At 41.5% G+C, this 144,179-nt stretch overlaps 1 protein-coding gene across 1 annotated transcript; it reads right to left on the reverse strand.

Annotated features, from left to right (window-relative positions):
• Positions 1–3,709: 3,709 nt before the first annotated feature.
• On the reverse strand, positions 3,710–95,685 carry LOC142201092 (ATP-binding cassette sub-family A member 13-like). The gene is made up of 13 exons (XM_075271923.1): positions 95,659–95,685; positions 94,931–95,046; positions 93,579–93,735; positions 91,297–91,550; positions 88,823–89,009; positions 83,309–83,418; positions 79,016–79,169; positions 50,068–50,202; positions 36,916–37,019; positions 35,894–35,986; positions 30,155–30,257; positions 29,669–29,803; positions 3,710–4,010 (listed from the first exon to the last, which is right to left on the reverse strand). Exons 1-13 carry the CDS (start codon positions 95,683–95,685, stop codon positions 3,939–3,941), a joined length of 1,647 nt encoding a protein of 548 aa, XP_075128024.1. The 3' UTR covers positions 3,710–3,938.
• Positions 95,686–144,179: the final 48,494 nt, after the last annotated feature.

Below are 144,179 nucleotides of genomic sequence, written 5' to 3' on the forward strand. Positions count from 1 at the left end.
TATAACAAGAAAAAAAAAAACCTTCAGGATCATTTAGTTCTCTGTGCGGAGTGATCTTCACTTAGCCTGATGTTGATTATACAGCCGACCATGGGCGGAAGGAAGGATCTCCAATAGCGTTCCTTTTCACACTTGGGGTGAAACAGATGGTCACTGACAGTACTGCCCAGAGCTGTCACGGTCTCTTACATGGGATGGGAGTTATTCTCTAGTATGGAGCTCACCACAGACAGTATCCTTCTGTCACCCACCACCTGTACTGGGTCCAAGGGCTCCCCAGGACAGAGCTGACCCTTCTAATCAGCTTTCAAGTCTATTTCTGTCCCTGACTGGTATGCTACTCCCCCATAAGGCCACTCCGAAGACGATGGCTAATGCTACCACAGAGTAGAAAAAGGCCCTAAGAAGTGCCCCCTGAATTCCAAAGGCCCTCAGCCAATAGGCCAACTGGAGAGGGTCCATAGCAGAGCTCACTAGAGGACGGAGATGTGTCAGTACCAGTCTCTCTAGAAACTTTATCAGGTGGGATGTCAATGCTACAGGTCTGTAGCCATTGAGATCCATCGGGTGAGGTGTCTTTGGAGCTGGTACCACACAAGATGTTTTCCACAGTTGTGGTACCACTCCCAGCTTCAGGCTCATATTGTACATATATTGTACCACACACTTTAAGAACTCTTGTGCTTATCCCATCAGGTCCTCCGGCCTTTTCGTCTTTAATCCTTGTGATTTCCCTACACACTTGAGAGTCTGTGAAGATTAGATTGTAGCCAGATGGAAGTTGAGTGCATGATAAGATTTGATTTGAGCAAGCAGGTGCGGGTGGGGCCCTAGTGTGGGGAGTTGAATGGCATGCTAGGGTGAGAGGAGCTGGTGTGTGATCAAATCTGTTGAAGAATAGATTTGGCAGGTTTCACTCCACCAATTCTATTTTTAACCCCTTCCTGACATCCGATGTATTATTACAGCGGTGACACTATTACAGCTTTATACAGCAGACCCCTTGCGCTAAAGCCAGCGGTCAGTGCCCGCACTGATCGCGGACATTAACCCCTCTGGCGCCTAGGTCAGTGTGGGCGCCGCCATTTTGCTGGTGATTGCCGGCACCTGGAGCAAGCTCCGGGGCAGACGTCACATTGGTATGATAGCAGGGAGCCATATAAAGGCTCTCCAGGGTGTCTGCATTGACTTTCCTTCACAGGTTACTCTATATAGCCTGCAAAAGAAGAGGTTAAAACTAGCATAAAAAACACCCGCCTTACTAAAATCCCCCATGAGTATATATTTACAAATCAAATGCAAAGTTAATGAAAAAAAGATAAACAAAAATCGATAGTTTGTGTGACATCCTTTTTCATCAAGTCACCCAGGTAAACTTGCACACAATTATTAAAGAAAGTTGACAGGCAGCTTATTCCTTATATCTTAGAGAACTAATCACAGATCTTCTATGAATGTTGATATACTTAACACACCATCTGGGTGATTGGAAGGTAAAATTGCCTCCCCCACCATGAGCTTTCCAGGTCCAAAGTCAACCACAAGGCCAATCTGTAGGTTCCTGGCTGCTTTTCCATATTACACATAGGGACATTATATGGAAAAACAAGAGACCCACAAGTCCCCTTGTGGGAAAATAAAGTATATTTTTAAACTTTAAAAATCCATATATAGCAGGGGTAGGGAACGTACGGCTCTCCAGCTGTTGCAAAACTACAATTCCCAGCATGCATACTTGCTCTGCTGTTCTTGGAACTCCCATGGAAGTGAATGGAGCATGTTGGGAGTTGTAGTTTCACAGCAGCTGGAGAGCCGAAGGTTCCCTACCCCTGATATATAGGTATGACTTTGGCAACAATTCTTCCATGAAGGCCACTTCTAGCTTAACCTTGCCAAAGCATATGGTTTTACAGTTTTACCTGGTTCCCACTGGTTTCTGATAGTTCTGAGCTGTTGGATATCTTTTGTTTTTGAAGGGAAGTAAGCATAATGTGTTTTTCATCTGCTGCAATAAATTTTCTTTACTAATCACTGGGTCTACGGTCCTCAAGACTGCACGTTTCTTTGTGCTTTTTCAAAACAACTTAAACCACCTCCAGTTTTGGACGAGCAGATTTTGGGGTTTGAGCTAAGTGCATTACTGTTCACCCCAAGCACAGCACTTTTAGAGACACTGTAACTTTAAACGGCCCTAACTCTGAAGTGTCTCAGGCAACGGCTAAGATTTTGTCCTATTCCTATAGACTTGCAATTTTGATTTAACCAGTATACAGGAGAACAGAAACAGCTGACAGTGCAGGGAGAGAAGAAAATGATTTTATTATTCTCCTGTCAGTGTCACTTCGTATAACCCCAGGGGAGGGGTTATCATGGCCTCCCACATTATCAATCAGAAACATATTTGCTGTTTATCCTCTTATATGCTGCGATCAATGCTGACATTTTACAGGAAAACAAGTAAAAATAAACTTTTTTCCCCCTTGTTAATGGAAAAAACAAAAACAAAAACCACACCATCTGTAGTACCATATCTGTAATTGCCCATAAAAAGAGTACGTTATTTATTCTACATGATAAACTCCATATACATTAAAATTCAGATGTCAGAATTTATGTTTTTTAGTCATCTCACCTCTCAAAAACAAAAAAGTAATAAAAATTGATCAAAAAGTCTTATGTACCCACAAACTACAGGGTTTCATAAATAAAATGAAAGTGGAAATGGAGAGAGGGATAAAATGCTACTGGATTATGGCTAAAATTTGTTAGATTGCTAAATGGTTAAAATACACGTCCATTCACTAAGTTGTTAAAAAGACAATGCAATTAAATTACATTAGAAGATTACACTTTGTTTTGATGTTGAGGAGTTTATACAATTTTCATACATGCTTCTGTTATTCAGCTTTGGATCCATTTTCATGTAATTCACGTAATTTGTATCAAATTTATCAAATGTTGAATAACACTTATGTCCTAAGATATTGATCTCCTTTTAACTCTATTCCTTTACTGGAATGAAATCACTTGCAAAGTTTTAAAAGGTTGCATTTGATAAATCTAGTATACACACATATAGTCAGGCTAATCCATGATTCGCTTAAAGAGGACCCTTCCTCACAGCAGTGCCTATAGCGCTGTACTGTGAGAGTGGTGAGAAATGCCCCCCTCCCCTCCTGATAGTGCTCGTCCATAGATACATACTGGGGGGGGGGGGGGGGGCGTTCCTCCCCGCTCTCACATTCCATTGCTATAGGCGCTGCTGTGAGGAAGGGCGTTCCTGATTGACTATCAGGAACACCCTTCTGACGGTGAAGAGCTATGGTACCGGGACCGATAGCTCTTCACCCGGGGAACAGATCGTGAAAGCCGACAGTGCGCTGAATTCAGCGCACTGTTGGCTTTCTAGCGGTATATAAAACCGCATGTGACCCAAGTGATGAATGGTCCTCTTTAAACATGCAAAAACACTACATTTTTGAGCAAATTCTTATTTGTCAACTTTTTCCATTAAAATTCTGGAGTTGTATAAATTCTCCCTCCTATTTTAATTGTCAGTAAATTTCAATATGTTTGCAGAATCACATTAGTTTATAACACCATTCTTTTCTTTTAAAGAGTAAATACATTTCAACAAACAATAACCTTCTTAGAATATTTATCTGGATAGAAAATTACCGATATAATGGAGTAGATCCAGTTATATAATTTCGGTCACATATAAGTATGTGAGCAAAATCAGTTTTTGCTACAGTATAATGTAAAACAGACCTTTGTTTGCAATTTATAGTGTTGCCTTAAGGAACCAAAAAGAACAAAGAGGCTATGTTTTGTGCTTGTGGCTTTTTTCTCCGGATCAAAAGCTGAACTACTTCTTCCCATTTCAGTTGAAGGCAATTAGGATCCTTGTTTGCTTATGCTGTTGGGTGCTAAGATAGCTATGGCAGTCCATTAAAGATTTCATCTTCAGAAATATTTTCGTCATGTTGTGTAGCAAGCTGAATGAAGACCTGTGAAAAGTGCAATTCAAGGTTAATATATTTTACAGTGTTCAAAAACTATGTATTCTATATGTAATAGTGTTAAGACTAGAGATGAGCGAACAGTGTTCTATCGAACTCATGTTCGATCGGATATTAGGCTGTTCGGCATGTTCGAATCGAATCGAACACCGCGTGGTAAAGTGCGCCATTACTCGATTCCCCTCCCACCTTCCCTGGCGCCTTTTTTGCTCCAATAACAGCACAGGGTAGGTGGGACAGGAACTACGACACCGGTGACGTTGAAAAAAGTAGGCAAAACCCATTGGCTGCCGAAAACATGTGACCTCTAATTTAAAAGAACAGCGCCGCCCAGCTTCGCGTCATTCTGAGCTTGCAATTCACCGAGGACGGAGGTTTCCGTCCAGTTAGCTAGGGGTTAGATTCTGGGTAGGCAGGGACAGGCTAGGATAGGAAGGAGAAGACAACCAACAGCTCTTATAAGAGCTAAATTCCAGGGAGAAGCTTGTCAGTGTAACGTGGCACTGACGGGCTCAATCGCCGCAACCCAGCTTTCCCAGGATCCTGAATGGAATACACTGTCAGTGTATTCCCGTATACCCGATATATACCCCCGATACCCGTTCCAACGGTGTGCCCCCCCACCTTCACCCCAGAAATACCCTGCAAGTCCCCTAGCAATAGGATTGGGGCTATATACACCCACTATTTTTGCTACTGCCATATAGTGCCATTGTCTCACTGGGAATTCAAAGAATATATTGGGCTTACATATAACTTCAATTCCAGGGAGAAGCTTGTCAGTGTAACGTGGCACTGACGGGCTCAATCGCCGCAACCCAGCTTTCCCAGGATCCTGAATGGAACACACTGACAGTGTATTCCCGTATACCCCATATATACACCCCAAATCCCCGTTCCAATGGTGTGCCCCCCCACCTTCACCTCAGAAATACCCTGCAAGTCCCCTAGCAATAGAATTGGGGCTATATACACCCACAATTTTTGCTACTGGTATATAGTGCCATTGTCTGACTGGGAATTCAAAGAATATATGGGGGTTATGTGCACCCACAATTTTTAATACTGGTATACAGTGCCATTGTCTGACTGGGAATTCAAAGAATATATGGGGGTTACGTGCACCCACAATTTTTAATACTGGTATACAGTGCCATTGTCTGACTGGGAATTCAAAGAATATATGGGGGTTACGTGCACCCACAATTTTTAATACTGCTATACAGTGCCATTGTCTGACTGGGAATTCAAAGAATATATGGGGGTTACGTGCACCCACAATTTTTAATACTGCTATACAGTTCCTTTGTCTCACTGGGAATTCAAAGAATATATGGGGGTTATGTGCACCCACAATTTTTAATACTGGTATACAGTGCCATTGTCTGACTGGGAATTCAAAGAATATATGGGGGTTATGTGCACCCACAATTTTTAATACTGGTATACAGTGCCATTGTCTGACTGGGAATTCAAAGAATATATTGGGGTTATGTGCACCCACAATTTTTACTACTGGTATATAGTGCCATTGTCTGACTGGGAATTCAAAGAATATATGGGGGTTATGTGCACCCACAATTTTTAATACTGGTATACAGTGCCATTGTCTGACTGGGAATTCAAAGAATATATGGGGGTTATGTGCACCCACAATTTTTACTACTGGTATACAGTGCCATTGTCTGACTGGGAATTCAAAGAATATATGGGGGTTATGTGCACCCACAATTTTTACTACTGGTATACAGTGCCATTGTCTGACTGGGAATTCAAAGAATATATTGGGGTGACGTGCACCCACAATTTTTGCTACTGCTATACAGTTCCATTGTCTCACTGGGAATTCAAAGAATATATGGGGGTTATGTGCACCCACAATTTTTAATACTGGTATACAGTGCCATTGTCTGACTGGGAATTCAAAGAATATATGGTGGTTATGTGCACCCACAATTTTTAATACTGGTATACAGTGCCATTGTCTGACTGGGAATTCAAAGAATATATTGGGGTTATGTGCACCCACAATTTTTACTACTGGTATATAGTGCCATTGTCTGACTGGGAATTCAAAGAATATATGGGGGTTATGTGCACCCACAATTTTTAATACTGCTATACAGTTCCTTTGTCTCACTGGGAATTCAAAGAATATATGGGGGTTATGTGCACCCACAATTTTTAATACTGGTATACAGTGCCATTGTCTGACTGGGAATTCAAAGAATATATGGGGGTTATGTGCACCCACAATTTTTAATACTGGTATACAGTGCCATTGTCTGACTGGGAATTCAAAGAATATATTGGGGTTATGTGCACCCACAATTTTTACTACTGGTATATAGTGCCATTGTCTGACTGGGAATTCAAAGAATATATGGGGGTTATGTGCACCCACAATTTTTAATACTGGTATACAGTGCCATTGTCTGACTGGGAATTCAAAGAATATATGGGGGTTATGTGCACCCACAATTTTTACTACTGGTATACAGTGCCATTGTCTGACTGGGAATTCAAAGAATATATTGGGGTGACGTGCACCCACAATTTTTGCTACTGCTATACAGTTCCATTGTCTCACTGGGAATTCAAAGAATATATGGGGGTTATGTGCACCCACAATTTTTAATACTGGTATACAGTGCCATTGTCTGACTGGGAATTCAAAGAATATATGGGGGTTATGTGCACCCACAATTTTTAATACTGGTATACAGTGCCATTGTCTGACTGGGAATTCAAAGAATATATTGGGGTTATGTGCACCCACAATTTTTACTACTGGTATATAGTGCCATTGTCTGACTGGGAATTCAAAGAATATATGGGGGTTATGTGCACCCACAATTTTTAATACTGCTATACAGTTCCTTTGTCTCACTGGGAATTCAAAGAATATATGGGGGTTATGTGCACCCACAATTTTTAATACTGGTATACAGTGCCATTGTCTGACTGGGAATTCAAAGAATATATGGGGGTTATGTGCACCCACAATTTTTAATACTGGTATACAGTGCCATTGTCTGACTGGGAATTCAAAGAATATATTGGGGTTATGTGCACCCACAATTTTTACTACTGGTATATAGTGCCATTGTCTGACTGGGAATTCAAAGAATATATGGGGGTTATGTGCACCCACAATTTTTAATACTGGTATACAGTGCCATTGTCTGACTGGGAATTCAAAGAATATATGGGGGTTATGTGCACCCACAATTTTTACTACTGGTATACAGGGCCATTGTCTGACTGGGAATTCAAAGAATATATTGGGGTGACGTGCACCCACAATTTTTGCTACTGCTATACAGTTCCATTGTCTCACTGGGAATTCAAAGAATATATGGGGGTTATGTGCACCCACAATTTTTAATACTGGTATACAGTGCCATTGTCTGACTGGGAATTCAAAGAATATATGGGGGTTATGTGCACCCACAATTTTTAATACTGGTATATAGTGCCATTGTCTGACTGGGAATTCAAAGAATATATGGGGGTTACGTGCACCCACAATTTTTAATACTGGTATACAGTGCCATTGTCTGACTGGGAATTCAAAGAATATATGGGGGTTATGTGCACCCACAATTTTTAATACTGCTATACAGTTCCTTTGTCTGACTGGGAATTCAAAGAATATATGGGGGTTATGTGCACCCACAATTTTTAATACTGGTATACAGTGCCATTGTCTGACTGGGAATTCAAAGAATATATGGGGGTTACGTGCACCCACAATTTTTAATACTGCTATACAGTGCCATTGTCTGACTGGGAATTCAAAGAATATATGGGGGTTACGTGCACCCACAATTTTTAATACTGCTATACAGTTCCTTTGTCTCACTGGGAATTCAAAGAATATATGGGGGTTATGTGCACCCACAATTTTTAATACTGGTATACAGTGCCATTGTCTGACTGGGAATTCAAAGAATATATGGGGGTTACGTGCACCCACAATTTTTAATACTGCTATACAGTTCCTTTGTCTCACTGGGAATTCAAAGAATATATGGGGGTTATGTGCACCCACAATTTTTAATACTGGTATACAGTGCCATTGTCTGACTGGGAATTCAAAGAATATATGGGGGTTATGTGCACCCACAATTTTTACTACTGGTATACAGTGCCATTGTCTGACTGGGAATTCAAAGAATATATTGGGGTGACGTGCACCCACAATTTTTGCTACTGCTATACAGTTCCATTGTCTCACTGGGAATTCAAAGAATATATGGGGGTTATGTGCACCCACAATTTTTAATACTGGTATACAGTGCCATTGTCTGACTGGGAATTCAAAGAATATATGGGGGTTATGTGCACCCACAATTTTTAATACTGGTATACAGTGCCATTGTCTGACTGGGAATTCAAAGAATATATTGGGGTTATGTGCACCCACAATTTTTACTACTGGTATATAGTGCCATTGTCTGACTGGGAATTCAAAGAATATATGGGGGTTATGTGCACCCACAATTTTTAATACTGCTATACAGTTCCTTTGTCTCACTGGGAATTCAAAGAATATATGGGGGTTATGTGCACCCACAATTTTTAATACTGGTATACAGTGCCATTGTCTGACTGGGAATTCAAAGAATATATGGGGGTTATGTGCACCCACAATTTTTAATACTGGTATACAGTGCCATTGTCTGACTGGGAATTCAAAGAATATATTGGGGTTATGTGCACCCACAATTTTTACTACTGGTATATAGTGCCATTGTCTGACTGGGAATTCAAAGAATATATGGGGGTTATGTGCACCCACAATTTTTAATACTGGTATACAGTGCCATTGTCTGACTGGGAATTCAAAGAATATATGGGGGTTATGTGCACCCACAATTTTTACTACTGGTATACAGGGCCATTGTCTGACTGGGAATTCAAAGAATATATTGGGGTGACGTGCACCCACAATTTTTGCTACTGCTATACAGTTCCATTGTCTCACTGGGAATTCAAAGAATATATGGGGGTTATGTGCACCCACAATTTTTAATACTGGTATACAGTGCCATTGTCTGACTGGGAATTCAAAGAATATATGGGGGTTATGTGCACCCACAATTTTTAATACTGGTATATAGTGCCATTGTCTGACTGGGAATTCAAAGAATATATGGGGGTTACGTGCACCCACAATTTTTAATACTGGTATACAGTGCCATTGTCTGACTGGGAATTCAAAGAATATATGGGGGTTATGTGCACCCACAATTTTTAATACTGCTATACAGTTCCTTTGTCTGACTGGGAATTCAAAGAATATATGGGGGTTATGTGCACCCACAATTTTTAATACTGGTATACAGTGCCATTGTCTGACTGGGAATTCAAAGAATATATGGGGGTTATGTGCACCCACAATTTTTAATACTGGTATACAGTGCCATTGTCTGACTGGGAATTCAAAGAATATATTGGGGTTATGTGCACCCACAATTTTTACTACTGGTATATAGTGCCATTGTCTGACTGGGAATTCAAAGAATATATGGGGGTTATGTGCACCCACAATTTTTAATACTGCTATACAGTTCCTTTGTCTCACTGGGAATTCAAAGAATATATGGGGGTTATGTGCACCCACAATTTTTAATACTGGTATACAGTGCCATTGTCTGACTGGGAATTCAAAGAATATATGGGGGTTATGTGCACCCACAATTTTTAATACTGGTATACAGTGCCATTGTCTGACTGGGAATTCAAAGAATATATTGGGGTTATGTGCACCCACAATTTTTACTACTGGTATATAGTGCCATTGTCTGACTGGGAATTCAAAGAATATATGGGGGTTATGTGCACCCACAATTTTTAATACTGGTATACAGTGCCATTGTCTGACTGGGAATTCAAAGAATATATGGGGGTTATGTGCACCCACAATTTTTACTACTGGTATACAGGGCCATTGTCTGACTGGGAATTCAAAGAATATATTGGGGTGACGTGCACCCACAATTTTTGCTACTGCTATACAGTTCCATTGTCTCACTGGGAATTCAAAGAATATATGGGGGTTATGTGCACCCACAATTTTTAATACTGGTATACAGTGCCATTGTCTGACTGGGAATTCAAAGAATATATGGGGGTTATGTGCACCCACAATTTTTAATACTGGTATATAGTGCCATTGTCTGACTGGGAATTCAAAGAATATATGGGGGTTACGTGCACCCACAATTTTTAATACTGGTATACAGTGCCATTGTCTGACTGGGAATTCAAAGAATATATGGGGGTTATGTGCACCCACAATTTTTAATACTGCTATACAGTTCCTTTGTCTGACTGGGAATTCAAAGAATATATGGGGGTTATGTGCACCCACAATTTTTAAAACTGGTATACAGTGCCATTGTCTGACTGGGAATTCAAAGAATATATGGGGGTTACGTGCACCCACAATTTTTAATACTGCTATACAGTGCCATTGTCTGACTGGGAATTCAAAGAATATATGGGGGTTACGTGCACCCACAATTTTTAATACTGCTATACAGTTCCTTTGTCTCACTGGGAATTCAAAGAATATATGGGGGTTATGTGCACCCACAATTTTTAATACTGGTATACAGTGCCATTGTCTGACTGGGAATTCAAAGAATATATGGGGGTTACGTGCACCCACAATTTTTAATACTGCTATACAGTTCCTTTGTCTCACTGGGAATTCAAAGAATATATGGGGGTTATGTGCACCCACAATTTTTAATACTGGTATACAGTGCCATTGTCTGACTGGGAATTCAAAGAATATATGGGGGTTATGTGCACCCACAATTTTTAATACTGGTATACAGTGCCATTGTCTGACTGGGAATTCAAAGAATATATTGGTGTTATGTGCACCCACAATTTTTACTACTGGTATATAGTGCCATTGTCTGACTGGGAATTCAAAGAATATATGGGGGTTATGTGCACCCACAATTTTTAATACTGGTATACAGTGCCATTGTCTGACTGGGAATTCAAAGAATATATGGGGGTTATGTGCACCCACAATTTTTAATACTGGTATACAGTGCCATTGTCTGACTGGGAATTCAAAGAATATATTGGGGTTATGTGCACCCACAATTTTTACTACTGGTATATAGTGCCATTGTCTGACTGGGAATTCAAAGAATATATGGGGGTTATGTGCACCCACAATTTTTAATACTGGTATACAGTGCCATTGTCTGACTGGGAATTCAAAGAATATATGGGGGTTATGTGCACCCACAATTTTTACTACTGGTATACAGTGCCATTGTCTGACTGGGAATTCAAAGAATATATTGGGGTGACGTGCACCCACAATTTTTGCTACTGCTATACAGTTCCATTGTCTCACTGGGAATTCAAAGAATATATGGGGGTTATGTGCACCCACAATTTTTAATACTGGTATACAGTGCCATTGTCTGACTGGGAATTCAAAGAATATATGGGGGTTATGTGCACCCACAATTTTTAATACTGGTATACAGTGCCATTGTCTGACTGGGAATTCAAAGAATATATTGGGGTTATGTGCACCCACAATTTTTACTACTGGTATATAGTGCCATTGTCTGACTGGGAATTCAAAGAATATATGGGGGTTATGTGCACCCACAATTTTTAATACTGCTATACAGTGCCATTGTCTGACTGGGAATTCAAAGAATATATGGGGGTTATGTGCACCCACAATTTTTAATACTGGTATACAGTGCCATTGTCTGACTGGGAATTCAAAGAATATATGGGGGTTATGTGCACCCACAATTTTTACTACTGGTATACAGTGCCATTGTCTGACTGGGAATTCAAAGAATATATTGGGGTGACGTGCACCCACAATTTTTGCTACTGCTATACAGTTCCATTGTCTCACTGGGAATTCAAAGAATATATGGGGGTTATGTGCACCCACAATTTTTAATACTGGTATACAGTGCCATTGTCTGACTGGGAATTCAAAGAATATATTGGGGTTATGTGCACCCACAATTTTTACTACTGGTATATAGTGCCATTGTCTGACTGGGAATTAAAAAAATATATGGGGGTTATGTGCACCCACAATTTTTAATACTGCTATACAGTTCCTTTGTCTCACTGGGAATTCAAAGAATATATGGGGGTTACGTGCACCCACAATTTTTGCTACTGCTATACAGTTCCATTGTCTCACTGGGAATTCAAAGAATATATGGGGGTTATGTGCACCCACAATTTTTAATACTGGTATACAGTGCCATTGTCTGACTGGGAATTCAAAGAATATATGGGGGTTACGTGCACCCACAATTTTTAATACTGCTATACAGTTCCTTTGTCTCACTGGGAATTCAAAGAATATATGGGGGTTATGTGCACCCACAATTTTTAATACTGGTATACAGTGCCATTGTCTGACTGGGAATTCAAAGAATATATGGGGGTTATGTGCACCCACAATTTTTAATACTGGTATACAGTGCCATTGTCTGACTGGGAATTCAAAGAATATATTGGGGTTATGTGCACCCACAATTTTTACTACTGGTATATAGTGCCATTGTCTGACTGGGAATTCAAAGAATATATGGGGGTTATGTGCACCCACAATTTTTAATACTGCTATACAGTGCCATTGTCTGACTGGGAATTCAAAGAATATATGGGGGTTATGTGCACCCACAATTTTTAATACTGGTATACAGTGCCATTGTCTGACTGGGAATTCAAAGAATATATGGGGGTTATGTGCACCCACAATTTTTAATACTGGTATACAGTGCCATTGTCTGACTGGGAATTCAAAGAATATATTGGGGTTATGTGCACCCACAATTTTTACTACTGGTATATAGTGCCATTGTCTGACTGGGAATTCAAAGAATATATGGGGGTTATGTGCACCCACAATTTTTAATACTGGTATACAGTGCCATTGTCTGACTGGGAATTCAAAGAATATATGGGGGTTATGTGCACCCACAATTTTTACTACTGGTATACAGTGCCATTGTCTGACTGGGAATTCAAAGAATATATTGGGGTGACGTGCACCCACAATTTTTGCTACTGCTATACAGTTCCATTGTCTCACTGGGAATTCAAAGAATATATGGGGGTTATGTGCACCCACAATTTTTAATACTGGTATACAGTGCCATTGTCTGACTGGGAATTCAAAGAATATATGGGGGTTATGTGCACCCACAATTTTTAATACTGGTATACAGTGCCATTGTCTGACTGGGAATTCAAAGAATATATTGGGGTTATGTGCACCCACAATTTTTACTACTGGTATATAGTGCCATTGTCTGACTGGGAATTCAAAGAATATATGGGGGTTATGTGCACCCACAATTTTTAATACTGCTATACAGTGCCATTGTCTGACTGGGAATTCAAAGAATATATGGGGGTTATGTGCACCCACAATTTTTAATACTGGTATACAGTGCCATTGTCTGACTGGGAATTCAAAGAATATATGGGGGTTATGTGCACCCACAATTTTTACTACTGGTATACAGTGCCATTGTCTGACTGGGAATTCAAAGAATATATTGGGGTGACGTGCACCCACAATTTTTGCTACTGCTATACAGTTCCATTGTCTCACTGGGAATTCAAAGAATATATGGGGGTTATGTGCACCCACAATTTTTAATACTGGTATACAGTGCCATTGTCTGACTGGGAATTCAAAGAATATATGGGGGTTATGTGCACCCACAATTTTTAATACTGGTATACAGTGCCATTGTCTGACTGGGAATTCAAAGAATATATTGGGGTTATGTGCACCCACAATTTTTACTACTGGTATATAGTGCCATTGTCTGACTGGGAATTCAAAGAATATATGGGGGTTATGTGCACCCACAATTTTTAATACTGCTATACAGTGCCATTGTCTGACTGGGAATTCAAAGAATATATGGGGGTTATGTGCACCCACAATTTTTAATACTGGTATACAGTGCCATTGTCTGACTGGGAATTCAAAGAATATATGGGGGTTATGTGCACCCACAATTTTTACTACTGGTATACAGTGCCATTGTCTGACTGGGAATTCAAAGAATATATTGGGGTGACGTGCACCCACAATTTTTGCTACTGCTATACAGTTCCATTGTCTCACTGGGAATTCAAAGAATATATGGGGGTTATGTGCACCCACAATTTTTAATACTGGTATACAGTGCCATTGTCTGACTGGGAATTCAAAGAATATATTGGGGTTATGTGCACCCACAATTTTTACTACTGGTATATAGTGCCATTGTCTGACTGGGAATTCAAAAAATATATGGGGGTTATGTGCACCCACAATTTTTAATACTGCTATACAGTTCCTTTGTCTCACTGGGAATTCAAAGAATATATGGGGGTTACGTGCACCCACAATTTTTGCTACTGCTATACAGTTCCATTCGCTCACTGGGAATTCAAAGAATATATGGGGGTTATGTGCACCCACAATTTTTAATACTGGTATACAGTGCCATTGTCTGACTGGGAATTCAAAGAATATATGGGGGTTACGTGCACCCACAATTTTTAATACTGCTATACAGTGCCATTGTCTGACTGGGAATTCAAAGAATATATGGGGGTTATGTGCACCCACAATTTTTAATACTGGTATACAGTGCCATTGTCTCACTGGGAATTCCACAAATAATTTGGGGATTCATTCACCCTACATCTCAGGCTCTTGCCATATTCACCCAGGTTGTCAGTGCTGCACCAGCTCGTTCCCAGACAGCTCGGCCCGAAAAACGCGTTACCTATATAGAGGATTTGGACAATGAAGACAACATGTTCTAAATCTAATGTCTGCACCTTCTCCAGAATTAAAATAAAGGCAGCGTTTAACTTTCAAATAGCACTGCACAAAGGAAGAGCTTATCAGCTTGTCTCATGACATGCTACTGAAAAGTTTCATTTGTGTATCTTAATGTAAATATAGTTGTATAAGCTTTTTGGGTTTTAGGCACTGCCAAGTTATTTATTACCACCCGCTCCCTTATAATGATGATGACGCCAAAGTCACTGTGGGTGTTCAGAGCTCACAGCTTTGGGTGACATTTGTCTTGCTCTCTGTCGGTACCAGCTGTCTTTTTGGATACCGTAAAGTTATGTTGACTTTATTAACAGCTATAGAAGCTTTAGCCAGGTTGTGACGGTGTGTAACCCTAACAACACTAAGTGGGATACACATTAATAGTCAGTCTATGTACGCTAAACGTATCACTGAAGTAATTTTTTTTCCCTCTCCCCTAATATAAGAAAGGAACAGACATTAGACCTAGACCGGGGTTCGAGGCTTGAAAAAATCCAGTATTATTTGTTCTTCATGATGTGAAATATGTGTTGAAAAGCAACCCAAGATGAAGTCAGCCATGTGTGCCAGTGTGTTACTTGGCATGCCTTTGCTGGCCCCAACTGTAAGGGTCACTCTCCATTTCCTCCATTTTCCACTCCCCTTCACACCATTTGTGGTGAAGCAATGGGATGCACTGAAGTGCACCCTCTAGCCTCGTGTGGGATAGGGACATCAGATGCCACTCCAACCCCCTCGTCTTCCTCCGCCAGCCAACGGTGCGAAGATGAGAGGAGTGTGCTCTGAATGTTTTCTGCCTAGCAGAGGCTAGTTCTCACTTACGAAAATGGCCCCACTTTGACCTGTATATCAGGCACAATGGTGTAGGTTTCAAAGAAACATGGCACCAACAAGTTGGAAAACGTGGGCCATGCGTGGACCGTGTTTGAGTCTGGCAAGCTCCAGATCTGCTACCAGGTTCCAGCCATTATCACAGGCGCAAAAATGCCAGGCCCCAGGTGTAGCAGGGAAAAAAAAATGCCATCTCAGCCAGGATGGCATCCCTGACCTCGGAGGCACTGTGCTGTCTGTCCCCCAAGCTGATCAGTTTCAGCACGGCCTACTGACATCTCCCCATGCCAGTGTTACAGTGTTTTCCGCTAGTAGCTGGGGTGGAGGTTGCAGCTTCGTAGGGTTTCAGTCTACTCCTGCCATGAATTTTGGCCTGGGAGAGGAGATAGGCCACCCCAGTTTGCACCCGGGGAACAGACTCCACCACATTCACCCTGCCTGTCATTAAAGATAAGCACTGCAGCATCCCTGACCACAGGCGCTTGTCCATGTGTCGGTGGTCAAGTGGACCTTGCAGCAAAGCGCAGAGCTCTGGGCCCGACTGATGTTATGGGACACATGCAGGCGCAAGGCAGAGACAGCACACCAAGAGAAGTAGTAACGGCTAGGCCCAGCATAGGGAGGTGCCCCAGCTGCCATCTGCTGACGGAAGGCCTGGGTCTCCAGAAGCATAAACAAACACCAACATCTCCAGGGCCAGCAGTTTATCGATGAGGCTGTTACAGGCTTGGGCATGGGGGTGGGTTGTATTGTACTTCTGCCTGCAATGAAAAGCTTGGGAAATGTGGAGTGGCTGGGAAGAGGCGCATGATGGTGCAGGCCAAAAGGGCGCATGAGGGTGAACTCCCCAATGTGTCAGAGATAGGTGTGTAGGTGTCCTTGCATCATATACTTGCACCATATTTGGCTTTGGAAGTTAATTTTGTGCCAAAAAGTGGTTAAGACAGCGATCCCTCAGCTACTCCCGTTACACTGTCTATTGAAGTTACCATCTGTGGAAGTGGACCACCATTTCTAAGATCCCAAAGGAAGCAGGCAAGAGATGTGCAGTTCAGAAAAAAAGATGAGAAAATAAGTTTAGGCTGTAGAGCACAGAGGGATCGGAGAGGACAGAGCTGGTGTCGGCCAGGTATTCCCACAACATGCGCCTATACTTGTCCCTCCTGGTGACACTAGGCCCCTGAGTGGCAGTAATTTGTCCAGGGGGGCCATTAACGTGTTCCAGACCTAGGAATAAGTCTTCCAACAGGGTAGAGTTTTGCATGCCTTTGCTTCTACCCACTGTTTTTGCTGCTTAGCTTCCCTCCACATCTACTCTGCTTTCACCCCTAAACATCACCCCAGTTTATGCCTTTGCTTCTACCCAGGTTTTTTGTTGATTTAGCTTCCCTCTACATCTACACTGCTTTAGCCCCTAGACATCACCCCTGTCCATGTGGGGTCGGTGGCCTCGTCATCCACCAACTCCTCTTCCAATTGCGCACTGCCCCCTTACTGCAAACCGCACATGACCACAGCTTGCCTTGATGGCAACTGTGTCTCATGATCCCCACTTAGGTCCAGACAAGTCGGTGGCGGGTCCAAAACCCCAAAATTGGAAGGAAATGGCAGATGCTGCAGTATTTCTAACACCTGTTCCTGGTGCTCGGGCCTGGTCTGTGTTGTACCCTGCACCCTGCTTAACGCATCTGCCATATCCGAAGTTGTGCTGAGCGCATGCTAATGTTTCGTGTCCAGTGCAATGGATGGGATGGGATTTCACATAAGTCTGCCACCCATGGCCACTCATGGTTGAGCAACTGAGGGAGTTGACTTTGACGAACCCGAGGGTTTTGGAGTTGGAACTACATCAAAGGTCTGTGCTGCTCACACACTCTGCTCAACACATGATATGTTTAGTGCCAGCAGTGTGGAGACGTCGCACAACAGCCGTTGTTCCAGCAGGTACAGGCGTTGTAGGAGTGCATAGAGGCTAGCAGCGGCAACTATACACTTTAAAAACTATCCGCACAAGCGCCACACTTTCACCAGTAGCTCAGGAACATTGGGGTACCTTTTTCAAAAGATTAGCAGCAATGAGTTAAAAACGTGGCCCAGGCATGGAATATGTTGCAGGCTGCCAAGCTACAGAGCCAATCCCAGGTTATGGCCATTATCACACATGACAACATGCCTGGGCCCAGGTGCAGTGGCAAAAACCACATTGCCGTCTCATCGAGGATGGCATGACTCACTTTGTAGGCAGTGTGCTGTCTGGCCCCCAAGCTGATGAGCTTCAGCACGGCCCGCTGACGTCTCCCCACACCAGTGTTGCAGCGTTTCCAGCTCGTAGCTGGGGTCAATTTAACAGCGGAGGAGGGTGGTGTTTCAGCCCTCCTCCCAGGAATGTTGTGTGGGGAGACAAGTCAGGCCACCACATTTTGCGACCCGGTCCACGCCTCAACTACATTCAACCACTGTGCCCAAATTGAAAGGTAGCGTCCCTGTCCGCATGCACTTGTCCATTCGTAACTGGTCACATGGAACTTTAGGGCTAAGCGCTGAATTTAGGGACCGCCTCATGTTTGGGGGAAAGTGCTGGTGTGGACGGCACAGTGCGGTGGCGCAGTAGACACTCTGCCCAAAAAGGGCAGAGTGTCCCCCAGCCGGGATTCCAACATCTCCTGGGCCAGATTTCTTGAGATGAGGCCGTTGAAGCCTTGGGCATGTGGGTGGGTTGCGCTGTACTTTAGCATGAAATGAAAGGCTTGGGAGATGGGGAGTTGCTGGGAAGAGGCGCATGATGGCGCGGGCAAAAGGAGAAATGGCAGGAAAAGGTGAGGATAAGGGTGAACTCCCCAAAGTGTCAGAGGCAGATGTGGAGGTGTCCTGGCTCCTGGTCTGGACTGCAGCGCCAGCCCTGTCAACAGTGGAAGAGGCAGTGGCCGCCAGGCCAAACGACGATTATCCTGCGCTTGCTCTCACCCCAGCCCAGGGCTTGCCTTCCAAATGATGGCACCCGCAAGAGGTGGTGAGATTCCTCTCCGCAGATCTCCAAACCATCTTGGACTTGCAAATTGCACTAAATTTGTCATGTAACTGACATGTATATGATGAGTCTATCCATTGTCTGTTCATTTTGGTGAAAGTCAGCCTGTCAGCTGACAGACAGCTGTGCTTGTCAGTGATGATGTCACCGGCTGCTTGTACCCCCAGTTTTTGCTGCTTAGCTTGCCTCCACATCCACACTGCTTTTGCCCCTACACATCACCCCTATCCATGCCTGTGCCTCTAGCCATAAGTCTGCCACCCATGGAAACTCATGGTGCAGAAAGTGAGGGAGCTGACTCTGAGGAACCCTTGGGTTTTGTAGCTGGTACTCCATCAAAGGTCTCTGCTGCTCACACACCCTGCTGAACATACGGTATCTAGGGTTAGAGCGTGTGGTGACCTCGCACAACAGTAGGTGCTTCAGGCAGATGTAGGCCTTGCTGGAGTGTATTGCGGCTAGCTCCAGGTACTGTAGACTTGGGAAAGTGGGTGTCCAAGTGCCGCACTTTCACCCTTAGCTCAGCTAATTTGGGGTATGTTTTTAAAAATCATTGCACCACTACATTGAACATGTGGGCCAGGCATGGAACGTGTTGGAGGCTGGCAAGCTCCAGAGCCCTCCAACAAGCTAAAAAACCTGGCCCCAGGGGCAGCGGGGATAAACAAATTGCCATCTCATCCAGGATGGCATCCCTGACCTCAGAGGCAGTGTGCTGTCCGTCTCCCAAGCTGATGAGCTTCAGCCCAGCCTGCTGACGTCTCCCCACACCAGTGTTGCAGCGTTTTCAGCTCGTAGCTGGGGTAAATCTAACAGCGGAGGAGGAGGAGGGTGGTGTTTCAGCCCTCCTCCCAGGAATGTTTTGTGGGGAAACAAGTCAGGAAAATTCTTGAAACGGGAGAGTTTTGCATCTTTGCCCTTGCTGCCTATGGACATCCCTTTGCCTCTAGCCACCATTTTCCCTGCTTTGCTTGCCTCCACATCCACACTGCTTTTGCCCCTAGACATCACCCCAGTCCATGCCTTAGCTTGTACCCCCAGTTTTTCCTGCTTAGCTTGCCTCCACATCCACACTGCTTTTGCCCCTAGACATCACCCCAGTCCATGCCTTAGCTTGTACCCCCAGTTTTTCCTGCTTAGCTTGCCTCCACATCCACACTGCTTTTGCCCCTAGACATCACCCCAGTCCATGCCTTAGCTTGTACCCCCAGTTTTTCCTGCTTAGCTTGCCTCCACATCCACACTGCTTTTGCCCCTAGACATCATCCCTATCCATGCCTCTTCCCCTAGCCATAACTCTGCCACCCCTGGAAACTCATGGTGCAGAAACTTTGGTTGCTGACTTTGAGGAACCCTTGGGTTTTGTAGATGGAACTCCATCAAAGGTCTGTGCAGCTCACACACCCTGCTCAAGATATGGTATTGTAGGGTTTCAGCGTGTGTGAATGACGGACAACAGCCTGTGTTTGGACAGATGTAGGCCTTGCTAGAGTGTTTTTAGGCTAGCAGCGACTCCTGTGCACTTGCAAAAGTGGGCGCACAAGCGCCGCATTTTCAACAGTAGCTTCGGTACATTTGGGTATGTTTTTAAAAAACTTTGCACCACTAGGTTAGACGTGGGCCAAACATGGAACGTGTTGGAGGCTGGCAAGCTCCAGAGCCGCTACCAGGTTCCAGCCATTATCACAGGCGTAAAAATGCCAGGCCCCAGGTGTAGCAGGGAAAAAAAAATGCCATCTCAGCCAGGATGGCATCCCTGACCTCGGAGGCACTGTGCTGTCTGTCCCCCAAGCTGATGAGCTTCAGCACCGCCTGCTGACGTCTCCCCACACCAGTGTTTTAGCGTTTGCCGCTAGTAGCTGTGGTGGAGGTTGCAGCGTCGTAGGGTTTCAGTCTACTCCTGCCATGAATTTTGGCCTGGGAGAGGAGATAGGCCACCCCAGTTTGCACCCGGGGAACAGACTCCACCACATTCACCCTGCCTGTCATTAAAGATAAGCACTGCAGCATCCCTGACCACAGGCGCTTGTCCAAGTGTCGGTGGTCAAGTGGACCTTGCAGCAAAGCGCGGAACTAAGGGCCCACCTGATGTTGAGTGACACGTGCTGGTGCAAGGCGGGGACGCCACACCGGGAGAAGTTGAGACGGCTAGGGACGGCATAGTGAGGTGCCACAGTTGCCATCAGGTCCGGGAAGGCGGGAGTTTCAACAAGCCGGAACGCCAACCTCTCCTGGGCCAGCAGTTTAGCGATGTTGGCGTTCTAGGCTTGCGTGGGTGGGTGGTTAGCAGTGTATTTCTGCCGGCGCTCCAATGTCTGAGAGATGGTGGGTTGTTGTAAAGAAGCGCCTGATGGTGCCTTTGATGGTGCAGGAGAAGGAGATAAGACAGAAACAGGGGAGGATGAGGGAGAAGTCAACAAAGTGGCGGAGGCAGATGAAGTGATGTCCTGGCTCGTCCTCTGGAGTGCATCGCCAGCACTGTGAGCAGAGGCAGTGGCATGAACGGCGGGCGACGTTTGTCCTGCCGTTGCTGCCTGCCACTGATTCCATTGCTTGGATTCCAAATGACGGTGCATTGAAGTGGTGGACAGGTTGCTCTTCTCAGGGCCCCTACTCGATTTCGAGAGGCAAATTGTGTAGACGACACTATATCTGTCCTCGGCGCATTCCTTGAAAAAACTCTACACCTTCAAGAAACGTGCCCTCGATGGGGGAGTTTTTCTGGGCTGGGTACAAAAGGGAACATCTTCGGACATTCCGGGTCTGGCCTGGCTTCGGCAAAGCAGCTGACCTCTGCCTCTGGACATGTCTCTGCCTCTAGCTACCCTTTTTGGTGCTGCACCTGCCTCAACATCCACACTACTTTCCCAGCTTGACATCTGCCTTGTCCAGGTGGGGTCGGTGTCCTCGTCGTCCACCACCTCCTCTTCCAACTCCTGTCTCGCCTCCTCCTCCTGCACAATGCGCATGTCAACTGGCTGCCCTGACAGCAACTGCGTCTCATCGTCGTCGATGAGGGTGGGTTGCTGGTCATCCGCCACCAAATCGACCGGAGATGGAATGGAGGAGACTCTAGTGTTTGAGCATCTGGACACAGATACTCGTCTGTTAGGTCCGTGGAATCGCGAAATGGAGGGGCAGGTTGCGGTACAGTCAAAGGAAGGGAGAACAGCTCTGGGGAGCAGGGACAGTTGGGGTTATTGTTCTGAGAAGATTGGGAATTTTGGGTGGAAGGAGGACAAGACTGTTGGGTAAGAGGAGGTAGAGGCTGACTGGCTGGTGGACAATGTGCTTTAAGCGTTATCCGACAGCCATTGCAAGACCTGTTCCTGGTTCTCGGGCCTACTAATCTTTGTACCATTCAGCCTAGTTAATGTGGAACTTTTGTGCAAAGCGCAGAACTTAGGGCCCGCCTGATGTTAAGGGACACACGCTGGTACAAGGCTCAACTCACCCTAAGTGCCAAAAACACTGCTGGTGCAAGGCTCTACTCATGCCAAGGGCCTCAATCTCTGCTGGTAGCTCAGCTTAAGGTCATGTAACTTTGTTTGGAAGGGCTCATGTTAAGGGCTAGAAAAGTGAATTTTGGAAGGTCTTACCACATCACACACACACACACACACACACACACACACACACACACACACACACACTCAAAATGACAGTTAAGGGTGAGGGCTTTTGGAATTCCCATTGCCTATTCCATTTGTGGTTGTCATGGGGAACGTGATTTAAAGGGGTGGTTGTTACTGTTTGTTGAGCTTAAATTGGGGTTTGTGTCCATCCATTTGGGGAGTAAAGAAGGTTTCCAGGTATTTTCCCACTTTGATAGAGGTTTTTTTGAATGTGGAAAGTGTGTAGTTGTTAGGCAGTGATGTTGGGGTAATAGAGGGTCTTTGGTGTGTTAGATGCCCCCAGGCATGCTTCCCCTGCTGTCCCAGTGTCATTCCAGAGGTGTTGGCATCATTTCCTGGGGTGTCATAGTGGACTTGGTGACCCTCCAGACACGGATTTGGGTTTCCCCCTTAACGAGTATCTGTTCCCCATAGACTATAATGGGGTTCGAAACCCGTTCGAACACACGAACATTGAGCGGCTGTTCGAATCGAATTTCGAACCTCGAACATTTTAGTGTTCGCTCATCTCTAGTTAAGACCCCACGTAGCAGGCAGCAGCGAAAAAGTGCTGCAGAAAAACAGCGGCAGAAACAAATTTGTCCCACAGCGCTTTTCACATAAAGTCTGCAGAGTTTTCCTCTGCAGACTTTCTGCTTCAGTTTTACCTATAGGGATATAAATGGCATTTCTGTAGGTATTATTGACATGCTGCAATTTCCAAAAATGCGCATATTTTTCTACAATATGTTATGGGATTTGGTAGACTCCCATACACTTTGTAGAGACTGCAAAATACCATTTTTTTTGCCACAGCGTTTATGCCACATGGGGGGCCCCGGCCTCAGATTTTACTTTTGTACTTAAAATATACTTGGCAATTAGAAATAAATGAAGCTATTCATAGAATTCAGAACAAACATCTAAAGCAGAGGTCTCCAATGATCCGGTTGTGGACCACTACCGGGACATGGATAACTTACTACCGGGTTAGCCTAGTCATTGGGGACCTCTGTAGGCTATTACTCATGGCGGGAACTTTTAGGCCACTATTACAGTATAGCATTACCTGTGGAGGAGGCGCTTTTCCAGTTATAATGCCCCCCTCCCCTTCAGTTAATAACAGTCCCCTCACAAACAGTTAAATTTATTAACTGAGGGACACTATTACTGTAATAGTTCCCTAGTAGGCCCCCGACAGGTAATAGTCTCCCCTCCACACACAGGTAATATTATGATGATAAATGGAGCGCCCTCTATAGATCTGTTTGACTGAGACTGTCTTCCTAATTACATCATGGAAGATAGACTTGCACATTCTCAGTCAGCGCCCTCTATTGGTGTGCATACTTGAGGCACTGACATCCTAATTACATCATGGAAGTCAGATTTGCATAACTTAGCTGTAAGAGAGTAAAACAGCCCTTGTGCAGTGAATGTGCCTGTTTCTGTAAATAATCTTTTTATTTTTATAAACTGACATTTTGTTGTTTGACCACAAGAGGTCACTGTTGCAAGACCACAAGACAAAAGGGAAAAGATTTTATGTTCCTGGAGTAGTGATGTGGAGACCCTGTACTGCAGGGGTGGGATGAAAAGCAACAGTGAGCGTGGCAGCCATTTTTGGGACTGTGTGAGCTTTGAGCTGAAGGGGAAAGGAAAAGAGGATTCCTAAGGAGCAAAGTGGAGCTAAATTGAAGACTTCCAGAGGTTATCCAGACACCATCCTAAGGAGAAGATTGCTGTCAGAGACTTGGCTGAGAAGTGACACTGTCAGTGAGACCGCATGCTGTCTGAGGAGCCCCTCTTCCAACTGTTACAAACAAATATTATAAATTAAATATTTAAATATTATTTAATTCAAACAAATTATTTTTCTGCAGGATCTTATAAGTGCTCTGAAATAATTGCCAATTTTGTCTGGTGCAAGAGAATGTTAAAGTGATTGGAACAACTTAAAGACAACTTCATAAGAAAACCCTTTATAAACAGAAGATCACTGTGAGTTTGGCTTCTCATCCACAGTGATAAGTCGTTCTTGTCTGAGGAAGCCATGGGAAGACACTCAAATGAATGGTCATCCATTTAATACATGGAAGTTCCAGATCTGACAGAGCAGCACTTTGTTCTGGCACATAGAGGATGTCAGAAACACAAACCCCCTGTTTGTCAATCATATGTCCTAATAGGTACAATGTATGAACAAAGGTTGTCATGAGGGAGCATAGAAATGTGTACAGTGATGCAGATGTGACAACCTTTCATTATTCTCTGTGGTTGGCCACCCAGTGGTTGTGTTATGTGCTTCAGTCTCTGAAAGGTTTTGCTACTGAATTTATTTCATGCCCTTAACAAAATGTGAACAAATACAAAGGTGGACAAGTCTGTATTAACATTTTTCCATACACCTTCAACAGCTTTGCTATCTCTCATCAGTTTCCCATTCTTGAAACTGTCACTTTATTTATTACTTGACACTTTAAACCGGACCTGCATTCAGAGTAATATACTGAAGCAATTGTAAAAACACTTTCACACATAAATACTGTGTAAATCTAGTCGACATTGTACCTTTTCTACTGACTGCTTGAAATCTCAGAGGAAAAAATATATATTATACAGTACTGTAATATTAATGATCCTTTCTTATCTACATGCTCTAAATATCTGCAAAACAAGCCTTAATTCAATTTCTAAGGTTGCTGCCTAAGATATCATACAATATGTTTCTATAAGATATCTGAATATCTCTCAGATACGCCATACTTAATTAGATAAGAGTATCACTTCTGCCGCAACAGTTAATTGCCTGACACTTAAAAGTGAAAACGGAAGGAAAAATACAATCTCGTAGATATGTGCCACTTATACTCCGAAATTCTAATTAGCTACTTAAACATTCAGTTTCAGAAGTTATGTGCATTATCATTCATCCTTTGCATGAACACTGTAATCTTGTCTTGGAAGGTAATTAACTTGATTTTAAGAAAAATTATAATTGAAAATGAACTTCATTCCATCATTCATTTCCCATCATTCCCCACAATGTAGGATTAAAACACTCTATTGTACCAATTCTAATGTTAGTGCAATACGATTTTTTCATTATACACAAGTATTTCATTTTCTATGTATGTTTTTACATGTAGAAAAAATCTTTGCATTTTTTCCTTCTTTATAACAAGTGATCCACTAAGTACAAAGCTTTCAATAGTTGCACAAATGATGAATCAGTATGATCTAGGCCCACACTAGACTGTACTTCGACCAACACCAAACTTCAGCATTGCTTAATAGAAGAACAAAAATGGCAGACTTGCCGGACTCCTAACATTCCTGTTTTCAAAGACCCCCCATACATTTTAGTACCTGGACGGATGCGTGAAAAAGGCCAAAAATACAATATGACCTATATTTTTAAGGTCCATGACAATTACCAAAATATTGATCTTGTGAATAATCCCTATTCACTGATGTTGAATTTAATACTGCGTTCTGATGTCCATTAAAAAAGCAACAACAGAAAAAAAAAACAACAGATGTCAGGGCATGGCCTGGCGTTTGAAGCGGAACAGCCGTGTTTCCTGTGCACTCATACCTGATCTCACCATTTTTAGGGGTCCCCATTGCCAATTGCTCTCAGGCTCCATCCTGCTCTTCCTGGCTACTCCAGTTGATTTCTCCAACTCTCTTGGTGTGTTATGGTTTGCTGGGTTTATTTAAAAAAACTAACAAATGAAACCCAAGGAGCCCGCTGGGCTCTGGACCACAGAAGCACCCTGGTGTGAACTGGGTCTGACAGTTAGACGTCACTGCCAGACCTCTACACACCCTAGTTCGCTCTGTACTATCACAGCGGCCTGTGTAGGTCCGAGCAGCCGCACAAGGACTCGGTCTAGACAGCACTCCTGTGCTAGACTGTCCACAATTAGCTAGTGTGTACACAGTGGCTTCCTGAGGCACACCAAGCAGCTAACAACTAAAGTTTTTTTTTCCTTTTTTAGGAAATAGAGTTCTACCTGAACTGCAATACTGCCTAACAAAGTTTCTAACTAACTAGCTAGCAATCCTGAGCACACGCAGTGCATTTGTGAATTGACATTAGGGCAGCAGGCTGAGGAACCTCCCTCTTTATAAAGGGAAAGGGCGGTCCACTTTCGGTCAAGCCAGCTGCCCAAGGCGGAGGTGATTGGTCGATACAACTGTCAGTCACAGCCTGACCACACCCTCCGGCTGCAAGAGGGTTTAACCCTTGCTAAACCTGACTGCCGGCACAAGTGTGAAGTGACAGGCGGCAATACGCTACCGCAGAGAGACGGGCTGCGACCCGACCCCTCGGCCGCAGTTGCCGCACAGTCCTAACATGGTGCCTGATTTCAGGCATGTGCACCACCACGACTGGTGCTTCTGTGCCTCCTTCTCCTGCTCTGTCGGCTCGCCCCTGCTTACCACTCGACCTCTCATCAGGCTTCTGCCTATTCTCTTCACTGCATACCCCACGGGATGCTCCCACTGGGATCCAAAAACTTGCAAATACCTGTACTACAATTCTTTTTTCAGAGTGGACACCATCTTGCCTGTGCCGCAACACCTCCAGCTGACCCTTCTATAGTTCCTACTGGACCAGCAGTGCTAGACAGATGTTCTTCATCAGCGGCCTTCATCAATAAACCCAGGTCTTGCATGTCCCAGAGTGTTCCTGAACTGCTAGACCTCTATTCCTACACCTGCTGCAAATTATTTCTCTGCCCTGCTGGTGAGTGGAGCCCCACTGGTATATGCCATTTCTCTAGGCTGAGCATATTTTAGCTGGGGTATTACAGAATCAGACTGCCTGCAATAGGTCACACTAGAATCGACAATTGTAGCCCTGGCCTCGCTACAAGCCCTACTTTGGAACCAGAGATCAGCTTCACATACAATACCAACACCTGCCAAAGTAACGTATTATATGTTATTGAGGTCCAATTTCACCGTTAATCCCCTTGTTTCTTTTAACCCCTCTTCCCTTATGACCTAGCTCCTGAGATGTTTGAGGGAGATATGGTCGATTTCTTCTACAATCTTTTTATCTATTTTTTTTGCTTTATAGGTATGCTACCTTTAGACTTGTCACTTATCTCTTATATTTTGTATGCCTTAATCTACATTCTTGCATTGTTTCTGTGACTGTTTTCATGTTTGCTTTATGTTTTATATTTTTGATATTTTTCAATAAATATCTTTGAAACTTAAAAAAAAAAAATATATGTCACCCGGCCATTAATGAATGTGAATGTAGCCTAAAGCTTTGGCCATTGTAGTAGAGGACATGTCTATAACTCCTGACACCTGCTAGTTTCTGAGGCTATGACATCCCAGCAGAATACTTCTATGCTGCATGGCATAGGTCATACAGTTGTGAAAAACTATATTTTTGTTTGTTGCAGATTTTGCTGCGTTTTTTTTTGTTTTTTGTTTTTTTTTTAACCAAAGACAAGAATGTATTTAGCAGAAGAAAGGACTTCCTTTATACAGTCATGGCCAAAAGTTTTGAGAATGACACAAATCTTATATTTTCACATGATCTGCTGCCCTCTGGTTTTTATGTGTGTTTGTCAGATGTTTTTATCACATACAGAAATATAATTGCAATCATATTATGAGTAACAAAAGCTTACATTGACAGTTAGAATGAGTTAATGCAGCAAGTCAATATTTGCAGTTTTGACCCTTCTTGTTCAGGACCTCTGCAATTCTCCCTGGCATGCTCTCAATCAACTTCTGGACCAAACCCTGACTGATAGCAGTCCATTCTTGCACAATCAATGCTTGCATTTTGCCAGAATTTGTAGGTTTTTGTTTGTCCACCCTTCTCTTGATGATTGTCCACAAGTTCTCAATGGGATTAAGATCTGGGGAGTTTCCAGGCCATGGACCCAAAATCTCTATGTTTTGTTCCCTGAGCCATTTAGCTATCACCTTTGCTTTATGGCAAGGTGCTCCATCATGCTGGAAAAGGCATTGTTGTTCGCCAAACTGCTCTTGGACGGTTGGGAGAAGTTGATCTTGGAGGACATTCTGGTACCATTCTTTATTCATGGCTGTGTTTTTAGGCAAGACTGTGAGAGAGCCGATTCCCTTGGCAGAGAAGCAACCCCACACATGAATGGTTTCAGGATGCTTTACAGTTGGCATGAGACAAGACTGGTGGTAGCGCTCACCTCGTCTTCTCTGAATAAGCTGTTTTCCAGATGTCCCAAACAATCGAAAAGGGGATTCATCAGAGAAAATGACTTTACCCCAGTCCTCAGCAGTCCACTCCCTGTACCTTTTGCAGACTAACAGTCTGTCCCTGATGTTTTTTCTGGAGAGAAGTGGCTTCTTTGCTGCCCTCCTTGAGACCAGGCCTTGCTCCAAGAGTCTCCGCCTCACAGTGCATGCAGATGCACTCACACCTGCCTGCTGCCATTCCTGAGCAAGCTCTGCACTGCCGGTAGCACGATCCCGCAGCTGAAACACTTTTAATAGACGGTCCTGGCGCTTGCTGGTCTTTCTTGGGTGCCCTGGAGTCTTTTTGCCAACAATGGAATCTCTCTCCTTGAAGTTCTTGATGATGCGATAGATTGTTGACTGAGGTGCAATCTTTCTAGCTGTGATACTCTTCCCTGTTAGGCCATTTTTGTGCAGTGCAATGATGACTGCACGTGTTTCTTTAGAGATAACCATGGTTAACAGAAGAGAAACAATGATGCCAAGCACCAGCCTCCTTTTAAAGTGTCCAGTGGTGTCATTCTTACTTAATCATGACAGATTGATCTCCAGCCCTGTCCTCATCAACACCCACACCTGTGTTAATGGAGCAATCACTGAAACGATGTTAGCTGGTCCATTTAAGGCATGGCTGCAATGATGTTGAAATGTGTTTTGGGGGACAAAGTTCATTTTCTAGGCAAATATTGACTTTGCAAGTAATTGCTGTTAAGCTGATCACTCTTTATAACATTCTGGAGTATATGCAAATTGCCATTAGGAAAACTGAAGCAGTAGACATTGTAAAAATTAATATTTGTATCATTCTCAAACTTTTGGCCATGAATGTATTTTCCATTGCTTTCCAAGGTACTCAAAACACTGCAGCAAAATCTGCAACAAAAAAGCAGCTTCAGTGTCCAGAATGCAGTGTGTTTTCAAAAACATTGCAAATCTTAACTTCCTAACAAACTACTTATAAAAGTGGATGAGCATATTAGTCCTTAAACCACTGCCATGTGGACAATATAGCCTTAAATAACTGTATTATCTGTACAGAAATAAAAAGTACCTGCTCCAGAGTTGTCTGCGTAACAGAATAGCTTTTGATGTCATTCTTTGTTTTCATGGCATCCAAAATCTGAACTATTTTTTCTATGCATATATCTTGTGACACGTGGTATTCCAAGACACTTTGATGCATTTTCTAAATTAAAGATATACTGTATTAGTAAAAGCAATATAGAATTGTCAGGAAACAGAAACATGTACAATACTCTAAGGGACACACAGCAATAAATGTAACATTAACCCTTAAGAATTCCACATATATTGGGATTTCATGTTTTATCAACTCCAAATTTCAACACTCGTAATTTATTCATCTATTTACACAAGTGAGTTAGTTTTTTTGCATAACATTTTTGGAATACACAGTATTGAGTAACTTGTATTATTTTTGTAGCATATACATATAATTTCTTTACACTTTTTATGGTTTTGTCAGCTGAATTAGAGACAATTCATTTAATATTACAAGTCATTTAAAATGATTTACCTTTAGAGAAGCTCCTGGAAAAAGTTGCTGAAAAGTCTTCGAGAAATATTCACAGACACCCTCTTTGTTGGTCCACAGAGTCACCAAGTAGCCTTCTCCAAACCTAAACATTGAGAAAATGTGTTGTTTTTTTTTTTGCTGTTTTTTGTTACAGAAATATCCTACAGCAAACATTTGTGTTTACAGGATTTGCTGTATATGCGGTATATTTTATAATTGAATAGTATTCATCTTGAAGTTAGGTGTACTGTTTTCACAGAATGTAAAAGCAAAGCCCTCAACCACATTTGGTAGGCATATGGATGTCATAGATTGGGGTCCTCTGCTTACACTTTTAGTATATTCCAAGAAGTATTCGTAAAGTGTGCACATAAAAGTTTATTAGTTATCTAATACAATTGGTGCTGCTACAGTCTTTCTTCTTGAATCATTGTGTTTTGGGGAAATGGCTGTCCAGGAAGCTCAACAGACGTGTGACTGAGGAGCTCCTGCATCACCTGCCTGATATTAGTGATTTTCCACTGTATGCCAGCTATTTTTGCAATGTCTACATCCAGAGCTTTCGCCCTAACCCAAGTAACCATCATTAGGATATTGTAGATGTTTTTTTGCCAGCACAATACCTCTATTCCTAGAACTTGCAACTGAGAAGTGGACCACTACAGCACAAGGTAGTGGCAATCTTGGGCCTCGCAGGCCTAGCGCTACTCTCAGGACTCATCTCAACAGTAACGCTGGGTTCACCACCAGCGCCCGATCTACGTTTTTAGGTTTCTGTCTTCTGCTGACAGAAGACGGAAACCTTGCAGACCATGTCCGGCCGTGAGCGCCGGTGAGCATTTTGTGCTCTCCGCAGTGAAACTGTTTTTTTTTTTTTTAAACGGACATAAAGTCCTGCATGTCCAACTTTGTGTCCGGTTAATAACAAAAAAACGGTTTCGCCACGGAGAGCACAAAATGATCACTGGCGCTCACCGCCAGACACTTTTTAAACCCATTCAAAGGAATGGGTTTGAAAAATGACTGTGGGAGGGGCCACACGGTGGCTCAGGGGTTAGTACTGCAGCCTTGCAGCGCTGGAGTCATGGAGTTCAAATCCCACTAAGGGCATGAAGCCATCTGCAAGGAGTTTGTATGTTCTCCCCATGTTTGCATGGATTTCCCTCCCATATTCCAAAAAGACATACTGATAGGGAAAAATGTACATTGTGAGCTACATTGTGATACGTGTCCAGCTGTCACCAAACAAAAGGAAGATAAGACCCCCTCGGACTGTTATACCCTAAACCTCCCACCCCACCTCCCCACATTGCAGTCACCAACTAAGAGGAAGATGAGACACCACGGACTGTTATACCCCAAATCAACCCCCCCCCCCATACCCACCACAAGCCCCCCCCCCCCGACTCCAACTCCCCCCCCCACACACCTCACCAGCCCTGGCAATGCCAAATATCTATTCGGACGTGCCAATAAAGCCTGTTTGATTTGATTTGAGCTCTACATGGGGCTCACAATCTATATTTAATTTAAAAAAAATGACTGCGGGTTTCCGTCTCCTGCCCAGTTTCGGCAATCTCTATGCACCAACTAATATGTCTGCTGTACTTGAGTGCACTCAATAAATGTCCAACATAATTAAATGTCTCAAACAATAGTATAGAGATTCATTGGATGTATCAGCAGAACGGGAGGGTGAGGCAGGCTAATATGTGCAGTACAATACCAAAGCTGATTGAGCCCTGTGCTGCTGTGCCTGTAATAAATGTCTGGAATAAAAAAAAAGGTATTTTGACAATTGGTGTGCTCCTATATTCTTTCTCCTCAAATTAATTTATTATATATTGTATTCATTAAATAGAATATTGCTTTGTATTTTTCTAAGTACGTGGCTTAATGAAATAATTGGTGAAATGTATCATCTATCTGTGAAGCTGAACAGAAATTTTACAGATACTACTAAGAGTTATACTAAAGGGAAATCATTTATGATACTGGAACTGACAATTGAGATGCAGAGTAAAAAATAAATAAGGAATATCAAGATTCTTTATAAAACTGAGGAAGATTTTCTTTTGTCAAGTTGATATGCACATATCCACATATGCCACAATATATGATCACTACTGATTTATTTTTTAAGGACAGTGCCGTATGTTGCTAAAACACAGTATTTTGGCTGTAAAACAAAAAAATCTTCAGTTTTCCAACTGAGAAAGCTGCCAGTCAGTGATAAGCATCTATTGTTAAATAACATAGAAAGCATATAGTATAGAATTTACTTGTAAGTAAGACATAACATATTCTGATGCACTGTGCATTACAGATTTATTAATATTTACATTTATTGTATATTACAATAAATAAAGCATAAATATCAGTTCTCTCTTCAATCCTATTAATATTATAAATGTGAAAGTTTGTGAGTTTGTGGGTTTGTGTGTTTGGATGTTTGCATGTTCGGATGTTTGTTCCTCAATCACGGAAAAACCGCTCGACCGATTCGGCTGAAATTTTCCACAAACATAGTTAATACACCCGATTAAACAATAGGCTACTTTTCATCACAATAGCGCACATACGTTTGTGCCAGGACCCCCACAAAACCCAAACTCACACCACCATCTCTGCAATCTCACACACTTTGGACCATAGCAAGCCACAAAATTCATATTGCCCTCTACAGCCTAGCCCCTAACCCCACACAATCTCATATACATATACTTTACCACTTTGCCCCTCACCTTAGCGATACTCCAGGAGGCTCTCTTTAACGCTCCGGAGCCACCATGTTTGCCGACCCCCACCGCTCTGACAATCCGCGACACCCCCCACCCATGTCAATACCCCTAGGCGGTCTAAAAAATGCAAAAAAAAATTTTTTTAAAAAAAGTAAAAAAAGAATATAAAAAAAAATAAAAAGGATTAAAAATTCAAATCACCCCCTTTTCCCTAGAACACATGTAAAAGTACTTAAAAACTGTGAAACACATACATATTAGGTATCCCCACGTCCGAAATCGCCCGCTCTACAAAGCTATACAAATATTTTTCCTGTTCGGCAAACACTGTAGCGGGAAAAATGGTCAAAAGTGCCAAACCGCTGTTTTTTCACTGTTTCGATTCTGATAAAAATTTGAATAAAAAGTGATCAAAGCAATAACATTTCCCGAAAATGGTAGAACTACAAAGTACACCCGGTCACGCAAAAAAAGACGCCCTATACATCCCCGTACACGCACGTATAAAAAAGTTACGGCTGTCGGAATATGGCAAAAAAAAAAGTTTTAAACACAGTTTTGGATTTTTTTTAAGGGGTCAAAATGTAAATAAAACCATATAAATTTGGTATCCCCAGAATCGTAAGGAAACACAGAATACAGGGGACATGTCATTTTGGTTGCACAGTGAACGCCCTAAAACCAAAGCCCGTAAGAAAGTCGCAGAAATGCATTTTTTCTTCAAATCCACCCCAATTCTGAATTTTTTCCCTGCTTCCCAGTACATTATATAGAATAAATAATGGTGGCATCATGAAGAAAAATTTGTCCCAGGAAAAATTAAGACCTCATATGGCTCTGGGAGTGGAGAAATAAAAAAGTTATGGGGTTTAGAGGGAGGGGAGTCAAAAACGAAAATAAAAAAATGCCATCGGCGGGAACTTCAAATACTTCTGTCCCAAAGTCACTATGTAAAGTTTCTCACAACACCGTATAGCAGCTCAAATACAAATTGACTTCAACACAAAAGTCTTACATATTCTCTGAATTACAGAAACAACAAGATACAAAGTTACATTTCATATCCCATACCTTATACACACTACGAAAACCTTACCCACGCCTGTATATACCCACTTCTACAATCACCGCAGACGAAGTCGCGGGTACCAGCTAGTATTTACATACATGTACATACTGGATTATAGAAGTTGAATCACATTGGGCCCTATATTTTTAGCAAGCCACTCTGACACATCCGGCAATGACTTTATTGCCCTTCACTTTTAGGAACATATCCATGGTCAATGGAGCCACACATTCATATGTATGGGATTAGAAGAAATAGCTATTGGTAAATAGTTATCTGATGTGCATTGATAACCTATGAAAAGAATATGTACAGAAACATACCCCTAAGCCAGGCCTGTGCTGAAAATAGAGAGATTCAATTCTTTTCTACATATATAACCATCTTATATAGATTAACAACCTATTAATATTATGTTTTTTTATTCAGATGATTTCATAATAGTTATAGAATTAGTACATTCCCAGATGTTCCGTTTTCATATTGTAGGCTGGAAGACTTGTTTAGCATTATAACATACGTTAAATACACTCTTGCTGTGTAATGTTTTAAATATGTGATTTGAAGGAAAAAAATTGTAAAATATATCAACTCTCAATGAACATGGACACAAATTTTACTACCAAGAGTCATAATAAAAAGAAATAATGTCTGTCAAATAAGATGCAGTATAAAAATGGAAAATGTATTTTCAAGACTCTTCATAAAACTAATGGAGTATCACGTTTGTGGAGCTAATTTACATGTACTATCTGTTTCTACTGCAATAAAAAAAAAAAATCAGCAGATATATTTCATTCTGGAAATTTTTCAGATTTGGTGATTTGAAATGGTAATAATTTGTACTAACAGTGATTGTTGACAATAAGTGCTAGAGTAGAATAGTAATATGTAACATAGTCAGATGCATTATAAATTACTCTGTATGCTGTATGAATAATAATCTTATTATCATATATATATATATATATATATATATATATATATATATATATATATATATATATTTAAATGAAAACCAGGATATTGAACACTGTATATGCTCACCAAGCGGGGTTGTGGTAAGACATAACTCTGAATAATGCGGGTCTCATGCCAAACCCGAGCCTGGTAGAAAGATATGGGTCACTTCTGCTGGGACAGGGTCATGATTCGGCAATCAGAAAGAAGGAAAAAGGTGCCATTATAGATGTGTGGGATTTGACCCGAACATTCCATATTGTTTGTTTTTTAACTAAACTGAACTCGCGGTGCGTGGCGCTGTGTTTCTGCCTCGTCAATGATGTCTGACCCACATCATTGACATGTGCATGCTAAGCGTCATAACACCGCAATGAGGGCCAAAAGACGTATTGGAAGGGGAGTATAAATTTTTTTTTGAATTTTTACACCTCCGTTGGGCTTACACTTGTTATACTCTGGGGTCTGAAGAAAACCTATAGTATAACAATTTCACTTCCAGTTCTATCTGAACAAGTTCGGACCAACACAAAATGGAGGATCGCTTTGTTTGAACCAGGGACCAAGCAAATCTTCAGAGGTTTCCCCACCTCCAGTGCCAATAACTACATGCTAAAGCAATTAACAAAAAGGTAACCATACTTAAAAAATTTTTTTTCCTATTTATCATCTTTCTATTCCCACTTATAATTTATACACAGTTCATATATCTACAGGTAATCATATTTACATTTCCCCACACTCTAGCCATAGACCTCTTAGTATTATCCATATCAAATTAATATCATTAGGATTCTCTATTTTTACACATTTTTCTTCTCAAAAGAAGAATGTCCTTCCCTTTTGACTACTCTTTTGGATTACGATTTTGTAATGCTTTGTCTCTCTGGTTTTAACCCTTGGCTTACTGACTTTGCTTCTGTGTTTTATTAGATTGCTTACATGGCCTCATATAATCATATATAGTACCTGTTTTTAATGTGCTGAGGGGATCCAATGCATTTAAGCATTCCATTGACCATTATGGCAAGTCTTGTACAAAGAGCTTCACATTCTTCCATGCTGATGAAATACAGTAAAATTAGAAAAAAATGTGTTAGTGTGTTACAACAATATATTGATAAAGCTAATTAACCCAATTTAGCAGTTCTTAACTGTATAAAATTATAAATGTTTTAATATGTTTGATTCACAGATGGGCTATTGCTCTATATATACATATCACTGATTATTAGGTGCGCATCTGTCAAGCAGGAGTTGCAGTTCACTGATGGTAGGACAGGGTACTTTCAATGTATGCATGAGATATTTTACTCACAACACTTACTCTGTGTTTGTATGTGGGTCGAGACTAGGGTTGAACGATCAGGATTGGAAAAGATCGGATTCTGATCGGCAATCGAGTAAATTTCATGATCGCGATCGGAATTCCGATGCCAATCTTTTTAGGCAGGATCAAGGTCGTAGGTTATTAATGGATACAGCTCAACCCTAGTCAAGATCAAGTTTGACTGGGTCTTTAAGAGGAGAGAGCATTTATTCCATCCTCTTAAATAATAGGGTTTTACCCCCACAAACTAGTGGACTTTTCACCCATTAATTAGGTCTATTTTATTTATTGCATATTTAATAAAAGTTATATTTTAATTTAATTTTAATTTTATTTTATTTTATTGACCTAGTGAATACATTTATGAAGTTATTTAAGCTGCATTGTGAATTGAGAAAAATTTACAGCATAAAATATGCAGTTTTTTTCTATGCTTTCCCAGCAAGAGTTCGTTAAAGTTAATCAATGAGGTATATAAACTGAAAAAAAAACAAAAAACAACAATACATTTAAACCTTATCAGCCCTAATACAGTAACTACATTGATGGAAAAATTAAAAAAAATCATAAGGCTTGGAAAAATGCATAGAAATGGTTTGGTCAATAAAACTTTAAACAGGCTGGTCACTAAAGGGTTAAAGTCCATTTCTGATTCCTTTACCTGTGAGATGTAAGGACCACTGCACAGCCACCATCCATTTCTTCCCTAATTGCTTTCCAGAGATAGCGTTTGGAGCAAGGATCCATTCCAGAACTAGGTTCATCCTTTAGGATATTTATTAGAAAACAGGAAAAAAAATTACAAATGTCTTCTTGGCTGGACACGTACAAATATTTGTGTAATACTAGTCAGGCAATAACTCAATGTTGTTATCACAAAGTAATACATGAATTATTCTATATGTGTCTATGTGCAGCCACGCAGTTTGGGGAGGAGGTGTGAATTGCAGCCTTTCAAAGCTTTTGTTAATACATTGTTACACTGTATTGTGCGGATTTAGTTTCATGAGTAATTGAAAGTGACCTTCATGTTACTGAAGCCGATTTGTGAATTATGTGATGGGTAATTCACAATCATTGTAAGAATTGTATTGATGCTGTAGCACTTACTCATACCAATAGTTGTCTAATCCAGGTTAACTAACATACACTAACTTCTAACTCTCTCTAAAATAAACAGGGGGTAAAAATTTAAATAGAAATAGAAAAGGCCGCGCTAATAGGAGTTAAATTCAAGTTACTAAAAACAGTCCTCTTTTTGACTAGTATAGTAGTATATACTTGTTTTAGTGCCTTAAATTAGGGAAATGGGCGTAAACAAGTTTTCGGAATCACCGTCTGTGTTTGGCAGCGTCTTCGGTCATCAGACACTCAGGTCGAAAGTACTGTGAAATAAAAAATGTTACAAAAAAAAAAATCTGGCAATTTATTTTTAATCTAACTATCTATCTATTTTCTACTCCTCCTAATCCACTGCGTGTCTGTGCTGTATGGACTTTTCTGTCTGTCGTCCTCTCTCCTGTCTGTATCCCCAAGAAACAGTAGCATTTCCTGGCTGAGTTGGGTGATGACTCATAGGAGGAATCATAGCTACTATAAGTGTAGCTAGATGTATGAAAAGTTACGGGTGTCAAAATATGGAAAAGGGTTAAAATGTAAATAAAACCATATAAATATGGTATTTCTGGAATTGTACTGAAACATAGAATACAAGTGACAACTCATTTTGATTGCACAGTGTACACCGTAAAAATGATGCCTGTAAGAAAGTCGCACAAATGCACTTTCTCCAATTTTAAGAAAAAATAAAAAAAGTAATGGGGTTTGGAAGACAGACAGTTAAAAATGAAAATAAAAAAAAATGCCTGCAACAGGAAGGAGTTAACCTTCAGGGCAAGGCCAAGTTTCATTGTAGCCTTTCCATTTCTTCTTCTCTACTTTCAAGAACTCTAATTTTATGTTTTGTTTTCTTGTCAACATAATCATACAAGGTCTTGATTTTTGTGAGAAATATTGTACAAATTGTACTAATATGTTCTAATGACAAGGGATAGAAGTGGGATTTTATGTACACTAAAATGTAACTTTTATTTGTTTGTTTAAAAAGTTTCAGTGATAACAAATAAATAAAATATGTTCAAAAAAGGCATGTGTGATTTGTCTTTTCTGCCCACACTCACCCCAGATTCACTAATAATGTAGCATCGTAGGTGATTAAACTGAATCCCTTAGATCCCCACCTACGGACATTAGATGTAGCAAATGTAGCAAATATAGCACCACATACAAATGTCAACCACTCAATATTCGATTCACTTGTAGTGGCTTAGGAGGGGAAATGGCATTGCTATACTCAATTTAGAGCTAGTCTCGGGCAACTAGAGCACTCAACTATTTTTCTTGTGAGTTACAATCACCTAGAGACTCAAATACACATGCCACAAAACTCACTGTGGATCAGCATGTAAGAAAAAGCCCAAAGTCATACACTCATCACTCCACTTAATTTGTTGTAGCTTGGGAGGGGGGATGACATTGCTATACTTAAGTTTGGGCTAATCTCGGGCAGTTGGGACCTTTAGCTCTTTTTCTTATAAGCCACAGTTACCCACAGACTCATACACACATGCCAGACAGATCGCTATATTAAGCGTATAGAAAAGGCCTGACGCGTTTCAATTAGCTCCTGCGTGGAGCTAAATCATCAGAGGCTCAATAGGAACGTGCTGTAAATACAGCGCTGTTTAAACGAGCTTCATACACGCTCGGTCGGTCATAGTTTTTGACCGCGCTGGGCGCTCACCAGAGCCGGGTATTTAAACCCAAAAGCTCCGCATCCTGTAATCACGTCAGAGGGGGCGCGACTACTGATGTCATTGGCGCCTCCCTCCTATGCCGACACAGGGAATACCTCGCCTTACAATTCCACCAGCGGGGCGTGATTAGAACAGCGCGATATGCGCTCCAAAGGGTCAGACCTACGTCGCGGTACCGCTCCGTCAGTACATAACTTACTAAGTGGACGATCAGGTAAGTAATTGTGCCCTCCAAGGACCAATCCTCCGGTCTACATGATACTCTGATATACTAAAAGGAATACATCACCCGATATGGACTGTACATGCCACAACCATTGCAAGACTTAATGGATAAGGACTATATCCTGGCAGCAATAAGATACATTATTATTAACTGCACAGATTACTAACCCCATGTTAAGATATGAAACGCATGGATTTAAACACATTGGGGAATGGCCAGAATAATTTAGCTACAATCCTAAAAAGATCAAAAATACGTCTGTATCTACATGTGCATAATAAAATACACACAGCACTTAGATTCCTCTAAGATGGTATTTATGAATAGCTAGACATTCATTCTATATATAGAACTCTTTTAAGATGGTATTTATGGATTCTATATATAAGAAGCATAGGATATGTATTCGTTAAGGCCCTTTGGATGTACCGAGTCCATTAGGAAAATCCACCTTGTTTCCCGTTGGATCACTTTTCTATCAAAATTGCCCCCTCTTGGGGATGGCAACACTTTCTCAATGCCTTGAAACCGAAGACACCCCACATCTCCACCATGCTTTTCTCTTACATGCCTTGAAATTGGGGTCACTTCCTCACGTAATACATCATTAATATGTTCACGGATCCTCCTGCGGAACTCCCTAGTTGTTTTTCCAACATATTGGAGTCCGCAGGAGCATGATGTTAAATAGACCACTCCTGTTGTCTTGCAATTGATGAACGATTTGATGTCATAGCTTTTATGAATATTGGCAGATGTAACCACCTTGCCTTTTTGAATAAATTGGCATGCCTTGCACATCCCACAAGGGAATGTGCCCCTAATCTCTGCCCGCTGTCTATCCAGCCAAGTATCAGCCGACACTTCTGGGGGCAAGAAACTGTTCACCAGCCTGTCCTTTAGATTCGGACCTCTACGGTAGGTAATGCTTGGTTTAATCCCCACCATAGAGCCTAACAAGGGGTCCGTTCTCAAGATGCCCCATGAATTATTCAAAATCTGCTTAATCCGTTCAGCCGCTCCATCAAAGGTCGCGACCATCCGAATTTCTCCCAACTCCTGTTTTTTCTCCCGTGGATTAAGAAGCTGTGTGCGGTCTGTACTTAATGCATGTTGGTACGCATTCTTCAACACCTTATCTGGATATCCTCTTCTCTTAAACCTGCCTCTCAAGTCCCTGGACATGGTCTGAAAATCCGAAATGTGGGTACAGTTTCTTCTAACCCTAAGGTATTGACCCTTAGGTATCCCTGATTTTAATGGACTTGGATGCCAGCTACGCCACTCCAAAAGGGAGTTGGTAGCAGTTTCTTTTCTATGCACATAGGTCCGTAACCGACCTGATGGCTCTTTAGAGATAATGAGGTCCAGAAAGGTCATCTTCTCCTTTTGTATGTCATAGGTGAAGTACAGCCCCAGGTCATTGATGTTTAAAGACCCCACAAAGGATGTAAACTCCTCCCTGGGCCCGTCCCACAGTATGAACACGTCATCAATGAAACGGACCCAGAGGAGAATCCGCTGGGTCCAAGCATCCATAGCTTCGCAAAACACTCTCTCCCTCTCCCACCAGCCCAGGTAGAGATTAGCGAACGATGGGGCACAGGGGCTCCCATCGCCACTCCCCTGAGCTGGTGGAAGAGTTTACCGTCAAAGGAGAAGGCGTTCCGCTCCAGGATGAATCGCAGGAGTCTAAGGACAAATGCATTGTGACCATCGAATTGGCCCCCACGTGTGGCCAGGAAGGCCCCGACAGCCCCACACCCCAAATCATGGGGTATGGAGCTGTACAGGGCCTCCACATCCAAGCTCGCCAGCATAACACTTTCGGACACCTGAACGTCCTCAAGTCTGCGAAGTATGTCCATAGTATCCCTCAAGTAGGACGGTAAACTTATTACAAAGGGCCTAATGATGTCATCCATATATAGACTGGCATTTTGGGTTAATGAGCCAATACCAGCTACAATCGGGTGCCCTTTTAAGGGCGAGAGCCCTTTATGTAGTTTTGGCAGAGCATAGAATGTAGCTTGGATTGGATGTTGGGGTATTAAAAAATCTCGCTCAGCGGCACTGATGAGGTTACTGTTCTTTGCCTCATTCACTATCAAGGTTAGTTCATCATGATAACCCTTGATGTCAGCCCTTTGTACTATTTCATAACACTTAGGGTCTAATAGAATGTCATAGCACATGCGAGTGTATTGATACCTATCTAGTATCACCAGGTTTCCCCCCTTGTCCGATGACTTGATAATTATTTTTGTATCATTTTCCAAGTCCATCAGTGCCCTGCCTTCAGTCCTAGTCAGGTTAGATGACGAAATACAATGTGATCTATTCTCTGCCAGTTTCATAATCTGGTCTGTGGTCACCTTTAAAAAGACTTCAATTGCTCCATCGTCCCCTATCGGTGGAAACTTGGTTGAGGGACAATGTCTTGTAGTAAATGGCCCTTCGCCCAACGTTCTCTGACCCTCACTACACAGTTCATTTAGCGTATCAAGTGTGGGTAGATCCTCCTCAGTAATCCCCAATTCAGTGCATCTACGTTTGTCAGACATTTTAAAAAAATTTCTCCATTTTAACTTGCGACAAAACAGATGTAAATCTTTGATCCACATGAATGGGTCAAACCTGGGAGTGGGCACAAAAGACAATCATTTTTTCAACACACTAATTTCATCATTTGTAAGGGCACGACTAGAAAGGTTGACTATTTGCATATCATCCTCATATCCCCTAGACCCATCCAGAACTACTTTCGATTTCTCAGCAGGTAGTCTGAGATGGGTGGGGCCTGGGATAAAAAACCATTTCTCTTTTTTGAGTTGAAGTCTCTCTTCCTTCGATTAATACGGGGATTAGGACTACTACTTGGATTGTCAGACCTAGACAGATCACTCCTATTTCTTGGGTTACTGGGATTTTTGCGGATGTCACTATCAGATCCATCATAGTCAGATGATGAAATTTCTGTATCCACCGTATTTTTTCCCCCTTCCTTATTATGGAAGTCAAACACTCTTCCCTCTTTAAAATCGGTTAAATCTCTTTTAAACTGATAGTGCTTACGTTCTTTTGTGTAAGCCACAAATTTTTCAACCGTTTGCTGTAGAAGGAGTTCCATAATCAGGGTTAGAACTAATTTTTTTTTTTTTTTTTAAATTCAGGTTTATTGACATAAAAGTATACAAAAACCATAGCAAATGACAGATAAAAAAAAAAAAAAAAAAAAAAAAAAAAAAAAAAGACAGGGCACAGCCCGGCAGCACTTGAAAATTGACATGAGAGTGTAAATAGCAAAGCACAACACAGATAATGGTACAATAAAGTCAATAAACTCCTTTTTTTTTTTTTTTCATTTTCACAAAAAGGGGGGGGGAGAAAAGGAGAAAGAAGGAAAGGAAAAAGAAAGAAGAAGCAGAAGAGGGGGGGGGGGGGAAGGGTAAGAACAGATATAAAGAAGAGAAATAAAGACATAAGCGTAGCAGAGTTCTCGACACAGGTTCCCCTCCAAACACACAGGAGTGAAGGGTAGCACATCCCATGGGATTTGTCTCCATAGGAGATAGCAAATCGACACAGTGAGCGAACCTATCTAATCTCAAGCCAGGGTTGCCAGACCTTGAGATATGAACTTCTATTCCTCCTGTTCCAATTCAACATCTCCTCAAAACGAGCAATCTGATTTGTTTTGGCCACCCACTCTGATAAGGAAGGGGCTGAGGTTTGCTTCCAATACAACGGTATCAGGGCTTTAGCTGCAGAGAGGAGATGATAAATTAATCTCTGAGTGTGCTTGGGGATATTCGGTAGTGGAAGGAAGAAAATCAGTAATGATGGCGTAAGATCAGGTAAGTTTGGGCAAAGCTCGTTCAATTTAGTTTCCACCCCAGACCAAAAATCTCTCAGCTTCGTGCATGACCACCATAGGTGCAGTAATGTGCCTCTTTCCAAGCCACATCGCCAACAGGTTCCAGAATCTATCAGACCATGCGTCGCCAGCCAGTCAGGGGAACAGTACCATCTCGAAAGCAGCTTGAAGTGCGTCAGAAAGGGTCAGAAAGTACAAACAAGACATCGTCCGCGAAAGCCAAGGAGTGGAGGGACCCACCAGGGAGAGGGACCCCCAAGATCCCCGGATGTTCTCTAATCTTTTGCAAGAAGGGTTCTAACGTTAAGATAAAGAGGGACGGTGAAAGAGGGCAGCCCTGTCTCGTGCCATTAGCGATGTCAAAAGAGGCAGAAAGGGTACCATTTACCTTAAGCCGAGCATAGGGAGAAGAGTACAGGGTCATAATAGCAGAAATAAATGGCTTGGGTATCCCAAATCTCTCGAGTGTGGCCATTAGGAATTCCCAACTAATGCGATCAAATGCCTTCTCGGCGTCTAAACCAAGAAGGACTATGGGGGTAGATAACGTCTGAGATAAGCGAGTAACATGCAAGAGACGCATCGAATTCTGCCTGCCCTCTCTGGATTTAACAAATCCTACCTGCTCTTCGTTAATCAGTTCAGGTAGCAAGGGTTTGAGGCGAGAGGCCAACAACTTGGCCCAAATCTTCAAATCCAAGTTCAATAAGGAAATTGGACGATAATTCCCACATAACTGGGGGTCCCTCCCCTCCTTGGCAATCAGCGTGACATGTGCCTCCAAGGCCTGTTTAGGGAGCGAAGCTCCTGAAAGGGCTGCATTAAGCGACTTAGTCAGAGGCGACACCAGAATATCCTGGAAAGTTTTGTAATATATCAAAGAGTACCCATCAGGGCCCGGGCTCTTATGGGCAGGGAAGGAGGAGATAATAGACCTAAGTTCTGCCTCCGAAATCGGATCTAGCAGCTGCTCAGCCTGATCTTTGGTTATAGTGGGTAAAGACAGGGAAGATAGAAACTTAGTGATAGCCACCTTCCTCAACTCCGCAGCCTCAACTGTATCAGTAGGATTTAGATTATACAAGGATGTATAAAATTCTCTAAACGTCTCAGCTATAGAGGAGGTGTTAGACAGAACTAAACCAGCAGAAGTACGAATGGAGGGTATGTACGTCCTTGCCTGAGCCTTTTTAATCAGGGAGGTCATCATACGGCCCCCCTTATTACCATGTGAGTACAATTTCTGTTTGTAGTTCAAAAAAATGCTTAGCCGCCTTTGCTGCCAAAATATCTTTTAACTTCGTCCTAAGGTCTGTCAACTTCTGAAGTTGTAACAGAGTTTGGGTGCGCTTGTGTAATTTCTCTAACTCAGAGATCTGTCGGAGCAGGGAATCAATCTTCTGCTGCTGCAGCTTTTTCTGTTTTGCTCCCTGTGCGATCAGGATACCTCTTATATAGTGTTTGTGGGTTTCCCACACTACCGTGGGACTGACATCTCCAGTGAGGTTTATATTAAAAAATTCCGACAGGTGCTTGGATATCAGGTCACGCACTGCAGCCGAATCAAGAAGTCTCTCATTTAACTTCCAAGAGAAGTCTGCACGAGGAAGGGGGAGAAATTGTATGGCACAAGACACTGGAGCATGGTCTGATAGGGAAATCGGGCCAATCTGTGCCTTCTTACAGTAAGGGACTAGCTTCTTAGAAACAAATACATAATCAAGCCTCTGGTAGGAGGACCTGGGATTCGAATAAAAGGAATAATCCTTGACTGATGGATGTAAAAGTCTCCATATGTCAACCAAGTCTATAGAACTAAATTTTTTAACAGATTCTATACTTTCTTGTAGGGACTTAGAAGTTGATGCCAGTATATTTTTCTCCTCCTCCAAAATCAAGTTCATAAAACGGAGTGAGGACCCAATAGATTCCTTTTCCCATCTAGCCAAAAGCTCTGTCGTTCTAACTCTGGATGCAGGTGTTAGATTGAGCTTTTGGCTAGATGGGAAAAGGAATCTATTGGGTCCTCACTCCGTTTTATGAACTTGATTTTGGAGGAGGAGAAAAATATACTGGCATCAACTTCTAAGTCCCTACAAGAAAGTATAGAATCTGTTAAAAAATTTAGTTCTAACCCTGATTATGAGCGTAAGGAACTCCTTCTACAGCAAACGGTTGAAAAATTTGTGGCTTACACAAAAGAACGTAAGCACTATCAGTTTAAAAGAGATTTAACCGATTTTAAAGAGGGAAGAGTGTTTGACTTCCATAATAAGGAAGGGGGAAAAAATACGGTGGATACAGAAATTTCATCATCTGACTATGATGGATCTGATAGTGACATCCGCAAAAATCCCAGTAACCCAAGAAATAGGAGTGATCTGTCTAGGTCTGACAATCCAAGTAGTAGTCCTAATCCCCGTATTAATCGAAGGAAGAGAGACTTCAACTCAAAAAAGAGAAATGTTTTTTTATCCCAGGCCCCACCCATCTCAGACTACCTGCTGAGAAATCGAAAGTAGTTCTGGATGGGTCTAGGGGATATGAGGATGATATGCAAATAGTCAACCTTTCTAGTCGTGCCCTTACAAATGATGAAATTAGTGTGTTGAAAAAAGGATTGTCTTTTGTGCCCACTCCCAGGTTTGACCCATTCATGTGGATCAAAGATTTACATCTGTTTTGTCGCAAGTTAAAATGGAGAAAATTTTTTAAAATGTCTGACAAACGTAGATGCACTGAATTGGGGATTACTGAGGAGGATCTACCCACACTTGATACGCTAAATGAACTGTGTAGTGAGGGTCAGAGAACGTTGGGCGAAGGGCCATTTACTACAAGACATTGTCCCTCAACCAAGTTTCCACCGATAGGGGACGATGGAGCAATTGAAGTCTTTTTAAAGGTGACCACAGACCAGATTATGAAACTGGCAGAGAATAGATCACATTGTATTTCGTCATCTAACCTGACTAGGACTGAAGGCAGGGCACTGATGGACTTGGAAAATGATACAAAAATAATTATCAAGTCATCGGACAAGGGGGGAAACCTGGTGATACTAGATAGGTATCAATACACTCGCATGTGCTATGACATTCTATTAGACCCTAAGTGTTATGAAATAGTACAAAGGGCTGACATCAAGGGTTATCATGATGAACTAACCTTGATAGTGAATGAGGCAAAGAACAGTAACCTCATCAGTGCCGCTGAGCGAGATTTTTTAATACCCCAATATCCAATCCAAGCTACATTCTATGCTCTGCCAAAACTACATAAAGGGTTCTCGCCCTTAAAAGGGCGCCCGATTGTAGCTGGTATTGGCTCATTAACCCAAAATGCCAGTCTATATGTGGATGACATCATTAGGCCCTTTGTAATAAGTTTACCGTCCTACTTGAGGGATACTATGGACATACTTCGCAGACTTGAGGACGTTCAGGTGTCCGAAAGTGTTATGCTGGCGAGCTTGGATGTGGAGGCCCTGTACAGCTCCATACCCCATGATTTGGGGTGTGGGGCTGTCGGGGCCTTCCTGGCCACACGTGGGGGCCAATTCGATGGTCACAATGCATTTGTCCTTAGACTCCTGCGATTCATCCTGGAGCGGAACGCCTTCTCCTTTGACGGTAAACTCTTCCACCAGCTCAGGGGAGTGGCGATGGGGAGCCCCTGTGCCCCATCGTTCGCTAATCTCTACCTGGGCTGGTGGGAGAGGGAGAGAGTGTTTTGCGAAGCTATGGATGCTTGAACCCAGCGGATTCTCCTCTGGGTCCGTTTCATTGATGACGTGTTCATACTGTGGGACGGGCCCAGGGAGGAGTTTACATCCTTTGTGGGGTCTTTAAACATCAATGACCTGGGGCTGTACTTCACCTATGACATACAAAAGGAGAAGATGACCTTTCTGGACCTCATTATCTCTAAAGAGCCATCAGGTCGGTTACGGACCTGTGTGCATAGAAAAGAAACTGCTACCAACTCCTTTTTGGAGTGGCGTAGCTGGCATCCAAGTCCATTAAAATCAGGGATACCTAAGGGTCAATACCTTAGGGTTAGAAGAAACTGTACCCACATTTCGGATTTTCAGACCATGTCCAGGGACTTGAGAGGCAGGTTTAAGAGAAGAGGATATCCAGATAAGGTGTTGAAGAATGCGTACCAACATGCATTAAGTACAGACCGCACACAGCTTCTTAATCCGCGGGAGAAAAAACAGGAGTTGGGAGAAATTCGGATGGTCGCGACCTTTGATGGAGCGGCTGAACGGATTAAGCAGATTTTGAATAATTCATGGGGCATCTTGAGAACGGACCCCTTGTTAGGCTCTATGGTGGGGATTAAACCAAGCATTACCTACCGTAGAGGTCCGAATCTAAAGGACAGGCTGGTGAACAGTTTCTTGCCCCCAGAAGTGTCGGCTGATACTTGGCTGGATAGACAGCGGGCAGAGATTAGGGGCACATTCCCTTGTGGGATGTGCAAGGCATGCCAATTTATTCAAAAAGGCAAGGTGGTTACATCTGCCAATACTCATAAAAGCTATGACATCAAATCGTTCATCAATTGCAAGACAACAGGAGTGGTCTATTTAACATCATGCTCCTGTGGACTCCAATATGTTGGAAAAACAACTAGGGAGTTCCGCAGGAGGATCCGTGAACATATTAATGATGTATTACGTGAGGAAGTGACCCCAATTTCAAGACATGTAAGAGAAAAGCATGGTGGAGATGTGGGGTGTCTTCGGTTTCAAGGCATTGAGAAAGTGTTGCCATTCCCAAGAGGGGGCAATTTTGATAGAAAAGTGATCCAACGGGAAACAAGGTGGATTTTCCTAATGGACTCGGTACATCCAAAGGGCCTTAACGAATACATATCCTATGCTTCTTATATATAGAATCCATAAATACCATCTTAAAAGAGTTCTATATATAGAATGAATGTCTAGCTATTCATAAATACCATCTTAGAGGAATCTAAGTGCTGTGTGTATTTTATTATGCACATGTAGATACAGACGTATTTTTGATCTTTTTAGGATTGTAGCTAAATTATTCTGGCCATTCCCCAATGTGTTTAAATCCATGCGTTTCATATCTTAACATGGGGTTAGTAATCTGTGCAGTTAATAATAATGTATCTTATTGCTGCCAGGATATAGTCCTTATCCATTAAGTCTTGCAATGGTTGTGGCATGTACAGTCCATATCGGGTGATGTATTCCTTTTAGTATATCAGAGTATCATGTAGACCGGAGGATTGGTCCTTGGAGGGCACAATTACTTACCTGATCGTCCACTTAGTAAGTTATGTACTGACGGAGCGGTACCGCGACGTAGGTCTGACCCTTTGGAGCGCATATCGCGCTGTTCTAATCACGCCCCGCTGGTGGAATTGTAAGGCGAGGTATTCCCTGTGTCGGCATAGGAGGGAGGCGCCAATGACATCAGTAGTCGCGCCCCCTCTGACGTGATTACAGGATGCGGAGCTTTTGGGTTTAAATACCCGGCTCTGGTGAGCGCCCAGCGCGGTCAAAAACTATGACCGACCGAGCGTGTATGAAGCTCGTTTAAACAGCGCTGTATTTACAGCACGTTCCTATTGAGCCTCTGATGATTTAGCTCCACGCAGGAGCTAATTGAAACGCGTCAGGCCTTTTCTATACGCTTAATATAGCGATCTGTCTGGCATGTGTGTATGAGTCTGTGGGTAACTGTGGCTTATAAGAAAAAGAGCTAAAGGTCCCAACTGCCCGAGATTAGCCCAAACTTAAGTATAGCAATGTCATCCCCCCTCCCAAGCTACAACAAATTAAGTGGAGTGATGAGTGTATGACTTTGGGCTTTTTCTTACATGCTGATCCACAGTGAGTTTTGTGGCATGTGTATTTGAGTCTCTAGGTGATTGTAACTCACAAGAAAAATAGTTGAGTGCTCTAGTTGCCCGAGACTAGCTCTAAATTGAGTATAGCAATGCCATTTCCCCTCCTAAGCCACTACAAGTGAATCGAATATTGAGTGGTTGACATTTGTATGTGGTGCTATATTTGCTACATTTGCTACATCTAATGTCCGTAGGTGGGGATCTAAGGGATTCAGTTTAATCACCTACGATGCTACATTATTAGTGAATCTGGGGTGAGTGTGGGCAGAAAAGACAAATCATACATGCCTTTTTTGAACGTATTTTATTTATTTGTTATCACTGAAACTTTTTAAACAAACAAATAAAAGTTACATTTTAGTGTACATAAAATCCCACTTCTATCCCTTGTTACTATTTTTGGTCTGTACACATACCTATTTACACAATATTTGGAATTTTTAATATGTTCTAATGCCAACATTTAATATTCCATATGATTTGCATAGCTAGAAAAAATTTACAGGGTGGAATTAGAAAAAAAAAAAATCTTCCTTTAGAGGCAATGCAACATTGGTAGGTCTAGGGGCCTTTAGATGGTTCCTGCCTGTCATGGCTACCGACAGCTTCTTCTGATTTCAATGTGGGGAATTATTTAGGTACAGGAAGCTAAAGGAAAACTGAAAATAGTCCTACAGATGTCACAGCTATAAAACAGCAAACTAGCTAACATGTGCACAACATGTAATAAGAAGGTGTGTCTACATCATAAATAGATACCAAAGTAAAACTAGTCTAATATATGACAATAATTTTTACTATCCCGGAGACTACACATGGTCATGTGCGGAAGGCCTAAGCTATCATTTCTTTTTACTAAGTATTTTCTTATTTTGTCCTGTATGTGATAAAACAGTAATTATGCCAGTCCTATAATACATGTTAATAAATGTGTATCACTCCTTACAAACTAGTAGTTTTCTCATAATGCCTGTTCTGCTTATATTTACTATTAAACTATTTTACCAGCAGTAGTATTTGAGGTCGACCGATTAACGCTATGGCAATAGATAATTTCCTTTTCGTGCCTTTGCTGTAAGTACCAACCAGCTTGTCAATGTGATCAGTCAAATTCAAGCGACTGCATAAAGCCCCTGATACCTGTAAGAAGTACAAAAGATAAGATATTGGTTTAATATGCCTAATAAGAGGTTAAACAGAAAAGATTTAAGAAAGCTCGAGATGGAAGATTTTGGTTGCTCTTTTGTGACACAAATTGCTGGACTTTTGGTTCAGACAAAAAGAATGGTAAAGGACATATCCCTAAGGTCAGGGCCCCATGTGGAAAAATATGCAGCGGTTTTGGAAATTGCAGCATGTCAGTTACACCTATGGAAACGCTGTTTCCCAATTGGTATAATGAAAGCAGAGAGTCAATAGAGGAAGCCGCTGCAGATTTTCTGTGAAAAGCTCTGTGGGAAAGACAATGATACGTTGCTTCCGTGTTTTTTCCTGCAACGATTTATGGCTGCGGCCTGCTATGTGAGGCCTTAGCCTAAAAAGGTGTAAGTAAAGGAAAAGGAGTATTTAAATCATTTTGAGGAATGCTTCCTTTTTATCCAAACAGGGAAACAATGGCAGTTTGGTTCTTTTAACTTTTTTCACGCTTCGGCATTCATTGTATGGCTAAAATATTTGAATAAGTTTGTGGACTGGGAGTACTCAGACTCGGGGATATCTAATGTGTATGGCAGTGGCGTAACTAGGAATGGCGGGGCCCCGTGGCGAACTTTTGACATGGGGCCCCCCCTCCCCAAACCGATGCCGAAGACCTCGACTGACCCCCTCCTCCGCACTCTATTATGTCCCTTAGTAAGCCCTGCACACAGTATTATCCCCAATAGTGTCCCCTGCACACACAGTATTAACACCTATAGTGTCCAATGCACACAGTATTAACCCCTATAGTGTCCAATGCACACAGTATTATCCCCCATAGTGTCCCCTGCACACACAGTATTTACCCCTAGTGTCCCCTGCACACACAGTATTATTAACCCCTATAGTGTCCAATGCACACACAGTATTATTAACCCCTATAGTATCCAATGCACACACAGTATTAACCCCTATAGTGTCCCCTGCACACACAGTATTATTAACCCCTATAGTGTCCAATGCACACACAGTATTAACCCCTATAGTGTCCCCTGCACACACAGTATTATTAACCCTATAGTGTCCAATGCACACACAGTATTAACCCCTATAGTGTCCAATGCACACACAGTATTAACCCCTATAGTGTCCAATGCACACAGTATTATTAACCCCTATAGTGTCCAATGCACACAGTATTATTAACCCCTTCCCGACATGCGCCGTAATAGTACGGCGCGTGTCGGGTCTGTAACTATGGCGACCGCCCGGGAGCCGGGCGGCCGTCATAGCCGCCGGGTGTCTACTGCTTCAAGCAGTAGACAACCGGCTCTAATGCCTCCGATCGGTCCCCGGAGGCGCCATTTTCCCGGCGGCGCATGGGCGCCGCCATTTTGGCAGGGATCGCCGGCTCCTGGAGCATGCTCCAGGGCCGACCCCCCGTTGCCATGACAGCCGGGAGCCTTGTTAAAGGCTCCCAGCCGGTCTGCAAATTCTCTCTTTTGCAGGCTGGTGTATACAGCCTGCAAAAGAGATGATGCTTTTTTGCAATGCATTGCAATGCATTAGCATTGTAATGCATTGCATTAGTGATCAGACCCCCTGGGGTTCAACACCCCTAGGGGGTCTAATAAATGCAAAAAAAAAAGTAAAAAAAAAAAAGTAAAAAAAATATAAAAAAATATAAAAATTATTAAAAGTTCAAATCACCCCCCTTTCCCTAGAACAGATATAAAAGTAGTTAAAAACTGTGAAACATATACATGTTAGGTATCCCCGCGTCCGAAATCGCCCGCTCTACAAATCTATACAAATATTTTTCCTAAAAAACATGAAGAAAAAGATGTCCGGCAGCTCTCCGATAAAATATAACTTTTAATGAAAAAATGTCATAAAATAACAAAAAATTGACATAGCACAGAAAAAAAAAGGAAAAATGAAAACCCCCTAAAAACGCAGACGCGTTTCGGAACGAGATGTTCCTTCCTCAGAGCGTGTACCACTAAAAAAGGAATTCAGAATAATATAATGGGATTTGCGAAATGTGGTTCTAATAAATGTAATGTTTGTCAATATACTAGAAGAACTAGGTCTATTTCAAGCTATCAGTCAGAGATAACAGTACCACTAAAATCTTTTATGAACTGCAGTACACATCATGTTGTTTATAACATCAAATGTACAGCATGCAGAATGGATTATGTCGGTTGTACAACTAGATCGTTGAAAATTCGGATAGCCGAACACATAAACGATAGCAGTAAATTCCCCTCAGACCACATGTCTGGAATATCAAGACATTTTGCATCAGTACATAAATCTAATTTATCTACCATGGAATTTTATGCCATCGAAAGGGTAGACAAACCCATTAGAGGAGGTAGCTGGCAAAAACTATTATTCCAACGAGAGGCTTTCTGGATCCTACAATTTAATTGTAGGATCCCATTTGGGATGAATATTAAAACTGACCTCACTTATATCTATTGATTCTTTCCTCTAGAGGTAGTACACAAAAAATAATAATAATTAAAATAACAATAAAGATAGTAACAACAATAGTCATTAGATACGAAAATTATTGGGTTTCTATTATATCGTATCAGGAAGTTTAATAGTTTTTCAATATATACTATTAGGTGGCTTACTAGTTATGTATGTAGTTGAGGTGTTCCTGTTTATTAGGTCTTTATTACACATATTATTAGGTAGCTTTACAGCCATTTAAATGTAAGGTGTATTGCTACTTATTTACTTACCAAAGATGCTTTTTACTTGTGGGTATAGGGCATTGTTCTCATGCTTAGTGGTAATTTGCTTGTTGCCCCGTACACCATCATTGCTGGATATTCATTGTTCATTGTTCATTTATAATTATGTGCTTCATGAGGGGTATTTAATAGTCTTACATATACGTATTTTCAAGAGAATGTTTGCTATAGGTTAATTTTCTTTTCCATCTTGCTATTCCGGCTGTCTAAGGAGAGTCCTCTTGTAGATCATTGGCCATTCTTAGTCACGTGATTCCTTTATGAATGAATGGGTATCCCATGTTATTGTGGAGTAGGAGTTATTTATGGGAGTATATATGGGAGTGTCCATTCGATGATTGGTTACTAAGGATCACGTGACTCAGGCCATGGAATCGAGTATGCTAGGTCCTTTCATTACCCCGTTTAAAAGAGCCCGACTATGATTACACCGTCGTGGAGAGGAAAACTGGGTATGTTTTTTGTATAACTAATATCTAGTAGGTTTTTATATGAAATATCTTTCTTTGCCCTTTATAAAACGCATGTGGTGTGAATAGATCTAGAACTATTGTTATGTCAAGTAATATACTGTGAAATAACGGAGGTAGTGAATGTGAACAGGCACATATCCCAGAGATACAGGTACATATATATATATATATATATATATATATATATATATATATATATTTTAGGTCACAAATATGATGTAGATTTTTTAGATAATAGAGTGAAAAGGATCTTTTTGTAAATTGTGGTAAAGAGAGACCTGTATTTTATTTGTATGTATATTTATATCATGACATGTTTCTTTCCTGCTTGTGACTATCCAGGTGTATATGATCCCTTTAATCAACCTAGGTGAAATGAAGTTGAATTAATGACCGGAAGTGTTGTAATGTTTGCTAGCTATATATACTCAGGTCAGATTGTTAAAAACACGCTCTGAGGAAGGAACATCTCGTTCCGAAACGCGTCTGCGTTTTTAGGGGGTTTTCATTTTTCCTTTTTTTTCTGTGCTATGTCAATTTTTTGTTATTTTATGACATTTTTTCATTAAAAGTTATATTTTATCGGAGAGCTGCCGGACATCTTTTTCTTCATGTTTGTTGAATTACTAGACACTTTCGGAATAGAGTGTCTGTGCCGTGCACCCCGGACATATTATACAGCCTATGGAACCAAGATATATATGGGTGAGCTGAGCTTTCTTTTTTGATTTTTTTAAATATTTTTCCTGTTCGGTACACGCCGTAGCAGGAAAAATAGTCAAAAGTGCCAAACCGCCGTTTTTTCACTGTTTTAATTCTGATAAAAATTTGAATAAAAAGTGATCAAAGCAATAACATTTCCCGAAAATGGTAGAACTAAAAAGTACACCCGGCCCCGCAAAAAAAAGACGCCCTATGCATCCCTGTACACCTATGTATAAAAAAGTTACGGCCGTCGGAATATGGCGACTTTTAGAAAAAAAAATTTTTAACACCGTTTTGGAATTTTTTTTAGGGGTCAAAATGTAAATAAAACCATATAAATTTGGTATCCCTGGAACCGTACCGAAACACAGAATATAGGGGACATGTCATTTTGGCTGCACAGTGAACGCCGTAAAACCAAAGCCCGTAAGAAAGTCGCAGAAATGCATTTTTTCTTCAAATCCACCCCATTCTGAATTTTTTTCCTGCTTCTCAGTACATTATATAGAATAATTAATGGTGGCATCATGAAGAAAAAATTGTCCCGCAAAAATTAAGACCTCATATGACTCTGGGAGCGGAGAAATAAAAAAGTTATGGGGTTTAGAAGGAGGGGAGTCAAAAACGAAAATCAAAAAATGCCATCGGCGGGAAGGGGTTAACCCCTATAGTGTCCAATGTACACACAGTATTAACCCCTATAGTACCCCTGCACACACAGTATTATCCCCCATAGTGTCCCCATATGTCCCACTGTGGACATCTATAAACATTTATTATACTCTGGGGTCTGAAAAGACCCCAGAGTATAATAATCGGAGACCCGGGGGATTAAAACCATTAAAAGAACAGAGACAGTTGCTTACCTGTTCCTGTCGGCTGTCCTGTCCGCTCTTGTCCAGCTTTAATGACGTCAGACGTCACATGACCCGGGAAGCTGGCCTGGGTCATGTGACGTCAGACACGAATGACGGAGACCTGGCAGGATCGCGGAGAGGTAAGTAACACTGTTTTTTATGTTACCTTACCCCTCCTGGTGTGCCGATCATTATACTCGGGGGTCTGCAAAGACCCCCGAGTATAATGATAGCCTCTGTGGGCCCCGCAGTGTCACTTGCCGATCCCGGCCCAGCCAGGATCGGCAAGTGAATGGGGCCCGTAACGGACTTTTAAAAAAAAAAAAAAAACCGCAGCGGTAGCGGCTGTCACCGGGCCCCCTAATGGCCCGGGCCCTGTGGCAGCTGCTACTGCTGCTACCACGGTAGTTACGCCCCTGGTGTATGGGTTTTACTTATTTATTTAGTGTTAATTGGAGTTTTTAATTCAAGATCCTGAGTGACTGCCATTGTTTAATAGTGGCGGAATTTGGGAAAGTGTTTAATGTTTGCTGCCAAATGGTAAATGGCAAATAAAATGGATGGCTATACTGTGGAGAGCTATACTGTTTAGAATCGATAGAAAAAAGTGGAATGGGTATATCTTTTTATAAATCAAACTTGAACTGTCCCAATCTTCTATAAGGACAATGTAGCTTTCACTGGCATTTAAAGTGCACTTAAACTTCAGACACCTTTTGATTTTTTGGCAGCATTAGTAAATGTTGTAATATACTTTATAAATGAAGTTTGGCACCTCTGGTATCCTGTACTGAAATTCACTTTCTGGCTAAAGCCCCACATAGAAAAACACTGTGAAGAAAAAAAAAGCGCAAAATAAACATACTGCATTTTTTTCCGCAGCATTCTTCATTGAGTTTTTGCTGTATGCTCTGCTCTGCCTATTTCCTTCCTCATTGATGCACCCTACATGACTGCTGAGGCCTAATTACAAGCCTGAACAGTGACTTGAGATGCGCAACATCAGTATACAAGTGTCCAAAATCGTACACATTATTCTACATGTGGTCTTTCCACTGATTTGTATAAACAAATATCATGTAAAAACAATATCATGAATATCATTTCCTCTTAATGCAGCCCATGATTTTATTTTCTTTGGCAGCAGCTCGTAAACACTGGTTGTTAAAATTAAGTTTATTGTCCACCAATATCTCCGCGTCTTTTTCAACAGTAGTCACCCAGTTTTTTATTATTTAATACAAAATTCTAACATGTGTTTTCATGGTACATATGCAAAACTTTACATTTATCCATATCAAAACTCATTTCTCATGTCATTGTCCAAGCTTCCAGCTTGCCTAAATTCCTCTATAATATTACACTATCCTCCTCTATGTTACAGAGTGTAGTATCAGCTAAAAATATTGAAATTCTACTCTAAATCCTCTACCCCAAATACTCTCTAAAAAAAAAAGAAAACTTGCTGCAGACAAATTATCTGCCCCAATCACTGTTACTGAATTAAATAAGGTTATCTGCAGTTTCTGCCTGGAAAGAGGCTGATCCCCAATGGCCTTTCTCTGCTCTATTAACAAAAATGTGCCTATTATTTTACCTCACCTTGCTTCTACCATGCTATTGGGGAAAAAGCTTACCAATGCAAATGCAAGAGGCAATTGCTTTTGCCCTTGATCTATTATTCATGATCATCAACTCAAGGGCAGGCTTAACTCACTTAGCTGACATGCCAGCCCACTTTGGCAAACTTTCTGGTTTAAAAATGAATTTTGATAAATGTTACTCTCACTCGAGAGGACATGGAACTTGTACATAAGTCATCCCCTTTAATCCGGGTGACTTAAAAACTTAAATACTTATATATGTATCCAACCATTTATCAGAACTGTACCTGTTGAAACATACACCTATGTTGAAGTAAGTTAAGAGTCTGTTAATAGAATATGATTTGCCTTTCCTGCCATGGATAGGGTGAAAAAACCTATTACAAATGTATATTATTCCATAAAGTACTATCTTATTGCAAATGAGTAAATGCAACATGGAACCAATTTTGTAGCAATATAGTGATGCCTGGTCATGGAGGCAAACACCCATTTTTAGACAATTCACTGTTGGGGGCATTGGTGGAGACTTGGAGGCTACATTGCAGCCAAAGTTGGCTCTTGACCTCACTTTTCAAGGTCACCTTTAACCTCATAAAATCTCCTATCTCCACTACTTAAACTTCAAAATCTGTTGTAGTGAACTTCTGGGGAAGAATTGTATTTCTCACATAATCACTCTGTTTGGAAAGACACAGCCCTCTCTAGTAAACGGTTTTACTTGTTGCACACACACACTTAGGTTAGCCAAGGACATAAAGCCAGCTTTTCTTCTATTTATATTCTGGGAGAAAGAACTGAATATTACCTTGTCTGCTGTGGATGTTAAATACTTAGCCACTCTCTTGATTTCTCAGTGTTTGTCACACCATGCCTCTATTTCATGAAGCAACATCCCTTTCCCACAAAGCCAAACCCCTTTTTTTGAAAAGTCAGAAACAGGACAATGCCACATATTACATTCATCATAACAGCATGGTGTCACAGAAGAAGAGTCCATGTGCAGAAGTGGCCCGTCTGTAGTAACTTTTACCAATAGAAAAGATTTGTGTCACGGTTGTGTAGATGCCCGACAACAGTAGTACTGAATGGTGCTAGCACTACTAGGGAAACGGGGTAGGTAAGCTGTCCCTAGTGCTACGACGGCTAACTAGGCTCTGCCTGAGGGTGTTGGTCAGCTGTACCCAAGCTAAGCTCAGCCCCGACAACCACTGGCTCCCTAAATGTGAAGAGCAAACAGACAGGTAGGAAGAGAGCTGAAAGAGGCTAGGGGCTGAGAAACTAGAGGCGGTTACCCCTAGTGAAAGTATAGGTGCAGCTGCAAACAGTACTAACTAGGATGGGATGTGCTGAAGAACTAACAGGTGCAGCACAACCACTAAACACACAACAGGAATGGAGGAGAGGTACAGTAGAGTAGTGAGGAAAGGTATCACAGGACAAAACAAACCTGAAACCCAAAACAGAATTCACTAATACTAAACAGTGACAGGCAGCCAGAAATGCAGGACAGGGGATGAGAAGGAATGTTTGAGGGTAAAACAGACTCTCACACAGAACAAAACTCACACCCCTTCCAATTCAGCTTCAGAAACCATACAACTCCAAATAAACTCTACTTCTAGACAGAGCCAAGAATCCTAGCTGGTAACCACGAAAACCAGCAAGGACTGAAGCCAGCAGTCAGCCTTTTACAGACCCCAGAAAGACCTGATAGGTTGACGACAATTACACACACCTATTGTAACATCTCTGCCTGTTCGGGTCTCTGCGCCACTCTCTGCTCACATGCTGCGGCGCAGGAGGTGTGTGCAGTTTGATAATTTGCTTAAAGTTTTTAGTTGCACTGTGTGACCACGGCTCTAGTTCTGTGATTGTATTTGCACCATACCTGTCTTCTGCCCTTGTTGCCTCTGTTCATTCAGTGGTTAAATTTTGTCTTGCCTGTGATTGACAGCTTGCCTTCCTGTCAGGTTCAAGGCGGGTTCTTCCTCCACTATTTAGTCTTTGCTCACATTCACACTGGTGCCTGTTATTGCCTCTTGCTTGCTGGTTTCCCTTGCTGTTTATTTACTTGTATTCTAATCCTTGACCTCTGGCTTTCCCTACTGACTATTCGTTTGGACACCGATTTGGCACTGCATTGCTCGACCGTTACCGAACCCTGGCTAGCTGACCTCCCTTTGTTGCTGTTCGTTTTGTCTGCGTTTTGTGTATCACTTATACAGGAAGGGAACATCTTCGTGGTTGCCGCCTATTAAGTAGGATAGGGCCTGGCAATAGGAAGGGACAGTTGGGGGCTTCAGCTTAGGGCTCACTGTCCCTTGTGCCCCTTCCTCCAGAGTTCTCCAGCAGCTTCTGGGGAATTATCATCTGGCTATTCCCTAACACCTATAGCTCGCATCCACCAAGACACAAAGCAAGCTCAAGTAGACACTGTGGCAGAAACCCAACCACTATCCCAACAGCTCAGTGGCAAAGAGAATCGACCACAGGACACCAGCTCAAATCCCCAGACGACACCACCAAAAAACATACAACCATTTTATAAATATCTCAGATCCTGACAATTTGGCCAATTATGAAACAAAAAATTCTACAAAGAAGACCCAGGACTGTTATTCTACTAAAACCCTACATCACACTAGAATGGGACATTCCTCTCCCAAAAGTCCAGAAATTGGTCTCCTCACTTCCCAGACATAGAGAGACTGTTGCAAAAAGAAGAGGGGATACTATACACTGGTAGGCATGGCCCTTTTCTTAATTTTTTTGAGATGTGTTAATATTTAATATTTTTTTCAAATGAAGTGGAAAAATGTCTATCGCTGGATTTCTAATATGTGTTCTATTGTGAATAAAATATGATTATATGATATTTCCAAATTACGGAATTCCCATTTTTTGGGGGGAAATTGCAGATGTATGTAATAGGGGCTCCCTATCCTGCTTAAAATTATAAATACATTGCATACCTTCTATTTTTTTTAAGAAAAACATTTTCTCCTCATAGGACTGGGCCCCATGAACTGTAAAACACTGTGGCATTTTACATTAACTCCAAAGTGCATGGAATTCTGGCAAATCCCATTTACACATTGTAGAAAATAATTTTCAGCTGAATTATCTATAGAAACACTGGTGGTTTACAGATAAGTGTAATGGAAGCAGAAAGTCTGTAGAGGAAAAACCATGCGTTTCCGCATATGACCTCATTGAAGAGGGCCTAAAATACAGTACAGGAGAGGCAAGTAACACTGGTTTTTATGTTCTTCACCTCCCCATGGGCTCTGATAACTTTGGGGTCTGAAAAGAACCCAGAGTATAATAATAGTATGTGGGTGGTGTACCCCAAAATTTCTGGATCTTACACTGTGTGGATGGGCCTCTAAGGGACATTATATATTATCTTATCTTATACTGTATGGTGGGGCTGCTACCATATAGTGTGAATAAATGGGGTGTTATACTGTGGGAGGAGGGGAGGGAAAGGCCAAAAGTTTGCTGGGAGGTGTCAATATAAAAAAAACACCCACATTTTAGGCACGAGTGTAACACACCTCTGTTAGTAACCATATGCTGAACTAGTGGGGAGAGGACTAGAGAGAAATAAATAAAATTGTTCTTCTCTATGTGGTTTTGCATTACAAAAGACTGCATTCATATGGTAACGGGTAGCAAGTCCGAATAACCACCAGTGTAGCCGTACCCGGTGTCCAGCAGTAAATCTTTTTATATGTAATCTATAAAGGTTGTATTTCATAAATGTTCTATCAGGCAAACATATATAGAGGGTGTTAAAGAGCTAAAGAGCCAAGTTGCCAGTAAGGAAAACAACCAATGTTCAGTGGATGGTGTGCGTTCCAAGGTGCCAACAGGCTGAAAAATGGGCATCTGATTGTCCTGTAGTCGAGAGGCCAGTGAAACTGCAGATAAAAACATATGAAATGGTAGTGGGGGAATCCCACTGTAAGACAGTCTGGATTGTCGCCAAGAGATCTCCAGGGTGCACTCAGACATTATAATGTTTCTGAAGAGCTGTTCAGAGACTGGTAAGACAAATCTGATTGAGTCTGAAACTTTTTTTCAGGACAGTAAAATTGTGACCAGAATTATGTGTAGAGTTCATGTTGGGCAGAGACTTTTCCTGATTCTAGCAGTTCTGGAGCAGTATTCTAGATAACCCTATAAAAGGGACAGTACACAGGAGTCTCACATGAAAGTTCCTAAGTTGATGATGGAAAGAGTCTCACTGTCTGACTATCAGGATGGGTCAGAGCTGCGTCCAGAGATGCTGCCATGTAAGAAGGAATAATGAGAGTGACTGGCTCTAATCCCTGGAGAGACTGTGCAGCATGGACATAAGTCAGATGATACTACTTTGTATAAAGAAATTGTATTTGCACAAAATAACTACTTGTACTCCCAAAAAACAGATGTTGTGAATAACAGAGGTAGCACAAAATCTGTTCAGGTGAATGGCAAAGTTGAGCTGGCTGTGAAGGAAACAGTCCCAGGGGTAACTTCAAATGTAGTTAAGTGCTCAAGTGTGCCCCTAGAGGACATAGTTGATAATGGCAACAAATGTGTGCATTTAGTAAAATATTTGGGAAGAAAAGAGCAGATTCCACTCCATATAGCATGGAAGGCCAAGGTTTGAGTTTCTTAATGGACTTCATTAGGCATCTACTGAGGAGATTCCTAAAGACTTACTGAAACATTGCTGACTGAGATCCTGGTCTATAGTCTCTCACTCTGCCAAACTAGTATCCCTATGCTATGCTGAGGAGATACAACAGATTTAGACAGTGCTGTCCATAGCTGGGAATCTGTTCCTTTTGGAATAGAAATACTAGTTTGGCAATAATCCCCGCATTATGTTATTAGGCTCACTAAACGAGTCATTCATGATGTTAAGGGGGCTGCCCCTAGAGGGCAGCAAACAGAGGCACTGTTCTCCTAATTACATCCTGGAGAACAGATTTGCATATTTTTTACCCATTGCTGACTGAGGAAGACAGGCTGAGCCAAGGGCCTGGGAATCGCACCCAAAAGTTCTGGTGTGAACGTAGTTTTGTTTCTGTTCTAGGCAGTAGGTCTACACCCTGATAGTTAGGGACACGATACTCTGTACTGGCTATATTTTATTATTTGTTGCTTTTTGTACCAGTGTTGTATCTCTGCTGCGGTTGGAGACAGTCACAGTCCTAATAATCTCTGACAGCACATTCAGTTATTAAGCCTCCACTGCCATTGCTGAGAAAATGGACTGGTGAGAGAGATGGAGATCATAACCAACTCGTGTGTGGAGAATGTGATATTATCTGTAGTGGAGCCCCTTAACAAGTGCAGGATGTGGGATGAAATATTAGTCAAGCGTAGAGAATACATAGTGGACAGAGGAATAAAATGAATAGACCCTATTAGATGTGTGAAGAAAGAACCAGGCGCACACAAGCTGATGTTGGTGCAGGAATCACCTAATATTATAGGAAGTATGAGGGCAGCAAGTGGGAATCAGCTGCATCTCCAGTATCAAGGCAACTCAGGAACCCTGAGAGGGTCGACACTATCTACTATTCAGGATGTAGAGAAAGGCAAATGTATATACCTGCAAGTCCTCATGGCCCTAAAGGAGCAAAAGCCATCTCCATCAATGTAGGACTCCAGAAACATCCAGGACAATAAATTGAGATTAAGATACTGGTCCTCCTAGATTTTGGATCAGGAGGCTAACTATGGTAAGCCAAAGGAAAGTGAGGTTTAGTCACTTTGTATGGTCTAGCCTCAGTTAGGTGGGTTTTCTGTATATAGGCAATATGTAAAACTTTCCTCTTAAGGAGATTAAACAGGTTGTATCATTTTTCTTGCTTATGTAGGACCTTTACATTGAGCGATCCAACTACAAAAACTGTTTGATCGCCAGAAATATGAACACTCATTCCTGGTCATCAGGTATCCTAAGGAAGTACATGGCATTGCCTTATGGAATATCAGGTAAAAGGGATGTCCCCATCTGTAAGTTGCATTAGACTCACTGAATTTAGCCAGGGTTGGCTGTCACTGGCTCTGCTTTCTTTGTATAAACTTTGTGACAACTTAATTTAGGTCCCTTTCACCAGAAGGGATCTACAAGACCTGGCCCGTACCAGGATGAGTTCTCTATCAGCAGAATTATTTATCCTGCAGTGACACAATGACAGTAAGACATCTCATAAAAGTATGATACGACCATGTCTACCATTGTGTAGCATCCCCTTTTCTTTTCACAACAGTTTGTAAAATCCGTAAAGTGAGGAGACTGTTTGCTGTTATTTTTGGATAGAAATTTGGTCCCATTCTTGACTGATGTAGGATTCTAGCTGCGCCACAGTCCTGGGTCTAATTTGTAGATTCTATAATTTCATAATGGGCCAAATATGTTCTATTGGTGAAAGGTATAGGCTACAAATAGGCTAGCTGTGCTCCTGGACTCTTCTTCTGCAGAGCCATGATGTTGTGATGGATACAGAATGTGGCTTAACATTTTCTTGTTGAAATGGTCAAAGCCTTCCCTTAAAAAGTCATTGTCTGGATGTGAATATTTGTTGTTCTAAAGCCTAAATATGCTGTTTAGCATTGATAGTGTATTTCAAGATTTGTAAGCTGCCATAGGCACTAATGCAACCCCATACAATCAGAGATGCAGGCCTTTGAACTGTGTACTGATAACAAGATGGATGGTCTCTCTTCTCTTAAGTCCACAAGACATGGCATCTGTGGCTTCCATAAAGAATTTCACATTTTGATTCATATGACACACAGAACAGTTTTCCATTTTGTTTCAGTCCATCTTAAATGAGCCTTGGCCCAGAGAAGACAGTGGTGTTTTCTTTGCATGAAAACAGCTTAAACTTGCATTGGTGGATTACCTAGCGAATAGAGATGAGCGAACACTAAAATGTTCGAGGTTCGAAATTCGATTCGAACAGCCGCTCACTGTTCGAGTGTTCGAATGGGTTTCGAACCCCATTATAGTCTATGGGGAACATAAACTCGTTAAGGGGGAAACCCAAATTCGTGTCTGGAGGGTCACCAAGTCCACTATGACACCCCAGGAAATGATACCAACACCCTGGAATGACACTGGGACAGCAGGGGAAGCATGTCTGGGGGCATAAAAGTCACTTTATTTCATGGAAATCCCTGTCAGTTTGCGATTTTCGCAAGCTAACTTTTCCCCATAGAAATGCATTGGCCAGTGCTGATTGGCCAGAGTACGGAACTCGACCAATCAGCGCTGGCTCTGCTGGAGGAGGCGGAGTCTAAGATAGCTCCACACCAGTCTCCATTCAGGTCCGACCTTAGACTCCGCCTCCTCCGGCAGAGCCAGCGCTGATTGGCCGAAGGCTGGCCAATGCATTCCTATGCGAATGCAGACTTAGCAGTGCTGAGTCAGTTTTGCTCAACTACACATCTGATGCACACTCGGCACTGCTACATCAGATGTAGCAATCTGATGTAGCAGAGCCGAGGGTGCACTAGAACCCCTGTGCAAACTCAGTTCACGCTAATAGAATGCATTGGCCAGCGCTGATTGGCCAATGCATTCTATTAGCCCGATGAAGTAGAGCTGAATGTGTGTGCTAAGCACACTCATTCAGCACTGCTTCATCACGCCAATACAATGCATTAGCCAGTGCTGATTGGCCAGAGTACGGAATTCGGCCAATCAGCGCTGGCCAATGCATTCTATTAGCCCGATGAAGTAGAGCTGAATGTGTGTGCTAAGCACACACATTCAGCACTGCTTCATCACGCAAATACAATGCATTAGCCAGTGCTGATTGGCCAGAGTACGGAATTCGGCCAATCAGCGCTGGCTCTGCTGGAGGAGGCGGAGTCTAAGGTCGGACCTGAATGGAGACTGGTGTGGAGCGATCTTAGACTCCGCCTCCTCCAGCAGAGCCAGCGCTGATTGGCCGAATTCCGTACTCTGGCCAATCAGCGCTGGCCAATGCATTCTATTAGCCCGATGAAGTAGAGCTGAATGTGTGTGCTAAGCACACACATTCAGCACTGCTTCATCACGCCAATACAATGCATTAGCCAGTGCTGATTGGCCAGAGTACGGAATTCGGCCAATCAGCGCTGGCTCTGCTGGAGGAGGCGGAGTCTAAGATCGCTCCACACCAGTCTCCATTCAGGTCCGACCTTAGACTCCGCCTCCTCCGGCAGAGCCAGCGCTGATTGGCCGAAGGCTGGCCAATGCATTCCTATGCGAATGCAGACTTAGCAGTGCTGAGTCAGTTTTGCTCAACTACACATCTGATGCACACTCGGCACTGCTACATCAGATGTAGCAATCTGATGTAGCAGAGCCGAGGGTGCACTAGAACCCCTGTGCAAACTCAGTTCACGCTAATAGAATGCATTGGCCAGCGCTGATTGGCCAATGCATTCTATTAGCCCGATGAAGTAGAGCTGAATGTGTGTGCTAAGCACACACATTCAGCACTGCTTCATCACGCCAATACAATGCATTAGCCAGTGCTGATTGGCCAGAGTACGGAATTCGGCCAATCAGCGCTGGCTCTGCTGGAGGAGGCGGAGTCTAAGGTCGGACCTGAATGGAGACTGGTGTGGAGCGATCTTAGACTCCGCCTCCTCCAGCAGAGCCAGCGCTGATTGGCCGAATTCCATACTCTGGCCAATCAGCGCTGGCCAATGCATTCTATTAGCTTGATGAAGCAGAGTGTGCACAAGGGTTCAAGCGCACCCTCGGCTCTGATGTAGCAGAGCTGAGGCTGCACAAGGGTTCAAGCGCACCCTCGGCTCTGATGTAGGAGAGCCGAGGGTGCACTTGAACCCTTGTGCACCCTCAGCTCTGCTACATCAGAGCCGAGGGTGCGCTTGAACCCTTGTGCACACTCTGCTTCATCAAGCTAATAGAATGCATTGGCCAGCGCTGATTGGCCAATGTATTCTATTAGCCTGATGAAGTAGAGCTGAATGTGTGTGCTAAGCACACACATTCAGCTCTACTTCATCGGGCTAATAGAATGCATTGGCCAGCGCTGATTGGCCAGAGTACGGAACTCGACCAATCAGCGCTGGCTCTGCTGGAGGAGGCGGAGTCTAAGATCGCTCCACACCAGTCTCCATTCAGGTCCGACATTAGACTCCGCCTCCTCCAGCAGAGCCAGCGCTGATTGACCGAATTCCGTACTCTGGCCAATCAGCACTGGCTAATGCATTGTATTGGCGTGATGAAGCAGTGCTGAATGTGTGTGCTTAGCACACACATTCAGCTCTACTTCATCGGGCTAATAGAATGCATTGGCCAATCAGCGCTGGCCAATGCATTCTATTAGCGTGAACTGAGTTTGCACAGGGGTTCTAGTGCACCCTCGGCTCTGCTACATCAGATTGCTACATCTGATGTAGCAGTGCCGAGTGTGCATCAGATGTGTAGTTGAGCAAAACTGACTCAGCACTGCTAAGTCTGCATTCGCATAGGAATGCATTGGCCAGCCTTCGGCCAATCAGCGCTGGCTCTGCCGGAGGAGGCGGAGTCTAAGGTCGGACCTGAATGGAGACTGGTGTGGAGCGATCTTAGACTCCGCCTCCTCCAGCAGAGCCAGCGCTGATTGGTCGAGTTCCGTACTCTGGCCAATCAGCGCTGGCCAATGCATTCTATTAGCCCGATGAAGTAGAGCTGAATGTGTGTGCTTAGCACACACATTCAGCTCTACTTCATCAGGCTAATAGAATACATTGGCCAATCAGCGCTGGCCAATGCATTCTATTAGCTTGATGAAGCAGAGTGTGCACAAGGGTTCAAGCGCACCCTCGGCTCTGATGTAGCAGAGCTGAGGGTGCACAAGGGTTCAAGTGCACCCTCGGCTCTCCTACATCAGAGCCGAGGGTGCGCTTGAACCCTTGTGCACACTCTGCTTCATCAAGCTAATAGAATGCATTGGCCAGCACTGATTGGCCAGAGTACGGAATTCGGCCAATCAGCGCTGGCCAATGCATCCCTATGGGAAAAAGTTTATCTCACAAAAATCACAATTACACACCCGATAGAGCCCCAAAAAGTTATTTTTAATAACATTCCCTCCTAAATAAAGGTTATCCCTAGCTATCCCTGCCTGTACAGCTATCCCTGTCTCATAGTCACAAAGTTCACATTCTCATATGACCCGGATTTGAAATCCACTATTCGTCTAAAATGGAGGTCACCTGATTTCGGCAGCCAATGACTTTTTCCAATTTTTTTCAATGCCCCCGGTGTCGTAGTTCCTGTCCCACCTCCCCTGCGCTGTTATTGGTGCAAAAAAGGCGCCAGGGAAGGTGGGAGGGGAATCGAATTTTGGCGCACTTTACCACGTGGTGTTCGATTCGATTCGAACATGGCGAACACCCTGATATCCGATCGAACATGTGTTCGATAGAACACTGTTCGCTCATCTCTACTAGCGAACAGTGTTCACAAGCAATGATTTATGGACGTGATGCAGTGATATAGGTTACCAACTCATGAACAGTTTTTAATGCAGTGCCATCTGAAGGCTTGCAATATAAAACCAGTGGAAACCCGACGAACACCTAGCAGACCTCATTATAGTCTATTGGGTCCAGAAGTGTCTGTGGGTAACTGCTTTTTTTTTTAGTAGACAGGGTCTCTGCCTTTGGGTCCCCATGCAAATCCGAACAACAGAAATATGAATGCTAGTGTGAACCTAGTGTAATGTGAATAAAATATGCTTATATGAGGTTTCCAAATTATTACATTCTTGTTTTCTTTACATTTTACATAGCATCCCAAGATTTTTGTAATTGGTATTGCATAAGTGGCAACTTCTGGGCGATTGTTCATGCAGTTAAAAATAAACAGCAGCTCAAATCTTGCAAGATCATGCTTTGGCTCCAGTTCAGGGAGTCCCTTTGCATGGATAATATTTTCCCATGCCCTGTTCTCCTGGTGACCCAGGAGAAGCCTCGAAAATTGAATTGAAAATTGAATTGAAAATTGAATCTGGGCCTGAGAATGCAAGGGCAGAAATGCTATATGTGAGGTCAGTAGTAGAAGTCTCAACCAATGTGACCTGGGTAGACAGTTGTTCAGTCTCACCGGGAAGAGTCCACTGTTTGTTCTTGGGCCTGTTCCAGACTGTGCTATGGAGTCCAGGTCACATTTAGATGGCAGGGTCTTTATTATGTATCTCAGAAACTGCAGCTCAGAGACCAGTGATGGTGAAGTAGTCCCCATGATGGGTCACAAGGAGCTGGAGTCTGACTAGGTATGATTGCACATAATATTCCATGCTAACTCAATGGTATATAACAAATAATTCAGTACCTGGTACACAGTTAGGATCTAGATGTGCATATAGGGATGAATGGTTAGGGCTACTTCACATGGAGCAAAATGGCACGGATTTTGACGCGGAATCCGCCTCAAAATCCACCTCCTCACAATAGAGTCCTATATAAGCCGCGTTCTTTTTTCCACTAGACCTTTCTTCAGGCAGATTCCGCCTGCAAAAACCAACGGGAGTCAATGGGAGGCGAAAAAACTGCCTGTCAAAAAAAGCTTCAAAAAAACATTTCCTAATTCCTGAAGTGGATTTTTTCCTGACAAATTCCTCGACAACCTAACTACATGTGAACTAGCCCTTAAAATTCAAAGGGATAAACTGCATTATGTGTGTCTGTTCTCCTTTATTTACAAAGAATACAAAAATTCTATTCATTAATGTAAAGAGAAAATTGAAGTAATTTTAATATGTTAAATAGATTTAAAGAATAAATTGTAGCACCAAAAAATACATTTTTGTTGCATGACCCAATTAGACAGAAAATACAAAAAATTGATGTATACTTAGTAAGAAAAGAAATGCTATATATATACTATAGTTGAAGGCTGATTTTTTTTCTTTTTACTTTTAATCAATTCTAATTAGCTTGACTAGCAGAAATGTGGCCCTTTACATGCAACCATTGTTTTGTAAACACTAATTAAAAACAGATAGATTTGAATATTTGTTTAGTTAACGTTATTCTTGAGTCTGGTTATAAATGATCTAATTAGCTGTAAGATCCATGGAACTTTCATGTATCTTCATTAATACTTTCTCAGGCAATTCAAAAGAGAAAAAAATGTTCTTTAACTTTCAAGTAATCTGTATTTCTAGAGATTTTTTTTTTACATTTAGTACCATAGTCCTCCACTCTATTCTATAACTGTTTAATTTACAATCTGTTCTACAGCATTCAGGTTTGACAAAGAGTAATAAAATTAAAGACACGGTACATTATACAAAAGTATTGCGACAACTACAGAAGCTTTTCAGAAATCCCTTTTTGAGTTCCTGAGTCTCTGCTACATACTATCTTGTACGTGCTACAATTACTATGAGACAGCAGGGAGCAGAGAGTCAGGTACTCTGAGCATCATAGATAACGAAATCTGACTCAGGCATGGACTGAGCCTTGTGTCTGACACTTAGTGTGAAACCAGACTAAATCTGTAGATATTAATATGTAGTTCCAACTCCCCCCACAGCAGCCTAGGAAGGCTTTCTACAAGATATTAGAGTGTGTCTGGCGGAATATATATACCCATTCATTCAGAAGACCATTTGTAATTCAGACACTGATGTCGGGTGGGAGGTTATGGTTAGCAATTTCTATTCTAATACATAATCTGAATTCTGTGCACTGTCACTTTTCCCGGTATGTACCCAGGTGGTGGAGATATTAATGGCACCGATTTCTCCCCACTGTCAGAATAGTATTCCTCAAAGTCTAGTGACATGAAAGGTCCTCTTTAAGACACGTTAAAGTTACAATTTCTTGTGCAAGTTGGGATTTTTTTTCCTTTATTTTGTCCTTGCCACTATTCTATCAGATTTCTGATCATTTACATCAGTTTACTGGCATAAATGATGGCTTAAATCTACTGCAGCTATGTTTGTAAAGACAGATTGCATGGCTATGTGATGAATTTTATATACCTGTGGCAGTGGGATTGAGTGAAACACCTGAATTCAATGATTCAGTTGAGTCGCAATATTTTTGTTCATATGGTGTATGCTTTCAATGTGTATAAATTTCTACAAATGTTCAATATACCAGAACATAAACACTATTCATACACTTAATAAAAAAAAGTAATTTGGAGATTGGACCATTGGAATTGTTGAATTTCTAGATCATTATAATTACTACATGTTACTGGTATAATCATCTTAAGAAGCAGCTTCATGTTGACATAAATAACACTATGTAACAATTTTTTAATTTTGTTTTGTCTTTGTTTTAATAATGTTATTTTCTGATTATTTAGATCTGAAAAGAATATTAAACGCTAATTTCAACTCATAAACTTTGCTTTTGGCACCAGGACATCGATATTTTAAAATAATATATTTTAATTAACAAGCCTATCCTATTTCTAGATATTGGTGAAATATTCTAGACTGTTCTGAAAAATTCTAATGTCTACATCATTCTAGCCATGTCTAGACGTTGATAGAATATTCTAGACGTCTGCCTGTTTACTATATAAGCATGTCTGGTGGACAGTAGTACTTATTGTAATTGCAGTTATAGTGTGATAGTGGATAGTAATATAGTGTGAGAGCAAGTGCAGCAACTGAATAGCACTGAGAAATATAGTGTGTAGTTAGATGCAGAGATGGCATCAAGAGGCTGTAAGCATTCTGCTGATTCGTTTTGCTACATATGTGGCGAATTCATCAAGATGCGAGCCAAGAAATATTCAATGAGAACATCGATCAGGATGTGTGAAGCCTATAAGGTATACTTCAGAGTACAGGTCGGGGACCAGGACAAACCCTGGGCACCTCACTACAGTTGTGAAAACTGCAAAAGAACACTTGAGGGATGGTTCCGAGGGGAAAGAAGAGCCACTATGTTTGCTATTCCAAGAATTTGGCGAGAGCATGGTTGATCGTTTCAAACATCGAAGTGGCAAGAATGCTCCTCCAGTGGCGTATCCTGATATCCCATCATCAATTGCTCCAGTACCACACGGCTCCCTATACCTGCATCTCCTGAAAGAAATCAGCCATCATCTGAAGAAAGTGGCACATCAGATAGTGCGCAAGTACCACAAAATGGGCTGCAGGATGTCTCTTAAAGTTCATATTCTTGATGCCCACCTCGACAAGTTTAAGGAGAATATGGGGGTATTCTCCGAGGAGCAAGGAGAAACGCTTTCATCAAGATATACTGGATTCTGAACGTCGCTACCAAGGACAGTACAATGAAAACATGATGGAAGATTACATTTGGGGACTTTTTTGAAAAAGTGACACAGTATAATCGTAAATCTAGAAAGCACATATACTTTTAAGTTTAATATCTCGACTCTTAAGCGGCATTCACACTGCTGCTGATGTCCATCCCAGGGAGTCTGTAGTAAACCCCAAAGAAACTGGACAGCAGACGGCTTGCGAGCGGTCAGCTTTAGTTTTTAAAGGTGACCGCCCGTGAGCGTTTTCAGCCTCTCCGCGTGTTGTCCGTTTTTCTGCGAAAAAAAAATGGACAGCAGGCAGAGAGGCTGAAAACGGTCACCTTTGAAAACCCATTCAAATAAATGGATTTTAAAGCTGACTGCTCACAAGCCATCTGTGGCAGTGTGAACGCCCCCTTACAGTACTGTATAATGACATTATTTTTCTATGACATTTTGTTATTGTATATGAAGCTAGACAGCTGAATATAGTCGACATTTTTATTGTTTTTGATGCCCTGGTCATAAAAACAAAGTTGATTATTAATAATTAGTATTTTCTGTAATGCCAACCTATGCACTGTTAGGAAATAACATTTGATGAACAAGGACAAAAACCTCTATTATATAGTGTAATGATAATCTGAATCATTTACGTTCTTCTAGACAATATTTATAATACTAGAGAGTCAGGCACATTCATTCAAGTGATACTTCAAATAAAAGAAGTGTACATAGAGAGAACTACAAAAAAAATACAAGAAAAGAAAAGTCATGGGCAACAGATTATTCTTAGGAAATGGAAAAGGAGAAAGAATTCAAGCTGAGGCCAGCATGGTGGACTGACAAGAGAACAGTATTGGGGAAGTAAAACACAAATAGTTACCATAACTGAGCAAACAGAAGAGTCTGAACAACAATACAAGTTGAAACTACAAAGCTTAGAAAATGTGTATTACAGCTTCTACTTGTGCAGACTGTATCACATTAAGTCCGGGGCCCCATGGGCTGGAAATGACGTGATTTGCCCATGGTGGAAATGCTGCAGGAAAAATGGTGGTGTTTTACAGTATCTGCAAAGTGGATGAAACGCAGCATATCCCACTTTGCGTTTCAAACCGCAGTGTGGACATGCTACAATTTCCAAAACTTGTGCGGTTTTGGAAATCGCAGCATGTCAATTATATCTACGGAAACGGCGGCGGCTTGCCCGTAGATATAATGGTAACAGAAAGTTCGCAGCGTAAAACTCTGTGAACTTTCTGTTCAAAGTGCTGCAGGAAAAACCGCGATGCAACAGAAGACTATAGAAGAATGTAATGGTGGACCAGGCCACAAGACACGTCTGGCTGTTGTGATGGAAGTGGTGGCAACATAAGTAGCAATGTGACTGGGACTAATATGATGGACTAGGCCCTAGGACATGTCTGACTGAGTGGTGGTAGTGGTGGTAGGCACTAGGCAGCTGTGATAATATGTCTGGCAGTGCAGCAGGGCATAATGTGATTGACCAGGCCGCAGGACATGTATAAGTAGTTGCAGTGGTGGTAAGCACTAGGCATCTGTGGAAACAAGTGTGGCAGCTTTCTATTTTAATGAGTGTCGAAGGTATTTGATGGGGTTGAGACAATTGTGGCACTGGCAGAGAAAGCAGAGTGCTGGCTAAGTGATGAGGACTAGGAGCGGGCAGAGGCCACCTGGGTATGTGTGCAACTAACAGTTGCAGTGGTCTCCCTAAATGCTGCGGCAAGCTGGTTATAAAGCCTATCATGATAATATTATCATTTTTCTTCCCTTTGGAAAGCAGAGAAGAGTTCCTCCTTTTTGTCTAAGACCACTGCTATTCAGTACTCATCCCGTTGCTTGATGCTAATAATACTCTTGTTTCTGTGTAAGCAGTAGAGCATACAGCCTGCCATGCTTTCCAGCATATGTGCGCACTCAGGGAACTGCTATGGTTGGTGTTCTTGGCCAGCGTGTTCGTTGTCATCATCTTCTTCTTATAACAGATAAGGGTCAGCCTCCTCCTCTGGCTGTACCTGTTTGAATGTTTCCTGTAAGATATACAATAGAGCAGGGATAGCCATAATTCGGCACTCCAGGTGTTGCAAAACTACAACTCCCAGCATGCATACTTGCTCTGCTGTTATTGAAATGCTGTTCTCCCATGGAATTGAATGGAGTATGTTGGGAGTTGTAGTTTCAAAGGAGCTGGAGTGCCGACGGATCAAATCGCTGATGCTACAGTCATTCCTGCTTACAAATTTTGTGACTGCTTCAGAAGGTTTGAGAAGCCATAACAGTTCCCTCTTAAGTTCCGCTGATGTATCTTGAAGTAATGCATTGCCCCTGCATTCTGCTGTATGCAATAATTGTTCACCTCATTCTGCAGCTCAAGCGTGATGCTCCAGCATGTTTAGGCTAAGGCACATCATTGCGTAAAAGTTGCTTTTTCGTTTCAGACTTTTTTGAGCCAACAACAGAAGTAGCTATAAAAGGAAAAGGAAGGAATTAAGGAAGCACTTATACGTTTCTGTTCTGCTCAATCCACTCCAAATCTGCAACAAAAATAGCTGCTTTTCTGCAACATAGGGCCTTAGCCTTAAAGTATAGTTCCACCAAGTTGAACATGGCAAATAAAGCCGTGCATAGGCAGACCATTTTGTTTTGTTTGGCAAATCGAGCAGGGATTTTTTTTGCAACATAAAAACAGCTAAAATGCACAAAGATTTTTCTGGCCATGAGGAACACCTTTTTTTAAAGGGGCTCTATCATTGGGAAAAGTCATTTTTAGCTAAGCACATACTTGCATATCCTTTAGAAAGGCTCCACACATACCTTTTGTATGTAAATTGCCTCAGTAATTTTTGAATGAGCTTGTTTTTATTCATATGCTAATTAGCCTCCAGCAAGCACCAGAAGTGTCTGCGAGCACAGTCTGCTATTCTCTATGTGTGTGAGAGCAGATAGGCTGCTGCTGATGACTCATCTCTCTGATATCACACACATACAGTAGAGAATAGCAGACAGTGCTCACAGACACTTCCGGTGTACGATGGAGGCTAATGTGAATAAAAATGGGCTCATTCAAAAACTACTGAGGCAATTTACATACAAAAGGTATGTGTGGAATAGCCTTTCTAAAGGCTTTGCAAGTATGTACTTAGTTATGAATGACTTTTCCCAATGATAGGGCCCCTTTAAGACTATACAGGTTAATAAAGCATTGCACCACAGATTAATGACATGCGCTATACTGTGGCAATGTGTTATTTATCCTAACTGCAGCACAGCAACAATATTGGTACCATTATCACTGGCAACGCTGATCAGCTAGAATTGGTGAGCATCCACCAAGCAGGATACTTGCTAAAGGATACATCAAAGCAGTTCCTCCACTGTATGGATCCAATGATCCAGAATCATTAATTGAAAAGCAGCATGGCAGCACTTCACCTTACACCCATGAAACAAGGGTGTAGGAGGAGGAAGAGGAGTGGAAGCATCAGCTTACCCTGGTGAAGATGGTGGTGAGAAATGGTCCAAAATGTGGATGGGCCCTGCATGGTGTTGGAACTGGACCTGGACAATCAGGGTGGAAGTAACACTTGGCCTTTCTGCGTTTCTGAATTGTGGCCACTGCCGCTAAAAACATTTACCGAGTGGTCCATGAAAACCATTTATTGTCTTTGTCAATAATTGCTGCTCCATGTATTGATGGTGATGTGTAAGCAAATCTTCCCCAGATTGACATATCCAAAGAAAGGCCCACGTTCTCTGACACATGGAGATGTAAAGCAGGGACAGCTTTCCTAGAAACATAATGATAGCTAGGTATCTTTCATAAAGGTTGAGTGCATGCCATTAGGTGGCAAAACGCATTGGAATCCAGTAAGTGGTACAGCAGCGACTGCACAGCCAACAGCTTGGCCATGCAAGAGTTAAGTTGAACAATTGTCAGATGACTCAGTACATATTACTGTCTCCTGGCCACACATTCTGTTATGGCATGGAAGAGAAGAAACAGATGGTGATAATGCTGTTAATGATGAACATGTGTTACATGTAGATGTGGCCTGCCTACAAGGAAGATCACAAGGAGAAAAAGGACAACCCTGCTCACTTCCCCTGCTAGTGCCACTGTTAACTCTATTTTATTTTTTTTTTATGTCTGTCCTACAATTGTTCCAGTTACAGCTACTTTTACACTTGTTACTATCACTACTGCCACTACCGTCTTTATCTGATGTCACCTTGTTATCCTGACCCGGTTGCTTGGTCCTAACTACAAGAATCATTATTGGCAATGGCATCATATTACCTGCATTTTTTTAACACATCAACATGGCCATGCACTCCCTTAGAATTTCAATATATCTGTTTAGTTTCCCTACCAGAATGACTACCAGTATTAGCACCACACCACCTCCACCACCAACAATCATCATACCTTCTATGCTTGCACACAGCACTGACTAGTGAGGAGACAGCAATATGTGCCCAGCCATTCAGTTCTGCAACTTAACTGGCTAAATTTCTGGTATTGCAGTTGCTGCCTTACTACTTAGTGAATTCCACTGTGTTTTGGCAACTAAAAGCATGCACTCAATCTCAATAGAGAATACCTAGCAACCTGGGTGCAAATAGCCACCACTATTTCATTAGGATCTGCATTATATTGCCATGTGTCAGGAAATGTGGGCTTTTTCCTGGATATGTAAATCTAGGGAAAGTGCATGCCACCATCAACACATTGTCCTTCTCCATAATTGCTGCTCAATTCATGGATTTCACAGCTCATTGAGTCAGTGTTTTGAGTGGCAGTAGCCAAAGTACAGCTATACAACAAGGCAAGGCAAAGTTCCTAATCGCTTGTGGCAGCACAGTTGCAACACCATGGGGCCCATAGGGCCCATCCACCTCCACTTCAGTTACCGTCTTCACTAGGGCAAGCTGTTGCTTCCAATTCTCCTCCTCCTTCCCCCTCATTTCATGGGTATAAGGTGAAGTATGGCCACGTGGTTTTACAATTACTGAACCTGGATCACAGAAGCCACACAGCAGAGAAGCTGCTTATCCCACTGGATGGCTCCTTGCCAACTACAATTGGACAGGGTTGCCAACAACAATGGCAACAGTATTGTTGCTGCACTGCAGTTGTGGTTGAAAAACACATTGTCCCTGAGTGGTGCATGTGCTGAACCTAGTGGTACGTTACTATATTAACCTGTATAATGTCTTAAAGAGAGGTGCTCCTCAATGTTAGAAAAAGTCTCTCAGAGTCTTTCAGACCCCCGAGTATAATGATTTGAGGCCCAGGGGAGGTAAGGGAACATAAAAAACACTGTTACTTACCTCTCTGGGGTCCAGGCAGGTTTTGGGCCTACTTGTGTGACGTTCCTGGTGTCACATGACCTGGACCTGCGTCCTGGATCATGTGATGTCCCGGACATCATTGTAGATGGCTGACACCACCAAGGAGTGCAGCGGAGCCAGGGATAGGTAAGTAACAGTGCTTTTTTTAGGTTGGTATCCCCCCTCGGTCTCCGATTATTATACTCTGGTGTCTAAAAACCCCCCAGAGTATAATAATTGTTCATGGGTGTCCACAGTTGGGCATATTACTGTGTGAAGGGGCCACTGTAGGGCATAATAGTGCATGCAGGGGCCACTATGGGGCATAATAGTGTACACACGAATGGAATATGGGGGGGGTTTGGTTGGGGTCTTCGTCTGTGGTTGGGGGGGTGCTCCATGTCAAAAGTTTGTTTCTACCATTAGAATCCCTTTTTGAACTAAGACCATGTTGGAATAGCCTTAAAGGGACTCTATCACTGGGAAAAGTCATTTTTATCTAATCACATCCTTGCATAGGCTTTAGAAATGCTACTTCACACCTACCTTTAGTATGTAAATTGCCTCAGTGGTTTCTGAATAAGTCTGTTTTTATCCATATGCTAATGAGCTTTCAGCTAGTAGAGGAAGTTCCCAGCAGCCTCCTCTCTCCTATTATCTCCTATGTGTGTGAGGCAAACAGGAAGCTGAGTCATCAGCAGCAGCAGTCTCCCATAGGAAACAACAGGAGAGGAGTGCACAATGTATCGTGCACCAATCTAATTAGCATATGAATAAAAACGGACTTATTCAGAAACCACTGAGGAAATCTATATACTAAAGGTAAGTGTGAAGTAGCATTTCTAAAGGCTATGCAAGGATGTGATTAGTTAAAAATGACTTTTCCAAGTGATAGAGCCCCTTTAAGAAAAGATATTCCTCTCCTACCTTTATTATTCTGATCTGCGCCACCATTCCAGTGTTATTTCGTTTTTTCACCATATGCAAAGGAGTCTTCAGAAAGAACAGGGGACGTTCCCCTTTGCTCAAAAAGCAGAGTGGGCATCCCCGTGCTATTCGTAGACTCTCCAGTGGCGCCTTCATCTTCTTCTCCCGACCGCCTCCTTCTCCTGCTTTTTGAGCAAAGGGAAACATCTCCTGTTCTTTCTGAAGACTCATTTGCATATGCCAAAAAACGAAATAATATCAGAACAGCAGAACGGAACAGAATAATAAAAGTAGGATAGGAACAGCCTTTCTTAAGGCTATTCTGACAAGGTCTTGGTTCAAAAAGGCATTCTAATGATAGAATCCCTTTAACATTAAAAGAAGCATGATTTTAAGACATATCTGCTTAAGCGCTTGAGTGCTAAATCAATACATACCCAAAAAGTATTAACACAATGATAGAATCATTAACACATTCATACACATTAATAAAGGTACATGGTCCAGCTATATATTATTATATGATTATTTGTAGTAACAATTGACAAGTTGAGAAATTTACCATGTGATGTTATTTTTGTCTATATAATCATTTACTGTTAAGTAATTAGCACAATCTATGAAAAATGTGCATACACCATTAACACATTTGTATCACAACATCAAGATCTATGAATGAATAATTGGCTAGAATGTAAAAAGCATATCTGTAGAGCTACATCATTAGTTCCAATTAGTAGTATATATAAAATTATTTATCACATGGTTTCATTATGGATTCCTGAATCACATTTGGTACATTATGAGCTGGAGTATCCTAATTGTGTGAATAATGACTCAGTAAAAGAACTAATAGACATTTCTAGCTGCTTGAAGTTTCCAACAAAGTTTTTTGTTTACCAAAATCAGTCCAGAGTAAGGCAAAGGCCCCACATTGTGGAAACGCAACTTTTTTTTGTTGCAGAGTTTGCTGCGGTTTTTTGAGCCAAAGCCAGTATTGGATTGAGCAGAAGGGAGAAGTACAAAACCACCTATATATTTCCCATTCCTTTTGTACCAACTCTTGACTTTGGCTCAAAAAAAAACAAACAAAAAAAAAACCAAACTGCAAAATCTGCCATAAAAACACAGTGAGTGGGGCCTTTGCCTAATAATGGATTCGTGCTGACATATCATTTATACTGTAAAACTAGCAAAGAAAAAGTGCATCCTAAATTATCAATTCGATCAAGAGAAATAATTCAGGGGGTGCTATACTGAGAAGTTGTTTCCTATGTGTAATTTTGTTAAATTATATATTTCATGTAACACTGTAAGCTTATATGCAATTTGTAATCTTATTAAATATCTTTGGTTGTAGAAAGTAGGCAAATGACCTATTTGCACGCTGGGCCTCCTCCTATTATACTATATACCAGGTCTGGGGGACCCCAGACTTCAATAGTACCACATTTGTTTCTATCTTAACAAGTCTGGTCCAAAAAGAGAGCAAATGTTTAATGGCTTCCCCATCTCTAGTCACAAATACTGGTTTCTTATTATCCTTATCCTGCAGTCTAGGTGTTGCCCTTATTGTGGCTTCTTGCTTACAATATGATCAGCTCTCTGGTGTGATCAGACCCTGGTGCTGCACCCCAATAAGTGAATGCGGTGCAAAAGATCATAACATGAACTGTCATTACTTTGTTTTTCATCTTAACTCAATACGGTTTAAAAAACAACTGTGCTGCTGCCTGCTAGATCTTCTGACACTTCCTCTCCAATTCATTCTTCTTACGTGCACTTTTTATTACTGAAATATTAATAAAAACAGATTTCGAATTGAATACCCTTCTAATATACTTTACAGCATACTATTAACAACAACACAGATTTTCACCTTGTGTATGCGTTTCTTCGGAATACCTCTAAGTTTGCAATAAAAATAAAGATGCTCCCAGCCTGTCAGAAAGTTGTTCAGAGCGTCTTTCTGCGGACAGTATCCTATTGTGATATCTTCATTACTCATGGCAGAGAAAATTCTTACTTCATCCCTGTGTTAAAAGAAAGGTCAAATAAGTATGTTTTCATGTATAAACTTACACTTAATATCAATGTGCTGTTTTTTCATGATTTTTAAACTGGCAGAGTAGACAGGGAACAGCTAGACTGTGCTATATCCATTAGCAGTGATGAATATGATATACACCATGTACATAAGCAATTCCCTTTCCAACGCATTAGTGAGGAACAAATACAGATTCTAACTAACAAATGTGTAAAGGAAGTTCCCAACTTCAAAGTTATATAATCCTAAATTTTGGAACACAGCAAAAAGCATTCATGGGTCATTTACATATCTACTACTAAACCCCAATAGAGATTTAAAGCTGGTCTCAGACCTAAATAAATAGCCATGTATTCTTAAACATTCTTCATGGGCAATTGGCTGCCCTTCCATAATAACAAATACATAAGGATTAGAGATGAGCGAACACTAAAATGTTCGAGGTTCGAAATTCGATTCGAACAGCCGCTCACTGTTCGAGTGTTCGAATGGGTTTCGAACCCCATTATAGTCTATGGGGAACATAAACTCGTTAAGGGGGAAACCCAAATTCGTGTCTGGAGGGTCACCAAGTCCACTATGACACCCCAGGAAATGATACCAACACCCTGGAATGACACTGGGACAGCAGGGGAAGCATGTCTGGGGGCATAAAAGTCACTTTATTTCATGGAAATCCCTGTCAGTTTGCGATTTTCGCAAGCTAACTTTTCCCCATAGAAATGCATTGGCCAGTGCTGATTGGCCAGAGTACGGAACTCGACCAATCAGCGCTGGCTCTGCTGGAGGAGGCGGAGTCTAAGATAGCTCCACACCAGTCTCCATTCAGGTCCGACCTTAGACTCCGCCTCCTCCGGCAGAGCCAGCGCTGATTGGCCGAAGGCTGGCCAATGCATTCCTATGCGAATGCAGACTTAGCAGTGCTGAGTCAGTTTTGCTCAACTACACATCTGATGCACACTCGGCACTGCTACATCAGATGTAGCAATCTGATGTAGCAGAGCCGAGGGTGCACTAGAACCCCTGTGCAAACTCAGTTCACGCTAATAGAATGCATTGGCCAGCGCTGATTGGCCAATGCATTCTATTAGCCCGATGAAGTAGAGCTGAATGTGTGTGCTAAGCACACACATTCAGCACTGCTTCATCAAGCCAATACAATGCATTAGCCAGTGCTGATTGGCCAGAGTACGGAATTCGGCCAATCAGCGCTGGCCAATGCATTCTATTAGCCCGATGAAGTAGAGCTGAATGTGTGTGCTAAGCACACACATTCAGCACTGCTTCATCAAGCCAATACAATGCATTAGCCAGTGCTGATTGGCCAGAGTACGGAATTCGGCCAATCAGCGCTGGCTCTGCTGGAGGAGGCGGAGTCTAAGATCGCTCCACACCAGTCTCCATTCAGGTCCGACCTTAGACTCCGCCTCCTCCGGCAGAGCCAGCGCTGATTGGCCGAAGGCTGGCCAATGCATTCCTATGCGAATGCAGACTTAGCAGTGCTGAGTCAGTTTTTCTCAACTACACATCTGATGCACACTCGGCACTGCTACATCAGATGTAGCAATCTGATGTAGCAGAGCCGAGGGTGCACTAGAACCCCTGTGCAAACTCAGTTCACGCTAATAGAATGCATTGGCCAGCGCTGATTGGCCAATGCATTCTATTAGCCCGATGAAGTAGAGCTGAATGTGTGTGCTAAGCACACACATTCAGCACTGCTTCATCAAGCCAATACAATGCATTAGCCAGTGCTGATTGGCCAGAGTACGGAATTCGGCCAATCAGCGCTGGCCAATGCATTCTATTAGCCCGATGAAGTAGAGCTGAATGTGTGTGCTAAGCACACACATTCAGCACTGCTTCATCAAGCCAATACAATGCATTAGCCAGTGCTGATTGGCCAGAGTACGGAATTCGGCCAATCAGCGCTGGCTCTGCTGGAGGAGGCGGAGTCTAAGGTCGGACCTGAATGGAGACTGGTGTGGAGCGATCTTAGACTCCGCCTCCTCCAGCAGAGCCAGCGCTGATTGGCCGAATTCCGTACTCTGGCCAATCAGCACTGGCTAATGCATTGTATTGGCGTGATGAAGCAGTGCTGAATGTGTGTGCTTAGCACACACATTCAGCTCTACTTCATCGGGCTAATAGAATGCATTGGCCAGCGCTGATTGGCCGAATTCCGTACTCTGGCCAATCAGTGCTGGCCAATGCATTCTATTAGCTTGATGAAGCAGAGTGTGCACAAGGGTTCAAGCGCACCCTCGGCTCTGATGTAGCAGAGCCGAGGCTGCACAAGGGTTCAAGCGCACCCTCGGCTCTGATGTAGGAGAGCCGAGGGTGCACTTGAACCCTTGTGCAGCCTCGGCTCTGCTACATCAGAGCCGAGGGTGCGCTTGAACCCTTGTGCACACTCTGCTTCATCAAGCTAATAGAATGCATTGGCCAGCGCTGATTGGCCAATGTATTCTATTAGCCTGATGAAGTAGAGCTGAATGTGTGTGCTAAGCACACACATTCAGCTCTACTTCATCGGGCTAATAGAATGCATTGGCCAGCGCTGATTGGCCAGAGTACGGAACTCGACCAATCAGCGCTGGCTCTGCTGGAGGAGGCGGAGTCTAAGATCGCTCCACACCAGTCTCCATTCAGGTCCGACCTTAGACTCCGCCTCCTCCAGCAGAGCCAGCGCTGATTGGCCGAATTCCGTACTCTGGCCAATCAGCACTGGCTAATGCATTGTATTGGCGTGATGAAGCAGTGCTGAATGTGTGTGCTTAGCACACACATTCAGCTCTACTTCATCGGGCTAATAGAATGCATTGGCCAATCAGCGCTGGCCAATGCATTCTATTAGCGTGAACTGAGTTTGCACAGGGGTTCTAGTGCACCCTCGGCTCTGCTACATCAGATTGCTACATCTGATGTAGCAGTGCCGAGTGTGCATCAGATGTGTAGTTGAGCAAAACTGACTCAGCACTGCTAAGTCTCTGCATTCGCATAGGAATGCATTGGCCAGCCTTCGGCCAATCAGCGCTGGCTCTGCCGGAGGAGGCGGAGTCTAAGGTCGGACCTGAATGGAGACTGGTGTGGAGCGATCTTAGACTCCGCCTCCTCCAGCAGAGCCAGCGCTGATCGGTCGAGTTCCGTACTCTGTCCAATCAGCGCTGGCCAATGCATTCTATTAGCCCGATGAAGTAGAGCTGAATGTGTGTGCTTAGCACACACATTCAGCGCTACTTCATCAGGCTAATAGAATACATTGGCCAATCAGCGCTGGCCAATGCATTCTATTAGCTTGATGAAGCAGAGTGTGCACAAGGGTTCAAGCGCACCCTCGGCTCTGATGTAGCAGAGCTGAGGGTGCACAAGGGTTCAAGTGCACCCTCGGCTCTCCTACATCAGAGCCGAGGGTGCGCTTGAACCCTTGTGCAGCCTCGGCTCTGCTACATCAGAGCCGAGGGTGCGCTTGAACCCTTGTGCACACTCTGCTTCATCAAGCTAATAGAATGCATTGGCCAGCACTGATTGGCCAGAGTACGGAATTCGGCCAATCAGCGCTGGCCAATGCATCCCTATGGGAAAAAGTTTATCTCACAAAAATCACAATTACACACCCGATAGAGCCCCAAAAAGTTATTTTTAATAACATTCCCCCCTAAATAAAGGTTATCCCTAGCTATCCCTGCCTGTACAGCTATCCCTGTCTCATAGTCACAAAGTTCACATTCTCATATGACCCGGATTTGAAATCCACTATTCGTCTAAAATGGAGGTCACCTGATTTCGGCAGCCAATGACTTTTTCCAATTTTTTTCAATGCCCCCAGTGTCGTAGTTCCTGTCCCACCTCCCCTGCGCTGTTATTGGTGCAAAAAAGGCGCCAGGGAAGGTGGGAGGGGAATCGAATTTTGGCGCACTTTACCACGTGGTGTTCGATTCGATTCGAACATGGCGAACACCCTGATATCCGATCGAACATGTGTTCGATAGAACACTGTTCGCTCATCTCTAATAAGGATATAGATTAAGATTAAAAGATTTTTTTCTAATAAAACATGTATGATTGCCCGGTTAGGGTATAACATGCTCTTTGTACATATTTTTATATTCTTTGGATAATTACCCTTTGCACGTTCTTATCATTGCCTGTCCAGCACTTGGATGAATTTCACCAGTCAACATTTTAAAAATAGTGCTTTTCCCTGCACCATTCAAGCCAAGGAGACCAAAACACTAGTAAACATGAGAGAAAAATGCAATGTAATATGATGTAACAAATATGTCAAAGCAAAAATTAGATACAATGTTTTAATACAGGTTTAAAAGCCTAGAAACCTTAAGAAACTGGTAAGATTCTCTGAAACTACCTAGGTATTAGACTATATAACACTCATCAGAAGATTTTCTAATTTCTCTTGTGGAATGTATAAGAGTATATTAACATCTGGCAGATTTCTTGATGAATTTTATATCACTTTTCCTTTTATCTGAATGGATCTTGAAGAAACCAGGTACATACTAAATAATAAAACCAATTAGAGACCCCATACAATATAATGCCACCTCAACGTTATGTCTCTGCAGTATACTCATGCAATGCAATAATGTCTCACTCTCCGATAGCCAATGACACATTATTATACATAAAATAAAAACAATGCACCATACTCATGTAGCATGGCCTCCATGGAGCTACCTGCAGTCTATGACTATAGTGCTGTCTCTGGCTTGGTGTTCATTGTGCCTCCTTGTCTCACATTTGAGGCCTGAATGGTAGAGCATGGAGCTTATTCCTCTGTGTTCCGACATTTGTATACAACTATATCTGCATCCATAGGATTCCAATAAGGTTTAAAAACGGGACCTGCCAACTCAACACAGCAAGACAGCACACATAATGAGGACTGTCATAGGGCCTGGTGCAGGTGTGCTGCTTGCCCTATAGTTAAAGCATCTCTGCTTCTAATAGTTTACATACACTAGGGTCTGACAGCAGCCGATCATTCTGATATCTTCAAGTAGATTGCTCTTAGTATGATTTTCATTGTTGTTCATAGCTAAACACTTCCCCCTCACACTGTTCGACTGTTTGAACGGATTTCGAACCCCATTATAGTCTATGGGGGGAAATGCTCATTTCAGGGGTAGGCAAAATTCGATAAAATTATACTTACCAAGTCCACGAGTGACGGATGGGCTGGATTCTCCTTGAAGTCTTCTCCCGGCGCAGCGTCCCCGCGTCTTCTTCTGGCTGGAATTCACTCTGCCTAGGCATCGGGGCCTAGGCAGAGCCGACTGCGCATGCGTGGGCATGCCCGCGCATGCGCAGTCGGCTCTGCCTAGGCCGGATGCCTAGGCAGAGTGAATTCCAGCCGGAAGACGCCGTGGAGACGCTGCACGGAGAAGACTTCAAAAGGTAAGAGAAGAACCAGCGTTGATTGGCAGAATGTATAGCATTCTGCCAATCAACGCTGGTTCTGCATCGAACCTTAAACTTCGAACAGCTAGTAGTGCTCAATCGAGTACGAGTATTTCGAATACCGTAGTATTCGATCGAACACCAATTCGATCAAACACTACTCGCCCATGTCTCTCTCTCTCTCTCTCTCTCTCTCTCTCTATATATATATATATATATACTGTATATATACTGTATATATATATACTGTATATATAGATATATAGATGAGCGAACACCGTTCGATCGAATACATATTCGATCGAATATCAGGCCGTTCGAGGTGTTCGATTCCAATCAGAACTACGACAATAAGAGGCAGTTAATAAAATTGAAAAATATCCATTGGCTGCCGAAATTTGGTGACCTCCAATTTAGACGAGTGGTGGATTTAACATCTGATTAATTTCGGACTGTGAACTATGTGACTGTGAGACAGGGACAGATGTACAGGCAGGGTTAGCTAGGGATTACCTTTGTTTAGGGGGGAATGTTACTCACCCAGCTCTTTGGGGCTCTATCTGGTCGGGATCCCTGTCAGCTTGCGATATCCATAGGAATGCATTGACCAGCGTTGATTGGCCAGTGTACAGCATTCGGCCAATCAACGTTGGTTCTGCTGGAGGAGGCGGAGTCTAAGATCCATCCACAGCAGTTTCCATTGTGGTCCGATCTCAGATGTAGCAGTGCTGACACAATACTGTACATCGGAGATGAAGCAGAGCTGGGCATGCACTCTGCTTGGCTGCATCTGCCAGCTCTGCTACATTGGGCCATGCGCTAAGCTCAACTACTCCAGAGTAGTTGAGCTAAGTGTGCAGTATCGTCTGCAGAGTGTAGTTGAGCTGAGTGTGCAGTATCGGATAGTGTGCAGTGCAGCAACGTCTCCCCACCCAGTACCCGCCCACACTCTCCTAAGCCCCGCCTTCTCTATAATATTAGACAGGAGAGAGGGGGGCAGGACGCTCTGAAGACCGGACAGAGGACCGGACCGAATGAAGAAGAACAGGGAGCTGCAAGTAAGCGGACACCGGTGGGAGGGGGTTAATCACTACACAGGGTGGGGTCCAAAAATTGAAACAATTTTTGGACTACATGCTCTGTAGTGTCCGATACTGCACACTTACTTAGCTCAACTACTCCAGATACAGCATCTGCCAGCTCTGCTACATCGGGCCTTGCGCTCAGCTGAACTACTCCGGAGTAGTTGAGCTGAGTGTGCAGTATCGTCTGCAGAGTGTAGTTGAGCTGAGTGTGCAGTATTGGACAGTGTGCACACTGAACACTGTCCGATACTGCACACTCAAGTCAACTACACTCTGCAGACGATACTGCACACTGTCTGATACTGCACACTCAGCTCAACTACACTCTGCAGATGATACTGCACACTCAGCTCAACTACTCCAGAGTAGTTGAGCTGAGCGCACGGCCCGATGTAGGAGAGCTGGCAGATGCTGTATCTGGAGTAGTTGAGCTAAGTAAGTGTGCAGTATCGGACACTACAGAGCATGTTATCGGACTGCTAACATTGACCAGCTCTGCTACATCTCTGGTGTAGCAGCTCTGCACTACTCCCAACCATCCCTCCATCTACTCCTGCTGTCACACACATCTCTACAACAGAGTGTAGAGATGTAGCAGAGCTGAGTGTGTGCTGTGTGGTGTCCGGAGTAGTCGAGCTAACCACACAGCTAGCTCTGCTTCATCTTGCCATAGGAATGCATTGACCAGCGTTGATTGGCCAGTGTACAGCATTCGTCCAATCAACCAGGGGCGTAACTACCGTGGTAGCAGCAGTAGCAGCTGCCACAGGGCCCGGGCCATTAGGGGGCCCGGTGACAGCCGCTACCGCTGCGTTTTTTTTTTAAAAAGTCCGTTACGGGCCCCATTCACTTGCCAATCCTGGCTGGGCCGGGATCGGCAAGTGACACTGCGGGGCCCACAGAGGCTATCATTATACTTGGGGGTCTTTGCAGACCCCCGAGTATAATGATCGGCGCACCGGGAGGGGTAAGGTAACATAAAAAATAGTGTTACTTACCTCTCCGCGATCCTGCCAGGCCTCCGTCATTCGTGTCTGACGTCACATGACCCAGGCCAGCTTTCCGGGTCATGTGACGTCTGACGTCATTAAAGCTGGACAAGAGCGGACAGGACAGCCGACAGGAACAGGTAAGCAACTGTCTCTGTTCTTTTAATGGTTTTAATCCCCCGGGTCTGATTATTATACTCTGGGGTCTTTTCAGACCCCAGAGTATAAATGTTTATAGGTGTCCACAGTGGGACATATGGGGACACTATGGGGGATAATACTGTGTGTGCAGGGGCACTATAGGGGTTAATACTGTGTGTACATTGGACACTATAGGGGTTAATAATACTGTGTGCATTGGACACTATAGGGGTTAATAATACTGTGTGCATTGGACACTATAGGGGTTAATACTGTGTGTGCATTGGACACTATAGGGGTTAATACTGTGTGTGCATTGGACACTATAGGGGTTAATAATACTGTGTGTGCAGGGGACACTATAGGGGTTAATACTGTGTGTGCATTGGACACTATAGGGGTTAATAATACTGTGTGTGCAGGGGACACTAGGGGTAAATACTGTGTGTGCATGGGACACTATGGGGGATAATACTGTGTGCATTGGACACTATAGGGGTTAATACTGTGTGCATTGGACACTATAGGGGTTAATACTGTGTGTGCAGGGGACACTATTGGGGATAATACTGTGTGCAGGGCTTACTAAGGGACATAATAGAGTGCGGAGGAGGGGGTCAGTCGAGGTCTTCGGCATCGGTTTGGGGAGGGGGGGCCCCATGTCAAAAGTTCGCCACGGGGCTCCACCATTCCTAGTTACGCCACTGCAATCAACGCTGGTTCTGCCGGAGGAGGCGGGGTCTAAAATTGGACCAGAATGGAAACTGCTGTGGACCAATTTTAGACTCCGCCTCCTCAGGCAGAACCAGCGTTGATTGGCTTTATATTAATTATTATAAATTGGTACAAATATAAAGTTTGTAAATCTGGTAAAATGATGAACAGAAATGTGTCTCCTTTTTATTTATACACTATTATTTTATATATCATATAATTATAATTTTATACATTAGATAATTCAGTAAAAAATGTCTAGTACTGTTATTGCGCTCAGAACATGCCTGAAGCCTGGTTCATATCTGTGTTCAGTATTCCGTTTGGAGAGTCCGAATGGGGGACCCCCGAATGGAATACCAAACACTTTGACAAGCGGTGAGCAATAAAAACACACAGACCCCATACACTATAATGGGGTCCATGTGTTTTACGCAGTGTCCGCACAGAACATGCAGAAAGAAAAGTACTTTAAGTACTACTACTTTCCTCGCCACATTACTCGTGCGGATACCGCACGGAAAACACACAGACCCCATTATAGTCTATGGGGTCCGTGTGCTTTCAAGCTCACAGCTTGTCAATGCGTTGGGTATTCTGTTCGGTGGGTCCCAAGCAGACTCCCTGAACGAAATGCCAAACGCAGATGTGAACCGGGCTGGCTTAACTTATAAAATACTGGCTTAACATGTGTTCTTTATATCAACAGGCAACAAATTGTTCAGACTTATTTTCTGTTCCGCATAATTGCAGTTTGTTTGAATGTAATAATGTATATAAGATCTACCAGCCTTAAGTCCAAGAGAAACTCTTGCTTTGCTGTGTTCAGCACACAGAGCATTGACTATACCGATACTTTGTAGATTGCTGAAACTTTGTGAAAATAGGACTATGTCTGCCTGCCACTAAAAGAAAAAGGCCTGCATGCTCTCATCGTAACACTATATTACCTACTGACCCCTGCGTCTCCTAGCAGGAAAAGGGCTTTCAGAAAAGGCTGAACAGCAATTCCACAAACCAAATTGCAAGAAAGTCTTGAATGTTAAAAGTACTATGTAAGGGATTTAAGAGCTGGAATTACAGTTACTTGTATATAAGAGCCACTGCAGGCTCAGCCTCTACACCCCATCATTAAATGCTGGATAGTTACAACACATGTCATGAAAAGGTTAACAATTTGTTAATTATTATAATATTATTATTATCATTATTATTATCAAAACATATTTAAGTAAAGGTACATTTTAAACCATGAGTGACACAGGGTGAGTTTCACAAAACAAAGTTACCTCTCCTCTTTGTATCCCTAAACAAATATCCTTTACAGCAAAGAACCTTTTATTTTTGACATTTTTGTAAGATTTCCTCAAGTTATACAGTAAAAGTTTGTCATTTGCTGTCATCCCTTCAAGTAACCTCTTGCGTTCCAGCTCAACATCAATGTCTTCATCATTAGGAAGCAGTGAAGTATTCTGTCTGAAAAAAAAGTAAATGTTCTATGAGTACTGACCTATTTGTCACAATAGTAAAAACTGTATAGGACCAGGGAATTTGGTATGACCAAGATTAAACCTTTAGGCCGGAGTCCCATATTGCAAAATGTTTCACATTACTTGCAAAGTGGCTGGGACTCTGGCTAAACCCATTCACATATTTCAGAAAAATATCTGCAGTGGAAATGGTGCAATTTGTAGTATAATATGGACAGAAAGTCTTCAGAGGAAAACTGCGGACTTTCTGTGAAAAGCGCTGCAGAAAAATATTTTCCACTGTGCTTTTTGACTGCAGATCGCAACATGGGGTGTTATCCTTTATTGTATTTCACTTTAACTTTTCCATCCTTCTAAAATCAAATGACTGGTGAAAAAATTCCGGTCCATGCCGTCCTGAGGACACTGAGAAAGGTGTCAGTACTAGGGTTGAGCGATCCGGATTGGAAAAGATCGGATTCCGATCGGCGATCGAGTAAATTTCACGATCGAGATCGGCTGGAAAATGATCGGAAATCGGATTTTAAAATCGATCTTGAAATCTCAAGATCATCTCAACCCTAGTCAGTACACAAATACTATACAATTTGAACAAAGGAAAACAGAGATGGATATTAACTAGAGATGAACAAACACTAAAATGTCCGAGGTTGAAATCCGATTCGAACAGCCGCACACTGTTCGACTGTTCGAACGGATTTTGAACCCCATTATAGTCTATGGGGGTAAATGTTCGTTTCAGGGGTACACAAAATTCAATAAAATCATACTTACCAAGTCCACGAGTGACGGTCGGGCTGGATTCTGCTTGAAGTCTTCTCCCATCGCAGGGTCCCTGCGTCTTCCCGACGCCTGAGCAGAGCCGACTGTGCATGCGCGTGCATGCCCACGCATGCGCAGTCGACTCTGCCTAAGCCGGATGCCTAGGCAGAGTGAATTCCAGCCGGAAGAAGACGCGGGGACGCAGCACGGAGAAGACTTCGGAAAGGTAAGAGAAGAACCAGCATTGATTGGCAGAATGTATAGCATTCTGCCAATCAACGCTGGTTCTGCATTGAACCTTAAACTTCGAACAGCTAGTAGTGTTTGATCAAGTAGGAGTATTTCGAATACCGTAGTATTCGATCAAACACCTGCTCGATCGAACACTACTCGCTCATCTATAATATTAACTAAATATATCATGTCTACCTAATAAGTTGCATCACATTTAACTGTAAAGATAGGAATAGTGCTCCGAGGTTCAACCATTTCTATAAGCCACAATCAATTTGGCAGTGGCTAACCCCAGCCTAAAAGCTACATACAATGAGATCATAGGGATTCCCTGTGCACAGGGACCCTGGAGGAAATATAAAGTGTTGTATTAAATGAAGTCCTGTAGTATATATACAGATCAATGATTCAAGTAGGTTATATAATAAATTAATAAAAATTAAAATTTAAAACTATAACAAGGAATACAAATAATTAAAATAAGGAAAAACATTAAAAAAAATGTAAGTATGCAGGCTCTCCTTTGCCCACAAGAAGTCTATACCTTAACACACATGGACCATCTTGGAGTAAATACACATATTTGCAATGGTGTAATGTGCTCAGACATTAAAAGGATTCTCTGGACTGTTAAGTTTTTTATTTTATTTACTTTTTTATTCATTAAAGAACTAAATAAATATGATAGCGTTTTAATTACTTTCTCATCCTTAAACATTGCAGTGATGCTCAGGTCCATGCATGGCCTTTGTCACTCTCTGTGCAATGTACTGAACACCTACACAGTGCTGTACATTGCACAGAAAGCATGCTATACATGCTGTATAAGGTTAGTTTAGCTATAGTGGTGCCTGGTAGTGGCCAGGGCTTTAGAAAAAGGGCATTAGGGGTTTGTCTTCTCCTGCTAGGGCTTCGCTCTCCACTCTAGATAACCGTCCCTAGCTTGAGACAAAGTGTGACAAAGTAGAAGATATCACTCAAGCAATGGGTGGTGGAGGTAGGCAGCATTTAGGGTCAGTTATCCAGAGCAGAGAGCAAAGCCTTGGCAGACGAACCGCTATAGCCATTCTCAGCTAATCTGCATATAAATAAAACACTGATTTACATGGAGCTGCAATGCAGAATAAGAAATACCTCTTTGGAAAGTGTAGAGCCATCCTACAAAGTACTGTCATTAGTTTTATACCAATCTATCTGCTGACAGACTCCCTTTATAGATGGTCTTATTCATCATCAAATACATTTACACAGTTTAAATAATGAATAGAAAATCTTACCCATGTGTGTCAAATGATAATCCATTTAAAACAAGTCTCAACATTAAGAAAATGCTTCCTTCTATCGCCATGGAAATGAAGAGGCAACCAAGAGAATCCAACTGAAATGGGTTAATATAAGAATCTATTCCAAAGCTTTCATTCACATCATATTTCACTTGCCTAAAGGCTAGCTCCATCAGGCCATGACCAAGACAAAATTGTGGGAAAACCAGGAAAGCCCATTTCAGAATGTCATGAATTTGTGTTAAACTCTACATTAAAAGGAGAAAACAGTTCATTTCAATAATCTGTTAAAGGAGTCTTCCCATTAAAGGTAATATTCTTCAAAACAAACAGCCAAAAGGTTATTAATGTGTGAAATAGATCTTTATTATGGAAAAATAAAAAAGCAGAATCCTGTTCTATGTTCATCAATATCTCCATGATGTGAAGGACTTCCTCTATCTGGTTGGTAATGACCACTAGTGGTTATGTGATGGAAGACATGCCTGTCCACCCCTCTGCTTGCTTCTTCTATGGGTCTCTGCCTTGTGCTATGAAGAGTGATATACTGTAGTACCTCATATACCGTAGTAGCAGAAGAAAAGTTTTGCACTTAAAAAAAACCAACAGACATTTTCTCAAGAAAAATGTCTGCATCTGAAACATGTGGTGTGATCTTCTTAACAACACAACCAATTTAAATACACTTGCCACATAATTCGTTGATACAGAGCTAATAGTGTGAGCAGAAGGCAGAGCCCACCTCTAGATTTCAGTATAAGAGAAGAACATTTTGGGCCGCTTTTTCTTGTCTCCTGTGATCTAGAGGATTCTAGTGTGGTTTTGGAAATCACAGCAAGTCAATTATACCTGCAGAAATGCTGGCGGTTTCCTCAAAGGTATAATGGACGTATCACCAAGGACTCTTAGAAATCACAGAAAATATAACCAAGGTGATGCCCAAAAAATAATAAAATGTATAAACATTATTGATATATATTAAAATACAAATCCCAGGTATATAACAAAATACCCCATATCCCCAAATCTTGTTTGGTTCCCTAAGTGTAGTTAGAGGGAGGGGTTATAGAGAGATGGATGGTAATGTTTGCACTAAGTCCTATAGGAATCACCATATATCTGAATAGGAGCCTAGCATATCTGATAATCTATTGTTTGATTCTTATTTCACATTAGTGTATTCCTCACTGTATATAATAACCTACCACTCCTATATCCTTTAAACTAAGAATTAATGATATCTGTGTATATATTTTACAACCATTGATAATACCAGCAGCCAGGCACATCAGATATGTACTTATAAGATGTGTACCAGTAAGACACAGTTCTTGAATGTTTTCTTTTCAGCTTGTGTTTCACAAGTGTTAGCGTTCAGTATATATCATCCGTCACCGAATCTCACTACAAAATTCCTTTTGATTGCTGATTATCCCTCAGAGTGATGCATAAGGAACTATCACCTATAACATCATGCAATAGTCCTATATGTATAAGATGATGTGAAGGAATACATATACCCCTATATCCACTTCTTAGTAACGTGCTTCCATCTGATGGTATTTATAATAGTGGATATACCATTCTCCACAGCTGCCCCAATAACACCTCTCAAAACCACTGAGGTATCATGGTCTGCACTGACAAGCAGCTTGTTGAGCTGAGAAGTGGAAAGATATCATCAAAGTCCCTTTTTCCTACTTGTGTATTGTGTCAACGCGTTTCCCCCAAAGGACTACACTAATGGGTTCATCAGGAGGTTTAGAGTCAGCAATTTGTAGACAGTTGCGGTAAAAACCACAGTCCCCCATGCCCTGATGGTGAATGTGGGTACTTTAAAAATTCAGCCACCTGCAAATAGCCACAGTGAGTCTTTATAGACCCAGGAATAAAGCTTTCCTTATCATTCCCCGCGTCCAACTCATCCTAGCGGAGGTGTGGTCACTGACTTTGCCTCTTCCACTATTCATTGGACGGTCAATGCGAGGCTAGTTAATAGGGTAATGGGACTCTTCACAGCCTCCTGTCAACTCCTATATGCCAAGCCTCACAGAATAACCCTACATAAATAGTGTAAGGAGCCTTATACAGTGAAAAGTGCTTTATTTGATTCGTTTGAGATCCAACAACTTTGTATAAAGATTCCCTAGTAGGAATGCTATGTTATTTTTCCTTACTTTCACTGGGCCTAAAAGAACACCAAGTTGGATATTTTTTGAATGAAGGTGAACTATTGAAAAGTGATCATAAACATTTAAATTGATGTGTTTACTGACCTCCATTTTTGAAATCCCAGCTATAAGTCGTGGGAGAAATGTCAGTAGCAAAGTAGAAACTCCAGATACAAAATTTATTGAAATATAAGAGACAAATGCAACATCTGAGCTGGTGAAAAATCCTGATAAAAGATACATCCATGGTATAGTTGCATACCTAATAAATAAATAAATAAATAAAAAACAGTGACTGTTACCGCATGTTATTATCCAGGGCTTCTGTAGACAAAAGAAATAGGAAAAAAATCTAAAATAGAAATTAGAGCCAATTTACAACGAATTAGCATTGCTGCTGATAGAAAAAGCAAATCATGCCAGATCCCATGATATACATATAAAAAACAACGTGAAAAACACCACAGATTTATCGCCCTTGCAGATGACTGGTTTATCGTGATTAGCACACTGACGCATTCATTTCTATCCATATCATTCTATCACGGCCAGCAGATGATTGTCTGCAAGGGGCCTACAACTCATGAAAGAAGAGACTATTTGCTTCATAATGAATTTCTTAAAATTAGTAGGATCAATTGACGGGATAACTCATCTTTTTTGTTCCATTAATTCATTCTGTGAAAATTGCGAACTTATCCTACAACATAGACAGTGTTCACTAATATTTACTACTGCCACCTATACTGTGAAATTCAACCCAATCATAATAAGAACATGGCAGATAAATTACTTTAATTGCAATTTTTGCAAGATTTTGCTATGCTAACAGGTTTCTTTCATTAGTTTGCATATCTTAGCATATGGAACATTGCTCCTGATCTCCTTTTCTTACTGTATACAGGAAATACAACACTTGACAACAACCCATTTACTACAAGTAATTTCATAGAAATTACCAATGATAGTTTAGAAACAATGTAACAAGCCAACATTATGCAGTTCTGAAGCCTGAACATAGCAAAAATAAATATAATGTATTATTAAGGTTAATAAGCCAACATGGGGGAAAAGGGAACTTCTGCTGGTTGTATCGGCAACTAACTAAGCACATTATTGTTTTCAGCTATGAAATCACTCCTGAAGGTGGAATAACATATAATCAATACTGGAGTACACAACAGGTTATAGACAATTGAACAGCATGAGCATCTTTAAAAGATGTTTCCAGTGTTTGCCTCATTAGCAACAAATAAATCTTTCACAGCCTCCAAATTCATTTCAGTTCTCAACATTATGTTACTGGTGCAAAGTGTTCTTTCAATTTCCCAAATGAAAACATAATAGCCAGAGTATACCGAAAATCATGCTCCCAACAGCAGGTGTGAGTAAACCGTAAAGATTTCTGTGTGAGGAGAACAAACTATAATTCCTGAGCTGAATTTACAATCACATACCCAAAAAGGATCAGCAGGAGAGCAGAGGCTGCCAAGTTTTCTCGGAACGTAAAGGCAGTTAGTTGGAAGGAAGCTATGACACAGACACAAAGACTGGCAGGAACAAGATAAAGTGCCTTAAAAAAGCAAAAACAACATAATTAGTAAGCAACATGTTTAATACACTCGGAGCTTGTTTTCTACTTGTATCATCTAAATTAGTCACATTTAACTTGTTTAGGCAATCTACAAATAACATAAAGATGTGCCATGGAGAACCCCTACTAGGCAACATGGATGACTTTTAGCATTTGCACACTATTTTAAATGGATATAAAAAAATAAAATTAAATTAATAAAAAACCCTGTTGTTGCCGATCCTGGATTTACAATACTTTATATGTAATATACAGTACCTGCTGTATTTGCTGTTTATCGCCCTTTCTACTGCTGTGCATGCTATTTTATTATTCTAAGACTATTAGCAGGATACAAATGGAAAGAAACTTTTCTGAATTGCTAACACCTTTTTAAAGTTTTTGCAGAGTTTGGCTCTTCAACTAAGGTAGATCATACGAACAACAAGCATAAAGTGAAAAAAGATGTGATCTGAAGTGATTCTTTTGTGATTCTATATTTTAAAAAAAGTGTAATAAGTTGTGTCTAAAGTGATCCAATCATTGGAATCCTATTTTTTTTTTGTCCCTAACACCTAGGAATAGCTTTAAGAAAGGCTATTCTTTTCCTACCTTGAGATTTCTTCTGCCCGCCGCCATTTGGTAAAAATCCCAGTTTTCTTCTGTACGCAAGTGAGTTCTCTCGCAGCACTGAGGGTGGTCCGCAACGCTCAAACAGCAGTGGGGGTGTCGCCAATGATACAAGAGAAATCTCTTGCGCCACCTCTATCATTGCCTGGAACACCTCTCTCCACTTCTTCTTCTGGTGCTGGGCTTCAACCTTCTAGGCATGAGCAGTTGGCTCTGCCATGAGGCCTGGACAGAGCTGACTGCGCACGCCCATGGCCATCTTTTTGTGCTTACTCTGTAAAGCTGCCCTACTGCATAAGCGGCCACAAAAAAATGGCCGCGGGCATGCGCAATCGAGGAAGGCCATTGGAGACACCCCCCAGTGCTGTTTGAGTGCTGGGGATCATCCCCAGGGCTGCAAGAGAACTCATTTGCATACAAAAGAAAACTGGGATTCCTCTGGAACGGCGGTGTGGAGAAGACATCTAAAGTTAGGAGAAGAAAAGCTTTTCTTAAGGCTATTCTTACCTACATGTTAGGGAGAAAAAATGGGATTCCAATGATTGGATCCCTTTAAGGAAGCACATTGTAGGTTTCCAGTACTTTTTATGGGAGCTTTGAGACAAAGTCATGAGTGCACACAAAAAGTATGTTACATAGGAAATATATATTTATACATCTCCTCTCTTTTATCCACCGTGTCCAATTCCAGTTTAAGGTTAAGGCCCATGTAGCAAAATGTAGAAAAAAAGCAGAGCAGAAAGAATGCAGTGAAAACACATGGTTATTGCGGAGTGGTTTTCATTGAGTTTTTGCATAAGTTTTCTGTTTGTTTCTCTCTCCTTTATTAAATATGTAGGGAAAATGCTCACAATCCTGATTTTTCAGAATGTCATAAATTTTTGTTGTTAAGGTCATAAAATTTGAGTTGTTTAAATATAATGAATTTTGCAGTATCTGTCAGAGGTGAGGTGAACATTGGGAGGTTTGTCAAAGGTTAGAGAAACATACACTGCATCTGTTGCCCATAGGCTTCCATATTAAAAGTATTATACCGCTGACATGCTTATTTTACTGCATGCGTCTGCACGGAATAGTGCAGTAGACTACATTATTACATACTGTAGGGCAAGAACAAAAGAGGTACTGACAGAGGCCAAAAGAACTCTTAGGAAACACCCCCAATATTGTGCTATTCCTATACAGGGCTGGAGTTCGGGGGGGGGGGGGAAGGGGGGGGAGGGAATTGGCAGTTGCCCACTACCCCCTGTACACTTTTGGCCTTCCTCTTGCAGCCTTCACTGTTCTTCATCCTCCACATCGTCCATGGAAGAAGAGAAGCAGGGCAGTTCTTGCTGCAGTTCTGTAAGCTATGAGCGGGGCCAGCACTTATTCAGCTTGTTTTCCATTTAAACCAGACATTGAATAGATCTGCCAGCTGTATTCCTTGCATGATGACCTGACAAGCCCAGCCTGCAGGAGATAGAGCAGGCAGGGCTTCCGGGCTCTGCTTGATGAATCAGACCCAAACCTTCAGCACAGGGAGAAAGAGGTAAAGCATAAGTGAGGTGATTATGGAGCAGGGCTCCACAGCTTAATGAATCCCTCCAGTTACCTCCACAAGTTAATGTTCCCTCCAGCTGTCCCATAGTATAATTTCCCCCCCCCCAGTTGCCCCAATTTAAGTCCTACTCCAAGTGTCCAACAGTATCAAGTCCCCCTCTATCTTCCTACACAATCTAATGTATCCCTCCAACTGTCCCCACAGTTAAATTTCCCCTTCCAGCTGTCCACCATAGTTTTATGTCCCCTTCCAGATGACCCCCACTTTATAAATTCCCCCTGCAGTTGCCCCCACAGATCCTCTATTTGCTCCCCCATAGCATCTATCTGTAGTCTGGAGTCTTCACTGATCTGCAGGCACACTGTACGTGATATCGCTATATTGCTCTTACTACTCCGAGAGTAGAGACGGGCCAAATGGTGAAGCAGGGAGGGGATCAGTGGCGTAAATACCATGGTAGCAGCTGCCACAGAGCCTGACACCTTAGGGGGCCCGGGACCCCTCACTAGTTAATATGCCAAAAAAGAAATAAACAATAAATTTTACTTTTTGAGGCTCGAGGCCACCAAAGATGTCAGGTTCCGGGTGGTGGAGAGTCTCAGCGTGCGTCCTGACAGTGGGGGAGGGGCGGAGACATCGCGCAGGAAGAAGATAGTGTCGGGGGATAAAGTGAGAAGCGACTGGTGAGTTAACCCTTGTGTGCAGGCAGGCTGTCAGCACACAGTACTGTGCTGGCAGCTGCCTGCTGCCTGGAGATGAAGGGGTTATTACAGTACATAATACTGTGCTACAGGAACCACTATAGGTCATAATACTGTGTGCAGGGGCCACTATGGGGTATAATACTGTGTGCAGAAGCTACTATGGGGCATAATACTGTGTGCAGGGGCCACTATGGGGCATAATACTGTGTGCAGGGGCCACTACGGGCCATAATACTGTGTGCAGGGGCCACTATGGGACATAATACTGTGTGAAGGGGCCACTATGTTGCATAATACTGTGTGGGGGCCACTATGGGGCATAATACTGTGTGCAAGGGCCACTATGGGGCATAATACTGTGTGCAGGGGCCACTATGGGACATAATACTGTGTGCAGGGGCCACTATGGGGCATAATAGTGCCTGCAGAAATGCGGGGGAAAGGAGGCGGTTGGTCGGGGTCTTTGGAGGGGAACCCCATGTCAAAGGTTCGCCATGGGGCCCCGCCATTCCTAGTTACGCCACTGGAGGGAATGGTTTCTTGCTAAACCATTGTAGCAGATGAGTTGAATCTGATCCATAACTCCCGCTTACTGGATCGAAAGGACCCTATCCTCTGCTATCTTCTTGTGTACTCCATGATGGTTCCCTGTGCTCTTCATATTGTTTCCTTCTGTACTCCATGAATTCTTCCTGTGCTCCTCATGCTGTCTCCCTATCCTCTTTATTGTGTCTCCCTGTCATCCTAATGTTGTCTCCCTGTGTTGGTCATGCTGTTTCATTGAGTGTTTCATGCTGTCATAGATACATAAGGTGCAAATGTGACCATAGTGTGAAAGTTTCAGTCTGAATGCTGCATCCCAGAGTGCTCCTGCTTTACTTGTGTTTTTCTTTGTGCCTCTGGGTATGTTTGGAAGTCTTGTCTATAAGTTCTACATTATATGTATTTGTTCTGCAGCCCTCGCCTTGTAATTTCCCTTTTGGGTTACCCACTGTTATACCCCACACTTAGTGCAAAACTGACCTTACAAAGGCCACTGGGTGGGGTCTGAGGAGACTTCTGTCTCCAGGGAAATTGTTGGAGCCTCCATTCAGTTCCAGAGTACTGTGTAGTTGAGACAGAGCAAACCAGCTCTGTACTCTAAGACTGTGCAGTTCATTAAATGCCGGAGTCATGCTTGAGCATGGCATCTAAGGGGTTAATATCTCAGCTAACACCCAATTCAGTAGCAGACCGCCCAGACTCTGAGCGTACAGGAGGCTTCTGCTGTAATAGTACAGTGGTCGTCCTCTGGTTAGATTCCAGACATTCGCTGTATGGCTCTATGGGTGCCATTTGCACGAGCCACATTTACAAATACAAGGAGATAAATCCAGTATTAATTTTCACATTTAAGTATTTACAAACCATGTCATGCAGAAAATTCACAATCCAGTAGACACTATAATGCAGTCCGCTGATACGGTGCAGAACTTTTGCTCCTGATACATGATCTTCCACAACATAACTCCCAAGCGAGGCAGTAAGTACAGAAAATCCTAATGTTATGCACAGGGCCACTCCACATTGTCGGACATTCTCCATGCTGTGCAGAGAAAACAACAATAATAATAATTCAGCATTTTTCATCATCTAACAGACATTTGGAAGATTTCTGAAGCTATCTAAAAAAAACCTCTCTTCCCCATAGCAACCCATCACATCACACCATTCATATCTTTCTCTTTATAAATAAAAATTTGGCTGTGATTGGTTGTAACAGTTTGTCTTTTACATGGATTTGATGAATATGTTGCATTGTATTGGTTTACCAGGCTACAATAAATAATACAGTGCAAATAGTTCTCGAGTATATATCATGTGGCAATGATAACTCATAGTGGAACACCAAAATATATGCCTATAAGGGTAAGTTCACATTGAGTCTTTTGGTCAGGGTTTTGAGGCCGTATTCCCATTGATTTCAATGGGAGACGCTCAGGTCTTTTTATCCAGGAGTCGTTTCTTCCGAATCCCAGAAAAAAGAAGCGAGATGTTCATTCTTCAGGCCGAATCACCTCGCGATTCGGCTTGAAGACATTCCTCTCCTCCGGACTAGGTCCATTCATTGAGGTAATAGAGCAGTATTCACACAATGCAATGAAAAATTCTAAGCAAAGAATTAAAATGAACCCGCCTCCTGCGACGCGGAGAGTGCGCAGAGACCTGAACAGGCAGAGACGTTACAGTATTGCAGTTGAACTGCAAAGAGGCAATAACAAAAAAAAAAACCTTACCCTATTCCCTTTGTGTGCTTCAGTTAAAACATGTGATTTTGCAACTTTAGGCCCCATCCACATCTGCTTTTGGGTTTCCGTTTGGGGAGTCCACTTAGGGACCCCCCGAACAGAAACTTCTATACATTAAAAAGCGGTTATCTTGGAAAACATGCATACCCCATAGACAATTATGGGATTTGTGAGGTTTCCATATGGTTTCTGCGCAAAACATGTGGAGAGAAAAGTGCTGCTTGCAGGATTTTCTTCTCCAAATGTTTCATGCGGAAACCAAGAAGAAACCACACAGACCCCATTATAATCTATGGGGTCCGCGTGTTTTCCCAGGTAACGGCTTTTTAATGCTTTTTGACTGTATTAGGAACATACTCAGGAATGCCAGATAGTCAGCACATATGTAAGATTTCAGTGAAGGAGCCGTGGTGTAGGCTATTAGCAGGAAACTGTTGGGTGGGTTCTAGGACCTAGGCTACAGTTTGTCTCCCATACTGCCTCAAACCCAGTGATCTGCACGGGTCCCGGGAGTTAGACCTTGAAGATCTAATATTGATAGCCTATCCTAAGGATAATACACAGTGAGAAAAATATGAGGTGGCACTACTGTAACTACGGGCCGAAAGTCAGCATATCATTTGATAGAATAAACTCAGTATCTGTGGCCACATAATAGACGTAATCAATTGAAACATGGGTGGTGCTCAACTGCTACACAAACATAATGGCATAAACAAAAAAAGTAACAAAAAGAGCAGGGCACTCACATGTACATCTTATAAACGCACAATCTTTATTTCATCTTCAATAAAACATCTACACAGACGGAGGAGGCATGCCTGGAAAAAAATTGGTGACGCAACAATCGTTTTGTGCCTTAGAGGCACTTTATCAAGCTTGCTATATATAAAGTTTGATAAAGTGCCTCTAAGGCACGAAATGATCGTCGCTTTGACAATTTTTTTCCAGGCATGCCTCCTCCGTCTGTGTAGATGTTTCATTGAAGATGAAATAAAGATTGTGAGTGAGTGTCTTGCTCTTTTTGTTACTTTTTTTCATTTATCCTAAGGATAATCTTACAAGCCAGATAACTTGAATTTTTCTTGTTATTATTTTTTGCCATTCGATGGGATGTTTGTAATTATTTCTCTTTTGTCTATCTCCTGATTGATGTCTCGATACTGCCTTTCTTTTTGACAAAACTTTAATAAAAGTTATTACAATATATTGTAATTTTATGGTGATTCTGTCTTTTGACATTGTTTCAAAACTTTAATAAAAATTACAGAAAGGAAAGAAAGAAAACCAGATAACACATTTAATAAATTAGAATTTGAAAAAAAATGCATGAAAATGTGTGTCCCAAGGCAAATATTGGTATTGACGTACATCTGCAGCCAAGTACATGGACCCTGTCCCTGTGTGTGCTTTCCCTAGAAAGTGTTGAGCCTTATACCTAACTTTTGTATGGCATCCTCCCTCCTTGCCATGCCTGCTCACCCCCAGAGCTGACACTTCTCCCTGCAAAGACAACTGTATATTTTATTGTGTATTTGCATGTTTGCCCTGATTTTGGATGACTGTGCTGCAGTGCATGTTTTGTGTTATTGGCACTGCATGACTGTATGTCATCACAATTTTTTGGATCAATATTTTCTAGAATGGGGATAGTGTACTAATTCTTCCACATAGGTAGAATCTGATTGTGACCATTGGCTATGTAGTCGCAGTGCTGTTTAGGAGATGTTTGAAGTATGAACAGGGAGACCGCTGTATATTGCTGTAAGGTTACTTCTCTCATGTTGTTGAAAGGCTCCTGAATATTCTTTTGAGAAACTTCTGTTGAACATTGCTGTTCTCAAGTCACTTCCATTAAATTTGTGTGGGTGGGTGTTTTCGTGGGTACTTTAGTTTTCTTCCATATGCCAAAAATATACTGATAGGTAAATTGGCTTCCTGTAAAACAACCCTAAAGGGTGTTGGGGATGAGCACATGTTTGGTATCCACTAACTTCCCTACTCCACAATGCTTCCTGCATATTGTGTCCCAGTAGTAGGCCCAGGGTCTCACAGTGAGACACATAGAATATCTCATCTGTAGCCAGATGGCTGAGGATTTGGTTTCGTGCTGTCTTGTTGTAGCCAGTTATGAAGTAAGTCCACGGTGTTGGAGTGAGAATTTATTGGAAATTTCTGATGTGCCAACTAAGAGATCCCCATGATTTAAAATGACCTTTGAGTTGTCACGCTATAAATACATGCTGCCATTTTCACAGAGAAATATTAGCTAACCAGCACTATTCACTATGCAGTGTTGGATTTCAATAATGTGCAGCATGTTATCGGTTGTTTTTAAGGTAGATTCCATGTAGATTTTTTTTTTATTGTCTAGGAGTATTTGATGTCTTTCACAATATGTTATGTGGCATTTGATTAATGTTTAACCATTTAAGTTCCAGGCCAATTTCTAGTCTAGGATCAGACACATTTTTGGGTTTTTTGAGGGCTGTAACATTTGCATTATTTAACTAATTTCAGTGTCTCTTCTCAGTGACACATAGGGCTTTATTTTTATGTTGTTTTTATTTTTAAATTCTATTCCGTAAATTATAAATAAAAGAAGGAGGGAAAACATTTCTGTTTTTCATTTTTTATTTTATTTAGTAGCACAAACAATAAAACTTTATAAAATAGTTTTTCCTTTCAATTACAGTAATTTTTATTTTAATGGGTTGTCAGAGTTGGGCTAGAATCTGTAATAAGAGCATTTTATTAACATATTTTATTTTTTTTTTTTTTTAATTATTTAACTTTAATTTGAATTCTTTCTTTCTTTCTTTCTTTCTTTCTTTCTTTCTTTCTTTCTTTCTTTCTTTCTTTCTTTCTTTCTTTCTTTCTTTCTTTCCTGATTTCCCCTGTAACTGGGGCTGATACAGGTCCTGTAGGTCCTGGGTCAGAGGGGAGACACATCGGAACTAGAGAGGGACCCCCCAAACATATATATAGTCTATGGGCAATCTGGAAGAGGTTTAAAAGGGTTGTCCTTTTTTTTCATGACCTATCTTTATGATATTTGTTTGGTGAGGGGCCAAAAGTCAGCTCTCATTCACATCAATAGCTAACACCATCCAACCAGTCATCTGCTTCTGACTCCAAACACTGTATAGTTTAGGGATTTGATGCACCTCGGACAACTAATTAGTGTGGGGACTGGCTTCCCCCTTCCAATCAGATATCTATAATCTAGATAAGAAAAGGATAAGCCATAAAATTCCTAGACGACCTCTTTAATCCCTTTCTGCCGATTTTGTTTTTGACTCCCCCCCCATAACTTGTTTGTTTTCTCGTTCATAGAGCCATATGAGGTCTTAATGTTTGTGGAACAAATTGTTCTTCATGATGCTACCATTTATTATTCTGTACGATGTATCGTGAAGTTGGAAAAATTTAGAATGGGGTGGAATTGGAAAAAAGTGCATATGTCCAACTTTCTTATAGGCTTTGTTTTTACGATATTGACTCTGCAGCCAAAGTGACATGTCACCTGTATTCTATATTTTGGTGTGGTTTATATAGTTTCAATTACATTTTAACACCTTAAAGGGGCTCTATCATTGGGAAAAGTCATTTTTAACTAATCATATCCTTGCATAGCCTTTGGAAAGGCTATTCCACGCCTACCTTTAATATGTAAATTGCCTCAGTAGTTTTTGAATAAGTCTGTTTTTATTGATATGCTAATTAGACTCAGTGCACCATCGTGCACCCTCTTTGCTATTGTTTCCTATGGGTGTATACAGCACAGGCTGCTGCTGATGACTCAGCTTCCTGTTTGCACACACACATAGGAGATAATAGAAGAGGAGAGTGCTGCTGGGAAATTCCTGTGCTGGCTGGAAGCTCATTAGCATATGAATAAAAACGGACTTATTAATAAACCACTGTGGCAATTTACATACTAAAGGTAGGTGTGGAATAGCATTTCTAAAGGCTATGCAAGGATGTGATTAGTTAAAAATGACTTTTCCCAATAATAGAGCCCCTTTGCAACTTTGCAAAAAAATTTTTTTTCTAAAAGTTGCTCTACTCTGATGCCCATAAAGTTTTTATATTTACATGTATGAGAAGGCATATAGTGTCTTTTTTTGTGGGATAAGGTGTACTTTTTAACCACTTCCGGACCGCCCATAGACTATATACGTCCAGGAAGTGGTTGCCTAGTTCTGACAGGACGTACCTGTATGTCCAGTCAGAACACAGCAGCTGCATGGAGATCGTGCAGCTACTTTCAATAGGAGCCGGCTGTAACTTCAGCCAGAGCTCCCAGAGAGAAGACAGGGAAGATTTATTACCCTGCCTTCTCGATCGCTGTGTATACAGCGCTCAATGAGCGCTGTATACACAGCTATGGACGCTGCCATAATTCAGCCGCCCTGTGACCCGACGGACACGTGATCCGCTGGGAACAGAGTCTTGTAAAAGCTGCTGGGTCCTACAGGTAAGTTGTATATACAGTGTGCAGGAGGCTGGATTTCTCCTGCATCTGGGGTTAAATGTGACAGCCCCAGTTATAGGAGAAATCAGCCTGCAGTACAAAAAAATAAGTGATCAGATGTCCCCAAAGGTCTCTTATCACCTTATGGGGACACAATCTGGAAAAAAAAAATAATAATAAAAAAGTTTTTAAAAAATGTAAATAAAATAATAATAAAGATAAATAAATAATACGCTAATAAAAAGCCATTATTAAAGGTTATAGCTCCACCCCCGACAACACCATACAAAATAAAAATTGCCGTAACGGAGAGGAAAAACTATATTATAAAGTTTTTCAGTGACACTTTGTGTTATTAAATAAAAAAAAAAAAAATTGAAAACCAGACACAATTTCCCTCCTATTTTGTTTATATTTTCCTGAATATAAAAAAAATTAAAACACATTTGAAAATAAAAATAACATAAAAATAAAGCCGTATGTGTCCCCGAAAAAAGACGCAAAAATTAGTTGACTGAGACATACGAGAAAAATTTTACAGATCTCAAAACCGCACATACAAAATAAACCTAAAATGTGTCTGGTCCTGGACCACAAATTGGCCCAGTACTGAAGTGGTTAATGATACCATTTTGGGGAATTGTCTATTGCTTTGATCACTTTTTATTCAACTGTTTATCAGAGGTGAAAAAGCAAAAAAATGGCGGCTTGTAACTTTAGAATTTTTTTTTCCAGCTACAGCATTCTCCGTACGGGAAAAGTATTTTTAAAAGGTTGTAGATTGGGTGATTTTTGTTGACACAGGGATAATCAGGGTTTGTCCTGATTTTGGATGATTGCGGAGCAAAACGTCTTTTGTGCCATTGTTGCTGTGTCATTGCGTCTTCTTTGTTTTAGTGTTTTTTGAGGCTGGCTGTTATTCTTCCAAATGGGTGGACCCTGATATGTTGTCATCGTACACTATAGTCTGAATTTGTCATGCTGGATAGGAAAATCTCCATAAGGCTAAGGTCCCACATAGCCAGCTGCAGCCAAAAAACGGTGTAGAAAAGACCACGGTGGAAATGCATCACAGTTCTTTTCACAGCGTTTTTCATAGAAAGAAGTGGAACCCAAACTGCAGTTATCTCTCGGCCATTGTTAGAAGATAGCTTAGCACTCTGCTAGACCATTGAGAAACTGCTATTGAACTTTGCTGCACTCGAACTGTTGTTTCAAAGCAATTGCTGATAACTTCTGTGCCAAACATCTATCTCTGTAACGTACTGGCAATATGAAGACCTGCAAGTGAGTGTGTGTGCTTACTTTGGACAACTTCTTCAAGCACCAGAGTAATGGGTGCTAGCATGCAAAAGGAGCCAAATCCTCAAACCCATGGAGTCTACAATAACAATGGGAGAATCCCTTCTCCATTACAGTAGATTCCGATGAACTGTCTGTGTCCTGTGAAGACTCCATGACCCTTCTATTTAATCTGACAACTGAAGCATTACACTAGGTTTACACAGTGCTATTCTATTGAATTTTTGTTGTTTTTTTTTCTTTTTTTTTCTTTTTTTAATCAAAGCATCTTAAGATCTACATGCAATTTTTAAGTGCAATAATGAGTAGCACAAGTTACTATTAGATGTGGGTGAAGCAATTTGTAACAAACCAAATTTGACTTGAATTCCACAAAAAGTTTGTTTTTAACTAAAACAAAAGTTTCAAAATTAATTCTGGACAAACCGAAAAAAATAAATGTTTAGGGAGAAGCCAAAGTGAAATGGTACAAGAACCTTTTAGACCATGAATACCCTGCTAACAATTTTGGGTAAGGAAAATGCGAATAAGGCCTCTTTAGGGGGGTAAAAAAGTGCCTTAAAGTGACCTTTTGATAGTCAGCTTCCTACAGATCAATACATAGTTTTTCGTAGAACCTAATTGCGTAATCTGGGAATATAACGAAGCAAGGATAACTCCTCCAAAAGAAAGAAATCCATGTGAAACATGAGGGGTGAGTACATGATCTCAGCTAATCCTGAGTGACTGTGGATGTAGAAGTCACCGATGGTGTCATCTCCACTACGTAAGGCAATATCCAGCGAGGACAGAAAGAGCAGGGACCCACCTCAGCCAGTAGGAACAGTGCAAAAATACAGAAAATACAGATATGAGAATGGAAACATTGGAGAGTGAGCAGAATTGGATAGACAGGCCGACACAAGGAGAGAGTCTTAGGAGTTAAAGGGTTTTTTTGTAACATAGAAGATGAGACTAAAGGCCATAAATAGATATGATCGAACACTGTTCGGATCAGCCGTTCCGAACAGCACGCTCCCATAGAAATGAATGGAAGCCCCTGGCACGTACACTTTGCCGGCGGCCGGTCGCCGTGCCAGGTGCTTCCATTCATTTCTATGGGAGCGTGCTGTTCGGAACGGCTGATCCGAACAGTGTTCGCTCATCTCTAGCAATAAATGCTTGACATATGAACGAATGAGCAAACAAACAAACATAACTGAAGATCTTTATGTATTTGGACCATTTTTTATCATTCCTGATATTTTCAGACTCATGCACAATATAGGTGTGTGAATGTTTACAAGGCTGGACCCAATCCTTCTGCACTCTCTGTGACACCGCTTTGGCCATGATTTGTGCCGATGAAATGGATTTGACTCTGAATATGGTTGTCCAAAGACATACAGTATACAGTATATAGCAATTGAGTATACAGATAGCAATAAATGCAACAAAAACCCCCAAAAAACCCAAAATGCAAAAACAGGTTTTAGTGAACTAAACATTGTTTAGTGTAGTCTTATAGAGTAGAAAGTACTGATGTGACCAATTAGGTTACTACAAAAAAAAAAACACTTAACAAATATGCACAATAATTTTAAAAGAATAATACTTTATCTGGTGTACACACATATTGACCAATGTCCTAGCATCCTTATAAACATATTTCCCGCAAAGGTTACACATAGTAAAATCAATAGTCAAAATTGGCACCGGTTTATGTAAACACTGCTTAATCTCATTAGAGATGTAAACATACTCACTTTAAACCATAAGATCCCACTATAGTTTATCTATAGAGCACATGTTGTGGGTCAATACCATTGACATCTAGCATATGGTTAGAGACCCCCAGTCAATCAGCTTCCTGGAGGTGTGTTCATCCTGAATCAGCAGGACACCAGGACCATGTTCAATTCTCTGGCCCACAGTGCTAGTCTATCATACAGATCATGACAATAGCCGCCTGATTAAGATTGTACTTAGTTGTGTAAAACAAAATAAAAACCATGCAGTGGCTATTCTGCTTCTATAGCACTTTTTAGGATTGGTAGCTCAGGAGAATATACCTCCGATTAAGAACTCTGAAATGAAATATATTATAGTAAGTGTCCTCCCTTCAATTATGCTACAATCCTAGCTCATAGAGCAAGCTCATTTGCAAGTCTACTTGGCCGCTTGGTCTTTGCCTCATACCTTCTTCAGACATTATAGGCTGCAGTGGCCATCCAATGATGAGATGTCCATTGGAAGAAAGGTATTATAGTAAGTGCCCTCCCTTCAATTATGCTAGAAGAATATAGCTGAAACTAAACTTCTATTGAGTTATGGGGTACATATGAGAGTACCACAGCTGGGGTTAGGGTCAGTCATATATATAACCATATAAAAGGTTAGAGATTGTTCTTATTATAAAAACAAATATACTCTTTAGTGTTATATAGGGTAAATTGATTATATTAACTCCACATATTCATATTTCATATAGGAAATGATAAAATAGTAATTACATAAATGAATTAATTGTATAATACATAAATATATGTGAAAAGATAATAAAAATGTATCTCGCTGAAAAAATATGGACTATATACATAACTACATACAAGTTGTAAATACATAAAGCCTATAGACATATTGTAACATATTGTAAATATATGGACATAATAATATAAATGGATAAAATCAATGTGTTGCCATAGATATAGCTCAAAAATCTGAGAGGATCAATATACATTTCCCAGGGATTCCTTATGCCCTAATGGAGAAAGGGTGTTCAGTGTAATATGTGCAATGCAAAAAATCTCTGGGCTCACAATTAGATAACAGGGCTGTATGTCTTGAGACACTATGTTTTACAAAGCCTTTGGCTATGTTGTGTCTGTGATTGTGCCCATTGCGGTGCCGCATTTTTTGCAAATAAATTGCACCCTCAAACATATTGTGTGTTAGAATAAATTGTGTACTGGATATAATAAAATCTCTGTGCACAAGCCAACTCTAAGTCTCTTGTTAGAAAAACAGGAAAATCAATAAACCTTAACTTCAGGCAAAAATGAAACAAATTCTTACTCGTCTGAGCGACTAAGTATACAGAAATTATAACCTAACACTATGTGTGACTTACTACCAGCCACACAAAAAACACAAGCACAAATTGGTCTCACCGGACTCAGGGTTACAAAACAGACCCAGGCACTTCCTTCAGGTCAGTCCAGGTCAGGCCCTATTCAAACTCAAGACAGGTCCTATTCATGTCCAGGTTTGAGTCAAATGAATGGGGCCATTGAAACACAGCTGCAGCACGGTGACACACAGATGATGTGGATGTCCTGTGTTGTCCAGCATGATGTAATGGTTACTCGGAAATGCATAACCTTAAATTTAGCTCCTAGGAGTTTTTCGGTCATACCCTCTGACATCTATAAATCTTTACAATCGGGGGGGGGGGGGGGTTACTGCTAGAAGTTTCTGGCCTTTTATGGGTTTTTTCTATATGTGAGTGTAACTTTTAGGTTCTGTGCAACTTAGTTCTTGCAGATGGCAGTATATTAAGTAACTTGCGCCTTAATAAAGTCGGGGCAGAGGGTTCTTCATGACCAAGTGTTTTCTTTTACAGTAATTCTCTGTTCACATGCCTGATTCAGAAGTTTATTCTTCAGATGCTTAGAAACTGGTTGGGTTTTTGTCTTGAATTACAGTGGTTCAGTCTGATGTAGCTTTTTGTTGCAGGGTTGGAGCCTTGTGGCTTTACTAAGGGAGCCATGTTGACACAGCCTGCTTCTGACTGATTCATTTAATTCATTATCTTTTGGATGGCCTTATGGCTGTAATTCAAACTTTGGTCCTAGGGCTGGTGCTCTTTATTATTTTCAGGCAGTTAAACTTTAAGGTTTTTTTGTGTTTCTAGATCCTAGCCTGTATGAATTGGATCATAATCACCCACCCATCACCAGTGGGATTAGCTTCTATGTTTTTTTCATTTAGCCAAGACTCCCTTTCTTTCCTTGTCAGTGCTTTACCTCAGCAGGGCGGAAAATTATTTTACAGACTTTCTAAGTCACAACAGTCTTCATAAGTTCAATGGTCCTTGAATCAGCAGGTCGTTGGCCAGATAATTTCCGCTTGGGGTGTCTCCTTGATAGACCTATTGCAAATTTTCAGAACTGAGAGGTGGAGAACTTTCTCGATGTCTCCTCTAGACCTAAACAGTTGGAATAGACGCCTTCTTCCAGTCTTAGAAGAAGGGTCTCCTTGATGCTTTCCCTCTCTAAAGTTAATCCACAGGACTTTGAGAAGGATCAAGGAAGAGGGATCTATTGTAATGCTCATCACATGCTTCTGTCCCAAGACAGTATGGTGTCCTGGCTCCAGATGTGCTCTATTAGCAGATCCTTGAGTCATGCAAGAGTGGATAGATCTCCTTTCACAGGGCCCAGTTCTTTTCTTGACTTCTTGGCTTTTGAAAAGAGTATCTTGGAAAGTAAAGTATTGTTGCAGCAGATAGTTACAGCTGAAAACAGGTTACCTCTCAAACATGCTTGAGAAACAGGAAAGCTCCCTTTCTTTTGCTGAGAGAGAATTTCTCCAAGAAGGCCTGTCTAAAATTCCTAGTACACTAAGAGGTCTTTGCTCTTGGAGCCTGGCTGATCACCCCCTAGGTCAAGAGATTTGACAAGACTGTCTTCTTCTTTAGATGTAGACTTCCCTTCTGGGAGCTAAATTTAGTTCTTATTGCATAGTATCGAACCCCTTTGAACCTTTGCTCTCTTTTTTCTCCTCTCCTTGAAGTTGGCCTTCCTATTGGCCATTAGTTCAACTAACAGAAGAGAAAGTTACAGTTTTTCAATGAATCAATCCTTCAATATTATCTTGAAGGACATTTGAAGGTATTTATTTCTCACAATTCTATCTCCCTACTGAAGGTAGTATCCAGGTTTCATTGTCCCAAAAAACCCCACAATACTTTCTTGCTCCAATCCTAGCTCATAGAACAGGTTGTTCTGCTATTGCTGGTATCAATGTCCACTTGACTCTGTGTCTGTTTCCCTGGCAGAGAGGGCTAGAGTATCATTAGAGCAAATTTGCAGGCTATTTAGCCACTTGGTCTTTGCCTCATACCTTCTTCAGACCTTATAAGCTGCAGTGGCCATCCAATGATGAGATGTCCATTGGAAGAAAGGTATTATAGTAAGTGCGCTCCCTTCAATTATGCTAGTTTATTCTCTCCAGGTGTGCTGTACTTGACAAGACTACCAGTAATCATTTTTCCTCTTTTTTCCAATGATGGCATTCATAATTATCGAATCTGCTCCTTTGTCACCCCTGAAACCACAATTATGCTAGTCCATGCGCTCATAATCTCCTACTTAGATTACTGTAACACCCTTCTCCATGGCCTCTCAGCGAACACTCTCACCCCCCTCTAGTCCACCTTAAACTGCGCTGCTCTCCCCCCATTCTTCATCGGTCGCACCTGCCCACGCGTAACCTCAGATCCTCCAAAGACCTCCTACTCCATTCTGCTCTTATCTGCTCTTCACATAACCGTCTCCAAGATTTCTCTCGTGCATCTTCCATATTCTCGAACTCCTTACTAAGATACATAAGACTGAACCCCATAATCACAGGCTTCAAGATGGCCCTGAAGACTTTACAGGAAAGACTACAACTTCCAATAACACTACACCATATCACCATCTGAACTCTCCCCTCTGCTTCTATCTCTATCCCTCTTCCCTCATAGATTGTAAGCCCTTGCGGGCAGGGCCCTCTATCCCATTGTGCAAGTCGGTCATTGTTAGTGTTATATTTGTTTGTATTGTAAGTCGATGGCTGGTCAGATAATGGAGGGGATATACATTGATGTACATATACAAGTGTATCTTTTGTTTTTTGTTTTTATTAACACAGATCTGATGAAGGGGTATGTGGTTGTTTACAAAACCCGGAAATGTGTTGTCCTTTAATAAACGAATCGATATTCATCATTTGTGTTGTTGCATCTGAGGAGAGTGCCACCCAATTTTCACTTCACTGTTCATCAGTGTACACACAGTGTACATATCGCCTTTACGTCCATCCCACATGCCACATATAGGCGCTAGAAGCTTGAAAATGTAATAATTAGGGACACCTGATACTTCTTAGATTTCTATAACTTTTATAGAAACGCACCCGTTTTTGAAAACCGTAGAATGTCAGATATACCAGGGAAAACATTGGTGTCATCTTTATATGTTTAGGCTGAGGCCCCACGTTGCGGAAAAGCAGCTTTTTCCATTGCAGATTTTGCTGTAGTTTGTCGGGAACAGAGGAATAAAAAAATCATTTTCTCCTCATCCTACACAGTCAGCTGTTTAAAATGAAAGCGCGAGTATATGGCCCTCCAGTGATCTAAATCTATGAGGGCTGCAGGCATCATTTTGGAACCCTCATGCCTCGGGAGTTAGACCTGTTTAAAGTCACAATGTCCCTGAAGATGTCCTACTCGGGATGAACTTTCATGTACTTGGCTCATCTTCTGAGAAGGACACATTCAGAATAGGGTTGAGCGATCGTGTTTGGAAACGATTGGATTCGGATCGTCGATCGAGAAAATTTCACGATCGCGATTGGAATTCCGAACACGATCTTTTTAGGTGGGATCGAGATCGGTGATTATTTCCCACAATGCTTTGCTACTGGCCAAGCATTGTGGGAAAAGCTAACAATGTTAGCCTTCACACTGAGAATACGATCGGCTCATTGTGAACGTAATCTCGTTCAGAATGACCGGTGTTAAAACAGATCCCATTGATTTCTATGGGTGCCGGCATACGTGTGCTCCCCATTGAAATCAATGGGAGGCTTTTTAACCTATTTCTTTCCATTGGAGACCAGCTAACATCTCCAGTAGATACTTACCTGCAGAGATGGCTGGTCCCGTGTCTGGTGTTCTCGGTCTTCTTTGCCTCGCTGCCCCCGCCTCCCAGGTTAGTGTTAAAGACCTAGGAAGAAGGTGGGCTTGTGGTTTAGGAGAGTGTGGGTGGGTACAGGGCGGGGAGACGTGACGTCTCCCCTCCCAGTACCTGCCCACACTCTCCTAACCTGGGAGGCGGGGGCAGCGAGGCGAAGAAGAACGAGAACACGGGGCACTGGACCAGCCATCTCTGCAGGTAAGTGGACACCAGAGGGGACTAAGTAGACAAGGATTAAAAAAAAAATCCTCCGGCTACTTAGTGATTAAAAAAAATCACTACACAGTGTGGATTCTAACATATAAGCGTTCAATTGTTAGATTCCATATATCTGTATAGTGAATAGGAATGTTTTTAAAAATCTGATCTCCGATTAGTAAAAAAATCTCATTGACTTGCATTGGGATCGGAATTGGGATCGAGATCGGGTTCAAATGAAAAATGATCGGAAATCGGATTTCAAAATCGATCCTGAAAAGTCAAGATCGGCTCAACCCTAGTTCAGAACTATAGAAGAGTTTATTTGATCTGTCCTAGTTTTTACTTCATTGTTCTGAATCTAATATAATGAAAGATGTAAAAAAAAAAAATCAGATATACACTTTCTCCCATATTGTTTGTAATTGTTTTATACGTAAGATGAAGTTGTGCCTGCGGGACTTTCTCTTCTGCTTTAAAAATAAAGAAATAAAGAAAGAAGAAAGTGTGTTTACTAGAGATGAGCGAACACTAAAATGTCCGAGGTTCGAAATCTGATTCGAACAGCCGCACACTGTTTGACTGTACGAACGGATTTCGAACCCCATTATAGTCTATGGGGGGAAATGCTCATTTCAGGGGTATGCAAAATTCGATGAAATGATACTTACCAAGTCCACGAGTGACGGTCGGGCTGGATTCTCCTTGAAGTCTTCTCCCGGCGCAGCGTCCCCGCGTCTTCTTCCGGCTGGAATTCACTCTGCCTAGGCATCGGGGCCTAGAAAGAACTGACTGCGCATGTGCGGTCGGCTCTGCTTGGCCCGACGCCTGAGCAGAACCGACTGCGCATGCGAGGGCATGCCCACGCATGTGCAGTCGGCTCTGCCTAGGCCGGATGCCTAGGCAGAGTGAATTCCAGCTGGAAGACGCCGCGGGGACGCTGCACGGAGAAGACTTCTAAAGGTAAGAGAAGAACCAGCGTTGATTGGCAGAATGTATAGCATTCTGCCAATCAACGCTGGTTCTGCATCGAACCTTAAACTTCGAACAGCTAGTAGTGTTCGATCGAGTACGAGTATTTCGAATACCGTAGTATTCGATCGAACACCTACTCGATCGAACACTACTAGCTCATCTCTAGTGTTTACATTAAAGTGAATGATGTCAGAATGTGCTTCATCTGCATCCATCATTATATTAGTTTTTCAGTCGGTTGTTCTCATCCTATGATGAGTTCGGATAAAACAAACTTAGAGGAAATTCATTTGAACTAAGCCTATGTCACAGATCATATTTTCCCTGCATGTCAAATCCTCTCTGCACAAGCCAATGACTTCATTAGTGAGATAACTGGATTTCCTAACATCTTGCTAAATAAGCCGTGTCCAAGGTTTTTTGTGATAGCAAACTGATTATTTTCAGTTCCCTTTCACAGTACAGGATCATGCTGTCACTGTGACATCTACAGTGTCATCAATCCTCCATGGAAGTTAACAAGCTGCAAACACTAAGACCATTTCCTTAGCGCTCTCATTTATTTGCTGGTGTTGTGAAGTGGTTATAAATGAGATTCTCTGTCCAGAATGTTTAGGTAAATATATGACATTGTAGCTTTGACTCTCTTTGTTTCTCTCTCTGCTGTATAGAGACAAACAGTATATAACAACATTAGATAAATTACTAGACTGCCTACAGTGATATTCGTAAATGAAATAATACTCACATCTTCTCTTCATCCATCAGAGTCCCGGGGTATGGTTTGCTATATACAGTTATCCCTTAAAAAAAAAAAAATAAATAAATAAAAATATATAAATAACATTAAAAATTACAAACGTTTGTTAATGCATATTAAAGGGATCCTATCTTTTAAATCAATTTTTTCTGCTCATCACATAGGAATAGCCTTAAGTAAGGCTATTCATCTCCTACCTTTAGATGTCTTCTCCGCCCCGCTATTCCGTAGAAATCAATCCCAGTTTTCGCTGGTATGCAAATGAGTTCTCTCGCAGTACTGAGGGCAGGCCCCAGCGCTCAAACAGCACTGGGGGCATCCCCAATGCTGCAAGAGAAATCTCCAGCGTCACCTCCATCTTCTTCCGGAATGGGGTCTTCACGCGTCTTCTTCCGAGGGTTGGCTTCAAACTGCTAGGCCAAGGGCAAAGCCAACAGCGCATGCCCGCCACAAGAAATTATACAGTATTGTAAGCTGCCATTTTCTTGTGGCCGGCGGGCATGCGTAGTCAGCTTTGTCCTAGGCCCGAGGCCTAGCAGTTTTAAGCCAACCCTCGGAAGAAGACGCGTGAAGACCCGCTGGAGACGCTGGAGATTTCTCTCGCAGCATTGGGGACGCCTGCAATGCTGTGAGAGAATTAATTTGCCTACCGGCGAAAACCGGGATTTCTACAGAACAGCGGTGCAGAGAAGACATCTAAAGTTAGTAGAAGAATGGCCTTTCTTAAGGCTATTCCTACGTGATAAGCAGAAAAAATTTGGTTTAAATGATAGGATCCCTTTAAAGATACTCATGTTTATTTGAGAATCAAAGGGCTTGTACCCTCACTGATAAAGTAAAGTTTATTTCTGTTTCTCTTCCTGGGGTCATTGCAATTTGTTGGGGAAGAGATTAGTAACCAGCGGTAATATTTCTTCTCGAGAGCGATGCAGTCCCTATGTATAGATTTTTAATTTATGCATCAAATAAATATACTTTGCACATAACTCAGGTGCCTTACGTGCATTTTAACCCATATCTAATTTTAGCTTTTCCAACCAATAAAAATGTTTTCCTATCTGTGGTTTTTATAGGTTACTTTGTAGCAGTATGACACTTTATATTGTGCAGAAGTTGTATTTATATATAGGAATTATACTAATTATTAGAGATGAGCGAACAGTGTTCTATCGAACACATGTTCAATCGGATATCAGGCTGTTCGATGTGTTCGATTCGAATCGAACATCACGTGGCAAACTCCAAAAAAATTCGATTCCCTTCCCACCTTCCCTGGCGCTTTTTTTGCACCAATAACAGCGCAGGGGAGGTGGGACAGGAACTACGACACCGGAGGCATCAAAAAAAATCGGAAAAAGTCATTGGCTGCCGAAATCAGGTGACCTCCATTTTAGACGAATAGTGGATTTCAAATCCGGGTCATATGAGAATGTGAACTTTGTGACTAAGAGACAGAGATAGATGTACAGGCAGGGTTAGCTAGGGATAACCTTTATTTAGGTAGGAATGTTATTAAAAATAACTTTTTGGGGCTCTATCAGGTGTGTAATTGTGATTTTTGTGACATAAACTTTTTCCAATAGGAATGCATTGGACAGCGCTGATTGGCCAGAGTACGGAATTCGACCAATCAGCGCTGGCTCTGCTGGAGGAAGCGGAGTCTAAGATCGCTCCACACCAGTCTCCATTCAGGTCCGACCTTAGACTCTGCCTCCTCCGGCAGAGCCAGCGCTGATTGGCCGATGGCTGGCCAATGCATTCCTATGCGAATGCAGAGACTTAGCAGTGCTGAGCCAGTTCTGCTCAACTACACATCTGATGCACACTCGGCTCTGCTACATCTGATGTAGCATCTGATGTAGCATCTGATGTAGCAGAGCCGAGGGTGCACTAGAACCCCTGTGCAAACTCAGCTCACGCTAATAGAATGCATTGGCCAGCGCTGATTGGCCAATGCATTCTATTAGCCCGATGAAGTAGAGCTGAATGTGTGTGCTAAGCACACACATTCAGCTCTACTTCATCGGGCTAATAGAATGCATTGGCCAGCGCTGATTGGCCAGAGTACGGAACTCGACCAATCAGCGCTGGCTCTGCTGGAGGAGGCGGAGTCTAAGATCGCTCCACACCAGTCTCCATTCAGGTCCGACCTTAGACTCCACCTCCTCCAGCAGAGCCAGCGCTGATTGGCCGAAGGCTGGCCAATGCATTCCTATGCGAATGCAGAGACATAGCAGTGCTGAGCCAGTTCTGCTCAACTACACATCTGATGCACACTCAGCTCTGCTACATCAGATGTAGTATCTGATGTAGCATCTGATGTAGCAGGGCCGAGGGTGCACTAGAACCCCTGTGCAAACTCAGCTCACGCTAATAGAATGCATTGGCCAGCGCTGATTGGCCAGAGTACGGAACTTGACCAATCAGCGCTGGCTCTGCTGGAGGAGGCGGAGTCTAAGATCGCTCCACACCAGTCTCCATTCAGGTCCGACCTTAGACTCCGCCTCCTCCGGCAGAGCCAGCGCTGATTGGCCGAAGGCTGGCCAATGCATTCCTATGCGAATGCAGAGACTTAGCAGTGCTGAGCCAGTTCTGCTCAACTACACATCTGATGCACACTCAGCTCTGCTACATCAGATGTAGCAGAGCCGAGTGTGCATCAGATGTGTAGTTGAGCAGAACTGGCTCAGCACTGCTAAGTCTCTGCATTCGCATAGGAATGCATTGGCCAGCCTTCGGCCAATCAGCGCTGGCTCTGCCGGAGGAGGCGGAGTCTAAGGTCGGACCTGAATGGAGACTGGTGTGGAGCGATCTTAGACTCCGCCTCCTCCAGCAGAGCCAGCGCTGATTGGTCGAATTCCGTACTCTGGCCAATCAGCGCTGGCCAATGCATTTCTATGAGGAAAAGTTAGCTTGCGAAAATCGCAAGCTGACAGGGATTTCCATGAAATAAAGTGACTTTTATGCCCCCAGACATGCTTCCCCTGCTGTCCCAGTGTCATTCCAGGGTGTTGGTATCATTTCCTGGAGTGTCATAGTGGACTTGGTGACCCTCCAGACACGGATTTGGGTTTCCCCCTTAACGAGTATATATTCCCCATAGACTATAATGGGGTTCGAAACCCGTTCGAACACTCGAACAGTGAGCGGCTGTTCAAATCGAATTTCGAACCTCGAACATTTTAGTGTTCGCTCATCTCTACTAATTATATGTAATTGTTTTTTACTTAGAAGAAATAAAAACTTTTTCAATAATAAAATATTTTGTAAGAATATTTCTTTAACTTTTTAAATTTTTTTTTTTTACTATTTAATGTTTCTAAATTCTATTTGACCTTTTACGGTAAAACCATTTAGTTCCATGGTCAATGTTGACATTTGAGGAGTTTTTGAGGATTCCTGTTAACATGTATAAAACTCAAAACGACAAAGATTAGAGATTGAAGAGTAACTACATAAAGGATTAACCCTCACTTCTCCATAGGAAAGATCATACTACATAGTGAAAATTGCAGTCTCCATGGATATAGGGAGAAGAAAGGTTAATTTTCTTACACAAGGTAAAGAGGCATGAACTGGACTAGATTGAAGAACTCAGGCGGCAGTATAAAGAGGGGAGAAAACGCCTTGAGGAGGAACAACCAGTGGAGGTCACGTGGTACTTCACTTTTGGAAGAAGTACAGTGGGGCAAAAAAGTATTTAGTCAGTCACCAATAGTGCAAGTTCCACCACTTAAAAAGATGAGAGGCGTCTGTAATTTACATCATAGGTAGACCTCAACTATGAGAGACAAAATGAGAAAACAAATCCAGAAAATCACATTGTCTGATTTTGTAAGAATTTATTTGCAAATTTTGGTGGAAAATAAGTATTTGGTCAGTAACAAAATTTCATCTCAATACTTTGTTATATATCCTTTGTTGGCAATGACAGAGGTCAAACGTTTTCTGTAAGTCTTCACAAGGTTGGCACACACTGTTGTTGGTATGTTGGCCCATTCCTCCATGCAGATCTCCTCTAGAGCAGTGATGTTTTGGGGCTGTCGCTTGGCAACACGGACTTTCAACTCCCTCCAAAGGTTTTCTATAGGGTTGAGATCTGGAGACTGGCTAGGCCACTCCAGGACCTTGAAATGCTTCTTACAAAGCCACTCCTTCGTTGCCCTGGCGGTGTGCTTTGGATCATTGTCATGTTGAAAGACCCAGCCACGTTTCATCTTCAATGCCCTTGCTGATGGAAGGAGGTTTGCACTCAAAATCTCACAATACATGGCCCCATTCATTCTTTCATGTACCCGGATCAGTCGTCCTGGCCCCTTTGCAGAGAAACAGCCCTAAAGCATGATGTTTCCACCCCCATGCTTTACAGTAGGTATGGTGTTTGATGGATGCAACTCAGTATTCTTTTTCCTCCAAACACGTAAAGTGGTATTTCTACCAAACAGTTCCAGTTTGGTTTCATCAGACCATAGGACATTCTCCCAATACTCTTCTGGATCATCCAAATGCTCTCTAGCAAACTTCAGACGGGCCCGGACATGTACTGGCTTAAGCAGTGGGACACGTCTGGCACTGCAGGATCTGAGTCCCTGGCGGCATACTGTGTTACTGATGGTAGGCTTTGTAACATTGGTCCCAGCTCTCTGCAGTTCATTCACTAGGTCCCCCCGCGTTGTTCAGGGATTTTTGCTCACCGTTCTTGTGATCATTTTGACCCCACGGGGTGAGATTTTGCGTGGAGCCCCAGAGCGAGGGAGATTATCAGTGGTCTTGTATGTCTTCCATTTTCTAATTATTGCTCCCACAGTTGATTTCTTCAATCCAAGCTGGTTGCCTATTGCAGATTCAGTCTTCCCAGCCTGGTGCAGGGCTACAATTTTGTTTCTGGTGTCCTTTGACAGCTCTTTGGTCTTCACCATAGTGGAGTTTGGAGTCTGACTGTTTGAGGGTGTGCACAGGTGTCTTTTTATACTGATAACAAGTTTAAACAGGTGCCATTACTACAGGTAATGAGTGGAGGAAAGAGGAGCCTCTTAAAGAAAAAGTTACAGGTCTGTGAGAGCCAGAAATCTTGATTGTTTGTAGGTGACCAAATACTTATTTTCCACCATAATTTGCAAATAAATTCTTACAAAATCAGACAATGTGATTTTCTGGATTTGTTTTCTCATTTTGTCTCTCATAGTTGAGGTCTACCTATGATGTAAATTACAGACGCCTCATCTTTTTAAGTGGTGGAACTTGCACTATTGGTGACTGACTAAATACTTTTTTGCCCCACTGTATACCTTTACCCAAACTTTCTTATTACTTTATTTTATCTCCTTACAGTCTGTGCCCCGGGAGATGTTGCATGGAAATACAGCAGTTACTAACTATCTGTTCTCCCTGCAATGAACAAGCTGGATACGGCCAAAATTGTATCGGCCTTTGTCAACTGAACAAATCCTGCTTATCGCTATCAGAAAGGAGTTCATATAATATCAAGATCTTTCTGGGGCAACACGGTGGCTCAGTGTTTAGCTTTGCAGCGCTGCAGTCCTGGGTTCGAATCCCACCAGGAACAACATCTGCAAGGAGTTTGTATGTTCTCCCTGTGTTTGTGTGGATTTCCTCCCATTCTACAAAGCCATACTGATAGGGAAAAAAAAAGTACATTGTGATCCCTATATGGGACTGACAATCAACATAAAAAAAGAGATCTTTCTCTGACTAATCCATGGTGAACACTTAAAATGTATACTTAATATATGTATCCATGACAGAAAAAATGTTCAGTAGAAAACATTTACTCTGGCAGATTCCTTTTGTGTAGTGTAAGTTGCGTGAAATTTGCAGTCTGTGGCTGGTCTACTGTTCATGTGTGAAACTTTTTTTCTTTTGTTTCATTTTTATATATTGTATGTCTCTGGGTCCACAAAAAACAAATGATATTAATGTCTTTAATTTTTTTATTCACAGATCCATAGACTTTTATGGGTTTCAGATTCTATTACTGTGTTCAGATCAATATCTTAAGCTACAGACAGATACCATATATTAGTTATAATCTTTGATTCATATATCATTTTTGCATAATGTGCAGCAAAAAGAAAAAGTTGGAAATTTTGTATGTAACAACTGATTTTGGTCTGCACCATGATAACTGCCATCATCAAAAGAAAAGAATGAACATATTTATATAATAATCTTCATGCTTTTCTTTTGTTGATAGCAAATTTAAAGAGAACCTGCACTATATCCTATTAATGTGTGTTTGGATGTTTGGATGTTTGTTCCTCAATCACGCAAAACCCGCTCGACCGATTTGGCTGAAAGTTTCCACAAACATAGTTAATATACCCGATTGCGCAATAGGCTACTTTTTGTCACAATAGCGCACATACGTTTGTGCCAGGACCCCCACAAAACCCAAACTCACACCACCATCTCTGCAATCTCACACACTTTGGACCATAGCAAGCCACAAAATTCATATTGCCCTCTACAGCCTAGCCCCTAACCCCACACAAACACATATACATACAGTCCTATGAAAAAGTTTGGGCACCCCTAATAATCTTAATCAATTTTTGTTCTCATTGATCATTTGAGAGTTGTTTGTGGGATGCTTTGAAGCGGGCTGTCCATGCTCGGCGACCATTAAACTTAACTGAACTTGAATTGTTTTGTAAAGAGGAATGGTCCAAAATACCTTCATCCAGGATCCAGGAACTGATTAAAAGCTACAGGAAGCGACTAGAGGCTGTTATCTTTGCAAAAGGAGGATCGACTAAATATTAATGTCACTTTTCTGTTGAGGTGCCCATACTTTTGCACCGGTCAAATTTTGGTTTAATGCATATTGCACATTTTCTGTTAGTACAATAAACCTCATTTCAATCCTGAAATATTACTGTGTCCATCAGTTATTAGATATATCAAACTGAAATGGCTGCTGCAAACGCCAAAATATTTAGAACTAAAAATGATTAAGATTAATAGGGGTGCCTAAACTTTTTCATAGGACTGTATACTTTACCACTTTGCCCCTCACCTTAACGATACTCCAGGAGGCTCTCTTTAACACTCCGGAGCAGCCATGTTTGCCGACCCCCACCGCTCTGACAATCCGCGACACCGCCCACCCATTTCAATACCCCTAGGCGGTCTAATAAATGCAAAAAAAAGTTTAAAAAAGTTAAAAAATAAATAAAAAAAAATAAAAAGGATTAAAAATTCAAATCACCCCCCCTTTCCCTAGAACACATATAAAAGTAGTTAAAAACTGTGAAACACATACATGTTAGGTATCCCTGCGTCGGAAATCGCCCGCTCTACAAAGCTATACAAATATTTTTCCTGTTCGGTAAACGCTGTAGCAGGAAAAATGGTCAAAAGTGTGAAACCACCGTTTTTTCACTGTTTTGATTCTGATAAAAATTTGAATAAAAAGTGATCAAAGCAATAACATGTCCCGAAAATGGTAGAACTACAAAGTACACCCGGTCCCGCATATTTTACTATGTGAAATATGACTGTCACCTATTGAACACAATTAGCCTAATTGTATATTTCACTAGGAAAGAGCAGTGGAATTCTCTACCCCAGTTTCGGCACTGATGCCACTGAATACGACCTTTAGTCCATATTTATCCCGGACGAGCATGCTCAGTTTCTCTCTTTTTTTTTCTACTAGCTGTTTATAAGAGAGAAGGTACCAATATATAGAAAGTCTCCCAGCCTTGTGGTGACAAAAATCATGTAGGATATGCCACAGAAAGCTTGCAAACCACAAACTGTAGCACAACTGATAGGTGCCTCCTTTTCAGACTGTAGTAGAATAGGACGTGACACAATGAATCAGCACTGAGTCATCTGCAATAGTGAACTAACATTATATATAATGAAGTACTTTATTATTATAAATCAGTAGTGACATTCTTTTTTCTTGACAGATTGGCAGTGGATATGACCATGAATGAAGAATCTTTCTATGGTATGGTGCTTTCCAGAAACGCAGCCATGATTACTGTAGCCAGATTATCTTTGTCCAATGGTGCTGTGCGCAAAGCACTGAAATCTATGACAGTTCATCAATGGAGTAGATTTCGGGCATCATTCAGGCCAGTAAACTGGTGTAAATGATCATAAATAGGGTTGAGCCGATCTTGAGATTTCAGGATAGTTTTTAAAATCCGATTTCTGATCATTTTTCATCCAAACCTGATCCCGATCTCAATTCCGATCCTAATGCAAGTCAATGGGATTTTTTTAATGATTTAAAATCGGAATAGGCTAGTGTTTCTGATGCTGGGGCGGGGCTTGTTGTGGCTTAGGAGAATGTGTGCAGGTACAGGGCGGGGAGACGTGAATGATGCCACAACAAGCCCCACCTTCTCCCAGCATTTGCAACACTTGCCTAGGAAGGCGGGGTGCATACGGCGCTCTGCCAGTCTTTGAATGACAGAAGAGAAGATAGAGAACAACGGCTGGGAGCTCCGGGGAGCAGCAGCGGTTTTTTGCAGCTAAGGTTGAGCGATCAGGATTGGAATTCTGTTCCCGATCTTTTTTAGGCGAGATCGGAACCTGATCGTGATCGTGAAATATACTTGATCGCCGATTGAGATCTGATCTTTTCTGTTCCTGATCGCTCAACCCTAATCATAAATATGGCAAAGACAATCACCCTGCTCAGGCTATGACCCCCTGGAAAGTATCATTGGTGGCATAAATGACAAAGACGTGCATGGAGAATTCACATGGCTTTAAAAGGTTTCCCTCATGAGATCATACCCTTACACATAACTGAACTAGGTTATTAGAATCTAATAAATATGAAAGGACTGTTGTGCAGGTGTCAAGAGCATGACATGTACGTTCTTCTTAGTTTTGGGATAGGCATGAAAGTATCAAAGGACTATTATTTGTCTATGGAAATCTGAAGCAACTTTGGGAAGGAGGTCAAATCTAATCTGAGTACTGTTCTGTGATCCAAGATCTTCAGATGTAGTTCTTTAATGGGTAAGCTCTGGATGTCTCCAAATGATTTATTTGGCTATAGTAATGGATTTAAGAAAAAGCTGCATTTAGAGAAATAAAGTTTAAGTTTAACTCTTCTATGGGCTCAAAAAGACTTTTATCAAACCCCTGTGAAACTAGATCTAATTCCCAATGAGGAACCAGAGAAGAAAAAGGTTATAATCTTGTAAGAGCTTTTCCTTGTTATCAGTTACTAAACTCCCTCAAAGTATTGACTCAATAAGTAGGTTTCCCAACCTGTTTGACCATAGTGCTTCTTGAACCAGGGGGTTCAATTTATCTTACAACTACCCTACCCTACTTACCTACAACTACTTTCTATTTGGGAACTGGATCAGGGGAACCACAATACGGATCCCTTGTCTGCCAACTTATGCAAGGCTCTCCCTGGCCTGGTGAGAAGATAAAATCATATGTTTAGATTCCAATTCTGAATGGTCGAAGAAGATTCTCTACTGGGGAAGATTTATTGATGATGCGTAAAAAGGAACTAAGTAAACTAAGTATGACTTCAAGAACTTAATAAAAGGACTTAATAATAACAAGGTGATTTCACATCCAAGTTATTGGATCTTCTCATTACTAAGACTGAGGCCGGATTTTTGGATACAATTGTATTCCAAAAATCAAAGGCAACAACTTTACTCTTTAAATGTGAGAGAGACCACATATTGTCCCTGAAAATGGGAATCCATAATGGACAGTTTTTCTCAGAAACTACTCCACCTTTGCCAACTTAAAAAAAAAAAGAATCAGATTTGTTGTTGGAGAGATTCTTGGATAGAGACTACCCTCAGAAAGTTGTGGTAAGAGCTAACTAAGCAGCGACAAAAAGCCAAGATTTACTGACCTCAAGTAATGGTGAATAGAAAAAAAAAACAATACGAATCATTGGATCAGATCATTGTAGATCCAACAAAGTGAGACAGATCCTGTGAAACCATATGGAGATTCTCACAATGGATGAGGAAACAAAAGGATGTCAGAAAGTTAAACCTAGACCTATGATCATTTTTTGACGTGGTCAAAGATCTAAGGGATCGATTGCTGCACAACCATTTCTCCATAAGACTGGAGGAGACATAGCTGAGAAAACATCCACGGATGTACTAATGTGATGAACACAAAGCATGTAAATACATCCAACAAGAAAAATGCCTTCAGAGCATGAGTACTGGCAAAAAAAAAAGATAGAATTAAGCAATTGTAAAACTAAAGAGGTGGTGTACATGGCTACATGTAGTTGCCCAATTATGTTGGGAAAACAAAATGGAAACTTCAGAGTAGGAAACTAGATCACTAGCTACAATTAATAGGAAATATAAATCACCATTGGCCCATTGTATGTGGTCAAAAAACTTAAAAGAACTTAAATTTATGGGTAGTGAGTAGAGATGAGCGAACAGTGTTCTATCGAACTCATGTTCGATCGGATATTAGGCTGTTCGGCATGTTCGAATCGAATCGAACACCGCGTGGTAAAGTGCGCCATTACTCGATTCCCCTCCCACCTTCCCTGGCGCCTTTTTTGCTCCAATAACAGCACAGGGTAGGTGGGACAGGAACTACGACACCGGTGACGTTGAAAAAAGTAGGCAAAACCCATTGGCTGCCGAAAACATGTGACCTCTAATTTAAAAGAACAGCGCCGCCCAGCTTCGCGTCATTCTGAGCTTGCAATTCACCGAGGACGGAGGTTTCCGTCCAGTTAGCTAGGGGTTAGATTCTGGGTAGGCAGGGACAGGCTAGGATAGGAAGGAGAAGACAACCAACAGCTCTTATAAGAGCTAAATTCCAGGGAGAAGCTTGTCAGTGTAACGTGGCACTGACGGGCTCAATCGCCGCAACCCAGCTTTCCCAGGATCCTGAATGGAATACACTGTCAGTGTATTCCCGTATACCCGATATATACCCCCGATACCCGTTCCAACGGTGTGCCCCCCCACCTTCACCCCAGAAATACCCTGCAAGTCCCCTAGCAATAGGATTGGGGCTATATACACCCACTATTTTTGCTACTGCCATATAGTGCCATTGTCTCACTGGGAATTCAAAGAATATATTGGGCTTACATATAACTTCAATTCCAGGGAGAAGCTTGTCAGTGTAATGTGGCACTGACGGGCTCAATCGCCGCAACCCAGCTTTCCAAGGATCCTGAATGGAACACACTGACAGTGTATTCCCGTATACCCCATATATACACCCCAAATCCCCGTTCCAACGGTGTGCCCCCCCACCTTCACCTCAGAAATACCCTGCAAGTCCCCTAGCAATAGAATTGGGGCTATATACACCCACAATTTTTGCTACTGGTATATAGTGCCATTGTCTGACTGGGAATTCAAAGAATATATTGGGGTGACGTGCACCCACAATTTTTGCTACTGCTATACAGTGCCATTGTCTCACTGGGAATTCAAAGAATATATGGGGGTTATGTGCACCCACAATTTTTAATACTGGTATACAGTGCCATTGTCTGACTGGGAATTCAAAGAATATATGGGGGTTACGTGCACCCACAATTTTTAATACTGCTATACAGTTCCTTTGTCTCACTGGGAATTCAAAGAATATATGGGGGTTATGTGCACCCACAATTTTTAATACTGGTATACAGTGCCATTGTCTGACTGGGAATTCAAAGAATATATGGGGGTTATGTGCACCCACAATTTTTACTACTGGTATACAGTGCCATTGTCTGACTGGGAATTCAAAGAAAATATGGGGGTTATGTGCACCCACAATTTTTAATACTGGTATATAGTGCCATTGTCTGACTGGGAATTCAAAGAATATATGGGGGTTACGTGCACCCACAATTTTTACTACTGGTATACAGTGCCATTGTCTCACTGGGAATTCAAAGAATATATGGGGGTTATGTGCACCCACAATTTTTACTACTGGTATACAGTGCCATTGTCTGACTGGGAATTCAAAGAATATATGGGGGTTATGTGCACCCACAATTTTTAATACTGGTATATAGTGCCATTGTCTGACTGGGAATTCAAAGAATATATGGGGGTTACGTGCACCCACAATTTTTACTACTGGTATACAGTGCCATTGTCTGACTGGGAATTCAAAGAATATATGGGGGTTACGTGCACCCACAATTTTTAATACTGCTATACAGTTCCATTGTCTCACTGGGAATTCAAAGAATATATGGGGGTTATGTGCACCCACAATTTTTAATACTGGTATACAGTGCCATTGTCTGACTGGGAATTCAAAGAATATATGGGGGTTACGTGCACCCACAATTTTTAATACTGCTATACAGTTCCATTGTCTCACTGGGAATTCAAAGAATATATGGGGGTTATGTGCACCCACAATTTTTAATACTGGTATATAGTGCCATTGTCTGACTGGGAATTCAAAGAATATATGGGGGTTACGTGCACCCACAATTTTTGCTACTGCTATACAGTTCCATTGTCTCACTGGGAATTCAAAGAATATATGGGGGTTATGTGCACCCACAATTTTTAATACTGGTATACAGTGCCATTGTCTGACTGGGAATTCAAAGAATATATGGGGGTTACGTGCACCCACAATTTTTAATACTGCTATACAGTTCCTTTGTCTCACTGGGAATTCAAAGAATATATGGGGGTTATGTGCACCCACAATTTTTAATACTGGTATACAGTGCCATTGTCTGACTGGGAATTCAAAGAATATATGGGGGTTACGTGCACCCACAATTTTTAATACTGCTATACAGTTCCTTTGTCTCACTGGGAATTCAAAGAATATATGGGGGTTATGTGCACCCACAATTTTTAATACTGGTATACAGTGCCATTGTCTGACTGGGAATTCAAAGAATATATGGGGGTTATGTGCACCCACAATTTTTAATACTGGTATACAGTGCCATTGTCTGACTGGGAATTCAAAGAATATATGGGGGTTATGTGCACCCACAATTTTTACTACTGGTATACAGTGCCATTGTCTGACTGGGAATTCAAAGAATATATTGGGGTGACGTGCACCCACAATTTTTAATACTGGTATACAGTGCCATTGTCTGACTGGGAATTCAAAGAATATATGGGGGTTACGTGCACCCACAATTTTTAATACTGCTATACAGTTCCTTTGTCTCACTGGGAATTCAAAGAATATATGGGGGTTATGTGCACCCACAATTTTTAATACTGGTATACAGTGCCATTGTCTGACTGGGAATTCAAAGAATATATTGGGGTTATGTGCACCCACAATTTTTAATACTGGTATACAGTGCCATTGTCTGACTGGGAATTCAAAGAATATATGGGGGTTACGTGCACCCACAATTTTTAATACTGCTATACAGTTCCTTTGTCTCACTGGGAATTCAAAGAATATATGGGGGTTATGTGCACCCACAATTTTTAATACTGGTATACAGTGCCATTGTCTGACTGGGAATTCAAAGAATATATGGGGGTTATGTGCACCCACAATTTTTAATACTGGTATACAGTGCCATTGTCTGACTGGGAATTCAAAGAATATATGGGGGTTATGTGCACCCACAATTTTTAATACTGGTATACAGTGCCATTGTCTGACTGGGAATTCAAAGAATATATTGGGGTTATGTGCACCCACAATTTTTACTACTGGTATATAGTGCCATTGTCTGACTGGGAATTCAAAGAATATATGGGGGTTATGTGCACCCACAATTTTTAATACTGGTATACAGTGCCATTGTCTGACTGGGAATTCAAAGAATATATTGGGGTTATGTGCACCCACAATTTTTACTACTGGTATATAGTGCCATTGTCTGACTGGGAATTCAAAGAATATATGGGGGTTATGTGCACCCACAATTTTTAATACTGGTACACAGTGCCATTGTCTGACTGGGAATTCAAAGAATATATTGGGGTTATGTGCACCCACAATTTTTACTACTGGTATATAGTGCCATTGTCTGACTGGGAATTCAAAGAATATATGGGGGTTATGTGCACCCACAATTTTTAATACTGGTATACAGTGCCATTGTCTGACTGGGAATTCAAAGAATATATGGGGGTTACGTGCACCCACAATTTTTAATACTGCTATACAGTTCCTTTGTCTCACTGGGAATTCAAAGAATATATGGGGGTTATGTGCACCCACAATTTTTACTACTGGTATACAGTGCCATTGTCTGACTGGGAATTCAAAGAATATATTGGGGTTATGTGCACCCACAATTTTTACTACTGGTATATAGTGCCATTGTCTGACTGGGAATTCAAAGAATATATGGGGGTTATGTGCACCCACAATTTTTACTACTGGTATACAGTGCCATTGTCTGACTGGGAATTCAAAGAATATATGGGGGTTACGTGCACCCACAATTTTTAATACTGGTATACAGTGCCATTGTCTGACTGGGAATTCAAAGAATATATGGGGGTTATGTGCACCCACAATTTTTAATACTGGTATACAGTGCCATTGTCTGACTGGGAATTCAAAGAATATATGGGGGTTATGTGCACCCACAATTTTTAATACTGGTATACAGTGCCATTGTCTGACTGGGAATTCAAAGAATATATTGGGGTTATGTGCACCCACAATTTTTACTACTGGTATATAGTGCCATTGTCTGACTGGGAATTCAAAGAATATATGGGGGTTATGTGCACCCACAATTTTTACTACTGGTATACAGTGCCATTGTCTGACTGGGAATTCAAAGAATATATTGGGGTTATGTGCACCCACAATTTTTACTACTGGTATATAGTGCCATTGTCTGACTGGGAATTCAAAGAATATATGGGGGTTATGTGCACCCACAATTTTTAATACTGGTATACAGTGCCATTGTCTGACTGGGAATTCAAAGAATATATTGGGGTTATGTGCACCCACAATTTTTAATACTGGTATATAGTGCCATTGTCTGACTGGGAATTCAAAGAATATATGGGGGTTACGTGCACCCACAATTTTTGCTACTGCTATACAGTTCCATTGTCTCACTGGGAATTCAAAGAATATATGGGGGTTATGTGCACCCACAATTTTTAATACTGGTATACAGTGCCATTGTCTGACTGGGAATTCAAAGAATATATGGGGGTTACGTGCACCCACAATTTTTAATACTGCTATACAGTTCCTTTGTCTCACTGGGAATTCAAAGAATATATGGGGGTTATGTGCACCCACAATTTTTAATACTGGTATACAGTGCCATTGTCTGACTGGGAATTCAAAGAATATATGGGGGTTATGTGCACCCACAATTTTTAATACTGGTATACAGTGCCATTGTCTGACTGGGAATTCAAAGAATATATGGGGGTTATGTGCACCCACAATTTTTAATACTGGTATACAGTGCCATTGTCTGACTGGGAATTCAAAGAATATATTGGGGTTATGTGCACCCACAATTTTTACTACTGGTATATAGTGCCATTGTCTGACTGGGAATTCAAAGAATATATGGGGGTTATGTGCACCCACAATTTTTAATACTGGTATACAGTGCCATTGTCTGACTGGGAATTCAAAGAATATATTGGGGTTATGTGCACCCACAATTTTTACTACTGGTATATAGTGCCATTGTCTGACTGGGAATTCAAAGAATATATGGGGGTTATGTGCACCCACAATTTTTAATACTGGTATACAGTGCCATTGTCTGACTGGGAATTCAAAGAATATATTGGGGTTATGTGCACCCACAATTTTTACTACTGGTATATAGTGCCATTGTCTGACTGGGAATTCAAAGAATATATGGGGGTTATGTGCACCCACAATTTTTAATACTGGTATACAGTGCCATTGTCTGACTGGGAATTCAAAGAATATATGGGGGTTACGTGCACCCACAATTTTTAATACTGCTATACAGTTCCTTTGTCTCACTGGGAATTCAAAGAATATATGGGGGTTATGTGCACCCACAATTTTTACTACTGGTATACAGTGCCATTGTCTGACTGGGAATTCAAAGAATATATTGGGGTTATGTGCACCCACAATTTTTACTACTGGTATATAGTGCCATTGTCTGACTGGGAATTCAAAGAATATATGGGGGTTATGTGCACCCACAATTTTTACTACTGGTATACAGTGCCATTGTCTGACTGGGAATTCAAAGAATATATGGGGGTTACGTGCACCCACAATTTTTAATACTGCTATACAGTTCCTTTGTCTCACTGGGAATTCAAAGAATATATGGGGGTTATGTGCACCCACAATTTTTAATACTGGTATACAGTGCCATTGTCTGACTGGGAATTCAAAGAATATATGGGGGTTATGTGCACCCACAATTTTTAATACTGGTATACAGTGCCATTGTCTGACTGGGAATTCAAAGAATATATGGGGGTTATGTGCACCCACAATTTTTAATACTGGTATACAGTGCCATTGTCTGACTGGGAATTCAAAGAATATATTGGGGTTATGTGCACCCACAATTTTTACTACTGGTATACAGTGCCATTGTCTGACTGGGAATTCAAAGAATATATGGGGGTTACGTGCACCCACAATTTTTAATACTGCTATACAGTTCCTTTGTCTCACTGGGAATTCAAAGAATATATGGGGGTTATGTGCACCCACAATTTTTACTACTGGTATACAGTGCCATTGTCTGACTGGGAATTCAAAGAATATATTGGGGTTATGTGCACCCACAATTTTTACTACTGGTATATAGTGCCATTGTCTGACTGGGAATTCAAAGAATATATGGGGGTTATGTGCACCCACAATTTTTACTACTGGTATACAGTGCCATTGTCTGACTGGGAATTCAAAGAATATATGGGGGTTACGTGCACCCACAATTTTTAATACTGCTATACAGTTCCTTTGTCTCACTGGGAATTCAAAGAATATATGGGGGTTACGTGCACCCACAATTTTTAATACTGGTATACAGTGCCATTGTCTGACTGGGAATTCAAAGAATATATGGGGGTTATGTGCACCCACAATTTTTAATACTGGTATACAGTGCCATTGTCTGACTGGGAATTCAAAGAATATATGGGGGTTATGTGCACCCACAATTTTTAATACTGGTATACAGTGCCATTGTCTGACTGGGAATTCAAAGAATATATTGGGGTTATGTGCACCCACAATTTTTACTACTGGTATATAGTGCCATTGTCTGACTGGGAATTCAAAGAATATATGGGGGTTATGTGCACCCACAATTTTTACTACTGGTATACAGTGCCATTGTCTGACTGGGAATTCAAAGAATATATTGGGGTTATGTGCACCCACAATTTTTACTACTGGTATATAGTGCCATTGTCTGACTGGGAATTCAAAGAATATATGGGGGTTATGTGCACCCACAATTTTTAATACTGGTATACAGTGCCATTGTCTGACTGGGAATTCAAAGAATATATTGGGGTTATGTGCACCCACAATTTTTAATACTGGTATATAGTGCCATTGTCTGACTGGGAATTCAAAGAATATATGGGGGTTACGTGCACCCACAATTTTTGCTACTGCTATACAGTTCCATTGTCTCACTGGGAATTCAAAGAATATATGGGGGTTATGTGCACCCACAATTTTTAATACTGGTATACAGTGCCATTGTCTGACTGGGAATTCAAAGAATATATGGGGGTTACGTGCACCCACAATTTTTAATACTGCTATACAGTTCCTTTGTCTCACTGGGAATTCAAAGAATATATGGGGGTTATGTGCACCCACAATTTTTAATACTGGTATACAGTGCCATTGTCTGACTGGGAATTCAAAGAATATATGGGGGTTATGTGCACCCACAATTTTTAATACTGGTATACAGTGCCATTGTCTGACTGGGAATTCAAAGAATATATGGGGGTTATGTGCACCCACAATTTTTACTACTGGTATACAGTGCCATTGTCTGACTGGGAATTCAAAGAATATATTGGGGTGACGTGCACCCACAATTTTTAATACTGGTATACAGTGCCATTGTCTGACTGGGAATTCAAAGAATATATGGGGGTTACGTGCACCCACAATTTTTAATACTGCTATACAGTTCCTTTGTCTCACTGGGAATTCAAAGAATATATGGGGGTTATGTGCACCCACAATTTTTAATACTGGTATACAGTGCCATTGTCTGACTGGGAATTCAAAGAATATATTGGGGTTATGTGCACCCACAATTTTTAATACTGGTATACAGTGCCATTGTCTGACTGGGAATTCAAAGAATATATGGGGGTTACGTGCACCCACAATTTTTAATACTGCTATACAGTTCCTTTGTCTCACTGGGAATTCAAAGAATATATGGGGGTTATGTGCACCCACAATTTTTAATACTGGTATACAGTGCCATTGTCTGACTGGGAATTCAAAGAATATATGGGGGTTATGTGCACCCACAATTTTTAATACTGGTATACAGTGCCATTGTCTGACTGGGAATTCAAAGAATATATGGGGGTTATGTGCACCCCCAATTTTTAATACTGGTATACAGTGCCATTGTCTGACTGGGAATTCAAAGAATATATTGGGGTTATGTGCACCCACAATTTTTACTACTGGTATATAGTGCCATTGTCTGACTGGGAATTCAAAGAATATATGGGGGTTATGTGCACCCACAATTTTTAATACTGGTATACAGTGCCATTGTCTGACTGGGAATTCAAAGAATATATTGGGGTTATGTGCACCCACAATTTTTACTACTGGTATATAGTGCCATTGTCTGACTGGGAATTCAAAGAATATATGGGGGTTATGTGCACCCACAATTTTTAATACTGGTATACAGTGCCATTGTCTGACTGGGAATTCAAAGAATATATTGGGGTTATGTGCACCCACAATTTTTACTACTGGTATATAGTGCCATTGTCTGACTGGGAATTCAAAGAATATATGGGGGTTATGTGCACCCACAATTTTTAATACTGGTATACAGTGCCATTGTCTGACTGGGAATTCAAAGAATATATGGGGGTTACGTGCACCCACAATTTTTAATACTGCTATACAGTTCCTTTGTCTCACTGGGAATTCAAAGAATATATGGGGGTTATGTGCACCCACAATTTTTACTACTGGTATACAGTGCCATTGTCTGACTGGGAATTCAAAGAATATATTGGGGTTATGTGCACCCACAATTTTTACTACTGGTATATAGTGCCATTGTCTGACTGGGAATTCAAAGAATATATGGGGGTTATGTGCACCCACAATTTTTACTACTGGTATACAGTGCCATTGTCTGACTGGGAATTCAAAGAATATATGGGGGTTACGTGCACCCACAATTTTTAATACTGCTATACAGTTCCTTTGTCTCACTGGGAATTCAAAGAATATATGGGGGTTACGTGCACCCACAATTTTTAATACTGGTATACAGTGCCATTGTCTGACTGGGAATTCAAAGAATATATGGGGGTTATGTGCACCCACAATTTTTAATACTGGTATACAGTGCCATTGTCTGACTGGGAATTCAAAGAATATATGGGGGTTATGTGCACCCACAATTTTTAATACTGGTATACAGTGCCATTGTCTGACTGGGAATTCAAAGAATATATTGGGGTTATGTGCACCCACAATTTTTACTACTGGTATATAGTGCCATTGTCTGACTGGGAATTCAAAGAATATATGGGGGTTATGTGCACCCACAATTTTTACTACTGGTATACAGTGCCATTGTCTGACTGGGAATTCAAAGAATATATTGGGGTTATGTGCACCCACAATTTTTACTACTGGTATATAGTGCCATTGTCTGACTGGGAATTCAAAGAATATATGGGGGTTATGTGCACCCACAATTTTTAATACTGGTATACAGTGCCATTGTCTGACTGGGAATTCAAAGAATATATTGGGGTTATGTGCACCCACAATTTTTAATACTGGTATATAGTGCCATTGTCTGACTGGGAATTCAAAGAATATATGGGGGTTACGTGCACCCACAATTTTTGCTACTGCTATACAGTTCCATTGTCTCACTGGGAATTCAAAGAATATATGGGGGTTATGTGCACCCACAATTTTTAATACTGGTATACAGTGCCATTGTCTGACTGGGAATTCAAAGAATATATGGGGGTTACGTGCACCCACAATTTTTAATACTGCTATACAGTTCCTTTGTCTCACTGGGAATTCAAAGAATATATGGGGGTTATGTGCACCCACAATTTTTAATACTGGTATACAGTGCCATTGTCTGACTGGGAATTCAAAGAATATATGGGGGTTATGTGCACCCACAATTTTTAATACTGGTATACAGTGCCATTGTCTGACTGGGAATTCAAAGAATATATGGGGGTTATGTGCACCCACAATTTTTAATACTGGTATACAGTGCCATTGTCTGACTGGGAATTCAAAGAATATATTGGGGTTATGTGCACCCACAATTTTTACTACTGGTATATAGTGCCATTGTCTGACTGGGAATTCAAAGAATATATGGGGGTTATGTGCACCCACAATTTTTAATACTGGTATACAGTGCCATTGTCTGACTGGGAATTCAAAGAATATATTGGGGTTATGTGCACCCACAATTTTTACTACTGGTATATAGTGCCATTGTCTGACTGGGAATTCAAAGAATATATGGGGGTTATGTGCACCCACAATTTTTAATACTGGTATACAGTGCCATTGTCTGACTGGGAATTCAAAGAATATATGGGGGTTACGTGCACCCACAATTTTTAATACTGCTATACAGTTCCTTTGTCTCACTGGGAATTCAAAGAATATATGGGGGTTATGTGCACCCACAATTTTTACTACTGGTATACAGTGCCATTGTCTGACTGGGAATTCAAAGAATATATTGGGGTTATGTGCACCCACAATTTTTACTACTGGTATATAGTGCCATTGTCTGACTGGGAATTCAAAGAATATATGGGGGTTATGTGCACCCACAATTTTTACTACTGGTATACAGTGCCATTGTCTGACTGGGAATTCAAAGAATATATGGGGGTTACGTGCACCCACAATTTTTAATACTGCTATACAGTTCCTTTGTCTCACTGGGAATTCAAAGAATATATGGGGGTTATGTGCACCCACAATTTTTAATACTGGTATACAGTGCCATTGTCTGACTGGGAATTCAAAGAATATATGGGGGTTATGTGCACCCACAATTTTTAATACTGGTATACAGTGCCATTGTCTGACTGGGAATTCAAAGAATATATGGGGGTTATGTGCACCCACAATTTTTAATACTGGTATACAGTGCCATTGTCTGACTGGGAATTCAAAGAATATATTGGGGTTATGTGCACCCACAATTTTTACTACTGGTATACAGTGCCATTGTCTGACTGGGAATTCAAAGAATATATGGGGGTTACGTGCACCCACAATTTTTAATACTGCTATACAGTTCCTTTGTCTCACTGGGAATTCAAAGAATATATGGGGGTTATGTGCACCCACAATTTTTACTACTGGTATACAGTGCCATTGTCTGACTGGGAATTCAAAGAATATATTGGGGTTATGTGCACCCACAATTTTTACTACTGGTATATAGTGCCATTGTCTGACTGGGAATTCAAAGAATATATGGGGGTTATGTGCACCCACAATTTTTACTACTGGTATACAGTGCCATTGTCTGACTGGGAATTCAAAGAATATATGGGGGTTACGTGCACCCACAATTTTTAATACTGCTATACAGTTCCTTTGTCTCACTGGGAATTCAAAGAATATATGGGGGTTACGTGCACCCACAATTTTTAATACTGGTATACAGTGCCATTGTCTGACTGGGAATTCAAAGAATATATGGGGGTTATGTGCACCCACAATTTTTAATACTGGTATACAGTGCCATTGTCTGACTGGGAATTCAAAGAATATATGGGGGTTATGTGCACCCACAATTTTTAATACTGGTATACAGTGCCATTGTCTGACTGGGAATTCAAAGAATATATTGGGGTTATGTGCACCCACAATTTTTACTACTGGTATATAGTGCCATTGTCTGACTGGGAATTCAAAGAATATATGGGGGTTATGTGCACCCACAATTTTTACTACTGGTATACAGTGCCATTGTCTGACTGGGAATTCAAAGAATATATTGGGGTTATGTGCACCCACAATTTTTACTACTGGTATATAGTGCCATTGTCTGACTGGGAATTCAAAGAATATATGGGGGTTATGTGCACCCACAATTTTTAATACTGGTATACAGTGCCATTGTCTGACTGGGAATTCAAAGAATATATTGGGGTTATGTGCACCCACAATTTTTAATACTGGTATATAGTGCCATTGTCTGACTGGGAATTCAAAGAATATATGGGGGTTACGTGCACCCACAATTTTTGCTACTGCTATACAGTTCCATTGTCTCACTGGGAATTCAAAGAATATATGGGGGTTATGTGCACCCACAATTTTTAATACTGGTATACAGTGCCATTGTCTGACTGGGAATTCAAAGAATATATGGGGGTTACGTGCACCCACAATTTTTAATACTGCTATACAGTTCCTTTGTCTCACTGGGAATTCAAAGAATATATGGGGGTTATGTGCACCCACAATTTTTAATACTGGTATACAGTGCCATTGTCTGACTGGGAATTCAAAGAATATATGGGGGTTATGTGCACCCACAATTTTTAATACTGGTATACAGTGCCATTGTCTGACTGGGAATTCAAAGAATATATAGGGGTTATGTGCACCCACAATTTTTACTACTGGTATACAGTGCCATTGTCTGACTGGGAATTCAAAGAATATATTGGGGTGACGTGCACCCACAATTTTTAATACTGGTATACAGTGCCATTGTCTGACTGGGAATTCAAAGAATATATGGGGGTTACGTGCACCCACAATTTTTAATACTGCTATACAGTTCCTTTGTCTCACTGGGAATTCAAAGAATATATGGGGGTTATGTGCACCCACAATTTTTAATACTGGTATACAGTGCCATTGTCTGACTGGGAATTCAAAGAATATATTGGGGTTATGTGCACCCACAATTTTTAATACTGGTATACAGTGCCATTGTCTGACTGGGAATTCAAAGAATATATGGGGGTTACGTGCACCCACAATTTTTAATACTGCTATACAGTTCCTTTGTCTCACTGGGAATTCAAAGAATATATGGGGGTTATGTGCACCCACAATTTTTAATACTGGTATACAGTGCCATTGTCTGACTGGGAATTCAAAGAATATATGGGGGTTATGTGCACCCACAATTTTTAATACTGGTATACAGTGCCATTGTCTGACTGGGAATTCAAAGAATATATGGGGGTTATGTGCACCCACAATTTTTAATACTGGTATACAGTGCCATTGTCTGACTGGGAATTCAAAGAATATATTGGGGTTATGTGCACCCACAATTTTTACTACTGGTATATAGTGCCATTGTCTGACTGGGAATTCAAAGAATATATGGGGGTTATGTGCACCCACAATTTTTAATACTGGTATACAGTGCCATTGTCTGACTGGGAATTCAAAGAATATATTGGGGTTATGTGCACCCACAATTTTTACTACTGGTATATAGTGCCATTGTCTGACTGGGAATTCAAAGAATATATGGGGGTTATGTGCACCCACAATTTTTAATACTGGTATACAGTGCCATTGTCTGACTGGGAATTCAAAGAATATATTGGGGTTATGTGCACCCACAATTTTTACTACTGGTATATAGTGCCATTGTCTGACTGGGAATTCAAAGAATATATGGGGGTTATGTGCACCCACAATTTTTAATACTGGTATACAGTGCCATTGTCTGACTGGGAATTCAAAGAATATATGGGGGTTACGTGCACCCACAATTTTTAATACTGCTATACAGTTCCTTTGTCTCACTGGGAATTCAAAGAATATATGGGGGTTATGTGCACCCACAATTTTTACTACTGGTATACAGTGCCATTGTCTGACTGCGAATTCAAAGAATATATTGGGGTTATGTGCACCCACAATTTTTACTACTGGTATATAGTGCCATTGTCTGACTGGGAATTCAAAGAATATATGGGGGTTATGTGCACCCACAATTTTTACTACTGGTATACAGTGCCATTGTCTGACTGGGAATTCAAAGAATATATGGGGGTTACGTGCACCCACAATTTTTAATACTGCTATACAGTTCCTTTGTCTCACTGGGAATTCAAAGAATATATGGGGGTTACGTGCACCCACAATTTTTAATACTGGTATACAGTGCCATTGTCTGACTGGGAATTCAAAGAATATATGGGGGTTATGTGCACCCACAATTTTTAATACTGGTATACAGTGCCATTGTCTGACTGGGAATTCAAAGAATATATGGGGGTTATGTGCACCCACAATTTTTAATACTGGTATACAGTGCCATTGTCTGACTGGGAATTCAAAGAATATATTGGGGTTATGTGCACCCACAATTTTTACTACTAGTATATAGTGCCATTGTCTGACTGGGAATTCAAAGAATATATGGGGGTTATGTGCACCCACAATTTTTACTACTGGTATACAGTGCCATTGTCTGACTGGGAATTCAAAGAATATATTGGGGTTATGTGCACCCACAATTTTTACTACTGGTATATAGTGCCATTGTCTGACTGGGAATTCAAAGAATATATGGGGGTTATGTGCACCCACAATTTTTAATACTGGTATACAGTGCCATTGTCTGACTGGGAATTCAAAGAATATATTGGGGTTATGTGCACCCACAATTTTTAATACTGGTATATAGTGCCATTGTCTGACTGGGAATTCAAAGAATATATGGGGGTTACGTGCACCCACAATTTTTGCTACTGCTATACAGTTCCATTGTCTCACTGGGAATTCAAAGAATATATGGGGGTTATGTGCACCCACAATTTTTAATACTGGTATACAGTGCCATTGTCTGACTGGGAATTCAAAGAATATATGGGGGTTACGTGCACCCACAATTTTTAATACTGCTATACAGTTCCTTTGTCTCACTGGGAATTCAAAGAATATATGGGGGTTATGTGCACCCACAATTTTTAATACTGGTATACAGTGCCATTGTCTGACTGGGAATTCAAAGAATATATTGGGGTTATGTGCACCCACAATTTTTACTACTGGTATATAGTGCCATTGTCTGACTGGGAATTCAAAGAATATATGGGGGTTATGTGCACCCACAATTTTTAATACTGGTATACAGTGCCATTGTCTGACTGGGAATTCAAAGAATATATTGGGGTTATGTGCACCCACAATTTTTACTACTGGTATATAGTGCCATTGTCTGACTGGGAATTCAAAGAATATATGGGGGTTATGTGCACCCACAATTTTTAATACTGGTATACAGTGCCATTGTCTGACTGGGAATTCAAAGAATATTGGGGTTATGTGCACCCACAATTTTTACTACTGGTATATAGTGCCATTGTCTGACTGGGAATTCAAAGAATATATGGGGGTTATGTGCACCCACAATTTTTAATACTGGTATACAGTGCCATTGTCTGACTGGGAATTCAAAGAATATATGGGGGTTACGTGCACCCACAATTTTTAATACTGCTATACAGTTCCTTTGTCTCACTGGGAATTCAAAGAATATATGGGGGTTATGTGCACCCACAATTTTTACTACTGGTATACAGTGCCATTGTCTGACTGGGAATTCAAAGAATATATTGGGGTTATGTGCACCCACAATTTTTACTACTGGTATATAGTGCCATTGTCTGACTGGGAATTCAAAGAATATATGGGGGTTATGTGCACCCACAATTTTTACTACTGGTATACAGTGCCATTGTCTGACTGGAAATTCAAAGAATATATGGGGGTTACGTGCACCCACAATTTTTAATACTGCTATACAGTTCCTTTGTCTCACTGGGAATTCAAAGAATATATGGGGGTTATGTGCACCCACAATTTTTAATACTGGTATACAGTGCCATTGTCTGACTGGGAATTCAAAGAATATATGGGGGTTATGTGCACCCACAATTTTTAATACTGGTATACAGTGCCATTGTCTGACTGGGAATTCAAAGAATATATGGGGGTTATGTGCACCCACAATTTTTAATACTGGTATACAGTGCCATTGTCTGACTGGGAATTCAAAGAATATATTGGGGTTATGTGCACCCACAATTTTTACTACTGGTATACAGTGCCATTGTCTGACTGGGAATTCAAAGAATATATGGGGGTTACGTGCACCCACAATTTTTAATACTGCTATACAGTTCCTTTGTCTCACTGGGAATTCAAAGAATATATGGGGGTTATGTGCACCCACAATTTTTACTACTGGTATACAGTGCCATTGTCTGACTGGGAATTCAAAGAATATATTGGGGTTATGTGCACCCACAATTTTTACTACTGGTATATAGTGCCATTGTCTGACTGGGAATTCAAAGAATATATGGGGGTTATGTGCACCCACAATTTTTACTACTGGTATACAGTGCCATTGTCTGACTGGGAATTCAAAGAATATATGGGGGTTACGTGCACCCACAATTTTTAATACTGCTATACAGTTCCTTTGTCTCACTGGGAATTCAAAGAATATATGGGGGTTACGTGCACCCACAATTTTTAATACTGGTATACAGTGCCATTGTCTGACTGGGAATTCAAAGAATATATGGGGGTTATGTGCACCCACAATTTTTAATACTGGTATACAGTGCCATTGTCTGACTGGGAATTCAAAGAATATATGGGGGTTATGTGCACCCACAATTTTTAATACTGGTATACAGTGCCATTGTCTGACTGGGAATTCAAAGAATATATTGGGGTTATGTGCACCCACAATTTTTACTACTGGTATATAGTGCCATTGTCTGACTGGGAATTCAAAGAATATATGGGGGTTATGTGCACCCACAATTTTTACTACTGGTATACAGTGCCATTGTCTGACTGGGAATTCAAAGAATATATTGGGGTTATGTGCACCCACAATTTTTACTACTGGTATATAGTGCCATTGTCTGACTGGGAATTCAAAGAATATATGGGGGTTATGTGCACCCACAATTTTTAATACTGGTATACAGTGCCATTGTCTGACTGGGAATTCAAAGAATATATTGGGGTTATGTGCACCCACAATTTTTAATACTGGTATATAGTGCCATTGTCTGACTGGGAATTCAAAGAATATATGGGGGTTACGTGCACCCACAATTTTTGCTACTGCTATACAGTTCCATTGTCTCACTGGGAATTCAAAGAATATATGGGGGTTATGTGCACCCACAATTTTTAATACTGGTATACAGTGCCATTGTCTGACTGGGAATTCAAAGAATATATGGGGGTTACGTGCACCCACAATTTTTAATACTGCTATACAGTTCCTTTGTCTCACTGGGAATTCAAAGAATATATGGGGGTTATGTGCACCCACAATTTTTAATACTGGTATACAGTGCCATTGTCTGACTGGGAATTCAAAGAATATATGGGGGTTATGTGCACCCACAATTTTTAATACTGGTATACAGTGCCATTGTCTGACTGGGAATTCAAAGAATATATGGGGGTTATGTGCACCCACAATTTTTAATACTGGTATACAGTGCCATTGTCTGACTGGGAATTCAAAGAATATATTGGGGTTATGTGCACCCACAATTTTTACTACTGGTATATAGTGCCATTGTCTGACTGGGAATTCAAAGCATATATGGGGGTTATGTGCACCCACAATTTTTAATACTGGTATACAGTGCCATTGTCTGACTGGGAATTCAAAGAATATATTGGGGTTATGTGCACCCACAATTTTTACTACTGGTATATAGTGCCATTGTCTGACTGGGAATTCAAAGCATATATGGGGGTTATGTGCACCCACAATTTTTAATACTGGTATACAGTGCCATTGTCTGACTGGGAATTCAAAGAATATATTGGGGTTATGTGCACCCACAATTTTTACTACTGGTATATAGTGCCATTGTCTGACTGGGAATTCAAAGAATATATGGGGGTTATGTGCACCCACAATTTTTAATACTGGTATACAGTGCCATTGTCTGACTGGGAATTCAAAGAATATATGGGGGTTACGTGCACCCACAATTTTTAATACTGCTATACAGTTCCTTTGTCTCACTGGGAATTCAAAGAATATATGGGGGTTATGTGCACCCACAATTTTTAATACTGGTATACAGTGCCATTGTCTGACTGGGAATTCAAAGAATATATGGGGGTTATGTGCACCCACAATTTTTAATACTGGTATACAGTGCCATTGTCTGACTGGGAATTCAAAGAATATATGGGGGTTATGTGCACCCACAATTTTTAATACTGGTATACAGTGCCATTGTCTGACTGGGAATTCAAAGAATATATTGGGGTTATGTGCACCCACAATTTTTACTACTGGTATATAGTGCCATTGTCTGACTGGGAATTCAAAGAATATATGGGGGTTATGTGCACCCACAATTTTTACTACTGGTATACAGTGCCATTGTCTGACTGGGAATTCAAAGAATATATTGGGGTTATGTGCACCCACAATTTTTACTACTGGTATATAGTGCCATTGTCTGACTGGGAATTCAAAGAATATATGGGGGTTATGTGCACCCACAATTTTTAATACTGGTATACAGTGCCATTGTCTGACTGGGAATTCAAAGAATATATTGGGGTTATGTGCACCCACAATTTTTACTACTGGTATATAGTGCCATTGTCTGACTGGGAATTCAAAGAATATATGGGGGTTATGTGCACCCACAATTTTTAATACTGGTATACAGTGCCATTGTCTGACTGGGAATTCAAAGAATATATGGGGGTTACGTGCACCCACAATTTTTAATACTGCTATACAGTTCCTTTGTCTCACTGGGAATTCAAAGAATATATGGGGGTTATGTGCACCCACAATTTTTACTACTGGTATACAGTGCCATTGTCTGACTGGGAATTCAAAGAATATATTGGGGTTATGTGCACCCACAATTTTTACTACTGGTATATAGTGCCATTGTCTGACTGGGAATTCAAAGAATATATGGGGGTTATGTGCACCCACAATTTTTACTACTGGTATACAGTGCCATTGTCTGACTGGGAATTCAAAGAATATATGGGGGTTACGTGCACCCACAATTTTTAATACTGCTATACAGTTCCTTTGTCTCACTGGGAATTCAAAGAATATATGGGGGTTATGTGCA

This window comes from Leptodactylus fuscus, chromosome 4 (genome assembly GCF_031893055.1).
Source record: "Leptodactylus fuscus isolate aLepFus1 chromosome 4, aLepFus1.hap2, whole genome shotgun sequence".
Lineage (NCBI taxonomy): Eukaryota > Metazoa > Chordata > Amphibia > Anura > Leptodactylidae > Leptodactylus > Leptodactylus fuscus.

Excerpts from the sequence above, each read along its gene's own strand:
- LOC142201092 (XM_075271923.1), bottom strand. The coding sequence starts at position 95,685 with ATGGCGGCGGGCAGAAGAAATCTCAAG. Across the intron at positions 91,551-93,578 it reads CTGGGATTTCAAAAATGGAG|AGTTTAACACAAATTCATGA; the intron begins GTCAGTAAACAC and ends CTTTTAATGTAG. Across the intron at positions 50,203-79,015 it reads CGAAGAAACGCATACACAAG|GTATCAGGGGCTTTATGCAG; the intron begins GTGAAAATCTGT and ends TACTTCTTACAG.